At 46.3% G+C, this 124,106-nt stretch overlaps 7 protein-coding genes across 19 annotated transcripts; 4 read left to right on the forward strand and 3 right to left on the reverse strand.

The window, feature by feature from the left end:
• Positions 1 to 2,017: 2,017 nt before the first annotated feature.
• On the forward strand, positions 2,018 to 24,253 carry ppp1r14bb (protein phosphatase 1, regulatory (inhibitor) subunit 14Bb). Its single transcript, XM_030337820.1, has 4 exons — positions 2,018 to 2,640; positions 20,843 to 20,926; positions 21,060 to 21,092; positions 21,209 to 24,253. Exons 1-4 carry the CDS (start codon positions 2,440 to 2,442, stop codon positions 21,275 to 21,277), a joined length of 387 nt encoding a protein of 128 aa, XP_030193680.1. The 5' UTR covers positions 2,018 to 2,439; the 3' UTR covers positions 21,278 to 24,253.
• A 422-nt stretch (positions 24,254 to 24,675) lies between these two features.
• Positions 24,676 to 30,710, forward strand: brms1 (BRMS1 transcriptional repressor and anoikis regulator). 6 transcript variants are annotated; one of them, XM_030337816.1, is made up of 11 exons: positions 24,719 to 24,871; positions 25,005 to 25,176; positions 26,798 to 27,067; positions 27,232 to 27,322; positions 27,664 to 27,791; positions 27,968 to 28,047; positions 28,203 to 28,287; positions 28,767 to 28,859; positions 29,140 to 29,204; positions 29,404 to 29,443; positions 29,644 to 30,710. In XM_030337816.1, exons 3-11 carry the CDS (start codon positions 26,803 to 26,805, stop codon positions 29,649 to 29,651), a joined length of 855 nt encoding a protein of 284 aa, XP_030193676.1. In that variant the 5' UTR covers positions 24,719 to 24,871; positions 25,005 to 25,176; positions 26,798 to 26,802; the 3' UTR covers positions 29,652 to 30,710. The 6 variants fall into 6 exon arrangements, with proteins under 6 accessions (XP_030193674.1, XP_030193676.1, XP_030193678.1 ...); XM_030337818.1 differs by having other exon boundaries at positions 25,018 to 25,176; XM_030337814.1 differs by lacking the exon at positions 25,005 to 25,176 and having other exon boundaries at positions 24,676 to 24,871; positions 26,801 to 27,067.
• A 3,677-nt stretch (positions 30,711 to 34,387) lies between these two features.
• ccl36.1 (chemokine (C-C motif) ligand 36, duplicate 1) lies at positions 34,388 to 35,744 on the reverse strand. The gene is made up of 3 exons (XM_030337821.1): positions 35,554 to 35,744; positions 35,098 to 35,209; positions 34,388 to 34,978 (listed from the first exon to the last, which is right to left on the reverse strand). The coding sequence occupies exons 1-3, from the start codon at positions 35,621 to 35,623 to the stop codon at positions 34,885 to 34,887; spliced, it is 276 nt and encodes a 91-aa protein (XP_030193681.1). The 5' UTR covers positions 35,624 to 35,744; the 3' UTR covers positions 34,388 to 34,884.
• Positions 35,745 to 39,905: 4,161 nt separating this feature from the next.
• LOC115529244 (L-amino-acid oxidase-like) lies at positions 39,906 to 45,293 on the forward strand. 4 transcript variants are annotated; one of them, XM_030337829.1, is made up of 8 exons: positions 39,906 to 39,942; positions 40,018 to 40,062; positions 41,214 to 41,446; positions 41,749 to 41,861; positions 42,516 to 42,708; positions 42,810 to 42,878; positions 43,194 to 43,330; positions 43,443 to 45,293. In XM_030337829.1, exons 2-8 carry the CDS (start codon positions 40,044 to 40,046, stop codon positions 44,239 to 44,241), a joined length of 1,563 nt encoding a protein of 520 aa, XP_030193689.1. In that variant the 5' UTR covers positions 39,906 to 39,942; positions 40,018 to 40,043; the 3' UTR covers positions 44,242 to 45,293. The 4 variants fall into 4 exon arrangements, with proteins under 4 accessions (XP_030193689.1, XP_030193690.1, XP_030193687.1 ...); XM_030337830.1 differs by having other exon boundaries at positions 39,935 to 39,942; positions 41,217 to 41,446; XM_030337827.1 differs by lacking the exon at positions 39,906 to 39,942 and having other exon boundaries at positions 39,958 to 40,062.
• An 11,671-nt stretch (positions 45,294 to 56,964) lies between these two features.
• Positions 56,965 to 60,691, forward strand: LOC115529245 (L-amino-acid oxidase-like). Its single transcript, XM_030337831.1, has 7 exons — positions 56,965 to 57,083; positions 58,169 to 58,401; positions 58,711 to 58,823; positions 58,928 to 59,120; positions 59,304 to 59,372; positions 59,491 to 59,627; positions 59,739 to 60,691. The coding sequence occupies exons 1-7, from the start codon at positions 56,981 to 56,983 to the stop codon at positions 60,535 to 60,537; spliced, it is 1,647 nt and encodes a 548-aa protein (XP_030193691.1). The 5' UTR covers positions 56,965 to 56,980; the 3' UTR covers positions 60,538 to 60,691.
• An 11,956-nt stretch (positions 60,692 to 72,647) lies between these two features.
• Positions 72,648 to 105,694, reverse strand: LOC115529243 (TBC1 domain family member 14). Of its 4 annotated transcripts, XM_030337822.1 has the most exons (15): positions 105,296 to 105,694; positions 104,791 to 104,952; positions 101,453 to 102,251; positions 93,278 to 93,452; positions 85,411 to 85,535; positions 82,880 to 82,962; positions 81,699 to 81,816; positions 81,271 to 81,377; positions 80,340 to 80,420; positions 80,026 to 80,114; positions 79,471 to 79,542; positions 78,187 to 78,315; positions 77,520 to 77,629; positions 75,922 to 76,180; positions 72,648 to 75,275 (listed from the first exon to the last, which is right to left on the reverse strand). In XM_030337822.1, the coding sequence occupies exons 2-15, from the start codon at positions 104,837 to 104,839 to the stop codon at positions 75,219 to 75,221; spliced, it is 2,253 nt and encodes a 750-aa protein (XP_030193682.1). In that variant the 5' UTR covers positions 104,840 to 104,952; positions 105,296 to 105,694; the 3' UTR covers positions 72,648 to 75,218. The 4 variants fall into 4 exon arrangements, with proteins under 4 accessions (XP_030193682.1, XP_030193683.1, XP_030193684.1 ...); XM_030337823.1 differs by lacking the exons at positions 101,453 to 102,251; positions 104,791 to 104,952; positions 105,296 to 105,694 and adding an exon at positions 98,495 to 98,817; XM_030337824.1 differs by lacking the exons at positions 93,278 to 93,452; positions 101,453 to 102,251; positions 104,791 to 104,952; positions 105,296 to 105,694 and adding an exon at positions 90,296 to 90,696.
• A 435-nt stretch (positions 105,695 to 106,129) lies between these two features.
• kiaa0232 (KIAA0232 ortholog) lies at positions 106,130 to 120,353 on the reverse strand. Of its 2 annotated transcripts, none has more exons than XM_030337811.1 (8): positions 120,043 to 120,353; positions 117,334 to 117,946; positions 116,612 to 116,752; positions 113,431 to 113,500; positions 113,231 to 113,315; positions 109,757 to 113,129; positions 109,512 to 109,620; positions 106,130 to 109,266 (listed from the first exon to the last, which is right to left on the reverse strand). In XM_030337811.1, exons 2-8 carry the CDS (start codon positions 117,577 to 117,579, stop codon positions 109,250 to 109,252), a joined length of 4,041 nt encoding a protein of 1,346 aa, XP_030193671.1. In that variant the 5' UTR covers positions 117,580 to 117,946; positions 120,043 to 120,353; the 3' UTR covers positions 106,130 to 109,249. The 2 variants fall into 2 exon arrangements, with proteins under 2 accessions (XP_030193671.1, XP_030193672.1); XM_030337812.1 differs by having other exon boundaries at positions 116,612 to 116,774.
• Between the last annotated feature and the right edge of the window lie 3,753 nt (positions 120,354 to 124,106).

Genomic DNA, 124,106 nt, shown 5'->3' on the forward strand with positions numbered 1-124,106 from the left:
GATATTGCGTTAGCCTTCGCTAGTACTAGAAGTCATAAGAGCTAGGCTAGGAAAGCTAGCCTTCCAAGTTCACGTTCTCTCAGGTCACAATGTTCGAACTGAATGCGCCACCATGGGAATGCACGGAATGCACCGACTCCACTCCGCTGTCATTTTACGACGCCATGTTTCTACAGTGGCTGACAGTCGACATATCAAACGTCTAGATACCAAATTGCGTTTTTCACTTGTTTGCAATCTGCGGATTTACCACTAGATGGCAGGTATGCATGCTGTGAGGGTGTCTTCGTGCGCGCCTATCGTATGTTTTAGAGTAGGCGATTTTGGATGTGGGGATTTTTTCGGTCGCAATTGGTTTGCACATTTTTAAAAGTGGTGGGGACAAAATTTGTATTTTAAATAGTGGTGGGGACATGTTCCCCGTAATCGACGCCTATGCCAGCTTCTTTTCAATCCAAACGTTATCTAAGAGAGAACGGTACCAATACAAAATAAAGAATATGTTGGCGTTTTTTGCATTTGTAAATAGTTAATTTGTAGCCTACACTTAGATGTATACTCATTCTTGCATGCGAGGGTCTTGAATCGTAAAAAAAAACATTCTCCGACGAACCAAGAAAGCCGGCTCCTTGACGAAGGAGGATTATACCCCCTCGGTTTTACACAGGCAAGACAGTGAAATTGCGGGGCGTGCCAAGCAGCGACCGTACCGGCTTGGCAGTGTAAAAATGCCTTATGATTCACCTCCTTTACGTTTGCTCTCCTCCTTTCAGTCCCTGCAGCGACTCAAGACATTTATGTAGCTCTTTATCACAGTCTCAAAGGGCCTCACAGGCCCCACATTATAGTAATAACTCTAACCCTCAGCCCTTCAATGACTTGTATGGAAACGCTCCCCAGTCCCCCAGAGGGAAGACACCACGAGGAGCCCAGAGGGGGGATCCTCTCTCTGGAAGGAGTGTAGGACGTGTGGGCAGACATATAATGGTAGCTAGAGGAATATTTTAACGTTTACCTTAGTGTGTGTGTGTGTGTGTGTGTGTGTGTGTGTGTGTGTGTGTGTGTGTGTGTGTGTGTGTGTGTGTGTGTGTGTGTGTGTGTGTGTGTTCATTCTACTGTAAGTTTCAGACAAGCTTTCTGAATAATTCAGTTTTAGGTCTTGTTGCCATGGTTAAAGGTTGGTCGGACGGACATGCGTATCAGACATGTCCACACACACGCACACACACACACACACACACACAAACACACACGCACACACACACACACACACACACATACATTCTCTCTAAAACAGTCTAACCAACTAGAAAAGCTAGCTACTCTTGAACACAAAAATAAGTGTGAATGTTTTCAGTTTCAACATGCTCTTGTCTAACTGTAGTTTGACAAGTTGTAGTTTGTAATTGGGCTTGATTTGCGCTGCCTGTGTGTTCTTCAGTAACGGCTTCTCATGTCCTCTAGGTTAAGGGATGTCCTCAGCTATTTCTCGAATGAATAAATGTTCATCCCTCTTCTGTTTAGCAGGCCAGAGACAGAAAGACAAGTCTGTTTAGAAACAGCTCAGTCTAGTGTGTGTGTGTGTGTGTGTGTGTGAGTGTGTGTGTGTGTGTGTGTGTGTGTGTGTGTGTGTGTGTGTGTGTGTGTGTGTGTGTGTGTGTGTGTGTGTGTGTGTGTGTGTGTGTGTGTGTGTGTGTGTGTGTGTGTGTGTGTGTGCGTGCGTCGGCAGCAGCTGAGCATTCATAGGGAGGGAGGGAGGACCCAATGCCATGGGGAGAAAGGAAAGGGGGAGAGAAAAGGGAAATCCTAAATTGTATGGGGGCGAGAATAGGTAACAAGTGAGCAAGAAGAGAAGGAGTGGAAAAGGTTGTGAAGCGCAGAGAAAACCAACATTTGTGTTTGTGTGTGTGTGTGTGTGTGTGTGTGTGTGTGTGTGTGTGTGTGTGTGTGTGTGTGTGTGTGTGTGCGCGCGTGCGTGCGCGTGACCACGTAACGTCGAATTCGCAAGGCTCGCGCACGTATCTCCCGGCACGAGGAGGACAGTGTTGCCAGATTGGGCCAGATTTCCCGCACAATCTGGCAACCCTTGAGGAGGAAAGAGCCGAAGAAAGGAGCCATCCGCGCGTGTGATTTGTCTTTGTAGAGCCGACTCGGTGAACGTCTCGCGTCGGGAACTTTGTTGGCTTTTCTGCATGAAGTCGAGTCAGCATTCCTTCAACTCGAATACACTAAGATTGCAAATTAAATCCGTTTTTGTTCGTCCTTTTTGTTTTTGAAAAGGGGACGAATGCCATGTCCATTTGGTTTTGGATTTAAACCAAAGGTCTAACTGGGACCACAAAAGACCGTCCACACACAACAGGTCTACAACTCGCTCCTCTTTGTATTTTCAGCCGTTAACAGGGATTTCTTTGTTTTTTTTTATATACTTGACCTATCATGGCTGCTGTGACAAGCCCAGAGACGAGCCCGCAACCCCGGGTATATTTCCAGACGCCGACCGGCACCACGGAAGAACCGGAGACACCGGTCCGTAAGCAGGGACGCGTCACGGTCAAATACGACCGAAAGGAGCTCCGGAAGAGACTGAACCTGGAGGAATGGATTATCGATCAGCTCACGGACCTCTACGACTGTGAGGTAAGATTCTGAGAATAACCGGGCCTCACCAAAAAAATTAATAACCGATCGATTGCATGGATCCACCGTCTCGCTAAGTAAAAGGGGCTGCCGATTATAATCGATCCGTTTATTAGCGGCCGTTTACATTGATAGTCCTTTTCAGCATTCAGTGTGAATTAATAGCGTCTGAAAAAAAAAAAAAACGTTGTTGCTTTTTGGCCTAGTGAGGTTTGATCTCGTTCATGGGCCACATGCAAGGAACACTCCAGCCAGAAAGCACAAAAATGGGAATTAAAATATTGTGTTGGGGTTCACCTGCAGATTTGCAGCACAATGTGCTCATACATATGATTTCTTCCTTCAGCAGAACTTAATTTCCTTCTTCCAAGTGGTATAGTTATATCCAATGCTATATATATATATATATCCCTTAAAGCTGTAATTATAGGGTAAAGACGCTTTGACCGTACACTGCTCCAAACTAGCGATGTTGAACGCCCTGTTCACACCGCTAGCCTCAAACTATCCGCGGGGACGCGGCAACGAGGGGTGGGCGGCAGTTGCAGCGGCGGCGTCAGGCGGCGGTAAGCCCGCTAGCTCGAGTCGGCTACTTATCTGGCGGTGACCCATATTCTATTCCTAGCGCCGAGCGAAGACACAGCTACTAAAGGGTTGTATAGTAGTGGAGCTCTCGGTAGGCTAGGGTGGGGGTAAAAGGGACAGAGTCCAACTCAACTAGAGAGGACGGGAATTGGAATGAGTGACGCAGACAAATGTCGGTTGGGAAGACGATGCACGTGCTTGGTAATGGCAGGACTGTGTGCACATCCACACCTGGTGAAGATTATACCCAGCTCTTCCACATTCTGCCTCATTTAACGACTCAAACCCACCAGCAATTAAATCGGTTCAGGCAGGGATTCGCTGTCTGAATTTATCTGACTAGCCGATACATTCCTTAAGGGCCTCTGATGCAACATCGACTATAAATGTCTGAAAAGTTGGATCATTGATATCAACAGATTTGCATTCCCCATTGGTCCGATCTGGGATTTTTGCTGGAACAGAACATGCATATGAAGCAATAAGAGGCTATCCGAAAATAGTCGAGAATAGAGTTTCCCATTCAAACCCTAACCCAGAAAGGGATTCATTGTCTTGTTTCGTTATAACTGAAATGTTTCATAATTAAAGGCCTTAGCAATAGGCCTACTGCAGTGCTAGCTCAATTAAGACCTCCACTCCCACCTTCATATAAAAGTGTTTATTCTCTCGTTTTTAGCGCAAGGTCGGGGCATCTCACCCACTCTGGGGTTTGAATGCCACATGTAAATGGGCCGTCTATACCGATGTAGGCTCGAGAACAATGAGCTCACAGGGCCACCCTGCTGGGATTCAAATGCCATCGGAGGTAATTTGAATAAAGTAGGACATTTTCTTTTGTTTTCACACGGGTGAAATGTGATTTTTTTTTTTCTTTAAGAGACCGTTCCCAATACAGGCTGATGTTTTTGTTTCGGTGAAATGTATTCTCTCGCAACTGAAACTGGGTAGCAAAGATGAATAATGAATGGATCCTTCAGAAGGGGAATCCTGTGAACTGCCACTGCCCACAGAGTACCCCGTGGTGTCAAAGTTTAAGGAAGGAAAAGTCATTTGGCCAAACGCACTCGTACACGATGCAGTCATTCATTCTTCATTCACTCATTGTTTAACCTGTTCACACATTCACCTATTCATCCACTTTTTAAATGTGGTTATTCATTCGTTATTATCAGTTATTAATTTAGGCTTTGCTTGTTTGCATATAGACTATGCGTTATTGCATCAAATGCCTATTTTTGTTGTTGTTTTGTTTAATTCGTCCCGAAAGTCTCCAAAAGATGGAGGTCTAGACCGCAGACAGATGGCGGCCATTTCTCACAATGGGATCACCTGGCTACTCATGTCGCTCTTGAGAAGGAATGATGTAATTATTTATACCCTAAACCGACAGGAGTTTTGTCCCTCACTTCCCTTAATCAGTAATTGTCTTGTCAAACACACATGGACATGACTAATACACACACACACACACACACACTCACACTCACACTCACACACACACACACACACACACACACTCACTCACTCACTCACTCACTCACTCACTCACTCACTCACTCACTCACTCACTCACTCACTCACTCACTCACTCACTCACTCACTCACTCACTCTATACTCTATTATTATTTAAACCCCAATTCTGCCGCTTCGGATGACAGAGATTACTGCAGGCTTGTTCTCGTTGAGCCATTTCTGCCGTATTAAGTCTGTGTTAGCAGGGAACCTCTTTGTTTTCAGACAACACAATGCTTGGGATTCTCTCTAATGTGTTCTCTGCTGTTTCCCGTTCTCTCGCTCTGTGTGTCTCTCTTTCTGTCTCTCTCTGCCTCTCATCATCTCTGTCTGTCTGTCTCCACTTCTCTGTTTCTCTGTGTCTCTCTCCCTTATTTTGTGTGTTTGATGTGCCTCCGGCAACAATCCATATCTCTGCTCTTTATTTTCTTTGTTCAGCCGTGCACTGTAACAATGTGCATGCACATCTTCTGTCTACCTCTACACCACACAATGGGCCTTCGTATGATATTTTAAGGTAAACCTAGAATCGTTCAAGTTGAGAGAGAGAGAGACTTCGTAGACAACTGGTGAAATGTGTGTGCTTTAGTGTAAAGTGATATGGGCCTTGCTGGTTCCCAGCGTAAGATGAAGGAGATGGTGGTGTTTCCTAATTGAGACATTTCTAGATGTTGTTGTTGTGTCACAGAGTAATTACAATTATAACTAATCTTATTGAATATGTGAATTGTGCATATATTTGTCTACAGTCCGTCCACAGTCGGTCAGTTGGTCATTATTCTAACTTGGTTGTGTCTCTGTTCCATTGTGCATGTTCAATATGATACTTACACTGATATAGTCACTGATTCTTCTTCTTTTGGAATCAGGCAATACATCGTCCTCCCTGTTTCATGATTTTGTTAATATTAGGCTAGATGTTTTGGAGGAAGAAATTCAGACCCCTCTACCGTTGTCTTGTAAATCAACACTCTTCTGCCCATCATCTCCATGGCAACAGGCTGGTTTAATGTTTATAAGTTGACACAGTATTTCACTGCTTTCACTTTCTTTTGATATTATAACAGCCTTTTTTATAGAAACACTCTTTATTCAACCTTTTAGAAAAAAAAAAAATAACAGCTCGAGTCCTGCGTTATTATGCAGGAGATTCCCCCACCTCACCGACACTGAACGTGAATCCATGATTAAAGAATGAATTTAATTAAACATTTGGGGGTACAACAGCAAAATCTGTTGCCATGCTTCCTGCCATGGTTGTGACACACACACACACACACACACACACACACACACACACACACACACACACACACACACACACACACAGTCGATGGAGGGAGGGGACTAGGGTTTGGGCTGTGCGTCAGGGAAGAGGTGTGATTGGCCAGCTGTAGAAGGACAAAATAGCAGAAACGTATGTGTGTGTTTGTGAATCAGGATGTAACGTATTGGGCTAACACAAGGTCTATAGGTAGAGTTTTTGTTATTGACTATCATCATTTAAGACCTATATGATGTTTCCTTAAGTTTCTCGAACGTACTCGACTATTCCGAACAATGCTAGGGACCCTTAGATGAGTAGTAAATGTTGTCATTGTGTCCGATAGTGTTCTGGGTAAGAATGGTTGGGCTCTGTAATCTGTATATGTGCCATATCCATTATGCACTGCACACCCAACGTTGATAAAAAAAAAAAAAAATGAAACAAAGAAAATTATTTTGTCTTTTACAAGTCTTATCGACAAATCAATTAGGGCAGTTCTTAGGCCCTGATCAATATTCCACAAGATCATTCGCCTGTCAAAAACGATGTTGTAGTAACGCCAACTGGATCCGATTGTTGTGAACTCCTGGTACATATAGTGAGGTACCCTCTTCTATAACTCACCTTTAAAAATCTGTAATGATACTCCATCTTATGAATTAATGAATCGATGACCAATGAATCCTGCTATTGATTCATGGATGGCTCACTACGGTGTTATAGACATTTGCTTTATGAGCAGCTAGCAGTCTTGACTCGGGGGGGAGTGGGGGTTAAAGTTAGTGTGCGGTGGTTGTCGGGAGATAAGTGAAGTGCTCTCCTTCTGACCCAAGTGTATTTATTGTGCCTGCACAAGGGCCGACACGTTGTCTTAAAACTCAAACACACAATGGAGGGAAGTAGTGATCAAGGGCCGAATAAAGTGTGTGTGTGTGTGTGTGTGTGTGTGTGTGTGTGTGTGTGTGTGTGTGTGTGTGTGTGTGTGTGTGTGTGTGTGTGTGTGTGTGTGTGTGAGAGGGTATTAGGGAACCTTCGGATCATGGGTTGTTTTGGCCATTTTTGTAAACCTCAGACCCCAAAGACAACATTCCAGTGTGTGTGCGTGTTTGTGTATGCGTGCACACACACAGGAAGCCAAAGCCGCCCTCCTACAAAGATCGTTTGTTGCACAGCAGGGATGAAAGACTGGCGTTGTCTGGAACCCACCCTTACACACATACAGATACACACACACAAACACATGGTCACAGAGAAGCATCCTGGCTGAGTATGGGGTGAGTCAGCAATACATTACATACACTACTGACCTACTGACACAGAGAGAGAGAAAGGGAGAGAGACATAGACTTTGACTGGATATCCAAGCTCAGATTCTAAGTTGTGTCCGTCACTCCATCATTCTGTTTCAGTCATTCTAGAATGGGTTGTCTGAGGGTTCTGATCGCAACTGACGCGCGACCATGCACATGTTAAATCTGGATCATTCTTCAGAGTATCGTGAAGTCTTATGGAGGATAATATTAAGCAAGATGCTCCATATTGGCATCCATTTTGGATTCCACCCCAAGCTAGCTTGCTAGTTCAAGCTAACAGTTGGACGACTTAATTCAGTTGCATTTCGTTGGGCTTTCCCACTAATCTAAAAGTGCTGTTGGAAGGGAACAACCTATGAAATTGTGGAAATCTTTGGCAGCGAAACAGAAGTAGTACCATGTTGAGTATTTCAAAATGGGGAATAAGCCCGAACTTGAAGGACCTGCAGAGACGACACCTTGCTAACATGGTGTGGGTGGTTTGATTCCCAAAGGTGTTCAAACCTGTTTTCTCTGGATCAACAGGGTGCTTTTAATCCATTAAACTGACTGAACGGGGTCCTGTGAATCCGTAGACCATATAATCGGATGTAGCCGTGTCTATTAGCTGAATATAACAATGTGTGTGCTCCCTATGGTGGGCGTGTATCAACAGTGTTTGGGTGAGGGAGAGCGAGAGAGGGATGACTTGGGAGTGGGGCGAGCGAAACAGGAAGTGAATAAGCTGGCGAAAAGAAAGAAAGAGGGCGAGAAAGAGGAGTGAGGGCGACGTGAGTCAACACGTGGAATGTTATGCTCGATCTGTCACAGGAAGTGTGTGTTTATAAAATAAATGGACACACAGCAGGCAGACACACCACTTTCTAACAAGTCCGCTTTTTGCACGCATACTATTTCACACCTATTCCCCAAACAATGTGTTGCTCTATTTATGGTAAGGTGTCTTGTGTGTGTGTGTGTGTGTTTTTAAATACATCTAAAAATGTATTTTTTTTCCCACTTAAATCGACCTAAAGATTTGATTCTTCGTCTTTGACGTCATCAGTTAATTTTTTTTACTGTAGTCTGATTTTTTTTATTGTAGATTCTTTTTCAAAAACGAGACGACATTTTTTAAAGCTGATTTACTGGAAAGGAATATTGGCTTTGATATCAAATCCCAAGTCAAGCATGATACAACCGTTTTGCTGTTTGAACACAGTTCAAAGACGACACTATATTCTGTTTGGTGAACGATAGGGAAGGTATTAACGGGACATGAGTAATAAAGATATAGGGTACACACGACAGTATGGTAAGGTGTGTTCTTGTGTTTGTTGGCAGTTCATGAACTTCTTAAAATCCCCATTCAAATATTACAGCCGTTCATGTAGTTCTATTGCAGTGCCGATATATACAGTATATCAGCCTGCCGATATTATCAGCCGATATTTGTGTTTCTTACGTGTATTAGGGCTTTGACTTTTGGCCAAAAATCATATTCGAAGTTCGTTTGTTTATTAATATTAGTATTCGAATATATTCGAATATTTATTAATAATATTTTGACCATTAAATGCCTTCAGTAATACCTGGGCTGAATCCGAATACTTAGTACATACTATTTATGTTCAGTGTCTACTACTTGACCGTACTACACTTGACAGTGTAGTACGGTCTACAGCTATGCGTAGAACGCCTCTGAACGCTTCCGAACACCGCCGAAACTCCACCGGATGTTTGGAGATGACGTGTCTCCCCTCAGATGCCGGCAAAATTACCTTGATAAGTTACCTGTTTTCCATCTTGTCATCGTTGCTATTAAATTAAAAATGTCTCTTTTTACTTAATTACTTACTTTACTTTTTTACTCTTTTTAATGTCTCTTTTTTTCGCCGCTTTCTATGACGTCTTTCTAAGCCGCTGTTGGTAGTGTCGGGTCAGCCATCTCTTCTTCGTTCGTTACCAGACTCGTAGTTTGGTAACGTAGTGACCTACCGTTGTATACTGTGGCGGTAGTACGCATTCGGAAACGTTTTCCGTGCTACACAATGCACACTGAGCATTCGGACGCGCTATATTTGTGGCGTACTACAAAATGCATACTATAAGTATGAGTATTCGGATTCAGCCCTGGATTGGGCTTTGCGAGGTTTGTTTACAGGCGTTGCTATGGTTACCGGTCTTGCGTGTTCCAACTGTTTATTATGTTTCTAATAAATCGCTGTCTAATCAATACTTCATTCACTGCCTCTTCCGTGGTCATTACAATATTATGAATAGACTGCATGGGTTCTCCGACGTCTCTCCCTCTTGGCCTGCCCATAACAGGTTCGAATATTAAGGGCTGCCTAATATTCGTTCGAATTATTTATATATTTTTTGATATTCGAATTATATTCGAATCACGAAGTTCGAAGTCAAAGCCCTAACGTGTATCGGCATCGGCCGATTCATTTATTTTTTCCCCGCAGATTTTTCTTTGCATTTCTTCTAGAAATGCAGTATCAGCTCCAAATAACGGCTCAGGAAAATCAGTAACAGCATATTGGTCATCGGCTAAGGCTGAAAAATCCATATTGGTCGTTCCCTATTGACGATACAACCCCAGTGGCGGCAAAAAAATTAACATGACGACGTGTGATTAAACATTAGGGATCGTATTAAAAAATCACAATGGGTTATAAAAGTAGAAGTTAGACAAGAGGGGTTTTGTGTGTGTGTCTGTGTGTGTGTGGTTGTCTCTCTGATTCTCTGCGGCCCGGCACCCTGTCATGTGTCACTCTGAAGGCATTGGTCACCGGCGAATCAAATTACCCAATCAGACAGCTTCAACTGACAGGCTACCATGGGTCATGCCCTGATTATAACCAGAGTAACTGACGAGGCCATCTCCCGCAGTCTGTGATGCCCGGGCATTCTCAATACACATAAAGCGTATGCTAACCAACTGCCAATTTACAAATTACAGCAGAAGCTAACAATTGTCATTTTTGATTTATCGCTAATAATTTGATATGGTAAAACATTAATTATGCAGTTCCTCCTCATTCATTTATAACAAATTTTATAAGATGTTATAAACAATATTTTTATCACTTGTTATTGAAGTATTGAATTTCCCATTGGGTATGAGTAAAGGACAGGTCCCTACTCCAGACGAAATGCCTGTTTTCGGACCGGATGTTTCCTGATAAGCCCTCGATTGGCTCTTCAGTCTGCCCGTCTGCTTGACTCCCTCCCTCCATTGGATACGGTCGTGATAGGGGGTGGAGCTGAAGGGTGGTCTTCCCATCCATAAGTGCGACTGTCAGACCCCAAGCATGTGGTATCAGCTGCTGGCCCCTTGTGTTCACCCCCCCCCCACACACACACCCTTTGTGAGACTACAGTAGTTAATCTGTGCATGGGGGGGGACAACCATCTCTCTCATCTCTTAAGGTCGGTTCTCCTCTTCCCCGCTGGTGTTGGGGGAGTCAGTTCCCCCGACCCAGCCGGCGTTTAGAACCAAGGCCGACTCTGGGGGAATGAGGCCCACGGTGGTCGTAGCAGAGGCCAGCTCCCCCGCCGGGAGTACATGGGAGTATGTTAAACCAGGGGCGGTGTCTGCCAGAGCTAGGGACTTAGGTGTGTGTGTGTGTGTGTGTGTGTGTGTGTGTGTGTGTGTGTGTGTGTGTGTGTGTGTGTGTGTGTGTGTGTGTGTGTGTGTGTGTGTGTGTGTGTGTGTGTGTGTGTGTGCGCGTGTCCAAACAGAACGTTTCTGGGTTTCATCCCCCACTGTCTATAATCAAACCTGTTGGCTTCCTCGAGCAAGATGACCCCACGACCCCTACCTGCTCCTTATTGACCCGATCCAAACTCACAGTATGTCGTTTTGGATAAATGTCGGACATGTTTAGTCACGGATAAATCCCTACACTCGTCTTGACATGTTTTATTGGAGGTGAGCGCCAGAAAAAGAGGGAGGGTGAGAGAGCTCAGAAAGAACCCCCTCTCCACCATATTGGAGTGAGACTCTCCTTTACCACGTCACCTGTGACTGGCCGGCCAACTGTGTGAGATTGGCAACAGAGCCGGCAGTTACTTAGCAACGGTCACGTGCGCGGAATAGCCGACCGTGGAAAAAGTCAGTTGGCTCCAACTCATCTCATTAGAGTAAAGTTGATTGTTATTATCACGCTGGGGCTTTTAAAACGAAAAGCCTTTTTTGTACATCGAACGAGACCGCTGTCAAACCTATGCTGGCTCGGGACGTGTTCCATCTCCGTGGCGACGCTTGTCAGATTTATTCATCATCATTAATGCAAACCACCGGACCGATTGGTCTTCTGCCACTTGGGGTTCCAAGCAGACGAGTCGCTACACATTTGCTGCTCATCCGGGGCTACAATCTGAATCTTTCACGTGTGTTTTGTTGTACGCAATAGTGCTTCAGTTAATCACACACACCAGCAAGCCACATGGTTCTTGAAGAAGAAAAATCTGGACAATTTTAAATGATGTCTCAAACAATGGTTCAGATATAGAATCGCAGAAACGGCAAAAACGTTTATTTTACTTTGAAGGCCTAGTTTCGCACAAAAAAGCATAAAATACATGAAGCCTGATTTAATGTTACACCGACGGCGGCCATCAGACAAGATGTTTGCACTGACGTTGACTCCCAGTATAGCCCTCATCTGTCCTGCACAAACCAACACACACACACACACACACACACACACACACACACACACACACACACACACACACACACACACACACACACACACACACACACACACGAACGACTGTGTCTCCGTCAGACTTATTATGTTAATGTCCTCCACTGTGTTAATATCACTTACAGTAATCCCCCACACACACACACCATCACTCTCGCCTTGCCTTTCACCCAAGCCCACGAAGAGCTTGTGGAGGGATTGCCATGGAAACGGCAATTAGCCTTCCCCACCTGAGTGAGCAGGAAGGAACGCACTGCCATGTTTCGATGGAGGTGCGTATGCAAAATCAGCATTGTAAGAGGGAAAGAAAGAGGGCAAATGCATCAGCAGCTTATAATCAAATAAGCTGCTGATGCATTTGCCCTCTTTCTTTCCCTCTTCTGCTTCGTCTTTCTCTTTCTTTCTTTCCCTCTTCTAGTCTTTCTCTTTCTATGCATCACAAAATATAACACAAAAAAAAAGCCTATACGCCTTGATAAACGTTACAATGGTTAGACCAACAGCAATCATTCCTGTGGACCATTGCCAATCCTTTAGATAACCAGTCTTTATATAAGTACGTAAGTACGGTAGTTGTTCCTTGTATACTAAGTTTATAAGTGGCCCGATGTTTGTCAGAGTGGTTGAGCCTTCATCACTGCCAACCTGGCCCTGGTAAACCATCCAATAGGGCTTGTACATCCTGACGTGAGAACGCAATGACCACCTCCATTTCAGTATAGAAGTATATGAATGTTAATGGGACTACCTGATGGTGGTTTGGACATGGTTTCGTAAGTAATCATAAAATGATCATCAATCATTATTGGGTGACATTGTTCTGATGCGAGACTTGGCAAAACAACATTTTGGTTAGCCTAGGATACGTTCTATTAATGTTTATTTATTATTCTACATTATAACAACTCTCTTGAGTTTTCAGCAAAAAAAATCCCATGATGCACTCTGATGTAGAAACCCTAGGAGTTGACTGATGGGCCAGGAACGTTTGAGTGTGTAAAACGGCCAAATGTGACAACATGCTAATCCATTGTAATCCTACTTAATGTCTTCCTTGTCATCCTGATCTGCTCCTAATCTCCTCATTCACGCCTTAGTGTTGTGGTAATCACTCAATGTTTGCATGCATGTGCAGACAAATCTCTGAGGACTTTTAGAGTATCTCTCACTTTGTCTGACCATGTATATCTCTCTCTTTCTCTCTCTCTGTCTCTGTCTTTCACTCACTTCAGTTCACATTCATCATGGTTCATGGCGATGTGTGAGACTGTGAACAATTGGGAAATATCACCAGTGTGTTTGAGAGTGACCTAGCATAACCTCTAGTGTATATAGGAGATGGAGTAAGAGGAGATGGTGGTGTGAGGGCCGGGGGGGGGACACTCCTAGAAGTGGAGGCTTGTTGCTAGCCCACCAACCCTCTGGGAGATGGCTCGCCTACTAGCGAACCATTGGTGACCAGGTGTGTCGCGCCAGATGAGACTCTGCCAAAGACACCAATTTGCCTCTAGGGAGGAGCCATTGAACCCAAAGCGATTTAAACATATTGTCCATGATGTGTATGTTGTGAACGTTATTGTCTACACTACTGCAGAATACAGTTTTTCATTTTGTCCTCCCAGAAATCAGTTTGGGTGCGTATATATTTGTGCTGTGCTGCTACAAAACCACTCCTCAACCAAGCTATGTTCATGCTATAAATACTCAGCGCTCTCTCGATTCGGTTTTAGTGGAAACATTTAAACACTAACCGCACTTAACATTGTGCTCCAGTATTGATTGTACGCCGTTCGTTCTCGGTCTGGATAACAGCGTCTGCTAAGAATAACTAAACGCTGGTATCAGAGCCCCCGTTTAACTGGAGTTCATGTCCGCGACGCTACTGCTATAAGGTTGTGATAACATGACTGGTATCCATGGAGACAAAAGCAGGCTCCAGACCATAATAATACACAAGCAAGGCCAGGAACAGAGGACTCCATCATCATCCTCCTCCTCATCATCTTACTGGCTTTCTTTCCTTTATTTTTCCGACCAAGGAGCCCTGAACATGCAACCTGGAAAACCCTGGAATTAAACACTTTTCCAGTTGTGGAGTACATCGGAAAAATTGTTAGAAAATGAAAAAAATGGCCCTTGCTCTGGAAAACCCAAGGAAGATATTGAGTAGTGTTTTTGGACCCATTCAGATCGGTTGCACATCTAGGCGTTTATCAGCACACTGACGGCTTCGTGAGCGTAATCCAAAATTCCAACTCGCTTTTACTTTTCGATGCACATTCCTATCACATGCTCCTGCACCATATATAAACACAGTCAGTGTACACTCTATCCCTCCCCTCTCTCTCTCAGCCGTGGGAACTTGCGAAGGGGAATACTCTGAGTGGGAGGCGGCCTGTAGAATGTTCCGGTCATATGAATACGGCGAGAGAATGCTGCCTTCATGGCCTTGTAAAATACGGCACCGCTGCCCTCGCTGTTACGTAGCGCAAACAACGCAGGACACGGCCCGCCTGATTAAACACTGTGTGTGTGTGTGTGTGTGTGTGTGTGTGTGTGTGTGTGTGTGTGTGTGTGTGTGTGTGTGTGTGTGTGTGTGTGTGTGTGTGAGAGACACGAGGCCTAGCGTCAGAGTTTGAGCAGATGCATAGATGGAGTGTAGCGGGTTTAAACAGGATTGTTTTATCTTATTCCAGGAAGGAAATGCTTCTATCTGATTAGATGGGCTAGAGAGAGACGCAGAGACACACACGCTCACACAGCCACACACACTCGCTGGATTAAATGTGTGCTGTATTGATTGCTATCGACGTAACGTCGTGTGGTTTGTGCTCGTTGTTGACTTTTTCATTAGGCTGCTCAGTACACACGCGCGCGCGTGTACGCACGCACGCACACAAATTTGCGTGTACGACTATCTCCCAGGGTCAGGTGACCAAACAGGAAGTGGCCTGCTGCTATTCTGGAATGTTAACTCATCCAGACCTCTCTAGGCAACACTCATCTAAGCTCCCATCTCCCTCCCCCTCCCCCTCCCACCGCTCTTACCTAACCCTCCCCCGCTTCCTCACAGAGGTAACCACAGAAGAAGAAGAAGGCCTGTGCGTGTGTGTGTGCGTGTTAAAAGATTCCCAGCCACCACGAGTCTAGTTCTATAGGGGTTAGATCCCCTTGTTTCTTTCTACTAGGGTCATTTAACGGACACACTCATCCAGAGGGAGCTGCGTCGTGGATACAGGTAGGCGGTCGCAGGTGGGGTCCAGGGGTCGTCCTGCTCCATGCCCACAGGTTAGGCCGCGCACGTTAGGGGGATCGAACGCAGAGCCTTTGGGCGCGGAGTCAAACACTGGACTGTGGTTCTTCTGCTCTCTCCATGTCTTGAGCGTAACGTGAGAGCGTTGGACCGTGAGCTGTAAAGTGAACCGCAGATCGACTGGAGGAAGGATTCTTCCGTCTCTCGTGGGCGCATCAGACCTGTGTGTGTCTGTGTCTGTGTGTGTGTGTGTGTGTCTGTGTGTCTGTGTGTGTGCAGTCGTGTGTGTGGGCCTCAACCCGGGGAGACGTGCTGCCACCCTTGGGGAGCCTTTCTGAGAGCGATGTTCAGGGGCTGTGGAGTGACTGACTGTAGAACCACAACAAAGGAACAAAGCACTTCTCCAGACCTAGGATAGACGACATGGTACACACACACACACACACACACACACACACACACACACGAGTCAGGCAGGTGGGGGGGATATGGGGGAGTGTGTGGGGTCTTTGTTCCACACCACAGCGATTACTTTTCCTTCCTTTTCCTCTTCCACGCACACACACTAACTCACTCTCATTTGAAAGCGTTAGTAATATTTGAACGGCCATCCACTGGATTAATTCCTTATTTATTTCCATCAAGAATGAAAAACATTGGCGCAGCCTTGGTATTTCAAGTGACACGTTCCCCCCAAATACACACACGCATACCGACAACCACACAGCACCACATCAACAACGGTGAACAACGAATCAGGAAATTAAAAGGATCATCTAAGTTGGTTTCTTTGGGTTTTCCTTCCGTCCTACTCCTCTGTCAGGCATGAGTACCACCTGCCCTCACTTTAGCATTTACAACGGCCAGTTACCACGACAACCCCGTTACGAGTGATCTGGAAGGTCCTCGGATAGAAGCATGCTTGCAGTGACACTAAGTCTTATTGTTGAATAAAAAGTGTAGTTTCAGACTACAGAGGAGACACAAAGACTGCTTTGTCGTTGTGTGCGTGTGTGTGTGTGTGTGTGTGTGTGTGTGTGTGTGTGTGTGTGTGTGTGTGTGTGTGTGTGTGTGTGTGTGTGTGTGAGTGTGTGTGTGTGTGTGTGAGTGTGTGTGCGTGTGTGTGTGTGTGGTTTCCAGTGTACTTCCCATTTCTGCAGAACATCGATTCAGTCATTTCTGTTGTCATGGCGAGCGAGAGAGAGTGTGTGTGTGTGTGTGTGGTTTCCAGTGTACTTCATATTTCTGCAGAACATCGCTTCAATCGTTTCTGATGTCATGGCGAGAGAGGGTGTGCATGTGTGTGTGTGTGTGGGTGGGTGTGTTGTTGTGTGCGCAATATATACATGTGTGTTGTTGATGAAAGTCAGCAGTCTGCTTAGATCTTGTCCAGCTTTAATGTTACTGGCCTGCCTCAGTCAACCATAACACACACTCGCACAGACACACAAAGCAATAATTCCCCTCTTCCACTGGCAGATGCGCTTCGGACCCAGCACACCTCAGCCCAGTAGTGAGGGTGCGGTATAGAACAGCTCAGTTACGGCTCGCGTCTCCACCGCCAACAGTACTCTTGGGGTAGGGCGGGGTTCAAGCCGTATGGTGATAACCGCGGCAGCTACGTAATCATTGCGATCTCATAGCAGCCCGACACAGTGTAGCCTGCTAATAAATCTAAGGAAAAAGAAGAATGTGCATGAACAAAGAGCAACAATGTAGGATGTCCAAAAAGGACGGCTAACTTTTCCGCAACATTTTCTTCAATAAACGAAGCTTTTTCCATTGTCCAGAAATACCTTGCGGGTACTGCGTTTGTTTGTTATTACCCCCCTGTCACACGGAAGTACGATTCTGTCGACCAATCAACGGACGGCTTGTGTAGCTCGAACTTGCCGGCACCCTTTCAGGCGCCTCAGCACCCCAACGGATGAGTACTGCGGGACGAATAACGCTCAATACGGCTCAGTCCGGATCACAGTCACTTTTGGCGGTGGAAACGGGACCCGTGCCGCACCTTTGCAGACTGAACCGACCCGCCCCCTCCGGGGGAAATGCGCCAGGAGGATGTAAAGACACAACTTGTCTCTAGTGTTTCCACACCCTGCCACTCGATCTGTGACCCAGAAGACTGGTTGAAGGCTCGGTGTCTGTACATCGTGGGGGTCCCTCTGTCTGTCTGTGATAAGTGTGTCATTGTCTGTCCTTAAAGTCCACCCATGTGCTTTAACACAGCTATATATACACACAGCTTAATGCCAGTGTGTGTGTGTGTTCCCCTTTTCTGATTTATTTCCACCCGAAAGGGGAGGGGTGGTGGGGGTGGTGTGTCTGTCAGTTACTGCTCCATTCTGCTGACAGTAAGTCTGTCTCTCACCTTTACTGTAAATCCTTTACTCACACACACACACACACACACACACACACACACACACACACACACACACACACACACACACACACACACACACACACACACACACACACACACACACATACATCCTGCACATTAAATCCTAATACTTTTAAACTGAGCTCACCCCAAAGCTCCCCAGAACCCAACGAACACGCACATCACCACGGTAACGACCACCATCACCAGCAAGCAGCTCTCTCTATTAATGCAATTCTGTCCTGCTGAAGAGTTTCTCAGCAGTAATGAGATTACTAAATTATTTTAGGTTAAACTTTACAATAAGGGTACATTCATTTAACATTAATTCACAAACAGTTATTACGCATTAAGTAACCATTAATTAACAATTAACTAATGTTCTATTAATCAATTACCATTGGTGTTCATGTTTACCAATGATAATGTTAACTAAGGTATTCATTCATACATTATTTTGTAGATGATATTATTAAAGTTTAGTCTTGAGCACTGTCCTGAAAGGGACTACACAGCATCCGGGACTGAGAAGTTTCACTGTAAACCGTTATTACGGATATAAACTGATTGATTGCCTCTCATAACAGCACCAAGCCTCATATGCTCTTTTCCTTAGTAGCAGCAAAGACGGGTTAACATGTGTGTTCGCTAGTGTGTCTCTAGTGTAGCTAGTGGGACGGATCACTGTGGGAGACTTCTTAAAACCAGAGGGTTTACAAACTGCACTCTGAGAGGCTGCAGTCTGGGTCACACCAGGTGTTAGACCAGATTAATAACACGCACAGTGGAATACACACAAGCACAGTTAACACACACACACACATATTGTGCAAGTTGAATCAAGCGAACATCGACAGAAAGACTTTGGCTCGTTTGAAAAGATGTGTATGCGTGAGTGTGTGTGTGTCTGTGTGTGTGTGTGTGTGTGTGTGTGTGTGTGTGTGTGTGTGTGTGTGTGAGTTGAAGTGGGGGGGGGGGGTACTTGGGCAGGTGCAGAGACAGCTGGTCTGGGCTTCTCTAACTAAGGGGAGGATGAGAGAAAACCAGAGAGGGAGGAAGAGAGACTGAGAGTAAGGGGGAGGGAGAGAGAGTAATACTGGGGCACAGTTCAGCTGTTCAATACAAACTGAAGAGTTTGTGTGTGTTCGGTGTGTGTGTGTGTGGGGGGGGGGGGGGGGGGGGGGGGTAGCCTGGGAATGTGAATGAGTTGCAGGCATGTTTTTCGTTTAATTGAGGAGGAGGAGAAGGAGGCGTAGCAGGAAGTGATAATGAAGGTTAAAGGTCTAACACAAACACACAAACACACACACACAAACACACACACACACACACACACACACACACACACACACACACACACTCACTCACAAAATGGCACCACCACAGGAGCTGTTCAAATTGCCATAATGATTTTCCACACAAACATGTGGATCCAATATGTAGGGTACTAGTAGTTGGATCATGGGAGGGGGGGGGGGGGGAAGGAGAGAGAGACAGGAAGAGGGAAAGAAGGACGGGAGCTTATTTTCCATTGAAGAGACAAGAGCACACGAGACTAGAGAGAGAAACTCTATCGGTTTCTTCCAGTGTCTATTTGGCCCAATCCCATGTCTACCCCTTACCCCTTCCCCTTACCCCTCCCCCTTGTTTTGAAGGGGGAAGGGGTAAGGGGTAGAAATGGGATTGGGCCTTAGTCTCCCTTTAATTTGATTCACCCCACCGTACAACCCACGAGGGACGCTCCAACGACCAGCGGTGGATTCGGTCATGGGACCTCAAAGCAAGGGACGGCGAGCATGAGCAAAAGGGGTGAACGCTAAACGCTACAAAAGGTCTGCAGACAAAACATGGCTTGAGGAGCTTGAGGAGGGATTTGCGCGCCACACCTTTTTTAAAAAGGAAGGTTGGCAGTTGGCTAAATGGCAATAACGGCATGATCATCAACTAAACAACGAGTCAGCTGGAGGCCGTTGTTGCAGTTTATCCTTTGTGATAGTCAGCATTAAGAGATATAGCTTCATGTTAATATCAGTGCTGTGGTTAGGAGCGATGTATGGCGTGAAGCTCGATAAAGTCATGGCTGACTTGTCACTGATGTCCATATAACTTCCCTATTATCTAGATGTGGATTTTATTTTTCCATCAACTCTCTTTTCTTCAGAGTTTAAAGTCGATTTGTGTGTTAGCTAGCGTGTCTCTAGTGTGGCTATTGGTACAGATCACTGTGGGACACTTCTTTAAACCAGAGGAGAGGTTTACACAGACACACTAACACCAGTGGTTAGACCAGGTTAATAACACACACATGCACAGTTGAATGCACACAAACACATATACAGTTAGCACAAACACACACCCACAAACATACACACACACGCACACACACACACACACACACACACACACACACACACACACACACACACACACACACTTCGGTTTATCTGTCAAGAGATATAGGGACCTCCTCCTCCGTCTCCTTTCACCCACACCACTTCCCTCTACGGCTGTATTTAGTGTTTAACACATTTAATACGACTCAGCAAGGTATTATTTGATGAGGAAAGCTTGTGCGTGCTAAATCGATCCATCGATGTGTACAAACTAACCATGTTGGAGGGAAAGCGTATAATTACACGAAGCCATGCTGTTCCTTTGTCCTGATCCTGTTTAGTAAAGGGGTATCCGCTACCCCCTAGTGGTCAGATTGGGGAGTTGCACCCGCAGAACAGCCCCTGCATCTTGAACCTGACGTATGGATCCATTTTATTGGTAGTCGACAGATAAATATAAACCTGTCAACCATACCGACTTCATCTGGCAGCAACAAGAGTAAATGACTGCTTGTATTTACATATATAGGCTGCCATAGAGGAGTACTGTGTGATTTCAGATTATAGTTTGAGGAATTTCTATATTAGATGAGGCATGTGTGTGGTCTTTTGTTTTGCTGACGCTCTCAGACACAGTCAACCATCAATTAAATGCTCCCATAACTCCCTGCTTTCCAATACACACACACACACACACACACGTATTATTTATTAATAGTAAATGTGGTTGCATGTTTGAAAGCACGATTCAACAAAGAAGCTGAGACTGACCTTCTTGTGTGTGTGTGTGTGTGTGTGTGTGTGTGTGTGTGCGTGCGTGCGTGTGTGTGTGTGTTATTGAAGGAGGAGGCCATCCCTGAGCTGGAGATTGACGTGGACGAGCTTCTGGACATGCCCAGTGACCTCGAACGGGCTGCCAGGGTCAAGGTAAGACATGCACGTACGCACGTACGCACACATACACACACACACACACACACACAGCTGCCCTTTAATTTAATGCTAAACAATTCATAATAGCGTCAGACTCCCATCCCATAATATTCTTCTTGTGTTGCAGGAGTTGGTGGTTGAATGTTTCAAGCCCACGGAGGTACGTTCCCTGGATTTCTTTGCTCTGCATCCCTTCAGAAGGTTTAGTAACGTGAGGCTGTTTTTGTTTATGTTTAGACCAACAAAATAAATGTTGTCCCTTGTGTCTTGCCGTAGATCTTCGTGTCCGAGCTACTGGATAAGATCCGAGGGATGCAGAAACTCTCCACGCCTCAGAAGAAATGATAGAACCTCCAACATCCTGTCCTCATACTCCTCCTCCTCCTACCCCTCCTCCTCCTCCTCTTCCTCATCCCCCCACCATCTCCTCTTAAGTTCCCTTTGTTTACTCTGTCTTCCTACCTCGCCTCACTTCTCCATTTTCCTCAGTCCTCCTCCTGCCCTCCCCGTTTTTCCTTCCCAACCCTACATTGTTTCTCCTCCCTCCCTCCCTCCCTCCCTCCCTCCCTCCCTCCCTCCCTCCCCCCTCCCCCCCTCTCCTAGGAGAACCCCAGGCCAAGCTGAACCCGAGTCGTCGGTTGCTTTTCACGTTCAGCGTTCTCACCCCGAACCACATGGTTGTCGGGGAAAGATAAAAAGCTGTTTGTCCTGACTAGACAAAAGCCGCCTTCTTCATGTTGGCGACAAACGTGTATATTCCTCCTGCTGGTGTTAGTTTACAACACCGGGCTGGAGATTTAGCAGGAAAATTAAACACGATGGCGCCATCTTCTCGTTACCGGAGAATAGATTAATTAATAAGAACAAGAGGAAAGGAGTCGGACGAAAGGGGGGCGGGGTACTCTGTCAAAGCAGCCAATCAGCTTCAAACAGGGTTTATTTCTGAACTATTACGTTTTTATTTTTTTTATTTTTTTATTGTCTTTCTTTTGTGAAAGGTTTAAATTTGATGTAAATAATTCAATTTCCACGGCCATGGTTTAACTTAAGACTATTTTCGTGGGGTTTTGTTTTATTTTTACTATTCATTGTTTCGGAAACAATGTTTTTGTTTTTTAGTGGCCAATGGGGTGCCTGGAGTTTGTAATACGTTGAATTATTCACTCTTATCCTTATCCATATTCTATCTTCGCCACTATCAGTTTGAAACTTTTTGAGGAAACAGGTTGATTGTTTTGAAAAACCTAATTCTTGAAGGGAAACGTTTTACGTACTTCGAATCCACTGAAGTCAGAAGCATTTCTCATTCGTATCCCGAACGAATGCAAATTCACCGATAATTAAAAATTACCATCTGACACATCTACCACTATAACACTTTTACTTTTGTTACTATGCGCTCACAAGCATAGCTAAGACCCCGGAAGGGCCTTATATTTGTTCTGTTCAAAGTCCTCATAAAGATAGTGTGTGTGTAGGATCCTTCATAGTGTAAGGTAACCTTTTCAGTACGATAGTTCGCTCATTCCTGTCTTCTGCTGTTTTCCGTACGACAAATCAGTTTTAGTAAAGGACCAGGTCCTCACTTTTCACACACATTTTCCACATCAACACATGGGGACCTAAATCGCAAAATGCCTTCTTTCTTGCTGTCTCGTTTCTCACCGTCTTTCTGTCTGTTGATCTCTCTCTCTAGTTTCTAGTTTCTTTCAGACGCATCAGCTTACCTTATCTCTTTTGCTCTCCACACGTTTGGTGGCCAGAAATTGGAGTTGAACTCAAACGACCTCAACTGGCCTCACTGGGTCAGCATTCTTAAACTGAAGTGTTTGGTTCAGAGCAATGTCGGTAACACACACACGCACGCATATATACACATACATACACGCGCACACACACACACACCAGTAAGGGGTTTAGAGGTGATGAGCGGACCAGCTGGGAGTGGAGAGACATTGTATGGGAGGACAGGCCCTTGTGGAAGATTAAAGCTCCAATGCCTCAATGCATTGAATCACTTCCTACGGGCACCGCACATACAGACAGGGAGCACTCGCGCACAAAAACAAACGCCCCCTCTGGGTCGACGGCAGCGGAAACACATTTGAAAACCACAGCTGCATCTCGCAAACACACAGGCACCCCGTCCTCTCGCTCTCTCTCATTCCTCCTCATGCATGCTCGCCCTTGTACACGTACATGTGTGTGCACAGGCACGCGCACATACACACGCAGGCAGATGGAGGAAGGAGATCCTTGGACGACTCACAAGGTCTCAGTGTTTTCCTTCCTCGGGTGCCAATCATCTCCAAGAATAAGCCATCTGTTCCTGGTTCTGAGCCAATCGGAATCGAGGACATGGCCCATCTGCCAATGGGATGAGTGCAGGTGGATTGGTAGCAACCAATCGGCAGCGGCCGCGGCGTCAGCTGACTAGACAGCGAAACACTGCTCCCCTCTTCTCCTCTGCTGTTTTCATCCCCCTGTTCTGTCCTTCCCTCTACTCTCCTCTCCTTTTTTAAAACAGATGTTGCCTTAGGTATTATTTATGTTATACAAACCAAATAAATGGAAGACATTTTCTTTCTTTCTTTTTTTTTTAAATGTGTGTTATATTGGAACCTCTGTTACCGTACAGAGTTGTGGCAAAGTGTAAAAAAAAGGAAAAAATAAGGAAACAAAAAAATACCTAGACTCTTCTGCAGATCTTTTTCAATCATTGGAAATTGAAAGATTCCAGTTTGGGTTTTTTTATGTTCTAGAAGTGGGTGTTTAATACGTAGGCCTTGATGCAGTGGTTTGTTTAGAAGACCATTTGATTACCGGTCTGTTTTTAATTGTGCTCATGACACTTCTTAACGCCAGGCCTTGGGTTTAATATGTAGTCAAGAATAAATCCACTCAGATACATACTGGTGCGATTGCTTTTGCCTGCCCATACTGTCAATCCCCTAATCAGGATGGACTGCATCGTTTGGGGAAATGCTGTGATGGGTCAAATTTGTAGCAGGCATATTCAATCATGAACTAAATCTGAGTGAATTTCGTTCCTTTTTCTAAATCCCAGTTTGGATTATATCTTCCTAGACTGTTACTAAAAAAAGTCTTTTTTTTCACTGTTCGAGGGAAAATGTCCTAAATATAGATACGGTTTATAACCCGTCATTGGGGTGAAGAGCTAATACCATACAGATTAGAGAGGATTTGATATTGATTTCATCAAGCCACCCAACAAATGTAGCAATATCAACAAAAGGTCTTGTTTTTGCCCAGTTTTGTTACACTTTTATGCAACTTTAATAAAAATACATCAAATGAAAAGTTGGTTTTGTTTTTGTGTCATTGGTTATTCATACACTATATGCCTTCATAGAGATACAAATTATAGATAGCCACCTTGTGGCCAGTTGTAATAGTACACTCAAACAGTAATTACCCGTCCGACATAAAAACGTTTACTTAGAACGATTTTAAAAATAAAAACGTTTACTTAGAACGATTTTAAAAAATAAAATAGTTTGCTAAAAACTATTTTATATATTTATCAATTGCCTTTATATAATAGTGGATAGCTGTCAAACTATCAGCGACTAAACAAAGATGTAGGCCTATGGGATGAACAGTCCTAATTTGCTTTACCGCTTCTGGTTGGCTGGATAGTTCTGCCCTACTGTGAACCCGAACTGCGATGAGAAACACGACGAATCGTTATTGGCTCCTGAATGCTGTTTCTGTCATTCGATTGGCCAGAACAGACCTCGTTTTCATTGGTGGTTGGAGCATTTGTGCAGAGCGTTTATTGGCTGAGCGACGTAGTCGCAGAGTCCGGCAAAGTGTCTCAACTGTAGAATGAAGTGAAGAGGAAGTCGTTTTTAATATGGGATTATAGCCATATTTTATATTTAGCTGTATAAAGCCACATCGACGATAAATAGTGCGGTAAGTGGATGTTTTTTGCGCAGTTTAATTGTTATTATATCACGACCACTGGCGCTGTTCTGCAAAGGCGGACAGTCGTATCCTGTGATATCCCATAATCCAGGTCCTACCCTCAAACCATTTATTATATCAGGTATTTTACGCAGGAATCGTCTTTCAACACCAACAACACAGCAGGTCGCCGTGATGCCCAGGCGTAGACGGAGCGTGTTCGGCGGAACTTTATAACTTCTCCGATCCATCAGACAGCACGACCTGCGGTCGGGTCACTCCGCGGGGCTTCTAACACTTGACTTTACTTCCCGGTACAAACGCGTTTTTGTGTTTCCTAGAACAGAAATAGATATAAGATTGCGTATGTACGCTACTCAACACACACGAACGGTCGATAGTAGCCGGTTTTGAAGCCCTTGAGCGCGGAGAAAGACCTTGTGTCGTCTCCCGTCGTGATGCACGGTGGCGAGCGGACGGGACTGGCGTCGTTACGGCCCCGTCCTCCGGGTGACATCACGGGCCTCTCCGGGTTGACGTCACGGACCGCACCACAGTGGTCCTGACCGCTCATCTAGAAAGAGACACGACTGGTGGAAGACCTCAGGTCTTTCACCATATATATAATAGCCACAATTAGTCATCACTAGATACTAAATATCTTTGTACACATCGACATTCATAACTAGTCTCCACACAGTATGGATACAGTCCGGTCAGGTTAGATACCCCAAAGTATGGCCTCATTACCAGTTGTTAAAACCTGTTTACTAAGGGACAGCGGGGCCCAATAAGGCAAAACAAGATAAGAATAGACTATAATAGAATAGAACAGAGTTGACTCCTAGGTAAGGGACTCTACTGCCCTGGAACAGACTATAATACAGGTCTTAGACCTGTATTATAGTCTGTTATAGTATAGTATGTTGTATTACATTCTATTCTATTATATTTTATGAGTATTTCCTATTCTGTTCTATTCTATTATAGTCTATTTAGTTGTATTACTTTGACTTATATTGTATGAGTCTTTTCTATTCAGTTATATTATATTGTACGTATATTCTCTTGTATTACTATATTGTATGAGTCTTTTCTATTCAGTAATATTCTATTGTAGTATATTCTGTTATTCAATGATAGTCTATTATGTTATATTGTAAGTATATTCTATTCTGTTATATTCTATTGTCTTCCTGTTTGAGTCGATTCTATGACATTTTTTCGTTTCCATTTCATTAGAGTATATATACTTAAGTCTATTATATTATATTTAAGTGTATTCCGTTGTACTCTATTGTATTATCTATTCTATGCAAAGTGCCGGCAGTATGAGAACTGTGTCCACAGACATGATTCCTTTATCAGTGCTTTACTTTGTTCAGGGCTAAACGTGTATATAGTCATAACAAGACTAACACTACGCTCAATGTGTTTAAGCATGACTCTATTCATAACAAGTCTCCTAACACGATACTGTATTATGTATACGAATGTAACTAGTCACAAGTGGTCTCCTAACACTAGTTTTAGAATATGTTTGAACACATCAACGGTCATAACTAGTCCCCACACTGTATGGATACAGTCCTGTCAGGTTAGATACCTCAAAGTCTGGCCTCTCATCACCTGTTGTTAAGGGACAGCTGGACCCAATAAGGCTGCACAAGATAAGCAGAACAATGTACTACAATAGAAGAGTTCAAGGTGAAGCAAACACGGTCTTTTTATGGCAGAAATGCCACCAAGGTTCGACAGTGTATACAATTAACAAGTAGTTAATACAAAATTAAAATATGATACAATATTTGAATGCAATTACAATAAATGTAACTAAATAATAAATATATAATACATGAATAATAAAAATGAATAATGCGTCTCATATGAGTGTGTGTGCGTGTGCGTGTGCGTGTGTGTGTGCGTGTGTGTCAGCAGTCATGCCGGCCCAGCCCTCGGCTCTGGAGCCTGAGGACGAGGAGGAGCAAGTGATGGAGGAGGAGGAGCAGGACAGGAGGAGGAGGTGCAACGGGGAGGCGGAGCACGAGGTGGGCGGAGGAGGAGGAGGGGGAGGAGGAGGAGAGGGGGAGGAGACGATGGAGGACAGCACCGAGGAGCGGGACAGCGACCTGGAGGAGAGCGACGACGGAGATGAGGAGGAAGGAGAAGAGGAGGAGGAGGAAGAGGAGGAAGGGGAGAGCTCAGGTAGGGTAACGCCAGCGTCAAACCTTTGAGAACGGAGGGCGCCCTTTCGGCCGCTACGGCGTGCTCTGCTCTCGGCGTGTCTGTCTGCGTACACGAGACGCCGGCCCCTCTGAATTCTATGTCTGTTCCGACCTCTGACCCCTCTCGCCCCCTGCGACCCCCAGAGATGGACGACGAGGACTGCGAGCGGAGGAGAGGAGAGTGTCTGGACGAGATGACAGACCTGGAGAAACAGTTCCACGACCTCAAAGACAAGTATGGAGGGGGAGGGAGGGAGGGAGGGAGAGAAGTGGGGGGAGGGAGGAGGGGTATAGAGGGAGGGAGGGAGGGAGGATGGAAGGAGGAGGTATAGAGTAAGAGGGAGGGAGAGAAGAGCGGCATAGAAGGAGGGAGAGATTAGGGGGAGAAGAGGGATGGAGGGGAAGAGAGAGAGAGCAGAACAAGGAGGAAGTGAGGGAGTAAAGGATGGATGGATGAACCGATGGAAGCTGGACAATAAAAGGACGGATAAACGGATGGAGGGAAGGAAAGACGAACAGGCGAAGGTTTCCCGTCTCTGATCTGATCCCCCCCCCCCTCCCTGCTCCCTCTCCCAGGCTGTTCAGGGAGAGGGTGAGCCAGGTGAAGGAGAGGCTGGAGGAGGTGCTGACCGGGAGGGCGGGGGACTACAGAGAGCGCCTCAGCTCCCTGCAGGGCAGCACGCAGCTCCGCACTCAAGTGGCTGGTAACTACACACACACATACACACACACGTGCATACACATTGACACGCACACATACACAGATAGCATCTGCACCCGCACGCACACAACCACAAAGTGTTAGGGGTCAGCATCTAGTTCAATTCAGTTAGTTTCTGTCCCTCTCTGTGTCCCTCTCTGTGTCTCTCTGTCTATGCAGGAGTGTATCGGGAGCTCTGTCTGCAGGTCATCAAGCACAAGTATGAGTGTGAACTGCAGGGAGCCAGACAGCACCTGGAGGTAACACACACACACACACACACACACACACACACACACACACACACACACACACACACACACACACACACACACACACACACACAAGAGAGCTGTTGTGGATCACAGTGCATTCTATGTTGTGTTTATATTGTGTGCGTGTGTGCGTGTGATAGAGTGAGCAGACACTCCTGTTGGACGCCATGAAGACAGAACTACTGGACAAGATCAGGAGGCTGGAGGAGGACAGAGAGAGCACAGGTACACACACGCACGCACGCACACACACACACACACACACACACACACATAGACACACAAACACACACACTCAGACAGACAGACAGACAGACAGACAGAGATATAGACACACAGACAGACACACAGACACACACGCACACACTCATTGACTTATAAACTATAGATATTAGGGCATCCTGATGCACTAATTCCTTCCTAATGATTCAAAGCCATGCGCAAACCACTATTAACCACTCAGTTTGTTGTGATGCGCTTACGCTCCCTTTGGTGTCGGGACATGATGTGGCGGGCAGATGTTGGTTGATACCACAGATTGAAGAAGTTGGAGTGAATAATAACTTAAGCAGGGGTCTCAGGCTAATTGAGTTTGGTCGCCGGACTGTTAGATCGGTCAGAGCAGGTAACCAGGGGTTGTAGCTGCAGTGCCCTGACTGAGCACTAGAGGGCAGAGTATTCACAGCAGACTGTGTCCCCAACAGAGTGGTGGAGCGACGATGTGAAGAGTAAAAAGTGCAAGAGGAAGAATCTCCTGGCTCGGTCGGACAGGAAGAAGAAAGCTGCCCTGGTCTCAGGTGAGCCTGCTCCCCTCCCTTTCCTTCCCATTCCATCCTCCATCCCGTTCTTCATGCTCCCCTTTCCTTCATTCCCTACCTCCTCTACATTCTATTTGTTTTAGCTATTCTATCCTATCCTTTACTGCCCTAGTCCCATCATTTATCCTCACTGTTCTCCCCCTTCTTTAAGTGTTTCCTCCATTAACAATATCACTGCTAACTCAAACCAGCATGAATGTGTTTTTTACTATCTGAGCATGGGCTTCATGTCTGTCTGCCTGTTTCCAAACACCACAAGGGCCCTACATCGTCTACATGCTGAGGGACATCGACATCATGGAGGACTGGGCGGCCATCAAGAAGGTAGTCACCGGACTCGCTTTTATTTATTTTTAAAAATCGAGAATTTGTCAAAAGAAAGAATTATCGATTAATCTATAATAACTTGATGAATTGAGTAATCATTTTTTCCTTAAAATAGTACACATATCAAAATATTTGACCAAATAGTGCCATTAAAAGTATATAAAAACTACATATATTGTTGTTTAATTTCCCCTAGGCCAAAGCAGCTCTTACACCACTAAAGAAGAAAACCGAGAGTGAGTGACACATATCTGTCCATCTGCTACATCTGCTCCTTGTCTTTTACGATGCTCAATGATGTCTCTCTCTCTCTCTCTCTCTCTCTCTCTCTCTCTCTCTCTCTCTCTCTCTCTCTCTCTCTCTCTCTCTCTCTCTCTCTCTCTCTCTCTCTCTCTCTCTCTCTCTCTCTCTCTCTCTCTCTCTCTCTCTCTCTCAGAGCGATGATGGCCATGAGGGACGTTTCATGGTGACTTCTAAAGGACCAACTGGCAGCTGAACCAAAACCAACAGAACAATTGATATGTAATAAGAACCGACCCCCTGTCCTTTAGCTAACCATATACCAATCTACTTTGACACTATCGTAAACATTGGTGTACTGCACTGCTGTCTGTGGGCTCCAAAGCAGTACACACTAGCAGACATTTTTTTAATGCTATTTAAAAAAAGAAAGACCTGTCCTTAATGCTGTGTATTTATATAACATTTATTTTACAGTGAATTAAATTGTAATCGTTTATGACGCAGATTGTGTTTTTGTTTATGATTTGAGATTTAAATCATGATATGAAGTGGTTAAAAAGTATTAGGTGCTTGGATAACCACAACAAAACAATGGCAAACATTTTAAAAATAAAAAACTATCAATTCGATTTTCTATTGTCAGGAGCAGAAATTAGAATTAGATAGTCGACGGGAAAAGATTTACCAATAAACACACAAAAAAAACTTCCAAAACTCTTATGTATTAATATACATTTAATGAGAGGATAATATAAATTGCAGTAAGCTAAAATTTGCATAATAAGAAATTATATTTCCAAAGCTTGGTCTGTAAAGACTGTCTGCTTCCAAAGGCAACATTAAGCTTGGTTGCGGTGAGGATAACACTAATCAGTCCTAACTTCAAACAGTAAAACACATTAAACATGTGTTTCCTCATTAACCACGGCGTCAAAGGTTGATCTGATCGAGTCGTTCCATCAAGTTCTTGACCCAGGGGTCATCAGGGTTCACGCAGATCCGGACGTTGGCTATGGTCCGCAAACTGTCACAGAATTGACATGAAAGTAATTCTTATGGGGTCATACTGGATTAACATGGTTTAGTAATCATTGTGATGCAAATAAAACCCATTTCACCATGTAAGATGTCAGCATTAAAGTTAGAGTAGACAACTTATTTTAGAAGCATTTTCTGTCCTATCGGTAGAAATTCAATTGACATTCTGTGTTAAAATGGTTTAGTAATCATTGTGATGCAAATAAAACCCATTTGATGGTATTTGGTCAAGGCTATGCTTACATAACTGCGGGCATTGAACAGCGTCCATCCGTCCAATCATAGTTCAGGACTTTATCGAATTTCACCTGTCTCTCGTAATATCTGAAACAGCAGCTATTAGGAAGCGCTCCATCTGAGAAAAAGCAAGAAACATGTTAATGTGGCAGATAAATTAACAATTTTAAATCTTAAGCATATGGGTACTTTCATAAGGATTAGTTAATGCAGTAGCCTAATAAGCCATTATTATTGATTAAATAATGGATACCTTAGTAAAAATTTACACCATGATTGAATGATAAGCCAAGCCATAAGGCAATGCCTAATGCTGCAACAACTAATCTTAAATTAATTTGTGTTCCCTTGTTAAGTGTTACCGATGTGAGTCAGTTAACTTACAGTTGGCCACGGTCAATGAAACCAGCGTGGATCCAAAGACACACAGCAGGAGGAGGGCAAGAGCACGCATGGTTACAGGTTCTGAGATGGCGACAAGTAGCGGAACACAGCTGAAGGACACAGATTTAAAGAGAAGATGGGCGGAAATGTGGTGGGGGGGGTGGAGCCGTCGGTGCTGACTGGTGAGCCCACCACAGTTTAGCTAATGGCCCCAAAAAGGTGTGAGAATGAACGGTGTCGCACAAAAGAGAAATGCACAAGGTGAAGGAATAGAAACAGACCGAACTCACTGGTCTAGTTTTTGAGCATCGTTGATCAATTATTGACATTCATTAGCTAATGTCAGTCTTTGTTTGAATTTCTTGGGCCAATCATTGCTTTTCAAAGAATTTATGTATAAATATATATATTTAAATATGTACACGCATACATACATACATACATACATACATACATACATACATACATACATACATACATACATACATACATACGTTTTTGAAAGTATTTTCCGTGACCTACTGGCCTACTTGTGTAGGTTTATTTTCACACCGTTTAAAGCAGTGTGTGTGTGTGTGTGTGTGTGTGTGTGTGTGTGTGTGTGTGTGTGTGTGTGTGTGTGTGTGTGTGTGTGTGTGTGTGTGTGTGTGTGTGTGTGTGTGTGTGTTTGGGTGGGTGTTTTCGCAACAATAAACCACTTTTTATCGCTTCTCACGATAAGCATTTGCCCTGGCTTACACAGCCTTTAGGCCTTGCTCAATCGCCTGCCATGTACATTTCCATCACCTCCTCTAGATCATATCAGCATCAAATGACGAGCAGAATGTGCCAATGGAGAATATGTACACCTCTGTATTCAATATAGACAGTTCTATATTACGTTTCAAGTGGGACGGTCAAAACCACACAACAGAAAGCCTACTCTCAGAGACGACCACAAACGCCTTGAAATGGAGTTTCCACACACCAGTCAAGAGTGCGTGGGGGTACAAATAAGGGGAACTGGAAGGTCCCGGCCCTGGTATTCCTGTCTGCAGTACAAGGCTTTTTGAAGCTCGATGGTACTGTGGAGACGAAAATTAGGAAGGAGTGGGAGAGAGAGGGATCCAGAAATCCAGAGAACGTTCAAAAGCGCGAGATCAAGAGAGCGAGAGAAAGAGACAGAGACACAGAGACTGTGAACTAGGGCGACCCTCCACCTTATTTTGTCCTCCATCTCACCCGCGTGCAACACGCTTAGTCTGCAGAGCTCCAACCACAAATGCAGTAGAACCGCAGCGCCCTTCTTCATATTATATTATCTACCAAACACCGAGACAGACCGAGGCAGAGAGAGAGAGAGAGAGAGAGAGAGAGAGAGAGAGAGAGAGAGAGAGAGAGAGACAGAGAGAGCGAGAGCAAGAGCAAGAGCGAGAGAGAAAGAGAGAGAGAGAGAGAGAGAGAGAGAGAGAGAGAGAGAGAGAGAGAGAGAGAGAGAGAGAGAGAGAGACGGACAGAGAGAGAGACAGAGAGAGAGACGGACAGAGAGAGAGACAGAGAGAGAGAGAGAGAGAGAGAGAGAGAGAGAGAGAGAGAGAGAGAGAGAGAGACAGAGAGAGAGAGAGAGAGAGAGAGAGAGAGAGTGAGAGAGACGGACAGAGAGAGAGACAGAGAGAGAGAGAGAGACAGTGAGAGAGAGAGACAGCGACAGACGGAGAGAGCGAGAGAGAGAGAGAGAGAGACAGCAACAGAGACAGAGAGAGAGAGAGAGAGAGAGAGAGAGAGAGAGAGAGAGAGAGAGAGAGAGAGAGAGAGAGAGACAGAGAGAGCGAGAGAGAGTCTAGAGAGACAGAGAGAGAGAGAGAGAGAGAGAGAGTCTAGAGAGACAGACAGAGACAGAGAGAGCGAGAGAGCGAGACGAGACAAAATGAGGGTAAATCAATAAGGAGGAGCGCTGGAAGGGTTCTTCTTCAGTCCTGGGTCTCAGGGGTTTAGGAGCTAGGTTCCACCAGCCGACCACAGTGTACTACCCCTGTGTTTGATTCACCACCATGTGAGCATTAAAGTTAGCGTAGGCAACTTATTTTAGAAGCATTTTCTGTCATATTGGTTGGAATTCAATTGACATGCCGACAGCAATCAACCATTTAAATGCTCAGACAAAAAAAATAATGCCATTATTACTATTATTATTTCATTCGGCCAAATGAAATAATTGGATAGCCCACCTCACCTTTCCCTACGCACCTACCCGGCTTCCTGCGCTCACTGTTCCTGTTTCTGCCCTCATTGGCCTCGAGTCTCCCACAAAGCAGGACAGGCCTATTGCTAAAGCTAGCGAGCTAGTCATGTGTTTTGGGGAATTACTTACTCTGGCTAGTTTCTCACAATTGCCTACCCTAGCTTTAACGTGCTAAACCACCTGTCCCCCCACCTATTTGTTTTTTCTCGCCCGGTGTTACACCGTATTCTGATACCCTTCATAAAGTGTGATACCAGGGTTCGCTGTTGCATATTTTCTGCACCATGCACGAGCGGAAAGGTAGAGACGGCCATGAAGTCGTTCACGTGCAGAAACATGCACTTGCTTAAAGCGTAGACTGAGTTCACTACTTATAAACATTGTATCGCAATCGCTCCGTCGGATGAGTTCATTTGTTTTGTTACACCGGGGGATAGCCAATTGATTGGCTGAAGCAAAGCGGTTGATTTGCTTCTGTGGTGGCATCATGGGTCCTTCTTTCTCGCAGAGCTGTCAATACCATGTTTGTCAAGTCCAAGACCAGGGCTAGTCGATTCCGTGTCGAAAGATCTTTGAGTCCAAGTCAAGATTGAGTCCAAATGAGACAGAGAGTCATGACCCCTTTTATTTGCTCGACCAGCTGGAAATATTTTTCTATTGACGTCACGACCAAGAGGCAACAGCACCCAGTTGGCATGGGTCGCACCATGTCATGACCCCCGGCCCTCTTTCCTAAAACTCTCAGCCCGAAACACATTTTTTAATCACAGTGTTCGAATTCCATCTGAAACAGTGGACTCACTGGCTCCTTAAATGCTTGGATAACCTATGTGAAATATTCTATATATAGGTATAATTAATATATTCAATATCCTCAACTCTGAAGATTTATTTTTTGCAGATGACTAAGTCACCTATTTTGTTTAATAAATGTAACAATGTAGTTTTAGTTATTATCATCTACTTCAATTATATCTACAACAAATGTGGTGTAATCTTCTGAAATATCCAACAGGAAAAAGGTTTTATACTGAAGACAAAATAAAGCTTCCAAAACTCTTATGTAGTCGTATATATTTTATTAGAGGATAGTATATATTGCACTAATTACAAAAAAATCGAAAGCTTAATAGCAATAATTTGTAATTACTATACGTGCATTAAAAGGCGACATTAAGCCTGGTTGCAGCGAGGATAACCCTCCTTACTTCAAAAAGGTAGCTTCTATAACAAATATAAGTTGAAAAACACATCGTATTCCTGTCTATCTTCCCCCTAAATTGTAACTTTTATAACTTTAATACTTTCCTGTATAATATAAAAAACATGATGGACGAGAATGTTTTTTTTCTATTGCTGCCCTTAGCGCTGGAAGTAGAACCATGCTTCCATGGTTCTACCTCCAGCGTTAAGGGCAGCAATAGAAAAAAAACATTCTCGCCCATCATGTTTTTTATATTATACAGGAAAGTATTAAAGTTATCAAAGTTACAATTTAAAGCGGGCCTGACTCAGTATAAAGCTGATTTCCAGCAGGTTCCATTAGCAGCGGCGTTAGAAGTTGCGCTCATCCAGTCGTGTCATCGCACTCTTGACCCAGGCGGCTTCAGGGTCCACGCAGATCCGGACGTTTCGGATGGTCTGCAAACTGTCACAGAAAGGACATTACAGTCATTCATATGAGTTCATTCTGTGTTAATATGGTGTAATCATCATTGCGATGCAAATATAACCCATTGGATGGTATTTGGTCAAGGCTACGCTTACATAACGGCGGGCTTTGAACAGCGTCCATCCGTCAAATCGTAGCTCCGGATTTTGGTGAATTTCACCTGTCTTTCGTAATAACGGAAGCAGCAGCTATCGGGACCACTTCCATCTGAGAACAGAGAACTTGTTAATGTTAAAGATAAACAACTCAACATAACATCAATATGTGGGACAAATTTAGAATAAGGGTACATTCAATAGGATTAGTTAGTGCAGTAATAAGCATTATATTAAAGCAATAGCACATGGGTTAGGGTCCTAACTAACCCGATTAAATAATGTATACACCAATACCTTAGTAAACAGGAACACCATTAATAAATTATTAAGCTACTAAACATAAGGAAGGCTAAAGGTTAATAACATCAGTAAAACCTTTAAACTGCATTTGCTAATGTTAAGTTAATTAGTGTAACCTTGTTAGGTGACACAGATGTGAGTCAGTTAACTTACTGTTGGCCACGGTCAATGAAACCAGCGTGGATCCAAAGACACACAGCAGGAGGAGGGCAAGAGCACGCATGGTTACAGGTTCTGAGACGGCGACAATTAACAGAACACAGCTGAAGGCACACCGATTTAACGAGAAGATGGGCGGAAGTGTGGTCGAGGGTGAGGTGGAGCAGAGTGTGAGGGTGTGTGACGAGCGAAAGGGAAATTATATGTGAGAGAGAGAGAGAGAGAGAGAGAGAGAGAGAGAGAGAGAGAGAGAGAGAGAGAGAGAGAGAGAGAGAGAGAGAGAGAGAGAGAGAGAGAGAGAGAGAGAGAGAGAGACACAGACAGACCGAGAGAGAGAAAAAAGGAGAAGTTCAAAGGCAGGACAATTTGGACTTTTTTGAAAATAAGTTGTGGACCTGGCCATTACTTGCAACCTGTTAAGGTCCCTTCACACCGTTTGAAACTGTGTGTGTGTAAATGTTTGTGCATGTGTACGCAACAAATAAACCGGTAACACTTTATAATAAGGTGCCATAATAAATAGCAAACTAGTCATTACCTAACCCTTTGTTAATATTTGTTAATTGTTACTCAAATATCTATATAAATATTAGTTGTTTGCATAACCCTAACCCAACCCTAACACATGACCCTAACCCTAACCATAACACACGGCACTAACCCTAACCCTAACCCTTACCATAACACACAACCCTAACCCTAACCATAACACACGACCCTAACCCTAACCATAACACATGACCCTAACCATAACACACGGCCCAAATCCTAACCCTAACCATAACATATGTTGTGTGCACAGTATATGTTTTGGGTGTACATTTTGTGTGGATATGTTGTTAAACACAAACACAGATACACCTGAAAGAAGATGTACTCCATTGTGTCACCTGTTGCTTCTACACGATGATAAATAAACAAGAACAAGGACAAGAATCTCTCTACATTTGCACAACTTTGAATCCATATACATTTCATCTAAATATCTGTTCTAATCGATCAATTTCAAATCACAAGGAGAGGTCTGAGTAATCGCACCAGTCTGTGGTCCAACCAATCAGTGAACTATTGACAAACTAAATATCACCGCGTCAATGTTTAAATGTTGATTCACCATACTCAATGAGATGAAACACGGTTGTACAAGGATGACACAACTAAATAAGTGTTTCACCGACATTGCTTCTGTAGAAAAGACACTTGTAGTTAGTCAGTGATGCACAGTGTGCATGAGTGTGTGTGTGTGTATGTGCGGTTAGAGCAGGAAGTCATCTTGATTGCACGGTTGCATGAGCATCGGAAAACCTTGTACATACCACTTCATGAACAAAAAATAAACAAAAAAGGGTATTTGTCGTTGGCCTAAACGGGCAGGTTAGTCTAGTGGTGAGTGCGTTCGACTCAAGCCCCTGAGGAAGAGGACCCCGAAGCCCTACATGTATAGAAAGGTGCTGTGTAATTCAAAGTTATTAATAGCAGTATTATTATTTTCTCTTTGGATAAAATAAAATAAAAAAAGATTGATACCTATACAGCAGATATGTGAAGAAATAAGGGCAGATCATTCGAGGTTGAGGATGAGAAGCAGAAGCATGGAGAACAGTGTGGTACGGTCCACCCTGAAGAAAAATAAAAGACACAACATAAACTGAAGAATATGAATTCTCTCTCGCACGCGTGCGCTCTCTCTCTCTCTCTCTCTCTCTCTCTCTCTCTCTCTCTCTCTCTCTCTCTCTCTCTCTCTCTCTCTCTCTCTCTCCCTCTCCCTCCCTCCCTCCCTCTCCCTCTAGGATTGTGCGTTCCTGCGCCCAGCGGCTGAATGTGAGTTTGAGTACGTTTGTGATGGATGACCCCAACACCTTCTACCTTGTCAACGGGCAGCTTGTGAAGACCTCCATGGCAGACAAAAACCCCGCCCTCCTCAAATACAACACCACCCAAAAGCTGTCGGCAGACCAGCTGCTGGATCAGGCCTTGCAGACGGTTTGTTGCCTGCCACGCCTTCAAATTGCTGCCAAAACCATACGGATACCCTTAACATCATGACGTGGTTACAAAACGTGTGCGTGTGTGTGTGTGTGTGTGTGTAGGTAAAAGACGCAGTGAAAAATAAAGGATGTGGGTTTGCCCTTAAGAATTATGACCAGTATTCTGTCCAGGTAAATATGAAATATATAGTATACATATATGCATGCTCTCTCTCTCTCTCTCTCTCTCTCTCTCTCTCTCTCTCTCTCTCTCTCTCTCTCTCTCTCTCTCTCTCTCTCTCTCTCTCTCTCTCTCTCTCTCTCTCTCTCTCTCTCTCTCTCTCTCTCTCTCTCTCTCTCTCTCTCTCTCTCTCTCTCTCTCTCTCTCTCTCTCTCTCCCCACACACACAAAAAAAACAGTGCTATTTAACCAGACCAGGTCACATGGGGAAAGTCCCTAGAGACAGCCTTGTGTTGGGCCACCACCTGACACGTCTCTTCGTCTGTGCTCCGGGTCTCCAGCTCACTTTCACTGACTCGTTCATTCATTCTCTCATGCCCTCTTCTCCCTCTCTCCCCCAATCAAATCACCTGTTATTTCACACTCACCCAGCACCCTTCACTCTTTTACTTAGATTCTTCCATTCGCACTCTCACTCACCCTTTCCCTCACCTTTTTTAACTTAAACACCCAGCTACAAGTACACCGCTAGAGAGCTCTAACCCCAACACCCAGCTACAAGTCCACCACTAGAGAGCTCTAACCCCAACACCCAGCTACAAGTCCAACACTAGAGAGCTCTAACCCCAACACCCAGCTACAAGTACACCGCTAGAGAGCTCTAACCCCAACACCCAGCTAGAAGTACACCGCTAGAGAGCTCTAACCCCAACACCCAGCTACAAGTACACCGCTAGAGAGCTCTAACCCCAACACCCAGCTACAAGTACACCGCTAGAGAGCTCTAACCCCAACACCCAGCTACAAGTCCACCACTAGAGATCTCTAACCCCAAAAACCAGCTACAAGTCCACCACTAGAGAGCTCTAACCCCAACACCCAGCTACAAGTCCAGCCCTAGAGAGCTCTAACCCCAACACCCAGCTACAAGTCCAGCCCTAGAGAGCTCTAACCCCAACACCCAGCTACAAGTCCACCACTAGAGAGCTCTAACCCCAACACCCAGCTACAAGTCCACCACTAGAGAGCTCTAACCCCAACACCCAGCTACAAGTCCACCACTAGAGAGCTCTAAGCCCAGCACCCAGCTACAAGTCCACCACTAGAGGAGAGCTCTAACCCCAACACCCAGCTACAAGTCCACCACTAGAGAGCTCTAACCCCAACACCCAGCTACAAGTCCACCACTAGAGAGCTCTAACCCCAACACCTAGCAGCAACACCGTTGCATGCAGCAATGTGGGTGTCAAGCATAATGGGACTCGATAAGCTAATTCTGCCGGACGGACGTAATCGGCTGGGTGGCTACATGACGACCGCCTCGTTAATCGGTAAACTAACTCTGCCGGACGGACGTAATCGGCTGGTTGGCTCGGTAATCGGTAATAATGACGGCAGGTGGGATGAAGAACAGCAATATGCGAGTACACGTAAATGTAGACAAAATGGAAAAATGACACTACCTAGTGTTTGAGGGCGCATGACGACCGTCTCGGTAATCGGTAACCTAATTCTGCCGGACGGACGTAATCGGCTGGGTGGCTACATGACGACCGTATTGGTAATCGGACGGACGTAATCGGCTAGGTGGCTGCATGAAGACCGTATGCGGCAGAAATACGGTCGCAGCAGAAATAAACAAAGAAGTCAGATCGCAGTTTTGCGGTTAATGCCTAAGTACACGCCCATTCCCTGTTGCATGTTTGAGCTTCCGTTACACACACACACACACACACACACACACACACACACACACACACACACACACACACACACACACACACACACACACACACACACACACACACACACAGCCTATCAACAACAATGAAAATAAGAGAAAAAAAATATATATTTTTTTTTTAATATTAAATATCGTGATTAATATCAATATCGATTGATATCGAAAAAACTATCGTGATAATATTTTTTGCAATATCGCCCAGCCCTATGGGCTGCCATAGAAAAACTCATACAAGGGTAGAAAAATTCATTCAAAACAATAGGTTGTCTTGCAACTTCGTTGCTTGACACCCAAATAGACGATATGTACTTTTCTTTTTAAGAAATAGGGCACATCATGTTTGCTATTGTTGCACAAAGTGCAACAATAGCAAACATGTTGACTCAATGGCACACCTTCCCTCGCAATCACGTGATGATCATGTGAAGGACCGTTATATAAAAGCTTTGCTCCATCGTTAAACAGTCAGATTGACGGTTTTGACATTGGAGGTAGGTACCTTGTTTTAATGCTCAAATGTAAGGTCTCACTCTTTCAGCTGATTGAAAAAACTCTTATCCCCACAGTATCCATCTCAGAGACGACAGCATCCATGGCCCTCTGGAAAACAGGTGAGTACACACTGGAAGCATCTGTCTGAACTCAAAAAAAGACAAATATGACCTTAAATGTGTTCTTGTGGCCGTTGGTCTGGTATTAATCAGGCAGATTCTCTGGTTGTCATCCTAAAACCACAGTGACAGTCATTGTAGAACTTGTTGAACACTTGGGGAACCCGAGCCATCCACTCAAGAACAAACCAAAACTTGTTTAGTCTAAACCCAAATTTGCAACACCAACTCTTTATTGTGGACTATATGAGAGATACATGATCTGATACCAGAGAGACTAGTTCCAAAGGAAATTACACGAAAGAAGAAGAAGACCAGAGAGACTGTTGAAAGGACAAGGGTTTGAAACCCGAGTTCTGTCTGGGTTAGAGTCCTAGAATCCGGGTTGGAGTCCCAGAATCTGTGTTGGAGTCCCAGAGAAAGGACCAAGTTCCTTTAGGTCGGGTTGGAGTCCCGACGTGGGTATAACTTTGAAGGGTTTGAGACCCGAGTTCTGTCTGGGTAAGAGTCATATAATCCAGGGTGGAGTCCCAGAGAAAGGACCAAGTTCCTTTAGGTCGGGTTGGAGTCCCGACGTGGGTACCAGAGAGACTGTTGATCTGTTCTTAAATACATTGCACTTTCTAAAGTGCTTTTTTTTAACCTGCCTTTATTTTCATCTATTTTACTAAAGTTTTGCATTATGTTTTCTTTTTACTTATGTATTATTTATTTTATTGTCTGACAATGTTTATATGTGAAGCACTTTGAGTCCGCCTTGTGTATTAAAAGCGCCGTATAAATAAAAGTTGCCGTGACTTGCCTTTAATAAATATCAAAATTATATCAGTTGAATTAATGAAATGTCGATTTTTGATGAGAATATTTTGTCATTGAAAATCGACAAATTTCACCGGGGGGGCAATAAAGTTGAACCTAAAACCTAAAGATCCTAAATGGTTAACAAATGGTTTTCTTGAACTTGTGAACTCGAGATTTACACGGTTGAAGTGGGAATAGTTTACCAAGTATGAATAGTTTACCATTTGATCGAGCTGGATTTATGGAATACATTTATACATTGCCTTCATTATCCTTTCAAGGCTCTGCTTTGATTGGTTGGGCTCAGGGTAGTTTCAGCCAATAGGAACTCTGTGTGTTTAAATGTGCAGCAGTAGTTGTGGTGTTGCTGGCCTGTGTGTCCTGGCCACGGGGAGCCACGGAGGACCTCCGCAGCTTCAAGGACCACCTCAAGGACTGTCGGGTGGACAAGGACTTCCAGGAGATTCTGCACATCAGTGAGACGGGCCTTCCCCCTACCCAGACCCCTCGGCATGTGGTCATCGTGGGCGCCGGCATGGCCGGCCTGACCGCTGCCCAACTGCTGCAGGGCGCGGGACACCAGGTTAGCAGGTCTCAGGGCCCAAGGCTCCACATGGGCTCCCCACATCGGCTGCTGAACACGGTGGTTATGTACAATATGGGCACTGATGGGTGGGCTGTTTAATGATCCGACTCACAGGGAGAGGAGACAAAAACATTTATTTAGGGGTGCATGCCTGTGGGAGGATGATTGGGGGGGGGGGGGTCAGAAGCAATGTCCTTGTAGGCAGTCAGAGATCGGCGTTAAAAGTACATATAAATGTGTTTATGTGTATGGAGTTAGCATGTGTGTATGTGTGTGTGTGTGTTTGTGTGCGTGTGTAGGTGACGCTGCTAGAGGCTAGCGGGAGGGTGGGGGGAAGGGTGGAGACCTACAGACACCCGACAGACGGCTGGTATGCTGACCTGGGAGCCATGAGGATCCCGAGCTCCCACCAGTAAGTTAAGTGGTCCTACACCAGCCCCTCTTGCTCTATATCTGTCACGGTTAGCGGGTGGCAGGCAGGCAGGTAGGACCCAACAGCAGACAGTTCGGGTAAAGAATAATTTATTAACGCAAAAGGCACAAGGAACACCGAGAACACGGGAAACGCAGGGAACACAGGGAACACACAGGACACAACTCACCACGAAGTACAATGATCCGACAAGGAACAAAGGAAAGACAAGGGCTTAAATACTAAACACAGGGCACGCAACGAGTAACAGCTGAAACACATTAGGGGAGGGAGCAGTAATCACACAGTAGGGAAACTTGACCGGACATGGGGAGAAACAAGACAGAGATACCGAAGTAAAACAGGAAACACACCAAAACAAGACAAGGAAACAGACAGACCATGACTCTCTCTCTCTCTCTCTCTCTCTCTCTCTCTCTCTCTCTCTCTCTCTCTCTCTCTCTCTCTCTCTCTCTCTCTCTCTCTCTCTCTCTCTCTCTCTCTCTCTCTCTCTCTCTCTCTCTCTCTCTCTCTCTCTCTCTCTCTCTCTCTCTCTCTCTCTCTCTCTCTCTCTCTCTCTCTCTCTCTCTCTCTCTCTCTCTCTCTCTCTCTCTCTCTCTCTCTCCCTCCCTCCCTCCCTCCCTCTCCCTCTAGGATTGTGCGTTCCTGCGCCCAGCGGCTGAATGTGAGTTTGAGTACGTTTGTGATGGATGACCCCAACACCTTCTACCTTGTCAACGGGCAGCTTGTGAAGACCTCCATGGCAGACAAAAACCCCGCCCTCCTCAAATACAACACCACCCAAAAGCTGTCGGCAGACCAGCTGCTGGATCAGGCCTTGCAGACGGTTTGTAGCCTGCCACGCCTTCAAATTGCTGCCAAAACCATACGGATACCCTTAACATCATGACGTGGTTACAAAACGTGTGCGTGTGTGTGTGTGTGTAGGTAAAAGACGCAGTGAAAAATAAAGGATGTGGGTTTGCCCTTAAGAATTATGACCAGTATTCTGTCCAGGTAAATATGAAATATATAGTATACATATATATGTTGCACTCGCATCATAAGTTACAGTCCGTTTTGTTCTTGTTTCCTATTTTGGCCCGTTATTAGACCGTACATTTATAAACTGTTCTGTTTAAGTTATTTATAAAGTATAAATATCAAACATTTGTGTCAGAAATGTAATAATAATTTATTCATGGCTCATTCGAAATTAAACTCTGTGTGTGTGTGTGTGTGTGTGTGTGTGTGTGTGTGTGTGTGTGTGTGTGTGTGTGTGTGTGTGTGTGTGTGTGTGTGTGTGTGTGTGTGTGTGTGTGTGTGTTTCAGGGTTATTTGGAAGAAGTGGCTAACCTGAGTTCTGAGGAGGTGAGGATGATAGGAGACCTGCTAAATGAGAACTGCATGATGTACACTGGCCTGACTGAGATGCTCTACGACCAAGCAGATGTCAACGACCACACTGAGTCAGTCTCTGCTCTCTCATTCCCCACTAAACAGTCTGCACCAAGTCATTCATAACTGCCAGTTTAAAACAGTCAGCATTCACCCATTCATGTATATCTATTGTCCTTCCAGTTATTTCGAGGTGGTGGATGGCTCAGATCGTCTCCCACAAGCCTTGCATCGCGTCCTGCTTAACCCCGCCCAGCTGAACTCCAAGGTCAAACAAATCACCCAGTCAGACACTGGCGTCGATGTATACTACCAGAAGGGTAAAGAATCAGACTGGACCAAGGTGTCTGCGGAGGCAGTCCTCGTCACGACCACAGCCAAGGCGGCCCGCTTCATAGACTTTGTCCCGCCTCTCACCAACAGTAAGAGGCACGCACTGAGAAGCGTTCACTACGCCAGCTCCACCAAGATCATCCTCTCCTTCAGCAAAAAGTTCTGGGAGGCTGATGGCATCAAGGGGGGGAAGAGCATCACAGACCGCCCCTCTCGCTTCATCTACTACCCCAGCCACAGCTTCCCTAAGAACCCGGACGTCGGCGTGCTGCTGGCCTCCTACACCTGGTCCGACGATTCTCTGCTCTTCCAGGGCCTGGGGGATGAGGAGCTGAAGGAGGTGGCCCTGAACGACCTGGCGCTGATCCACGGGGAGAAGGTCCGGGACCTGTGCACGGGGGTGGTGGTGAAGAAGTGGACCTCCGACCCCTACAGCCTGGGAGGCCTCGCCATCCTCAATCCCTACCAGTATCCCGAGATCGCCTTGGAGCTCTTCCAGTCCCAGGGCAGAGTTCATTTCGCCGGGGAACACACCGACTTCACTCACGCCTGGATTGAAACAGCCATGAAGACGGCCATCCGAGCTGCCAAGAACATCCACACACAGCTTCAAGACAGCTTCAAGTCCACCGCTAAAGTAGAGCTCTAACGCCAACACCCAGCTACAAGTCCATCACTAGAGAGCTCTAACCCCAACACCCAGCTACAAGTCCACCACTAGAGAGCTCTAACCCCAACACCCAGCTACAAGTCCACCACGAGAGAGCTCTAACCCCAACATCCAGCTACAAGTCAACCACTAGAGAGCTCTAACCCCAACACCCAGCTACAAGTCCACCACTAGAGAGCTCTAACCCCAACACCCAGCTACAAGTCCACCACTAGAGAGCTCTAACCCCAACACCCAGCTACAAGTCCACCACCAGAGGAGAGCTCTAACCCCAACACCAAGCTACAAGTCCACCACTAGAGAGCTCTAACCCCAACACCCAGCTACAAGTCCACCACTAGAGAGCTCTAACCCCAACACCCAATTACAAGTCCACCACTAGAGAGCTCTAACCCAAACACCCAGCTACAAGTCCACCACTAGAAGACTTGATTTGCAGTGATTTGTTATTAATCGAATTTTGAATCATGAGAAAATAGTATCTTCCTGCTCGCAGTGCTAGCTCTTTATTTGCATGTGTTAGCATTGAACAAATCTCAAACTAAATTTGTATCTGCTGTGAACTCTAAATGTAATGAGAATCGAACCAATCTGAGCCACCTGCAAAAAGGCAATAGCCTAGCTATGCACATATTACATTCCCTTTCCTGTTCCTGAACATAATAAGAAACGGCCAATGTGACAAAGCACTCAACACTTCAATTAAACATAATGATGTTTAATTGAACCACAAAAGTTGTGCTTGGTTATTTTCAAAATGACCAAACGTTTCTTGTTATCAAAACTATCAAAACTGCTCCTGCCAAATTCCTTTCACATTCCAACAGATGATGTATAATTTAACCAGCCTCTACTCCATGGTGAATACAGTACTCTGAATCAACAGACTCCATATTTAATACCAGTCTCCATATTTAACTTTTTAATACAAGTGTTAAACAATATAGCGAATGGCAGTTGGTGGATGAGGGGAATTATGATGTGCATGGATGTGGATGTGGATATGCATTCTTTAATACCTCCATGTTTTGGAGACAACTGTAAGTTAACTGAAAGTTAACTTACAGTACAACTTAAGTTAACTGAAAGTTAACTTACAGTACGGGGGGGGGGGGGGGGGATAATGTGGAAGACCAGGGGCAGAGGGTGGGGGATCCAATCCCCCACCCTCCCTCACAACACCCCAGCCTCCAACCAACGGCTCAGCACCCCGTAGGTCCCCCCCCAGCCCCACCCAAACCGGTCTAGTCCAGCCCAGCTCTGGGCTCCTAGGGTCCCACTGCGGGGGGGGGGGGGGTCCGGTACCGTGTCCCTCACGAGTCAGTGGGCCGGCCTACGTTGTGTGTGTACATGTCGTGTGTTTATGTTGTGGGTGTACATGTCATGTGTATATGTCATCTGCATATGTTGTGTGTATATGTTTTGTGTGTACATTTTGTGTGTATATGTTGTCACACACAAAGACACACACATCTGAAAGAAGATGTGCTCCATTGTGTCTTCTGTTGCTACTAGACCGATGATAAATAAACAAGAACAAGGACAAGAATCTCTCCACATCTGCCTATTTTTAAAGCATCTTTGAATCCATATACATTTCATCTAAATATATGTTCTAAACGATCATTTTCAAATCACAAGGAGAGGTCTGAGTAATCGCACCAGTCTGTGGTCCAAACTATTGACAACCTAAATGTGACCGCGTCAATGTTTAAATGTTTATTCACCGTACTCAATGAGATGAAACACGGTTGTACAAGGACGACGCTACTAAATATGTGTATTCACCAAGATTGCTTCTGTAGAACAGACACTTAGTCAGTGACAGGAACACTGTTTTGAACTTAATAACAAGTGAACCACAGAAAGGTCCACGTTGTGCATGAGTGTGTGTGTCTGTGTGCGGTTAGAGCAGGAAGTCATCTTTGTTGCACGGTTGCATGAGCGTTGGAAGATCTTGTACATAAACAAATAAACAAAAAAGGGTATTCGTTGTTGGCCTGAACGTGAAGGTTAGTCTAGTGGCGAGTGTGTTTGACCCAAGCCCCTAATGTCCAGGATGAAAGGAAGTCCCGGAGAAAGAGGACTCCTGAACTCTACATGTATGGAAAGGTGTTGTGTAATTCAAAGATATTAATAGCATTATTATTATTGTCTCTTTGGATTCAAAAAATAAAATAAAATTATGATACATATACAGTAGATATGTGAATAAATGAGGGCAGATCACTCCAGGGTGTAGAAGGATGAGAAGCAGAAGCATATCTCATCACAGGGCCAGGGAGGATTACGCTGCAGTTCACCAAGCCCTTCACTAGGGGTCGCTGGTGTTGAGGTGGTCAGCTGCCTTAAAGCCGGTGATCGCGTGTCCAACCTAACTTATTGAAAGTCAAGGACCGGTCATGTGTGTATGTTAGGGCTGGGTGATATGGACAAAATCTTATATCACGATATGAGTAATTTTATATCACGATATGGATATATATCACGATATGGTATTTTTGAAGTAAATTAAAATAATAAATGGCTTAAAATAACCATACTTCACATTTGATCAGTTTTTTCTTTTATTTTGAACTTCAATTTCAATGCTTACAAAGGAGTAAGCAGCGAACAATCTGTCATTAACTGCAGTGTCATATAGTGCAAACATCTTGTAAACATTGAACTGCTTTTTCAATACAAATAACATTTCTTTTTAAAGGTGTGCTTCACACCTGCCTGGCTGTCAGTCAGTGCAGTGTAATATAAAATAAAAATCACAGCATCACACAAATATTTTAAATACTAATTATACACTGATAAAATAAAGTTAAATCTCTCCCGGTAGACACTTTCATATCGTCCACGGTATGATATCGTCATATCGCCCAGCCCTAGTGTATGTGCGTGTACGCATTGTGGGGACACACATACTGGCCGGTAATAGGTGTACGTGTGGTGGGAATTCCGGAACCGCGTCAATCATAACTGTCCAAACTGTATGGAATAAAGACTCATCCGAAACTTGTAACAATTATGGTCATATATTTGGGTAATAACGATGCAATAACATACAATGATCATGCAGCAAACAATAAAACATAACATACAATACAATAATCCATAAGACAGACAAACAATGGTCCGAGGCCTCAGACGGGAGACCTCCCTGCGACCCTCCAAGAGGTTTGCACGCTGAGGTCAGGAAAACAACTTTTCAAACACATCCCCCGAAGAGGTTCACTGAACAGGCACATTCCAACAAATACAGAAACACAGAACGTGAAAACTGATTTTTCCCATTAGGACACTGTGGAGCACATCATGGTACGGTCCACCCTGAAGAAAAATAAAAGATACAACATAAATGGAAGAATATGAATTCTCAATTATTTTTTACTTCAACACCCAGCTACAAGTCAACCACTAGAGAGCTCTAACCCCAACACCCAGCTACAAGTCCACCACTAGAGGAGAGCTCTAACCCCAACACCCAGCTACAAGTCCACCACTAGAGAGCTCTAACCCCAACACCCAGCTACAAGTCCACCACTAGAGAGCTCTAACCCCAACACCCAGCTACAAGTCCACCACTAGAGGGGAGCTCTAACCCCAACACCCAGCTACAAGTCCACCACTAGAGAGCTCTAACCCCAACACCCAGCTACAAGTCCACCATTAGAGAGCTCTAACCCCAACACCCAGCTACAAGTCAACCACTAGAGAGCTCTAACCCCAACACCCAGCTACAAGTCCACCACTAGAGAGCTCTAACCCCAACACCCAGCTACACTACAAGTCCACCACTAGAGGAGAGCCCTAACCCCAACACCCAGCTACAAGTCCACCACTAGAGGAAAGCTCTAACCCCAACTCCCAGCTACAAGTCCACCACTAGAGAGCTCTAACCCCAACACCCAGGTACAAGTCCAACACTAGAGAGCTCTAACCCCAACACCCAGCTACAAGTCCACCACTAGAGAGCTCTAACCCCAAGACCCAGCTACAAGTCCACCACTAGAGAGCTCTAACCCCAACACCCAATTACAAGTCCACCACTAGAGAGCTCTAACCACAACACCCAGCAGTGATTTGTTATTAATCACATATTGAAACATGAGTAGATAGTATCTTTATGCTCAGAGTGCTAGCTCTTTATTGGGGCTAAAGCCCATAGAAGGCCTTGGTAAACAGGTCAAAGTTGAACATGCATTCATGTTTATAACTTTTAACCCATTCATCCAATTTTCACAAACGGGAAGCCAGTATTTCAAAAATTGAGTCTGAGGGTGCACTCACACTAGGCCATCTGACCGTGGCCGTTGGCCGTCGCAGCTGTGGCCTGGCCACGGAAGGCTCTTGTACATACATCATCACGTCGTAACACGTCATCACCAAGCGTCCGCTGCATGGACCACAATAAAGTCTGCCGCCAGTCAGAGTTTTAACAACAATGGATAACAACACAGAGAACACACCAACAGTTGAACCGCTTGACGCGATGTTTACCGTTTAATGGGAAAGAAGGCTCGTCGCCTTTATTATGTCCGTGGTCGTCGCATTGACTATACGTCATCCAGCTCAGGTTGCGTAGCCGTGCGTGTGCACGTGTCGGCTCATTAGCATCTGTACCGTAGCGGCCCGTGCCGTAGCAGCACACCTCTCCCAAATGGCCACATTGGCCCGGCCTGGCCAGACTGGCCACACTCACACTGGCAGATTTGAGCACGGTTAGGTGCTAAAACGGCCACGGCCACGGCCAGATGGCCTGGTGTGAGTGCACCCTGACTGTCGATAACAATGCGGGACAACGTCTCAATTTGTGGGACGTGTACAATGTAATGAAAATGCGTGACTGTCCCGAACAAAGCGGGACATCTGGTCACCCTAATATCATAACCAAACTTGGTACAAAGACCCATGACATTCAATGGGGACACTCATCAAATTGGGTGACCTTTGACCACCAGGGGGTGCTGTAATTAATGAAGATGTGTCTTAACTCCTCTCTCTTCACATGAGTATATTTCAAACGTATTGTCAATGTCTGGTGATACTTTCAGACCTACCCATATAGCTAATGAATTATTTTCTCATGGAAACATCAGACTTTGGCCGCCATGTTGAAAGTTGTTAAAATCAATTGTCTGTGTCGTTTCACGTCATATTCACCACCTCCGTGTGAAACGGAAAAATGACTCAAGCGAACTCCACCCAAAACTTGAACAGACTCGCCTTGCACTGGTTTCACCTAGGGATAGATACTTTCTCAGTCTTTATTGTAGCTGCATTTCCTCTTCTTAGCCGTACGGGTCGTGCATTCCTCGCTTTGTGCTGCATGCCGTACTGACCTGATTTGCATTGTTCCTTGTTGGTGGGCATGCCCTTAATCTGCGTCCGCATCCCAGTTTGATTGATATGATCAAACAGCCCGCCCCACCCCCTGATGACAGCCCTCACTGCTGTCTCCGCACACAGCTATTTGATAAATGCCAGATTATAGAACACGCATTTCAAAATTCGAGTCCTACTGTCAATAACAATTCAGGAAAACGTCTAAATTTGCGGGACGTGTACAAAGTAATGGAAATGTTTTTCAGCTTTGGCTTTCAGGTTTTCAGGTTTCCAGCTTTTTCAAATTCAAAACTGTTTGGCCGTGACAGCCAATCAAACTTGATGGCAAAGCCGCCAATCAGGAAGTAAGCCCATTTCTCCGCAACTCTTTGACATATCATAGCCAAACATGCCAAACAGGAAGTAAGCCAGTCAGCAGGCCTTTGACATATCATAACCAAACTTGGTACAAAGACCCAGGCAAAAAACGTTTGGCCGTGAGAGACAATCAAACTTGACGGCAAAGCCGCCAAACAGGAAGTAAGCCCATTTATCAGCAACTCTTTAACATGTCATAGCCAAACTTGGTACATAGCCTCATGATTCAAATTTACCTCCCCCCCCCCACGACCCTAGCCCAAAAGAGGGCAAGAAAAAACTCCCTTAATTAGAAGGGAAGGAATCTTTAGGAGGAACGCAGAGTGGGGGATCCCACCCTCCACGGATGATCAGGAGTGCAATGGGTGCCATAATTGAATAATTTATCCGTACATACATATATACAGGCAAAACATTTCAAATCGGTGATGGGTTGCTGGCCGGTTAACCATAAAGAGAGTCCAGGCATCCAGTCAGTCACCGCAACACGATATAATAGCAAATTCATTGGAATGGAAAAGTGCCTCAAAAACACATCGATAGAAAACACATCGATAAAATCAGAAACAGAAACATTATCTTGATCAGACAGACACGGAAATGTTTATTCAATGGCACACCTATTCCCAAGAATTTCACCTTCCCACGCAATCACGTGATGATCATGTGAAGAACTGTTAGGGTTAGGTTAGGGTGCTGCCTGAACCAGCAATCATCCACACACACTCCCATGAATGGATTTTTTTAAATGTCTGCATCGGGATGTTGATTTACCTTATTCTTCTTTTTAAAAACGGGATGAAGCCTTCTGGGGTTGAGGTCAGGGTTCAAGAAGGCCATTCTAAAAGCTTGATTTCAGCTCGAGCTGTTCTGAAACCAACTGGATGCGTATGTATATACATATATACAGGCAAAACATTTCAAATCGGTGATGGGCTGCTGGCCGGTTAACCATAAAGAGAGTCCAGGCATCCAGTCACAGTCACCGCAACACGATATAATAGCAAATTCATTGGAATGGAAAAGTGCCTCCTGGAAATGTAGATTGCTGCTAATTTAGTAACAACACAAAATAGCACGAACACATCGATAAAATCTGAAACAGAAACATTATCTTGATCAGACAGACACGGATAATGTTTCTGATTGCATTGATAGGTGTTTGGATGCGTCAGCCTTGAAAACATATCTCAAAGTGATACATGGCCTGGTGCTCCATGTTGCCATCTAGGAGAACTCCCCGAGTGTGTGTCTGGTGATTGCTGGTTTGACCTGTGTATATTGATTTCTCAATGCAAAACAGGTGTGCAGCCTCACCCAGCCCCAGAGTCCAATCAGTCTGACTCGGGCAAGGTTCGGCTGCTTAAACCAGCAATCATCCACACACACTCCCATGAATGGATTTTTACTAAATAGTGTCATCTGCATACCAATGAAAGTTGAGTCCATGGTTACAGATGATTTTGCCTAGGGGGAGCATATAGATGGTGAAAAGAAGGGGACCGAGGACAGACCTCTGGGGGACACCATGGTTAACTGCTGCTGTGATGGAGTTGAAGCCTTTCAGATTGATGAATTGTTTTCGGTTTGAGAGGTAGGACTGGAACAAGGAGAGTGCTGTGTCGGTGAGGCCAATGAGCTCAGAGAGACGGGAGAGGCGGATGGTTTGGGAGACGTGTCAAAGGCTGCAGAGAGGCCTAGGAGGAAGAGGATGGTGAAAAGGTAATCTGCAGTGTTCAGGAGGTCATTAGTGATTTTGATGAGGTCGGTTTTATTACTATGGATGGATCTGAAGCGGGATTGGAGAAGTTTAAATAGCTTATGGTGGGACACGTGGTGTTGGAGCTGGGCAGCCACTGCTCTTTCCAAGATCTTACTTAGGAAGGGAAGGTTGGAGATCGGGTGGTAATTTTTGGGGTCATCTGGGTCCAGGCCAGGCTTTTTGAGTGTCTGTATCACCAACTTGAAGTTGGAGGGCACCACGCCAGAGCTTAGTGAGGCGTTGATAATGGTTACCACCGCAGGGCAGAGGGTGGGGAGACAGGCCTTCACTAGGGTCGTGGGCAGTGGGTCCAGACTGCTGGATGTAGTCCTGGCTTTGGTCATGAGGTCGAGGAATTGGTCAGCATCCAGCAGGGAAAAGGTGGAGGAGCAGCACTGTGGAGGGCAGGCAGATGGGTGGTTCGTATCCTGCAGGTGTATTGTGGCTGGCGGGCAGGGGGTGGACATCTGGAGTTGCTGATGGATGGTTTCCAAAAAAAATCCAGGAATTTAAACCTCCGAAGCTCTGGGGTAAACCAGGGAGCAGGGCGGGCGAAGGAGACAGATCTAGTGATAAGTGGGGCAACCGAGTCTAGGCTGAGGGCGAGAGCGGTGCTGTTAGTGCTCGACCAGGCCGTGTGGTTTTGGGGATGGATGGCGAGGTTGATCGCTAGGGTGGTGGCCAGCTTGGAACACGTTTCGTGTTCCTGTATGCGATTGACCGCTTTGTGGGCTGCTTTGGTAGGGGCATAGTGACAGAAAACAGGATGGCATGGTGGTCAGCATGGTTTTGCCAGCACACCACGCCAGGTCCAAGGTGTGCCCATTGGCATCATTGGGCCCTGTGCATGTTGTTGAACGTTGAAGCAGTCCAGCAGTGATAGAAAATCAGCAGCGAGGGAACAGCTCCTAGAGTCCACATGGATGTTATATCAGAATAAGAATCAGGATTATTTTATTTGTCAATGGACAGTGTACAACGAAATTGTAGCAGCATCCAAGTATACACAAACTAGTAAAAAAGTGTAAAAAGTACAAGGCAGAAATGCAATCTACGCATACAAATATAAATACAAATAGACGATCTGTACCTTTTTTTTGCGTGTGTGTGTCTGTCAGTGCCCGTTTGTGTTCAGTGCAGAAAATCCCAGAGTATGATAGAAGCAGCGAAGAGATAGGACATAGGTTGCACAATGTGCAGCAATAGCAAAAATGTTAATTCAATGGCACACCTATTCCCAAGAATTTCACCTTCCCACGCAATCACGTGATGATCATGTGAAGAACTGTTATCGGCTGCTTGAACCAGCAATCATCCACACACACTCCCATGAATGGATTTTTTTAAATGTCTGCATCTGGATGTTGATTTACCTTATTCTTCTTTTTAAAAACGAGATGAAGCCTTCTGGGGTTGAGGTCAGGGTTCAAGAAGGCCATTCTAAAAGCTTGATTTCAGCTCGAGCTGTTCTAAAACCAACTGGATGCTTTCAGTGTCATTGTCCTGTCTACAGCGCTCATCATTACAAATCACCTGTTGTTTGTCCTGTCATTCATTGAAAACCCTGTGTAAATTAGGATATAGAAGGCACCATGTGCAACTATAATAATAATTATAATAATAACTTAAATTAATATTGCGCCTTTCAAGGTACCCAAGGTCGTTTATCAAGAGTGTGAATGGGGGGATCGGGAGGGTTAAGAAGGGTAGGTCAAAGAGAAGAGGTATGTTTATGGTCATTTTTGAACAGTGTCAGAGAGGGGGCAGAACAGATGTGAATTGGTAGGTTATTCCGTAGGGTAGGGGCCGTTGCACAGAAGGCCCTATCACCTTACGTTCTTAGTCTGGTTCGGGGGATGGAGAGTAGGTCCTGGCCTGTGGAGCGCAGGAACCATGACTCGGAGTAGGGGTGGAGGAGATCAGCGATGTACTTGCAAGTGAGTGGAGTGATTTGTAGGTGAGGAGGAGGATCTTGTATGTGATGCGTTGTTTGACAATAACCTAAAATTTGATGTTAACACGGACATGCTGTGCAAGAGGGGCCAGCAACGTCTTTACTGCCTTAGGAAACTAGTCAGATTCAACGTTTCAAAAAGCCTGTTGAAACTGTTTTACTGTGCATATATACACTCGGTCATCTCCTTCTCTCTCATCTGCTGGTTTGGTAACCTCACTGTCAAGGACAAAAATTCTCTTGGCATTATTGTTAAAACTGCCTCCAAAATCACTGGCATCCAGCTAGAGGGCCTCAATTGCTTTTATAACAGACAGCTGTTCAAGAAAACCTCTCATATCCGTCTTGACAGTGCCCACCCGCTGAGCTCTGAGTTCAGGCTGTTGCCTTCTGGCAAACGTTTGTGTTTACCAAGGATCAGCAGGAATAGATACGGGTATTCTTTTGTCCCTGCAGCCATCAGGGCATTCAATGCGGCCAGCAGCAGATCATTTATTTTACTTGTGTTGCGATTACTTTTTTTTAATCTATTTTAATGTTTTAATGTTTTAATGTTTTAATTTGTATTTTACATTTTTTATATCCTGGCACTTTATCTTTCGAGCACTTTTTCTCCACAGTGTTTTGTGTTCATTGTTGTTTTGTCTTGTCTTGTGGGTTAAACCACTTCTCCTGGCTGCGAACAAATTTGCCCTCGTGGGACATTTAATAAAATCTTGAATCTTGAATCTTGAATCTTGACCGGGAGCCAGTGGAGTTTCTTGAGAATGGGGGGGATGTGACATACTGCAATCTGTCAAGGGCCTTGCAGGGTAGCCCAGACAGGACACCATTGCAGTAGTCCAGACGGGAGGTGATGAAAGAGTGAATGAGGTTCTCAGTTAGTGAGTCGAGAAATGAGAGCCAGAGTCTTGAAAAGTGTGTCGGTGGAAGAAGGCAGATTTGGTGCTGCTCTTGATGTGGGACCGGAAGGACTGGGTGGAGTCCAGGTAAACGCCAATGTTCCGCCCTTCTGGTGATGGGGAAGTGGAACAGCCAACTATGACCAGGGCAAGATGGCTGAGAAGAAGGGTTGGTGTAGACATTTGAGTGTCATCAGCATACCAATGAAAGTTGAGTCCATGGTTACAGATGATTTTGCCTAGGGGGAGCATATAGATGGTGAAGAGAAGGGGACCGAGGACAGACCTCTGGGGGACACCATGGTAAACTGCTGCTGTGATGGAGTTGAAGCCTTTCAGATTGATGAATTGTTTTCGGTTTGAGAGGTAGGACTGGAACAAGGAGAGTGCTGTGTCGGTGAGGCCAATGAGCTCAGAGAGACGGGAGAGGCGGATGGTTTGGGAGACGTGTCAAAGGCTGCAGAGAGGCCTAGGAGGAAGAGGATGGTGAAAAGGTCATCTGCAGCGTTCAGGAGGTCATTAGTGATTTTGATGAGGTCGGTTTTATTACTATGGATGGATCTGAAGCGGGATTGGAGAAGTTTAAATAGCTTATGGTGGGACACATGGTGTTGGAGCTGGGCAGCCACTGCTCTTCCCAAGATCTTACACAGGAAGGGAAGGTTGGAGATCGGGTGATAATTGTTGGGGTCATCTGGGTCCAGGCCAGGCCTTTTTGAGTGTCTGTACCACCAACTTGAAGTTGGAGGGCACCACGCCAGAGCTTAGTGAGGCGTTGATAATGGTTACCACCGCAGGGCAGATGGTGGGGAGACAGGCCTTCACTAGGGTCGTGGGCAGTGGGTCCAGACTGCTGGATGTAGTCCTGGCTTTGGTCATGAGGTCGAGGAATTGGTCAGCATCCAGCAGGGAAAAGGTGGAGGAGCAGCACTGTGGAGGGCAGGCAGGTGGGTGGTTCGTATCCTGCAGGTGTATTGTGGCTGGCGGGCAGGGGGTGGACATCTGGAGTTGCTGATGGATGGTTTCCAAAAAAGATCCAGGAACTTAAACCTCCGAAGCTCTGGGGTAAACCAGGGAGAAGGGCGGGCGAAGGACACAGATCTAGCGATAAGTGGGGCAACCGAGTCTAGGCTGAGGGCGAGAGCGGTGTTGTAGTGCTCGACCAACCAATGTGGTTTTGGGGATGGATGGCGAGGTTGATCGCTAGGGTGGTGGCCAGCTTGGAACACGTTTTGTGTTCCTGTATGTGATTGACCGCTTTGTGGGCTGCTTTGGTAGGGGCATAGTGACAGAAAACAGGACGGCATGGCGGTCAGCATGGTTTTGCCAGCACACCACGCCAGTGCCATGTTCCAATACCCGTACTGTCCGCATTTACTAGCCAAAATTTGAGTACACAGTACGTTCCAATTCAGATCCGGCGAAAAGAAGTATACTTCAAGGACCCGGATGCCGTACTCAAAACGGGCTAATCGTGAAGTGTGGATCGAAGGACACTCCCCGTACTCAACGGCAGCCATCTTAGCTACATAGCGGAAGAGGCGGAGCCAGGCTGAGCCAAAGTCGGCGCATTTTCCACATAGCCTGCATTAATAGAGTCATTTTGTAGTTTTTATATTTTTTATAGCTTTTTATAGCTGCTAGGCGTAAAGAGTTCACCGTTCAAAGCGGGATGTTTATTGCGGGGGAGGAGCCACGGCGGCAGTCGTGATCGTCATTTCCGGTGTGTGCACCACAGAGTACTCGATTTGGAACAGCACTCACATCTAAAAAATTAGCGTACTCAAGTGAGTACGGATAGTGCAGATAGTGTACTTCCTTTAAGTATACTCATGGAAGTACGGGTATTGGAACACGGCACAGGTCCAAGGGGTGCCCTTTGGCATCATTGGGCCCTGTACATGTTGATGAATGTTGAAGCAGTCCAGCAGTGATAGAAAATCAGCTGCAAGGGAACAGCTGCTAGAGTCCACATGGATGTTAAATCAGAATCAGGATTATTTTATTTGTCGTTGTACAATGTACAACGAAATTGTAGCAGCATCCAAGTATACACACACTAGTAAAAAAGTGTAAAAAGTAAAGGCAGAAATGCAATCTACGCATACAAATATAAATATAAATAGACGATATGTACTTTTTTTTTGCATGTGTGTCTGTCAGTGCCCGTTTGTGTTCAGTGCAGAAAATCCCCGAGTATGATAGAAGCAGTGAAGAAATATAGGTTGCACAATCTGCAACAATAGCAAACATGTTGATTCAAATCCTACACACCTATTCCCAAGAATTTCACCTTCCCTCGCAATCACGTGATGATCATGTGAAGGACCGTTATATAAAAGCTTTGCTCCATCGTTAAACAGTCAAATTGACGGTTTTGACATTGGAGGTAGGTACCTTGTTTTAATGCTCAAATGTAAGGTCTCACTCTTTCAGCTGATTGAAAAAACTCTTATCCCCACAGTATCCATCTCAGAGACGACAGCATCCATGGCCCTCTGGAAAACAGGTGAGTACACACTGGAAACATCTGTCTGAACTCAAGAAAAGACAAATATGACCTTAAATGTGTTCTTGTGGCCGTTGGTCTGGTATTAATCAGGCAGATTCTCTGGTTGTCATTCTAAAACCACATTGACAGTCATTGTAGAACTTGTTGAACACTTGGGGAGCCCGAGCCATCCACTCAAGAACAAACCAAAACTTATTTAGTCTGAACCCCAATTTGCAACACCAATTCTTTATTTTGGACTATATGAGAGATACATGATCTGATATCAGAGAGACTGTTGAAAGGAAAAGGGTTTGAAACCCGAGTTCTGTCTGGGTTAGAGTGCTAGAATCCGGGTTGGAGTCCCAGAATCTGTGTTGGAATCCCAGTGAAAGGACCAAGTTCCTTTAGGTCGGGTTGGAGTCCCGACGTGGGTATAACTTTGAAGGGTTTGAGACCCGAGTTCTGTCTGGGTAAGAGTCATATAATCCGGGGTGGAGTCCCAGAGAAAGGACCAAGTTCCTTTAGGTCGGGTTGGAGTCCCGACGTGGGTACTAGAGAGACTGTTGATCTGATCTTAAATACATTGCACTTTCTAAAATGCTTTTTTTGATTTTCATCCATTTTACTCAATTTTTGCATTATGTTTTCTTTTTACTTATCTATTATTTATTTTATTGTATGACAATGTTTATATGTGAAGCACTTTGAGTCTGCCTTGTGTATTAATAACGCTGAATAAATAAAGTTGCCGTGACTTGCCTATAATAAATATCATAATGATAACAATTGAATTAATGAAATGTCGATTTTTGATGAGAATATTTTGTCATTGAAAATCGACAAATTTCACCGGGGGGGCAATAAAGTTGAACCTAAAACTTAAAGATCCTAAATGGTTAACAAATGGTTTTCTTGAACTTGTGAACTCAAAATATATACACGGTTGAAGTGGGAAGCTCCAAGTATGAATAGTTTACCATTTGATGGATTTATGGAATACAATTATACATTGCATTCATTATCCTTTCAAGGCTCTGCTTTGATTGGTTGGGCTCAGGGTAGTTCCAGCCAATAGGAAACTGAAGTGTTTAAATGTGCAGCAGTAGTTGTGGTGTTGCTGGCCTGTGTGTCCTGGCCACTGGGAGCCACGGAGGACCTCCGCAGCTTCAAGGAGCAGCTCAAGGACTGTCTGGTGGACAAGGACTACCAGGATCTTCTGAACATCAGTATCCAGGGCCTTCCCACTGCCCAGACCCCTCGGCATGTGGTCATCGTGGGCGCCGGCATGGCCGGCCTGACCGCTGCCCAACTGCTGCAGGGCGCGGGACACCAGGTTAGCAGGTCTCAGGGCCCACGGCTCCACATGGGGTCCCCACATCCGCTGCTGAACACGGTGGTTATGTACAATATGTGCACTGATGGGTGGGCTGTTGTTGAATGATCCGACTCACAGGGAGAGGAGGCAAAAACATTTATTTAGGGGTGCATGCCTGTGGGAGGATGATTGGGGGGGGGGGGGGGGGTCAGCAGCAATGTCCTTGTAGGCAGTCAGTGATCGGCGTTAAAAGTACATATATATGTGTTTATGTGTATGGAGTTAGCATGTGTGTATGTGTGTGTGTGTGTTTGTGTGCGTGTGTAGGTGACGTTGCTAGAGGCTAGCGGGAGGGTGGGGGGAAGGGTGGAAACCTACAGACACCCGACAGACGGCTGGTATGCTGAACTGGGAGCCATGAGGATCCCCAGCTTCCACGAGTAAGTTAGGTGGTCCTACACCAGCCCCTCTTGCTCTATATCTCTCTTTCTGTCTCTCTCTGTCTGCGTCATTCAGTCATTTTTCTCTCTCTCTCTCTCGCTAGCATTGTGCATTCCCTCGCCCAGCGGCTGGGTGTGCGGTTAAGTACGTTTGTGATGGATGACCCCAACACCTTCTACCTTGTCAATGGGCAGCTTGTGAAGATGTACAGGGCAGACAAAAAACCCGCCCTCCTCAAATACAACACCCCCCAACATCTGTCGGCTTACCAGCTGCTGGATCAGGCCTTGCAGACGGTTTGTAGCCCACCACGCCTTCAAATGGCTGCCAAAACCATACAGATACCCTTAACATCATGATGTGGTTACAGAGTGTGTGTGTGTGTGTGTGTGTGTGTGTGTGTGTGTGTGTGTGTGTGTGTGTGTGTGTGTGTGTGTGTGTGTGTGTGTGTGTGTGTGTGTGTGTGTGTGTGTGTGTAGTTAAAAGACGATGTGAAAATTCATGGATGTGAGCCTGCCATTAAGAAATATGACAAGTATTCTGTCAAGGTAAATATGAAGTATGAATATCAAACATTTGTGTCAGAAATGTAATAATAATTTATTCATGGCTCATTGACAATGTAACTGTGCGTGTATGTGCGGTGTGTGTACACATTTCATTCAGGGTTATTTGGAACAAGTGGCTAACCTGAATTCTGAGGAGGTAAAGATGATAGGAGACCTGCTGAATGAGAACGGCTGGATGTACACTGCCCTGACTGAGATGCTCTACGAACAAGCAGCTATCAACGACCAAACTAAGTCAGTCCCTGCTCACTCATTCCACACTAAACAGTCTGCACCAAGTCATTCATAACTGCCAGTTTTTACAGTCCGCATTCACCCATTCATGCATATCTATTGGCCTTCCAGTTATACCGAGGTGGTGGATGGCTCAGATCGTCTCCCACAAGCCTTGCATCGCGTCCTGCTTAACCCCGCCCAGCTGAACTCCAAGGTCAAACAAATCACCCAGTCAGACACTGGCGTTGATGTTTATTACCAGAAGGGTAAAGAATCAGGCTGGACCAAGGTGTCTGCGGACGCAGTCCTCGTCACGACCACAGCCAAGGCGGCCCGCTTCATAGACTTTGTCCCGCCTCTCACCAACAGTAAGAGGCACGCACTGAGCAGCGTTCACTACGACAGCTCCACCAAGATCATCCTCACCTTCAGCAAAAAGTTCTGGGAGGCTGATGGCATCAAGGGGGGAAAGAGCATCACAGACCGCCCCTCTCGCTTCATCTACTACCCCAGCCACAGCTTCCCTAAGAACCCGGACGTCGGCGTGCTGCTGGCCTCCTACACCTGGTCCGACGATTCTCTGCTCTTCCAGGGCCTGGGGGATGAGGAGCTGAAGGAGGTGGCCCTGAACGACCTGGCGCTGATCCACGGGGAGAAGGTCCGGGACCTGTGCACGGGGGTGGTGGTGAAGAAGTGGACCTCTGACCCCTACAGCCTGGGCGCCTTTGCCATCTTCACTCCCTACCAGCATACCGAGATCGCCTTGGAGCTCTTCCGGTCGCAGGGCAGAGTTCATTTCGCCGGGGAACACACCGGCTTCACTCATGCCTGGATTGAAACAGCCATGAAGACGGCCATCCGAGCTGCCTCGAACATCCACACCCAGCTTCAAGACAGCTTCAAGTCCACCGCTAAAGTAGAGCTCTAACGCCAACACCCAGCTACAAGTCCACCACGAGAGAGCTCTAACCCCAACACCCAGCTACAAGTCCACCACTAGAGAGCTCTAACCCCAACACCCAGCTACAAGTCCACCACTAGAGAGCTCTAACCCCAACACCCAGCTACAAGTCCACCACTAGAGGAGAGCTCTAACCCCAACACCCAGCTACAAGTCCACCACTAGAGAGCTCTAACCCCAACACCCAGCTACAATTCCACCACCAGAGGAGAGCTCTAACCCCAACACCCAGCTACAAGTGCACTACTAGAGAGCTCTAACCCCAACACCCAGCTACAAGTCCACCACTAGAGGAGAGCTCTAACCCCAACACCCAGCTACAAGTCCACCACTAGAGAGCTCTAACCCCAACACCCAGCTACAAGTACACCACTAGAAGACTTGATTTGCAGTGATTTGTTATTAATCGCATTTTGAATCATGAGAAGACAGTATCTTCCTGCTCTCAGTGCTAGCTCTTTATTTGCATGTGTTAGCATTGAACAAATCTCAAACTAAATTGGTATCTGCTGTGAACTGTAAATGTAATGAGAATCGACCAATCCGAGACTGCCACCTGCAAGAAGGCAATAGCCTAGCTATGCACATATTACATTGCCATTCCTGTTACTGAACATAATATGCAACGGCCAATGTGACAAAGTACTCAACACTTCAATTAAACATGATGTTTATAAAACAAAAGTTGTGCTTGGTTATTGTCAAAATGACCAAACGTTTCTTGTTATCAAAACTATCAAAACCGCTCCTGCCAAATTCCTTTCACATTCCAACAGATGATGTATAATTTAACCAGCTTCTACTCCATGGTGAGTACAGTACTCAGAATCAACAGACTCCATATTGAATACCAGTCTCCATATTTAACTTTTTAATCCAAGTGTTAAACAATATAGCGAATGGCAGTTGGTGGATTCTTTAGTACCTCCATGTTTTGGAGACGTTCGATTCTGGGTTGTTGTTCTCCTGTTTGATAACAAATGAATTCATCCTTCAGAAGGGGAATCCTGTGAACTGCCACTGCCCAGAGAGAGCCCCGTGCTGTCAAAGTTGAAGGAGGGAAAAGTCATTGAAAGTATTTTCTATTAGTTGTGGACCTTGCCATCAGTTGCAACCCGTTAGGGTTTCCTTCACACCGTTTGAAACAGAGTGTGTGTAAATGTTTGTGCATGTGTACGCAACAATTAACACTTTGTCGCTTCACTCACAATAAGCAATTGCCCTGGTGTACAAAGACTTCGCCTCAGCAACAATGGCGACGTGAAGAAGTTCCAATGTGGAATATGTACAGCTCTTTATTAATTAAAAACAGTTCTATATTACACTTCAAGTGGGACATGGTCCAACATTGTTGTCATCGTCCATACAACCACACAATGAAAGCCTACTCTCAGAGACGACCACAAACCCCTTGAAATGGTCGTTTCCACACACCTGTCAAGAGTGCGTGGGAGTACAATAAGGGGAACTGGAAGGTCCCGCCCCTGGACTTCCTGTCTGCAGTACAAGGTTCTTTGAATGTTGATGGTCCTGTAGGGACAAGCATGTGCAGTAGGCGTGCTCAGTCATGGGACATTTATTCAATAGCTTGATAAATTTCAGTGCCCCCTTTTGTCGCAATCAGTAACCAAACAGCAAGCTCACTATATCAATGAGAGACTCTTTAAATTATGTCATGTTCACACACACTTTCACAGACGGACACACACACATACACGCGTGCGCACAAACACACACACACACACACACACACCTAAGATGACATAGTTGCATCATCGGGGACATTTCGTGGATTGCGAGGCACAAATGTAATAGGCAGGTGTGCAAAAGGTTGGATGGACTGATGGTCGCTGGTGGGAAGGAGTGCAAAATAATAAAAACGAATTATTTTTCTTTTGAGGTAAGATACAAAATACGTCCTAGTTGGTCGGCAGCATAAAGCAAACAAACAAAAATGGGTCACTCTTTAAAACCTTAAAACCATTCTGTGTCGAGTTTTTTTTTTTTATATACACACATCCATGCATCCATGCATCCATCCATCCATACATACATACTAATGAAGAAGTTTAAAGACAGGACATTTTGACGTTTTTTAAAAGTATTTTCCTTTAGCTCTGAAACTGGCCTGTTTATGGAGGTTTCTGTTCACACCATTTAAGACCCATTCGCCCACCGGTGGGCGATTTGTGTTTGTTGACGACATGTTTCCACTACGCAGCGACATAACCCGCTTCAACTTTCATCATTACAGACATTCTATACATCGTTAGAAAGGGTAGAATCTCCACAATTTATTCATCCGGTTGTTTTTTTTTTATAAATCATGAGCACAAAACCATAAATATTGATATTAACCAGCATGGTAAACCGGAAATGCCAGAAAACAGAGTGACTCCCTACCTTTGAAGCAATCTGAGAACCGTAATATGTGTCCATTCCTCAATTATTTATATTCCAATTGTCCGTGAGAATCCACTGATCAAAAGCATCCAAATGGTTTTTCATAAAATTATTCCAGCTTGTGAATATCGTCGTGTAAAGTCCATTTGTTTACCATCTCCAAACTTTGTTCGTCAACTAACATACAGACGTTCGCAGCCGTATCGATATTTTCTCTAGCTCCAGCATGCAGTTGTTGGATATGCTTGTTTTCATCACTTTGCTGGCTACAAAATAAAAGTGTCCCCGTCTTTTTCTGTTCAGTTTTCACTCCGGTACAGCCCGTGAAGTAGATGGAGCGCTCCCAGTTCGAAGGGCCAATGGGCTTTGTTTACTTTGTTTCGCGGCTTTAGTATAGGGACAGCGTATTGGCTATTGATATGTCAATCACTTGGGCTTCTAGCCAATGAGTTTACCTTTCCAACGCTGCTAGGCGTGTCCAGCTGTGATACGTATGAGCCGATATAAAGCTGCGTCAACACGGCAGACAACTCACTTTGCGCATATTTTGCGCATATATTGTTCATATTTAGTTCTTGTCATATTTTCATGATATGGCCAATATCTCAATATGAATGTGTGAAAAAATTATGTTTTGAATCACGGAGAAAGGTTTTATAGTCACCAAAATGCTTCAGTAATGTTTCCAGTGTCACAGAAGTAGAGTAAATGCATTTGGCACAATTTGGCCATTTGGAGACATTTTGGAGAGGTTTGTGCCGCCAGTGACAACACACCATAAAAACTCCATTAACTCCCCAAGGTTTAGGCCTAGAACTCCAAAATTTCTTCCAGGTGTAGTTGGCATGATGTAGAAGGTATTTGGCATATTGCCATATGCCTTACATATAAAGCACATCCTAGTTATTGTTGTTCAATTATGACCTATTATTTTCGAAGACAAAAAAAATTGCTTTAGAGCCATGTCTGAACTGATGTCATTTAGGTTGTGTGTATGATAAATGCCAAATACATATCTACAGAAACTAGAGCTTGTCAGCTTTCAAATGAAGTATCATACATCCATCTAGGACTTAGGGTTACTGTGTTATAAGCTTTTCCATTTGGGTATGTGTATAGGCGAAAAAAACCAAAATACTGCCGGGGCTTAACAGAAGTGTGTGTGTGTGTGTGTGTGTGTGTGTGTGTGTGTGTGTGTGTGTGTGTGTGTGTGTGTGTGTGTGTGTGTGTGTGTGTGTGTGTGTGTGTGTGTGTGTGTGTGTGTGTGTGTGTGTGTGTGTGTGTGTGTGTGTTCGCAAAACAAATAAACCACTTTTTGTCGCTTCACACGACAAGCGTTTGCCCTGGCTTACACATCCTTTAGGCCTTGCTCAATTTCCTGCCATGTACATTTCCATCACCTCCTCTAGATCTTATCAGCATCAATGACGAGCAGAAAGTGCCAATGGAGAATATGTACACCTCGGTGTTCAATATAGACAGTTCTATATTACACCTTAACATTGTTTTCATCGTCCATACAAACCACAAAACAGTAAGCCTACTCTCAGAGACGACCACAGACCCTATGAAATGGTCCTTTCAATCACCCCAATAAGGACGACCGAAGGGTTCTTCTTCAGTTCTGGGTCTCAGGGGTTTAGGAACTAGGTTCCACCAGCCAACCACAGTGTACTACACCTGTGCTTGATTCACCACCATGTAAGATTGCAGCAGTAAAGTAAGAGCAGGCAACTTATTTTAGAAATATCTGTGAAATTTAATTGACATCCTCACAGCAATCAATCATAAATGCTCAGCCAAAAGAAATTCAAATTCAAATTATGGTATTATTACATGCCTGCTGTGAGCTGTAGCAGGCATGTAATAAACCCAGATGGCTCACCTCACTTGTCCGTCTACGTAGCCTACCTACCTGCGCTCACTGTTCCTGTTTCCGCCCTCATTGCGCATGACGGAGTCTTCCACAAGGCAACATAGGCCTATTGCTAAAGCTAGCGAGATAGTCATGTGTTTTGTGGGAGTTAGTTACTCTGGCTGGTTTCTCCAAATTGCCTACCCTAGCTTTAACGTGCTAAACCACCTGTCCCCATCTATTTGCTTTTATTTTTGCGGCCCGGTTTCACACCGTACTGTTACCCATCATAAAGTGTGACACCAGGGGTCGCTGTTGCACATTTTCTGCACCATGCAGGAGCGAAAAGGTAGAGACGGCCATGAAGTCGTTCACGTGCAAAAACATGCACTTGCTTAAAGCGTAGACCAGGGGTACTCAAGTAGAAATGATGAGGGGCCACAAAAATTTTTTTCAGTGACTCAAGGGGCCGGTCGGTATACGTGTGACTGAGGCCGATATATGCTCTGTTTTAGACGTAACGCGTAAGCACGTAAGATACATAACCCCCCCTTGCGCGGTAAAATATCCCCCCTTACGTGCTTAAGTGCGTCGGCCAAAATTCCTGACTATGCGACTGAAACACACCCTACGCAGCTCGCAAAGACTGTGATTCGCCAGCTAACCACATCCTTTCAGGGGTCTCACATTTCCGGTTTTACAGCATAATAGCGCCATTTTTAAAAGGCCGTGACAGAAGCGAATGAAGAATTTTGAAGAAGGAGAAGAAGAAAACACAAGAACGAATTATGATATTTATAAATATAAACAAGCCAGCGATTTCCACTTCCACGCCCACAGATTCGTTCGTTGCTCCCCCTACTGTTCTGGCGGAGAATCCCCTTGCAACACGCGCAATCCTTAAGGAACCTTAAAGGAACCGTAAATCAAAACTTGTCTAAAACAAGTCCCTTGTGTAAATTACGTGCTTACGTCTCTGCGTCTAAAACGACCCTAAATCGGCCTTGACTGCTGCTGAGATGGACTGTCTGCCTCGAGTTTGGGAGGGCTGGAGCGGTCTGTGGGCTGGAGTGCTATCTGTTTATCGTTGCAACCCCCAGCCTCGTATTGAGATCGCGGCGCGCGGTTTCAAAATAAGAGCGCCCAACACGATTTTTTTTTTTTTTTAATAATTAAAAAAAGTTTTCAAAACAGCTCGAGGGCCATTAATAGACACCCCGCGGGCCACAAAAGGCCCGCGGGCCGCTACTTGAGTATGACTGGCGTAGACTGAGTTCCCTACTTATTAACATTGTATCGCAATAGCTCCGTCGGATGAGTTCTTTTTTGTTCCACCGGGCGATAGCCCATTGAGTGGCTGAAGCAAAGCGGTTGATTTGCTTCTGTGGTGGCATCATGCCCTTCTTTCTTGCAGAGCTGTAGTCAATACCATGTTTGTCGAGTCCAAGAACAGGGCTTGAAGGCGTCCAAAGAGGTTTGATTACAAGTCATGATCGAGTCCAAATGAGAGAGACAGTCATGACCACTATTATTTGCTCCAAGAGCTCGAAATATTTTTCCATAGACGTCACGACCAAGAGGCAACAGCACCCACTTGGCATGGGTCGTACCATGTCATGACCCCCTCTTCCCTAAAACTCTCAGCCCGAAAACATTTTTTAATCACATAGTGCTCGAATTCCATCTGAAACAGTGGACTCACTGGCACTTTAAATGCTTGGATCACCGACATGAAACATGCTATATATACTATATATTTATATTCTATATTCTCAACTTTGAAGTTGAGAATATAGAGAATTGCAGTTGACTAAAGTCACCTTTTATTTTGTTTAATAAATGTATTCATGTATTTTTAGGTATTTACAACTACTTTATTATATTTACAAAAAATGTAATGTAATCTTCTGAAATATCCAACAGGGAAAAGGTTTTATACTGAAGACAAAATAAAGCTTCCAAAACACTGTATTCGTATTGGCCTATAGTTTATTAGAGGATAGCACTTATTGCACCAAATCCCCAAAAATGTAAAGCTTAATAGCATTAATTAGTAAATACTATACAGGCAACATTAGGCCTGGTTTCAGCCAGGATACCCCTCCTAACTTCAAAAGGTAGCTTCTATAACAAATATAAGTTCAAAAACCCATCGTATTCCTGTCTATCTTCCCCCTGTGGAACACATTAAGCATGGTTCTACTTCCAGCGCAAAGGGCAGCAATATAATTTTTTTGTGTATTTTTTATTATACAGGAAAGTATTAAAGTTAACGTTACAATTGAAAGCGGGCCTGACTCAGTATAAAGCTGATTTCCAGCAGGTTCCATTAACAGAGGCCTTAGAAGTTGCGCTGATCCAGTTAGTCTCGCAGAGCCAGACCAAACTACAGCAAGTAGAATGGTCTGGAACCATGCTACCTCGAGCCGTCTATCCGTGGGGAAACTGGGCAGGCCTGTTTTTATTTCTTTAAACCAATCACAATCGTCTAGGCCGGGGCTAAGCCCGGGAAGCAGCAGCGGTGTCCATGCAAAATAGTGCCGGGGGGAAATGCCCGCAACCGGAAGGGGAGGAGCAGCGGGGAAATCCGACGCTAGGCAATGGACGCTGTCCACTTCTGTTCAGCCGGACTATCGCACTCTTGACCCAGTCGGCTTCAGGGTTCACGCAGATCCGGACATTGCCTTTGATCTGCAAACTGTCACAGAAAGGACATTACAGTCATCCTTATGAGTTGATTCTGTGTTAATATGGTGTAATCATCATTGTGATGCAAATTAAACTCATTCAGTTGTATTTGGTAAAAGCTACGCTTACATAACGGCGGGCTGTGAACAGCGTCCATCTGTCAACTCGTAGCTTCGGATTTTAGTGAATTGCACCTTTCTTTCGTAATAATGGAAGCAGCAACTATCGGGACCAATTCCATCTGAGAACAGTAAACATGTAAATGTTAAAGATAAACAACTCAACATAACATCAATATGTGGCACAACTTTAGAATAAGAGTACATTCAATAGGATTAGTTAATGCAGTAATAAGCATTATATTAAAGCAATAGCACATGGGTTAGGGTCCTAACTAAGGACCATAACGTAGGCTAAAGGTTAATAACATTAGTAAAACCTTTAAACTGCATTTGCTAATGTTAAGTTAATTGTGTAACCTGGTGTCAAAGATGTGAGTCAGTTAACTTACTGACTCACATCTGTGTGGATCCAAACCAGCGTGGATCCAAAGACATACAGCAGGAGGAGGGCAAGAGCACGCATGGTTACAGGTTCTGAGACGGCGACAATAGCGGAACACAGCTGAAGGCACACCGATTTAAAGAGAAGATGGGCGGAAGTGTGGTCGAGGGTGAGGTGGAGCAGAGTGTGAAGGTGTGTGACGAGTGAAAGGGAAATGGTGTGTGTGTGTGTGTGTGTGAGAGAGAGACAGAGACAGAGACAGAGAGAGAGAGAGAGAGAGAGAGAGAGAGAGAGAGAGAGAGAGAGAGAGAGAGAGAGAGAGAGAGAGAGAGAGAGAGAGAGAGAGAGAGAGAGAAAAGGAGAAATTCTAAGGCAGGACAATTTAGACTTTTTTGATATTAAGTTGTGGACCGGCCATTACTTGCAACCTGTTAAGGTCCCTTCACACCGTTTTAAACAGTGTGTGTGCACATGTTTGTGCATGTGTTCACAACAAATAAACCTAACTTTTTGTTGCTTCACTCACACAATACTCAATTGTGTCGATTTCTCCATCACCTCTTTTAGATTTCATCAGCAACATGATGAGGACCGCGAAGTGCCAACGTAGAATATGTACAGCTCTTTATTAAATAAAAACAGTTAGACGAAGTCTAACAATGTTGCCATCGTCCAAACAAACACACAACGGAAAGCCTACTCTCAACACACCAGTCCAGAGCGCGTGGGGGTACAATAGGGAGGACGTCCTGCCCCACGACTACCTGTCTGCAGTACGAGGCTCAAGTCTGGAGATAAAAGTCCAGCAGTAACGTAAAACATTGGAACATTAATGTTTTTATGTCTGCCAGATTTGCGGTAGGATAGGTAGCATTAATTAAAATTCTGTGCTCAACTCAACGCAAATAGTGACTTGTTTAAATGGAAAGAGAGATGATGGTTAACGATGAATCTCATTCCGTAAATTAAAAGGGGGGGGGGGGGGGGGGTCGTGTGGAAGACCAGGGGCAGTCGGGCCGGCGGGATCCAATCCCCCCACCCTCCCTCACAACACCCCAGCCTCCAACCAACGGCTCAGCACCCCGTAGGTCCCCCCCCAGCCCCACCCAGCCCGGTCTAGTCCAGCCCAGCTCTGGGCTCCTAGGGCCCCACTGGGGGGGGGGGGGGGGGGTCCGGTACCTTGTCCCTCACGAGTCAGTGGGCCGGCCTACGTTGTGTGTGTACATGTTGTGTGTTTATGTTGTGGGTGTACATGTCATGTGTATATGTAAGTCTGCATATGTTGTGTGTGTACATTTTGTGTGTATATGTTGTCACACACAAAGACACACACACATCTGAAAGAAGATGTGCTACATTGTGTCTTCTGTTGCTACTAGACCGATGATAAATAAACAAGAACAAGGATCTCTCCACATCTGCCTATTTTTAAAGCATTTTTGAATCCATATACATTTCATCTAAATATATGTTCTAAACGATCATTTTCAAATCACAAGGAGAGGTCTGAGTAATCGCACCAGTCTGTGATCCAAACTATTGACAACCTAAATATCACCGCGTCAATGTTTAAATGTTTATTCACCATACTCAATGAGTATGGTGAATAAACCATACTTGCCATACTTGCACGGTTGCATGAGCGTTGGAAGATCTTGTACATAAACAAATAAACAAAAAAGGGTATTCGTCGTTGTCCTAAACGTGAAGGTTAGTCTAGTGGCGAGTGTGTTTGACCCAAGCCCCTAATGTCCAGGATGAAAGGAAGTCCCGGAGAAAGGACTCCTGAACTCTACATGTATGGAAAGGTGTTGTGTAATTCAAAGTTATTAATGGCATTACCTCTCCTGGAACCGTCACCCTATCGTGGTGGAGAGGTTTGCGTGTCCCTGTGAACCTGAGGGCTGTGTTGTCTGGAGCCTTGTGCTCCTGGTAGGGTCTCTCATGGCAGAGTGGTCTCAGGTGAGGGGCCAGACTAAGAATGGTTCAAAAACCTCAATGAATAACAGAAGAGGAGATGTGACCCGGCCCGGAGGAAGCCCGGGACCCCCGTCTGGAGCCAGGCCCAGACGGAGGGCTCGATGGCGAGCCCCTGGTGGCCGGGTTTGCCATCCCTTTTGTTCGCGTTTGACAGCCCGAACAAACTACGTGGCACCCCCCCTCTCTTCATCCCATGGAAGACCCGTTGGGGTCAGGTGCGCAGCCACATGGGTGGCAGCGAAGGTCAGGGGTCTCGACGGACCAGACCCGGGCGGCAGAAGCTGGCTCTGGGGACGTGGAACGTCACCTCGCTGTGGGGAATGGAACCGGAGCTTGTGAGGGAGGTGGAGCGCTATCAGTTAGATCTGGTGGGGCTTACCTCCACGCACAGTCTCAGCTCTGGTAACGTACTCCTGGATAGGGGTTGGACTCTATTCTTCTCCGGAGTTGCCAAGGGCGTGAGGCGCCGGGCGGGTGTGGGGATACTCATAAATCCCCGGATCTGGAGAAGGCGTATGACCGGGTCCCCCGGGAGAAACTGTGGGAGGTGCTGCGGGAGTATGGGGTAAGGGGGTCTCTCCTCAGGGCCATCCAATCTCTGTACTCCCAAAGCGAGAGCTGTGTTCGCGTCCTCGGCAGCCAGTCAATTTCGTTCTCAGTGGGTGCTGGTCTCCGCCAGGGCTGCGCCTTGTCACTAATCCTGTGTGATATACATGGACAGGATATCGAGGCGTAGTGGTGGTGGGGAGGGGTTGCAGTTCGGTGGTCTGAGGATCTCGTCCCTGCTTTTTGCAGATGATGTGGTCCTCATTGGATCATCGGCCTGTGACCTTCCGCACTCACTGGATCGGCTGGCGGCCGAGTGTGAAGCGGCTTGGATGAGGATCAGCACCGCTAAATCTGAGGCGATGACTCTTAGCAGGAAAGCGGATGAAGATGAGATGAGATGAGATAAGAGGAGATAATAGCATTAGGAAGGGCGGGAAGGGGGGGTCAGGAAAACAACTCTTCAAACACATCCCCCGAAGAGGTTCACTCAACACAGGCACATTCCAACAAATACAGAGAGACAGAACGTGAAAACTGATTTTGCCATTTACAGTACAGTTACAGGACACTTTGGAGCACATCGTGGTACGGTCCACCCTGAAGAAAAATAAAAGATACAACATAAATGGATTATTTTTTACTTCATCACCCAGCTACAAGTCCACCACTAGAGAGCTCTAACCCCAACACCCAGCTACAAGTCCACCACTAGAGAGCTCTAACCCCAACACCCAGCTACAAGTCCACCGCTAGAGAGCTCTAACCCCAACACCCAGCTACAAGTCCACCGCTAGAGAGCTCTAACCCCAACACCCAGCTACAAGTCCACCGCTAGAGAGCTCTAACCCCAACACCCAGCTACAAGTCCACCACTAGAGAGCTCTAACCCCAACACCCAGCTACAAGTCCACCACTAGAGAGCTCTAACCCCAACACCCAGCTACAAGTCCACCGCTAGAGAGCTCTAACCCCAACACCCAGCTACAAGTCCACCACTAGAGAGCTCTAACCCCAACACCCAGCTACAAGTCCACCACTAGAGAGCTCTAACCCCAACACCCAGCTACAAGTCCATCACTAGAGAGCTCTAACCCCAACACCCAGCTACAAGTCCACCACTAGAAGACTTGATTTGCAGTGATTTGTTACCAATCACATTCTGAATCACGAGTAGATAGTATCTTCCTGCTCGCAGTGCTAGCTCTTTATTTGCATGCGTTAGCATTGAACAAATCTCAAACTAAATTTGTATCTGCTGTGAACTCTAAAAGTAATGATAAATCGACCAATATGAGACTGCCACATGCAAGAAGGCAATAGCCTAGCTATGCACATATTACAATGCCTTTCCTGTTCCTGAACATAATAAGCAACGGCCAATGTGACAATATAAGTACTCAACTCATCAATTAAACATACTGATGTTTATTAAACAAAAGTTGTCCTTGGTTATTGTCAAAATGACCAAACCTATCTTGTTAAAAAAACTACCAAAACTGCTCCTGCCAAATTCCTTTTACATTCCAACAGATGATGTATAATTTAACCAGCTTCTACTCCATGGTGAATACAGTACTCTGAATCAACAGACTCCATATTGAATACCAGTCTCCATATTTAACTTTTTAATCCAAGTGTTAAACAACATAGCGAATGGCAGTTGGTGGATGAGGGGAATTATGATGTGCATGGATGTGGATGTGGATATGCATTCTTTAGTACATCCATGTTTTGGAGACGTTCGATTCTGGGTTGTTCTCTTGTTTGATAACGAATGAATGCATCCTTCAGAAGGGGAATCCTGTGAACTTCCACTGCCCAGAGAGAGCCCCGTGCTGTCAAAGTTGAAGGAGGGAAAAGTCATTGAAAGTATTTTCTTTTAGTTGTGGACCTTGCCATCAGTTGCAACCCGTTAAGGTTTCCTTCACACCGTTTGAAACAGAGTGTGTAAATGTTTGTGCATGTGTACGCAACAATTAACACTTTGTCGCTACACTCACAATAAGCAATTGCCCTGGTGTACAAAGACTTTAGGCCTTGCTCGATTCCTCGATCACCTTTAAATCGCCTCTGCAACAATGACGACGTGACGAAGTTCCAATGTCGAATATGTACAGCTCTTTATTAAATAAAAACAGTTCTATATTACACTTCAAGTGGGACATGGTCCAACATTGTTGTCATCGTCCATACAAACCACACAATGAAAGCCTACTCTCTGAGACGACCACAAACGCCTTGAAGTGGTCGTTTCCACACACCTGTCAAGAGTGCGTGGGGGTACAATAAGGGGCACTGGAAGGTCCCGCCCCTGGACTTCCTGTCTGCAATACAAGGTTCTTTGAATGTTGATGGTTCTGTAGGGACAAGCATGTGCAGTAGGCCTGCTCAGTCATGGGACATTTATTCAATAGCTTGATTAATTTCAGTGCCCCCTTTTGTCGCAATCAGTAACCAAACAGCAAGCTCACTATATCAATGAGAGACTCTTTAAATTATGTCATGTTCACACACACTTTCACAGACGGACACACACACACACACGCGCGCACACAAACAAACACACACACTTAAGATGACATAGTTGCATCATCGGGGACATTTCGTGGATTGCGAGGCACAAATGTAATAGGCAGGTGTGCAAAAGGTTGGATGGACTGATGGTCGCTGGTGGGAAGGAGTGCAAAATAATAAAAACTAATTATTTTTCTCTTGAGGTAAGATAGACAATACGTCTTAGTTGGTCGGCAGCATAAAACAAACAAACAAAAATGGGTCACTCATTAAAACCTTAAAACCATTCTGTGTCGAGTTCGGCACGGCCAAATCCGAAGATAAAAGTTCTGCAGTCGAGTAAAACACACCGACATTAACAATTGTATGTCTGCCATTTTTGTTGTATGATAGGTAGTTTTCATTTAAGATCCATGGTCAAGTCAACGCAAATGGTGACTTGTTTAAACGGAAAGACGGAAATGTAGGTTAACGATTAATCTCAATCTTAAATATAGAAGCACATAATCGTTATATTTTAGTTTAGATGGATTCATTGTCTAAGGAATGTGGCGATTATTTGACCCCTGGCTGATCGGGAGCAACATGGACAAGAACACAACCTGTACAATTTAAATCTTTAAAAAGTAATCCCACATCCTAACTGGACAAAAACACTAAGCCTAGGGTTGATTGTACGCACCACTCGTTGAGACCACAAACACGCCCGGTGTGAAATAGGTGAATGACTGGATCGGGGGGTTCGACATACAGACGTATTACAAATGGCCTACATTCTAAAAGTTCCAAGGCTTCTAGACCTTTCTAGAATAACCGTTTTCAGAGCAAACCGCATCCCAATGCCAGCGATTCCGTTTCCCAGTCTTAAGGCATTGAACGTTTCAAATCGACCCAAATCCCTCAACACACACCCGAGACTTACGGGACAGCTGAAATGTACCGTCCAAAGACACAGGGGAACAACACAGTCGTAATGGCTGCTGATATGGATCTGGTTAATCCGATGGTGGTTTGCTTAAACTCAAATACATCTTTTAAAAAGAAACCGGACATAATTTCTTTTTTGGGGAAAGGAATGACGGAACACGTGTTACTAAAATATTTAAATTATCAACGAGCAAGGGGGGGGAAGGAGGCGGGAGGGGGGGTTCGGTGTCAAGTGACAGCAAAGTACTTCTGTTCATCTACAGTCTTCCGTTGTTGTGTTTTAACTTCATAAATACAGTTAGCAGCCGCCTGTTCCAAAAGACCAGCGCTTTAACTTCATGGAAAGGGATGCAGAAATTAATAAATAAAACAAAAAAGGACACACAACAAACCAAACCAAACACACAACAGTTCAACAGAACAGGGAAGACAGGGAGTTGGAAGCAATTTGAAGAGAAACACAGAATTTAGGGAGGAGCTGGGAGAGAGCGAGGGATCAAGAGAGAAATAGAGAGAGACCAAGAGCGAGATACAGAGGAATTCTTCATCTCCTCCATCTCACCCGCGTGCAACACGCTCAGCGTCTGCAGAGCTCCAGCCACAAGTGCAATCGCACCGCACTGCCCTTCCTCATGTTATATTATCTACCAAACACCGAGACAGACCGAGGCAGAGAGACAGAGACAGAGACAGACAGAGATATGTAAGCAGAGAGTAGGGGGGGGGGGGGGGGGTGGTAGATCAATAAGGAGGACCGCTGGAAGGGTTCTGCTTGAGTTCTTGGTCTCCGGGGCTGAGGAGGGAGGTTCCTCCAGTGGGGGATGTGGGAGAGGGCACGATACATTCAGGGTGCCCTTTCCACCCGGGGGAGGGGTCCAGAGACAGGGGGGCCTCCGCCACCAGACCTCGGCTCGCCCAGTGGGCCGGCGGGATCCAAGCCCCCCACCCTCCCTCACAGCACCCCAGCCGCAAACCAACGGCTCAGCACCCCGTAGGTCCCCCCCCAGCCCCACCCAGCCCGGTCTAGTCCAGCCCAGCTCTGGGCTCCTAGGGTCCCACTGGGGGGGGGGGGGGTCCGGGCCCTTGTCCCTCGCGAGTCAGTGGGCGGGGCTGGTGGTCGGGCAGCAGCGCCCCCCCCCCCCGGCGGTGGGACAGAGCAGGCGGGTCAAGTCCCTTTAGAGAGTGCAGGAGCGGGAACAAAGTGAGCGGAGCGCGGGCCTGGGGGGGGTCAGCGCCTCAGGACGGGGCTGGACCGCTCCTGGTCCTTCTGGAGGGTCTGCAGGACCTGGAGGGGGGGGGGGGGGGGGGGGAGACAAGGGGACCGTGAGCCACGCTGGAAGAGCAACCCCCAAAGTCCACAAAGTGTGCCGTGTATTGACTGAGTTATGTTCTACAGCTGCACTTCAAGGTCCACCTGGCAAGAAAATGACTCCTGTGTGATTAAATAACTTGGTGTTACTTCCTGGTTCAGTATTTCTAATGGGTTGATCTCGTTGAGTTCAGTCGTCATGGTCATGTTATAGCAGGACCAACTACCAAGCTGCCGCTGAAAGAGTCGTTTCACCCCCATGTAAGAAGTCTGCATTAAAGGTAGGCTAGGCAACTCATTTTAGAAGCTTTTTATTTTTTTCATATTTGTCAACGTTTTATTGACACGACTGAAGCTAGCTCGTCACGTGTTTAGGAGGAGTGGCTTTGGAGGGAGGCCCGAGTTAGATACCGTCAGACCCTAGCTTACTCTGGCTGGTGTCTCCAAATGGCCTACCCTAGCTTTAAGTTGCCAGACCACCATAAAAAACACGCATACAAATTATAAAGACAGAAAGGCGTTCCCAAACACGTAAACCAAATCTCAAATCACACGACACAAAATAAAAGCGTGTGACCGCCATTCCCCGTCCGTCCGTCCGTCCGTCTCGATCCGTCCGTACCTGCGGCCACTTCCCGGCGCGGCAGGTCATGTGCACGGCGGCGATGTGCTGGAACAGCTGCTCCCCGGGCACCAGGTCGGGCAGCCGGGTCAGCAGCTGGGCCATCTGGATGAAGTCCATGCCCTGCAGCGCGTCCTGGTAGCGGTGCAGCAGCCCCAGCGCCGTGCGGAACAGGAACTCCTCGCCGTCCCGGCAGAACACGTCCCACACGCGGCACGCCAGGTCCAGGGGCAGAGACTTGCTGTACAGCGTGAAGATCCTGGGGGGGGAGGAGGAGGAGGAGGAGGAGGAGGTACGGTTATAGCAGGAGGAGGAGGAGGAGGAGGAGGAGGAGGAGGAGGAGGAGGAGGAGTGGTAATAGCAGCAGCAGGAGGAGGAGGAATGGTTATAGCAGGGCAGTTCCAAAACAATCACCTGCCACAGGCCGATAGGCCCGTTCATTTGAGCGTTGGGCAGGCAATCGTTTTAAAACAAATGCTCTTTCTACTCCGGCAGGTAAAGAGGTCATTCGGAGTGATACCAAGAGCGAGATCTTAACAACGATCCACCAGACGGTTGATCACATGACGCATCCAGCCCGCTTCAGCCCGTGCGGTAGGAGAGTGTAGCAGGGGGGCCCGGAGCTCAGAGGGGCTGCACTCACAGTAGCGCAATTCATTTTCAGTCTCTAGTATTACTATGAACCTCTTGGCATCCCGGGGGGGGATTCAGCTAAAAGGTTCTGGGTTCAAACCCCGATGTCTTCGGTCTGACCTGGAGGCGCCCTAGAGCAAGGCTCTCTATTTTAATACATAAAATACTTAGAATATACTAATATACTCAGAAGGCTGGGTTAGAGAAACAACACCCCTCTAGGTGGTTTTGAAAGGATGTTTACATCTTTTAACACCCCTACCGTTGCAAAACCACAAAATGACTGAACTCTTTGTTCCTGTATCACCCCACCCACCCAGGTTGCTTTCTCCGAAACCAACATCCCATTAGCCTTGGTGACAGCGGTCGGGGAGGGAGGCGGGGGTGGGGGGAGTTTGTAACGTTTCCACAGGTGGTGGGGGTGTGGGGAGACTCAGCTTAACTTGTGATATTTTCTTCCCCTTTAGGTAGTTGTGATGCTCGATAGTGGAAACGTGTGAGCGCAGGAAGCTTGTTGCCTGAGGCCGACGTCATAATAGTACATGTTTGCTTTCTAGTCAGTGGGCAGATGATTGTGTCCAAAGTGATTGCATTGTATCCAAATTGAGGTCATTTAGGAGCAGGTAGGGGTCAGAGGGCATCTCGCTGTGGGACACGGTGAGGCTGTGGACATTGGGGATCCAACCCGGAACCTTCCTGTTGGGAGTCCCCAAACCACTACCCACCAAACCATAAACATAGACCGAATTAAATTGGCCTACACAATAAAAGCGCTACTACATTTGACCAAACCTGATCCAAAATGCTCCTTGTGTAGCTGTACTTGGCCGTAGGCTGCGTACTCGGTCAAAGCATTACATATGAGACTTCAAAATTGGTTCCAGCACTTTAATTGAGCAGAACAAATCCTTAATAAGGTGGGGTGCTTTAACTTTGAAGGATGAGAGAGGAGCGTGAACGCTTACCAGTCTATCAAGTAAATGTCAGGGGTCAGGCTGTTCTTCTTGAAATGTGCAAAGAGCTTTGGTAGGTTCTCCTCAAAGAACACCTCAAACGCCGCGAAGTAGGTCAACATCTGAGGACAAAGGAGGGAGTCTGTCACTTTTTAGATGACTTCAAAGAAACCAAAGTAGACATCTACTTTAGTATTTTTTTTAACAGTTGAAAGAATCTTAAGCATCTTAAACAACACGACTCTTTTACGATTCTTTAAACTGTAAAAAAAAATCCTGTAAATATGTATATGATGTGTGTGTACATTACACGTTTATATATCTTGTGTGTTTATGTTTCTTGTGTATGTCGTTTGTACATGTCGTGTATAGATCTTTTGATATTTTTGTGTGTACATGTCGTATGTATATGTTGTGTGTACACATGGTGTGTACATGTGGTGTGTATTTGTTGTGTGTATATTTTGTGTGTACATGGGGTGTGTATATATCATGTGTGTACATATGGTGTTTATATCTTGTATGTGTATATGTTGTGTGTACATGTGGTGTGTGTACATGTGGTGTGTGTACATGTGGTGTGTGTACATGTGGTGTGTGTACATGTGGTGTGTATTTGTTGTGTGTATATGTGGTGTGTGTATGCAGCGTCCATTGCGGGTGTGTTGGGGGTAGGCACCAGGCTGTGGTCCACCCTGAAGAAGGCCATCTGACAGGGCTTGTTGAGCAGGTTGGAGAAGGCGATGAAGGCATCGGCCGTCTCCAGGTTCAGGATGAGCACCGCCGCGATGAACGACATGCCCTGCACCTACACACAGAGACACACACACACAGACAGAGACACACACACACAGACAGAGACACACACACACACACACACACACACACACCCACACACACGCATGTTGAAAAAGGACACACACACAGACATATTGACTAAACACACTCACTCTGCTACCCCTAGACCCATGATAAATAAACAATAACAAGGTAAGAAGGGCTCCACATTTGCCTACTTTGAAAGCATATTTGAATCCATATACAATAAATTTGGATAATATTTCCTTAGATCAGTTGTATCTAAAAATCTGTCACGGGTAGAGGTCTGAGTGATCGCACCAGCCTGTGGTTCGACCAATCAGTGAACTATTGGCAACCTTAATAATATAACGCGTAAATCTTTATTCACCATACTCAATGAGATGAAACGCGGTTGTCCAAGGACGACACTACTAAATATGTGTATTCACCGACATGGCTTCTGTAGAACAGACACTTGTGGTTAGTGACAGGAACACCGTGTTGAACTTAATAAAAAATGAAACAAAAATAACCACGGTGTGCACGAGTGTGTCTGTTTAAGTGCGAGAGTGTGTGCGGTCAGAGCAGGAAGTCATCTTCCTTGCACGGTTGCATGAGCGTCGGAAAGTCTGCACTTGGTGCAACATAAATCAACAAAAAAAGGGTTTTTGTCGATGGCCTAAACGGGCAGGTTAGTCTAGTGGCGAGTGCGTTCAACTCAAGCCCCTAAGGTCCAGGATATCTGTAGACATCCCTGAGGAAGAGGACCCCGAAGCCCTACATGTATAGAAAGGTGCCGTGTCATTCAAAGACATCAATAGAATTATTATCTGTATCTCTGGATAAAAGAAAATCTAAAATGAGTTAATGTATAGATATGTGAAGAAATAAGGGCAGATCCATCTAGGGTGTACACAGATAAGGAGGGTGAGAAGCAGCCCTCATGTCCCACAACCCAGATATTCATCCCAGGATCAGGGAGCACTAGGCTGCAATTCACCACGGCTTCCACTAGGGGTCGCTGGTGTTCGTGTGGTCAGCGGGCGCACAGCCGGCCGCCCATCACATGAAAGGGATTGCCGTGTGTGTCCAACATAACTTAGGGAAAGTCAAGGACTCTCTCTCCGTCTGTGTGTGTGTGTGTGTGTGTGTGTACACGTACATAGCCCACGTCTGGCCGGTAACAGGTGTACGCTCCGAGGACGCTGTGGAGCACATCGTGGTACGGCCCACCCTGGAGAAAAATAAAGGACAGCATAAATGGAAGGATATCTATTCTCCCTCTCTCTCTCTCTCACTTTCTCTCTCGCTTTCTCTCTCTCTCTCGCTTTCTTTCTCTCTCTCGCTCTTACCACACAAACAACAGTGCTGACCAAACTGGGTCACCAGGGGAAAGTCCCCAGAGACAGAGCCTTTAAAGGGGCCAGCGGTGTGTTCGGTCCCACCTGACACGTCTCTGCGTCCGTGCTCCGGGTCTTCATCTCACCATCTCACCTTCACTCGTCAGTCATCCATTCATCCATTCTCTAATGCCCTCTTTCACCCGCTCAGCCTCGGTTTCACCCTTATCCTCTTTCACCCTCTCTCAATCACCAAATACTTCACTCTCACCCAGCTCTTTTACCCTATTCAGTTCTCGCTCTCTCTCCCTCCCTCCCATTCCCTCCCTCCCTCTCCCCCCTCCCTCCCTCCTCCCCAGGCTCGGGGCACCACTGACCTGCTGGAAGATGCAGAGGTGAGGGAAGGTTCTGGAGATGTCTAGCTTGATCAGCTCCAGGCTGGACTCCCGGTCCGACGAGCCCAGGTCTGGAGCGGGGAGGTGGGGTGTTAATATAATAATAACACGCTTAAACTAGTAATCAGCAGAGACGATTTAATAACGAGGAAACACCGTGGAGGCACCAAACACTCAAGGCCATAACCACAATATATCTGTCTTTCTTTTAATGACTCCATGTCTCTCTCCCAACGCTCCCTCTAGGTCTCTCTTCCGTCTCTCACCCCCTCTCCTCCCACTCTCTCCCCCCTCACCTTCAGGCTCTGTGTGGGAGCTGGGTGTGGGCAGGGACTTCCACTTCTCCTTGGCCCGGGCCAGGCAGATGTTGTACAGCTCTGGGGAAAGACAGAGAGGGAAATAGAGAGAGGGGATGGGGTTTTAAACAAGCGGTGGATGGGACTCCAGTGTTCCAAATCCACATTTATTATCCAACCATCAGCTTCAAGCTACAGTAGCAACCACAATAAAAAACATTATGTTTAACAATAAATCATTCAATTTTAATTGTTCAAAATGTTGCAATTATTTAGTTGGTTCACCCTAGCGTACCATCCTGCAGTACCCTAGCGTCCCAGCATAGGTTGAAAAGCATTGCAGTGAGACAATTGGATAATACATTTACAGCAGTGAACGTCAAACCGTGTCTTGCACTGCCCTCTAGTGGTGACTCAGTGTACATGCACCACATATACCCAGCAGGCCGTGACCTCGTGACGACAGGCAGACTACTTGATTGATCTTGTCTGGAAACCGGTGACTGTGTGCTTTAGAGGATGACTTGCAGGCTTACAGGAAGGCTGGATGTGGCAAGAAACATCACTTTGCAGCAGAAGAAGCCGGCTTGTTTCAATACTAATAATAACCCTTCCAGCCACTCTCTCCAACTTCTCTCATCCTCCGGTCACTCACCCACCCAGGATCTCGCCCCCACCCTCTTTCCCGTCCATTCTCATCGTCTCTTCCACCCTCATTCCTTCTCCCTATCGAGCACAAAATCGGGGTAATTATCCTGTTGTGTGTACCCAGCGTAATGAGCAGCCGCCTCCCCCCGCTAGACTAACCTGTTCCCCAAACTACGCCCCGTCACATAATAGACAGGGTGTCCCATGGCTTCCTAATCCCTCTGCCCTGACCCAGACCCCCTGTCAGCAGCCAGGACGGGCAAGGAGGGGCTCCCCGGGGTACCGTGGGTGATGTTGAGCTCGTTGCCCACGGCGAGGCTCCACACCTTCCCCCGCACGCTGGGGGGCACGCCCTGCCACCACAGGTCCCTCACCCGCCGAGTGGTACACCTGCAGGTGTGGGGGGGGGAGGGGGTGGGGGAAGAGAGAGAGAGAGAGAGGGAGGGGTTGGCTGTGTGTTTGCAGGCTGGAGGCTGGGAGAGGGTATAGTGATAACTTTAAGGGTCTTCCCTTTATGCTAACCTCCAGTAGTAATCTATTGACACGCACTATGACCCCGTGTTTCTGTTTGCCGAGCACATACTCAGATCAAAGGGGGGGGTTTGAAGCAATCGATAATTGTTGCGTGTGAGTTAGCCCCGTTTCAGCTCGGGTCCCTGGGGGGGGGGTCCCTAGGGAGATCCACTAGGGGGGATTCAGGGGGGTACCCACGTGGTGGTCCAGTTGGGCAGGATGTCCTGGTTCCAGGTCTGCACCGCCGTCCCGATGCTCTCCTCCAGCTTACAGCGCTGCTCCTGCTGCTTCCTCCGCTTCTGCGCCTCCTTCAGCTCTGAGGGGGGGAGGAGGAGGAGGAGGAGGAGGAGGAGGAGGAGGGAGAGGGAGAGGGGGAGGAGGAGGAGGAGGAGGGAGAGGGAGAGGGAGAGAGAGAGGGAGAGGGGGAGGAGGAGGAGGAGGGAGGAAGAGGAGGGAGAGGAGGAGGGCGAGAGAGAGGGAGAGAAAGGGAGAGGAGGAGGAAGAGGAGGAGGAAGGAGAGAGGGAGGAAGAGGAGGGAGAGGAGGAGGGCGAGAAAGGGAGAGGAGGAGGAAGAGGAGGAAGAGGGAGAGGGAGAGGGAGGAGGAGAGGAGGAGGAAGAGGGAGAGGAGGAGGGAGAGGGAGAGGGAGAGGGAGAGGGAGAGGGAGAGGGCGAGAGAGAGAGAGAGAGAGAGAGAGAGAGGAGGAGGAGGGAGAGGGAGAGTCAGAGTGGTAATGATGCTAATATCCATCACAGAGTAATAGAAAAAAAAAAGATTTCAGATTCCAATTAAGGCAAGCTACGACCAATTAAGGTGTTTGCGCCCGAGTTCATGACACCGACCCCCTGTGGAGCCACCGGAGTGGCGACACTCCCTGAAGCACTGTGACACTATTAAGAAACACACCGATATCAGTCCGCTGGGAAATCACCACACAAAAGGTTAATGGAGTACAGCCACTCCTTTGAAACTGGTGTCCCTTGTAAATAGCCATTAGCAAGTGAAATTGAAGGGGAGAGAAAAGGTTTTGCACCATAGTGGGTCAGCCAGACACTGCGGTTATAACGATCCCCTCATCTCAGTTTACCACCAGTTGGATCTTTAGGGTTTAGATTTACTTCACAGTCCACTAGCTTCCTTAGGGGTGGAGGTGATCCACAGGAAGGGGGCTTTTACTCTGAAAGCCCAGTGAATATTAGCACAGCCTTGAGCCAGGCCACTAGCTTGGCTCAAAGGTAAGTTGAGCCACCATTGAGAATGTTTGAGGTGCTCAGGCGATTGTGGAGGAGGCTTTTATTCTGAAAGTCCTCCACCAAGTATAAAAGAGATTTTATGGGGAAGGTGGAGGAGGCTTTTACTCTGAAAGGTATGCGATCTTACCCCTCTTCTTGGCCTGAGCCACCATCTCCTCATACTGCTGCCGGTGCTTCAGGGCCTCCTCAGCTGGCTTGGCAGGCAGGTTACTGTGACACACACACACACACACACACACACACACACACACACACACACACACACACACACACACACACACACACACACACACACACACACACACACACACACCTCGCTGCCTTACATTATTAATGCTGAATCCACACACATTGGTTCAGTGGGGGAAATAAGTGGGCAGAGACAGAACCCATATGACGAAGGGATTCGAAACTCTAGATCAGGTGGGATCGAAGGCATGACCACAGAATGTTTTATTCGAACGGTTGAATTCTGGAAGTGTTACGAGTTAATCGCTTAGAATTAAAGAGCCAGTGAACTCAAAAATGTTTTTTGGTTTGTTTTAAACGTCGTTATGTCTTATATGATCAACACAGTAATCAATGTAATTTTGTCGCGGTTACTGAAATAACCTGCCAATTTAGAAAATAATGCTTTTATTCCCAAAAACAATGAACGTTCCACTCTGCTGTGAACGCAGGTGGCGTTCTTTTCGAGACGTCCGAGGTCCTTTTCCGAGGCACTCCTACGCCACGACCAAGGGCCACCTGGGGCAGGGTTTGTGTGTGTGTGTGTGTGTGTGTGTGTGTGTGTGTGTGTGTGTGTGTGTGTGTGTGTGTGTGTGTGTGTGTGTGTGTGTGTGTGTGTGTGTGTGTGTGTGTGTGTGTGTGTGTGTGTGTGTGTGTGTGTGTGTGTGTGTGTGTGTGTGTGGAGCTCTGTCTGGGCAGCGCTTGACTGCGGCGTCCGAAGAGGAAGTTTAAATTCTTCGGAAACGTCTAGTATAACGCCACGGTGTGTGTGGGTGATGAAGCACTGTCTCAGTGGGGGTTTATTTTATGTCCGAGTGAGGGTTAGGCTTCCCGGACACCTATAGTATAACGTTACGGTTTAGCGCATTTCATATAAATCATCGCTTGTTGTAATGCTCATACACAACGTTGGTACTAAAAAAGTATCACAAAGCTGGTGTAGCTCGTAACCACGGGGATAAAAGCCCCCCCACTTTATTTTAATCGAAGTGTTCGACTTCCAGCAGAAACAGTGGGTTCACTTGCGCTATAATAAACTGTGTATATGTAAAGGAATAAAGGGATGTGTCACGATTTAAGCTACGGTAGGCAATTGCAGAAACCAGCCAGAGTAAGCTCGATTCTGAAGTATCCAACGAAATGAAATCCCACCCCTCCGTTCAGGCTTCCCTCCAAAGCCATTCCTCCAGAACAGGGGACAAGCTCGCTAGCTCAGCAATAGGGCTGCTCAGCCTTGTGGAAGACTCCAGTCCTGGGCAGTGAGTGCATGGGCAGGTAGCAGGGCGGGTAGGGGCAGACAGACAGCTCAGCCTTTCACTCATGAAGTTATTGGAGGGGATTATCACACGGGCCTGTGACAGCAACAGAATATGTTTACGTTTTGTCAGATCATCCGATTTATTAGATTGCTGTCCAGATCCTGAGATAATTTCAATACATATGATGCCTCTAATGGCTGGTTCAGACTAGATGTTTCACAGATGTTCCTCTGCGATTTAACATGTCACACTATGCGATCACAGAGCCAGGAAATCAGGCTTTGTCTGGTCGGAAGGCTGGGCACAGATTCGAGGGTACGATGCTCTAGAATCTATAATTTGTATCGTTCACAATTCACTCACCAGCAACGCAGCAACAATGTGTCAATAACAATGGATTCCGACTTCCAATACCAGGTATTATGAAGGCGGTCCTCTGCGTAGTGCAGTAAAGTCTAGTTAGTAGAGATGCGCGGATGAGCTGTAATGTCATCCGCACCCGCTGCTTAATATCATAATCCAGTGTCGTACTGTAGTCCAATGTTTTTTTCAAAAAATTGATACCAACCCGATCATAGGGTGACCAGACGTCCCGGTTGCGCGGGGACAGCCCCATTTTGATTTGCATGTTCCGCATCCCGACAAAAGCCTGTCGGCACGCTAAAATGTCCAACCACTATGAAATGTCCACTGTTGTCAGCGATTACATAGCCAACATGGTCTTATTATAGCCCGATCATTAACTAAAAGCCACATAGAAAGAATAAAGCATCCAGCACATGATTTCAACATTGTGTGAGGGCATACGCAGCAGGGATGATCGTACAGTGGAATGCTGGTTGGAAACCAGCGGACGAGCGCTGGGCGGAGATGTTCGTGGTGTGTTCTTTCCCCACCTGACGCGTCTCTACATCTGTGTCCCGGGTCTCCAGCTCGCTTTACCTCAAAAAAAAGTCACATTACAAGACCTCGTCTCGTCGCCGACTTTTCTGAATCGTGTACTCCTCGCAAATTGTCTGCGACGGACGAACTGGGGCTGAAGTCGTGTGGTCTGAACCAGCCATAAAACAAATCCCCTACTTTAGCTGGACATTCGAGAAACGGAGAGAGGATGTTTAAACCCTGTGAAGGCATGATGAGGACGCGTGTGGTGCCGTGTGTGTGAACGTACGGGGGTCTGTCCTCTAGGATGAGGGCGGTGGTGGAGAGGGGCTCGAAGGCCAGGCTCTTCCTGACGTTCTGCCGGGGGGACGGGGGGCTGACGGGTCCTCCTCTGCTGCTCTCCGTTTCACATTCCTAACACACACACACACAGACACACACACACACACACACACACACACACACACACACACACACACACAAAATCAGTTAGGCAGGTCACACACACCTGAGGAAAACAACAGACGATTATACCGGAGAGGTTTCGTTCAATGAAACGCATCGTTGCAATACAATAACAAATGTATACACACAGTGCTTTGCTGCACTGCGCCCTCACAGATTTGTGAGTAGCCCCCCCCCCCCCCCCCCCCCGACCCCCAGCCGTTTGCCATCCCATGTCTAATGAGTGTGTGAGGTCGAGAGAGCATGTGACACAGCGAGGGGGGAGGGAGGGCCACACCTCCCGGCCGTCAGCTGACCCACCCAGGGGTCTCTGGAAGGTACGGGCATGTGTATGTGAGATGAATAGCGGGGTTTAAATTCCACACTAGCGTCAGGAGAGGGTTGGGGTGGGGGGGGTGTAGGGGGGTCATGAGTCCTGAAGGTATACCGGTAGAGACCCCGAGAGAGAGAAATAGGAACGAGAGACCTTGTGATGCACTTTAGATAAACAGCAGAGAGACCGAAACTATATTGGGATCATGTGCATGTCACATTGATTAGTAAGCAACCAGCTAATTAAGCTAATAAGTTTGCAGGCTAGATGACCAACTGAAAAAATCTCAGCATATGTCTGATGGTTCTTTCTCCCAAATCAGGCCAACTTGTATAAATCTGTGTTAAATCTTAGCCACACGCATGTTACACGTCACTGTCCCAACAAAGAACACCGGCACAACACTCAGATTCACGTTTCTTCTTTTGAGCTAAAGCTAATAACATAACTGACAATCTCTTCACTAGTTCGCTGGAAGGGTGAATGTTTCTCCGAGCTGGGTGGAATGTAGATGTGGGCAACGACCTCAACCATTAAAGGACGCCACTGCAGGACAGAGGTTGGTGGGAGGGTCAAGCCATGGTTCATTACTGCACGAGGGTAAACAACCAGACACACACACACACACACACACACACACACACACACTTCGTGCTGCATAATACCCATTTGACTCATAGTGGAGGACTGAGACAGACAAAGAGAGACAAAGAGAGAGAGAGAGAGCCTTGAGATAGAGAGAGCCTGGAGATAGAGAGACCAGGGAGGGAGAACTAAAGAGACATTTGTGGTCTGATAGGAGCTGCTGAGAGGGAGGAGAGGAGAAACCAGAACGCAGAAACCGTAACTGATACAGGAGTCTCTTAAGAGGGAGAGAGGGAGGAGATGAGGGGGAGAAACAGAGAGGGTGACTCAGCCCAGTGAGGAGATGGAGAGAGAGGGAGGACAGGAGGCAAAGGGGAAGGGATCTCGTCTTGTCCCAATCGCACTGATGGTGCTTTTCTTTCACTATCCCCCTCTCCTCTCTCTCTTTCCCTATACACCCATCCAGCCAAGGTCTCCCTCTCTCCACCAAGGACTCTCTCTCCCCCTCTCCCCATCCATCCAGCCACCAAGGTCCCTCCGTCCCCTCCCTCCCTCCCGGTCTTAAGGTCCAGTAGCAGTGTGCGTGGAGCTTATATCCTGTGGTTTGCAGCCCTGTCTCAAGCCTTCAGCCTTGCAGAGCAAGCAAGGGCTCGACCCTCTTGGGCTATTTTTAGCCTGCCATACTCCGTCCTCCATGATTCATTGAGAGAGCTGGAGAAAGGAAACAAAGCCAGCGTCTCCTCTGCCGTCCTCCCACTGAAGAGCAAAATACATACAGAGGGGACGCAGGTGTTCCTCGCCATTTACATACATTTAGTTATGGGCTGGCTTGGGCCTTTGTGGACGGGGAGGCGGACAGGGAAGACGACTGAAGAAGAGGGAGGAGCATAGGAGCAGGCGGGAGGAGCACCACGGGTCGCTACAAGGGCGTACTGCTTACACAGCGAGCCAATCAGAGGGCCCGAACCAACGCAGTGCTTTTGCTGTCCCCGGTCCAGCTAAGACACTGGGGCAGTGAAGCAGTGAGTATGCGTGCATGAATAAGTGAGCGAGTGCGTGCTGCGCCAGAGGAAGCCTTGTAGTGTGAAACCTGGCACCTGCTCCAGCTGCACTGCAGGTGCCACCGGCTAGAGGTGTGTGTGTGTGTGTGTGTGTGCACAAACAACCCCACACGCCCTATGCAGCACAGGTAGCCTTCCACCTATGCTGCCGCTTCAATGTGGGTCGGTGAGAAACCTATTTGCATGTACACATTGTTGTACATCACCTTTGGAATGATAGGATAAACAAGGTGACAGAAAAGTGTGCCATGACACCTATAACTTAGAGGAATCACAAAACACTAGTGTTTGCATTGCTATAAAAGACACACACTCTTGAGCCTAGCCTTGTTGCAGCCCTAGCCAACTGCAGGTGCAGCATCAGGCTAACAATGCGAGCCGGTAGCATCACGCTAACCATGCTAGCTCATGTTAGCTCAAGTTGCTGAACCAGAGGAGTGGTAGCATGGAGCTAACAGGAATAGCTTCCATAACGTCTACACGAGGGAGCCCTCAGCTGCTGGAAAGGCAACCGTAACCCCGAGCAACTCGTTGCCGGGGAAACCTGCCTTGTCACGCGAGCGCCTGACGAGGGGTTCTCGGGTTTCCTGGGTGACGACGTCAGCCTCTCCCTGGGCGACGGCAGGTCCTAAGAGGACCGGACGGGGGCGAGACACCCGCCGTACCAACTGAATCCTGGAGGAAGATCTAGAGATACCTACTGTCGGCTAGTTGGGCAACACCGAGAAGAAATCGGTTTAGTGGCGGCTTTGAAGCGCAACCCACTGACACACTAACCACAAAGGTGGTTACGCCTCACAGTGATCCAGGTTCGATTCCGACCTGCCGATCCCTCTCTCTTTCCGGTCTCTCTCTTCAACTCTGTCTGTAAATGCCTAAAAGCCGATAAAAAAAAATCTATGGGTTTCGTTTGCCTTTTACTTCTGTATTGGAATAGAATTGTGTTAAGACGGGCTGCAATGCAACAATGGAGGAGGATCTTTTTAAGATGAGAACGCGGGTGTCAACACAATACCAACCACACATGCAAACACATTGTGTAACGAATATGACAATACATGTCAGTATAAAGTGAATAAATACATGTAGAGCTCCCGATGGTTCTGGGATAAAACAATGTTGCCTGCAAAGCAAGTAGTGAAAGCTAGCTACTGCTATGGCCTACCGCTAGTAGCTACGGCCTTAAACTTGTAGCTATTTAGACCCAGTGCTAGCATCTAAGCCCCAATACTAGTGGTATGGCTGGGGTCTAAACCTTTTAGATTTGGCCTGAAGCTAGAGTCTACAGCCTAATTAGCTAAGGGAGCCAGAGGCCTCAAGTACGATCAAGTTTCCGATCCCAGTTTCCAAATTGCTGCTTAAAGCAGTCCCAGAATGAATGCCCAAAGACTCCCCATCCCTTCATAATGGGGCGCGCGCGCGCACGCACGCACGCACGCACACGCACACACTTTCTAGGAGCACAAAGATCCATCAGTACTGGAGCCCCCCCCCCCCGCCCCGCCATCCGGGGGCTGTGGTTCAGTCAGACAGACTCCATAAATGAGCCATCATGTGCAAACGAGCCCTGCGTATCCCCTCCTAAGAGGCCATGTGCATGAGGTGGCAGGGGCAGCTGGGGGGCCGTGAAAGGTGGTGGGGTGAGGAGACGAGGTGAAGGTGGTTAAGATGGATGTTAGTGGGGAAGGGGAGAGGAGGTGGTTGAGGAGAAGGTGAAGGTGGTCGTTAGTGGTGGAGGCGAGGTGGTGGGGGTGAGGGTGTCATCCCAGGCAGACCGGGTAACAGCAACACGTGTCTAAGGCCGAATGTGTTGGTGTTGAGCTGAGTTTACTGATCGTAAGCGCACACAAGCACAATCTGTCAGATTAAGAAAAGGTCAAAGTGATGAGGTTGGAGCAAGAAGGCATGGGGAACAGAGGAAAGTGGAAGATGTACTGAACAAAGCAAACACTAACGATATCTAATGAAAAAGGTTGGAGGTTGGAGTAAGAAGGCATGGGGAACAGAGGAAAGTGGAAGATGTACTGAACAAAGCAAACACTAACGATATCTAATGAAAAAAAAAAAAAAAAAAAAAAACACGCACGCACACTCGTGATCCAAGGCAAAAACCTATCAAACAACATAACATCGCTAGACATCAACTATCCCAGACACCTTGAATCGTACACAATCATCAATCGAGGACACAATCAATCAGTCGATCACACAACATCAATCCATCACACACAATCAATAAACAACAAACAGTAACCATCAATCACACAATCGATCACGCACACAGAGTAGCCATCAATCAACCATAAAACCACATCAAACAATCACACACACAGTGGCCATCAATCACCCATACAACCACATCAGACAATCACACAGAGAACGTAACAATTAATCACAGCATCATCACAGAACGTAACACACAGACAGTAACACACAGACACACACACTTTGATGATTCTCCAACAATCCTGGACACCAACAGCCACTGACTCCCATAATCAGCACCCATTACCCAGGCGGAAGACTGCCCTGAAAGGGACCATTATTATCCACCGGAGGCTGACCTCCCCATCCCTCTCTCCCTCTCTTCCCCTCCCGCCCGCTCCCACTGCCCCCACTCTCCCAAGTCTGCCCCTCACAGTCTGACTCACCTCCAACCCTTACTTCCGTTTCAACGAGTGAGCCCTACAGTACGTTTGCTGCCCTCACTTTGCTTATCCAACACACACACACACACACACACACCTCACCATGAACGCTGTGGCGTGCTACGGTCCGAGCCGGGCTGAGTCTTAGCCCGAGCCCCACGTCGTCAAGGCAACCCCAGCGGCAAGGGTCGGCACTCCTGGCGGCAGGAGCGTCGGAAGGGAGGAGGGGGAGGCGGTGGAGGGGAGGAGGTGGTGTCGAGGACCCAGAGACAACGCGCGTCGGAGCTGATGCTGCATGCTACTCCACTCTGGCTGCCCGGCTCGCTCTACGCTCCTCTAGCTCTCCGTCGCACGCGCACACTCTTTTTCCTCTCTCCCTCCCTCCCTCCCTCTGTCTGGCTCGCTCACTCTCCCTCTCTCCCTGGGTCTCGCTCTTTCCCCTCCCTCCGTCTCTCCCTTACCTCCCTCTATCGCTGTGTCACCCTTTTCCTCTCCTTTATCCTCAATGGCACACACACTCCTCTCTCTCTCTCTCTCTCTCTCTCTCTCTCCCTCTCTCCCTCCCTCTCCCTCTCTTTGTCTCTCCCTCTCGTGACGCTACACTGTGCAAGACTGCATCCGTGAGAAGCACAAGAGGCTCGTGTCATGTGAGAGACGTGTCATGTGCGCCGTGTACACGCCCGTGTGTTCGCGTGTGCCTGCGTCAGTCGATGGACCACGCACCGTGCAATTGATCAATGTCATAGCATCCGAGAGCGGCAGCTCGGCGCTCCGCAGTGTGTCCTGCCAGCCTTAATAATCAAAACCAAAGCAATGGATCGGCCATCAGCAGGACACCCTCTACAGCCTCACCTCCAATTAGCTTTGTTGGCAGATGTATAGTGTTTATAACCGTGGATCGTGGATTAACTAACCTGTATTTTACATACAGCGTCACTCGAGATCAACATAAAGGGTATTATGGGGAGTTGAGGAGGCAAAAACCATGTACAACAAACAGTTGTACATGGAGCTACCCTGCTGAATACATGAGTATATCTGCTTTTCGGAAATGCGTGTGTGTGTGCGTGTATCTGGATCAGAATTTACAGAACCACAATGATTCTCTAGGAAGTGGGAATGTTACTTCATGTTAGTCAAAACTGGGCAATAATGATTTGACATACTACTACTATACTATCAATACATCTTTAAAGGGCAAAGCTTGAATGAATGGGAGTGGATGGAAGACATATTTACATAGACAAGCTAAATACTAACTGTGGTTAATCATTAGGCTGTTTATTCTCCTAGTTTCCACTTGCAGTGTAACTAACCAACCCCCTCTCCTCTTCCAATCACCCGACACACACACACACCGCAACAACCCACACACAATGAAAGACTAGCCACGTCACCTGACCCTCTCCACACAATATTCAGTTTCTGTCACAGCCAATGTGACTGACACACACACACACACACACACACACACACACACACACACACACACACACACACACACACACACACACACCTATTCGCTTCAAGGATATAGGAGTTTGTGGTACCTGGTCGGCCATCAGCTTGCAGTGTAAAATTTTAACCAATCACATTCTGTTGCTAGGCCGAACACTTCCTTGTTTGACACACAAAAACACCTATCTATCTCAGTAATTATTAACAGAGGTAGACGCCCCTGGTTGTGTGAACGAACAGGTGTTAGAGAAGGGAATAAAGGTACTAGAGGTGGGCGAGAGAAGATGATATACAAGTGGATTGTATTCTCGACAGTTTAAAGGAATGGCTTTTGGTCAACAAAGGACAGCAGGTGAGGCTAAGGCGCAGCTACAACAAGTACATCTAGCCCTACCTCACAACACATACACGTATGAAAACAATCTAGCCCTACCTCACAACAACATACACGTATGAAAACCATCTAGCCCTACCTCACAACAACATACACGTATGAAAACCATCTAGCCCTACCTCACAACAACATACACGTATGAAAACCATCTAGCCCTACCTCACAACAACATACACGTATGAAAACCATCTAGCCCTACCTCACAACAACATACACGTATTAAAACCATCTAGCCCCTACTTCAAAATGCAATGCATACACAAACAAACTCAAGACATATCTACAAACATGTAGAAATATTAAAACATCTAGCCCTACCTCACTACATACACATATAAAACCATTTAGCCTTACCGCACCACATAGACGTATTAAAGCCATCTAGCCCCACCTCACAACAACATGCACACGTATTAAAACCTCTAGCCCCCCCTCAAAATGCCATGTATACACAAAGAAACTCTTGCCCTGATTTAATATGCAATGCCATTAACAAAAAAATACGCACAAAGAAACAGGATTAGAAGCACAACTCTGCCTGCACCCTGTTTCAAGGGACAAAAGCTCTGCTCTCCACACTTTGATCTCACTAAGCACGCACGCACGCGCGCACGCACACACGCACACGCACACACACTAAAGTGCAGTTACATAAGCGCATTGCTTTATCGGCCTCCATCACAGTTGTTTAATGGTCCTTAAAAGGCCTTGATAGGCTCTTTCCACTCCCAGCACATTCCTGCTGAGATGTCGTGGCAGCAAGACCTGTAGTATACACTCCCATAATTGACCTTTGACCCCTGAAAGTTGTAGCAAGGTGAGGCCATACGGAACACTGACTGATCACAGGGGCCAGAAAGCAAACAAATAGCTCCCAAAACGCACAATCATGTTCTTTACCACACACACACACACACACACGATTCTGGATGGTACCAGTCCGATTCCTAGCATCTGCTAAATAACCTGGAGCATAGCAGCAGCTTTATGGTACCTTAAGGCCCTCCCACCCGCCGTATTTGCACTATACCTCAACCGGTCCATCCTATTTAAATACATCACTTCGTGAGGGTCTTCTTGTACCATTATGTGTAGGACAGCGACGGGAGACAGGAAACCGGTTTGAAAGAGCGAGAGGGAATGAAAGCGTAGCATTGGATCACAGCCATCGTGACCTGGGTCACTGCGAGGCAGATGGCTGACGGAATCAAACGCGGGTTGAGCCGGTTTACCTGCTGGGATCTGCGGGTGTCCCGGGTAGAGATGATGGTTCCTCCTCCTCCTCCTCCTCCTCCTCCTCCTCCTCCTCCTCCTCCTCCTCGCGGCGGTTGCTTGCCAAACAGATTCCATCCAGGGGCCTCCTTCTGCTCAGCCGGCTCCTCCTTCACCCGCTTAGTAAACAAGCTCCTGCAAAAGAGGAGGAGGAGGAGGAGATCAGGGATGGACTTGAGATGAAACGATGAAGAGACAAATTCCACCAACATCGGTGTTGAGCTGATCAAAGACAATTGATTGACCGTATCATTATTAATATCATTAGGTCAATTCATAGTATTGAGTAATATGCCCCTTGCTCCGGTGTGGATGTAACCCATACACTACATATTAAAAGTGACTTTTGTTAGGTCTAAAATGCCGAAACGAATGCAGAATCACAGAACACCCCAGTAGGCCTACCTGAAGGGATTTGGACCACGTATTCGTTTACAGTTTCAATAAAAACATCAGCAATTCCTTGCTTCCCGTTTAATTACTAGAATCTAAATGTAGAAACTAGATTTGATCAATCTGGGGGAATGTGTGTGGATGATGGCTGGTTGAAGCATTTCAATTTATTGCATTTATCAGACACTTTTATCCAAAGCGACTTACAATAAGTACAATTGTCAGGAGAAAGTAAAAAAAAATATGTCGGTACAGTAAGGATGTTCATAGAACCAAGTGCTCTTAAGCAGCCATACCTGGGCCGAGTCTGATTGGACTCTGGGGCTGGGTAAGGCTGCACACCTGTTGCACATCGAGTACAACAGGTGTGCACAGATTAAACCCGGCAAAATCTCCACACACACACACACACACACACACACACACACACACACACACACACACACACACACACACACACACACACACACAATAAACCGGTCATTCAACATCACCACCCTGCATCCTTTGTCTGGAGTAGCCCAATAAATAGGGGGCGCGTAGCGCAGGCATTGTAACACAATGGTAAAGATTCAACACCAAAGAAAGAAGGACATTACTTAAACATGAGAATAGTTCACTAAAATTCAGGATGGATTGCTTTTAGTCGCCCAACAAAGTCCTCAGTTTGTTCTGTTACCATACAGGTGGATGTTTCCTAGGATGGACAGATCAACGACTTATAGAAGCAGGTGGTAATATACTGTCCCTTTAAGGGAATGCAGCGTGTGTGCATGTGTGTGGTTGGAGCTCACACACATACACAAGGCCCAGTAGTGTGCCATTGAACGTTCCCCCCACCCGCCCAAGGGCTCTGCTCACGTGCTTGTTTAAAAAGCGTGACCATGGTCACGGCACAGAGACAAGAAACACATCACCCCCACCGAAACCGACCTGATTCTAGTACCTCCGTTGATCCCTCGACCGCGGCGGCCCGCCGGATTAGCGCTGATGTTTCTGGGCCTTTAAAAGACAAAAGGGGCAGCGCAAGCCGAGCATGTTGCCACACACACAGCGGTCCCACAAAAGGTCCTCAAAAGGCCGGGGGAACTCTCAGAGAGAGGTCGGCTCGCTGTAAAGCTCCTGCGTTAGCCCGAGAGCGGCAGCAGGGCGGACTTTAACGGCCGAAGAGCCGGTGTTTGTTCACCCCCTCCCCAAGAGGATCTCTGCCACACAAAGACAGCAATCACCCCCCCAACCCCCCCCGCCCCTCCTTTCCCCGTCGGCATCGTCGTGTGATGCTAGCTCCTGTTGTCACAGAGGTGCTCAAGTGGCCGTGTTTAATTACCAAGCCTGAAAGGAAACGCAGAGCCGCATGAACTAAAAGAAAAAACTAATAAAGGATAGATGATAATACGGCAGCCAGGCAAGCCCTGTTGACATAAAAGGAGGGGGGGGGGGGGGGGACCTGTCCTTTTGTAGCTGCCTGCTCCCTGTGTTATTGTGGTGTGCTCAAGGCTCCATCTGATCAATGGGAGGTTTTCCAATGGTGTGTCTCTGGCAGCGACCCGGGGAAGAGCAGTTTGGCACCAGGGTGAGTGGGCCCCGAGGGAACGGCTGGGCCGTCTCGTCCCAGGTTAGGTTAGCTGAATCTGGGAATGTTTTGCTTGGCACTGAAGTGCACTTGTTTTGTTGGTGTGCTTATCATGTGGGAGAGAGAGGAGTTGGGTCAGAGCCCTTTGTTATGTTTCGCGTGCCACTCTGTTAACATTACAGGAATACTGTATGGATGAACCGGAGCACCTGCCGTGATGTCATGGCGAAATATGCCGCGTTTGTGAACACAATTATTAAGTATTATTTTAAAGGGTGACTTTGGCAAGCAACTTAATAACACCCAGCATCAAATCGCCCAGGGTCAGGGTTAGGTTTAGTTTGACCTTTGACCCGCGGCTGTCCACTAACATGACCGCTTGGAACTGAACCGAACGCTGTGAGGGCAGGTGCAGTTGACTTGGGGTAAAATAGACACGTCTCTCAAAACTGTCAAGTTTATTAAGATACTTTGCATGTTTTCCAACAGCTTATCTACTACCGTCATCGGTGGATGCCTGGGTGACATTACAGACGAGACAGTTGTAGTTTAAAGACTCCCGCTTCCAGGGATGGGAAAGACATTGTCAATAAAAAAAGGATTTGAATAGTTAAGAGATGTATCACTATAATATAGTAGACTCCAGTCATGAGCAGAGTGGATCAATCCTTTGTTTGGTGTCGCTTTGACCCTTTGTGAATGGTGAACTGATATAGAATCGTGACCGAGATAAAGCTTTGACCGGGTGTCTGTACCCATCAGACATCTGTGAGATAGAAAAGCGGTTTGTTCAAACTGTACCCAAACAGAGTTTAAGGAGTGCAAGCCTTATCTGGGTCCTTTGCCAGTTCTTTGCCACAATCTTAACCCAATCAAATCGCGGCAGGCCCTGATGACACAATCGGTTTGTGAAACTGCAACAGTGGTTACAGCAGCCGTAGTTCTGTTATAAGAATGGTGGTTGAATCTAACAAAAAAAACTAAAAACTTGACACCTCCCATTCAGCTTCACTCCTTTCACAGTCCCTAACATATATTCTCAAAGACAGCCGTCAACCAAATAAATGAACCATAATGCTCAGAGTCCAGCTCTGACTGAGACAGACACTCTCTTCATGGACTTGTTTACTTCACCCTATTTGCGTTGGCCATTGTCATGTGACCTCCTCACTCCCTCCCTTTGAGAGAAAGGTTGGTTCCTGGTTTAGTCCACTTCTACAAGTGGATGCACTTGTTGAAGGCAGGTGAACCAACCACACACACACACACACACACACACACACACACACACACACACACACACACACACACACACACACACACACACACACACACACACACACACACACACACACACACACACACACACACGTTGATCTTTCTATTCATCTTTCCCACTGGGCTCTTATTCACAGGGAGTCACGGCGCGACAGAGCGACACAGTGAACATTCGAGAGAGGGAAGGAAACCCAAGAGGTCCTGCGGCTGACGGATTAACTCCAACCGCGGCTTTTCCACCTGCTGAACAAGAACTGAAGACAATGAGCGGCGGCTAACCACGTTAGTCGCTCACAATGAGATCTGCAGTCAGCAGCGTTTGGACAATTAGCTCCCAGGCGCGGCCCTGGTTATGACGGAGGCCAAACCTATATCGAATTAAAACAATTAACCGTCCCCCGACTTCGCCTTGGTGTTCACCGGAGAGCATAGAGAGAGATGGTCCTGTTTGTGGCGCAACCGTCTCAAAGTTGTAGAGAGAATACCCTGAATTATCCTGTTTATTCAGAAAGGGTCATAGAGAAAGAAACACAAGGCCTGGTTCAATCTGGTGGAGGACAACAGCCACTACAACAACATCCTTGATCAAGGACCCCAACAGAGTGCGGACAGCGGGGGAATCAAACCCAGAACCTTTCAGCTGGGAGACACAACATGCTGACTCACACTATCCTCATTTTTGGCGGTAGAGTATTTTACCAAAAGTGTGTAGAACTAAACATGCCTCGTTATTGAATCACGGAAACCACAAAGCAGCCAAAAGGATCCCACAATCGTACAACGTGCCAAACTTTCATTCACTCGGGGAGAGGTGTGCACTGTGGTCCGAGATCCGAAGAGACACGATGCATTCATGAAGAAGAGGGCCGACAATACACCAAACTCGTTGTCATGCTCGTGGGTGTGAACACCACGCAAAAGGTCCATTATTCTCAGGGGGGTCCCAAGGTCCATTATATTCTTAGAGGAAGGGAAGAAGTAAAAAAAAAATAATGATGCTTGGCAGGGCGTTACATTGGTGGCGAGTGAAAGACGCACGCTTCACATTTGAATAAGGAAGTGGCTGTGTGTGTGTATGTGGTGGTTCAGCTCACACAACTCCATGCAGAGAGAAGTAGTAAGAATTCAAACTGGACTACTGGGAAGATTCAAAGATTCAAATCGAAAATCAATTGATGAAGATGGTGAGAGCCTGCAAGGACAACATCCCCTTCCCCTTCCCAGGGAGTCCATTACCCAAACGATTAACCATTACCTTAGCTCTCTTAGTGAGATCTCTCATACATTAAGGAGCGTGGAAGGGGTTAGGGGGCATCTCGCTCAAGGACCGGGGTCAAACACCCCGACCACTGCACTATCCTGCGGCCTCGTCAAACCCTGTTCACGGTTGTCTTGTCACGGGTCATGCAAATCAGGACGGCGCTATCATGACAGCAGGGGGGAGGGGGGGCGGAGGCGAGGGCTGCACGCTTGGACCTCAAAGTCACACCAAAGTCCAAGCAGGGCGGTAATCACAGCAGCAGTCGTAAAGAATCTACAGCTCACACGTTGACACTGCCGAGGGCGGGCAGGGCAAAAGGGACACAGTGTGCTACAATGTCCTCTGACCAGTCCGCTCAACTCTCTGCAGCACGACTGCACAGGACAATAGTGGACTGCCGTGCTAATTGAATTATGCCCGTCAGGAACAATGATACGATTGATAGAAAAAAGGGATTCCCCGAGGAAATTGCATGGCAAAAAGTGGTTGAAAAACAGATTGGCAACACACACACACACACACGACTTGAGAGTTGTTAGTTGTTGGATGACCGAACTCCAAAAACATACACAGCTTGTGCATCGCCATGTCAATAGTGCACTTCAGCATGACACACACACACACACACACACACACACACACACACACACACACACACGTCAGGACACCTACCTGTCAACGTACAGGACGAGAGATGGAAGCGCCATAGTGAAACACGTCGAGGAAAACAACTTGTACAAAAGTCAATACATTCAAGGGTAAAACACAAAAAAGCAGGCGTGGCCAGAACAGAGTCAAGCTCAGAGGCAGGCAAAAAGAAGAACAACGCAAAATAATGCAAAAGGAGCGATAGAGAGAGGTGGAGACACCACCACGAGCCTCTCAGTTGCTCGACACTGCACTGTGTGTGGTGCCGTCTTCACTTCTGCTGGAAGTCCGAGGAATAGGGAGGAGGAAGGGGAGGAGTGGGGCCCGACATCACAGTGAAAACATGTGAACGGACACAAACACACCCCCACCTTGGAGGGGGGAGGTCTGTGTGTGTGTGTGTGTGTGTGTGTGTGTGTGTGTGTGTGTGTGTGTGTGTGTGTGTGTGTGTGTGTGTGTGTGTGTGTGTGTGTGTGTGTGTGTGTGTGTGTGTGTGTGTGTGTGTGTGTCAGTTGTGTCATTGGGATTGTGACCAAGGAGCGGAGGGGACAAACTGGTGGGTGGGAGGGGCGCGTCGGAGGCATACACTACGGCCATAACGATCAGGCTTGCCATAACGATCAGGCTTGCCATCGGGGCGGTGGTGGGCAAGGTCACACTAGGCGTGTGGGAACACGTGGGGGTAAAAACCATGAACACCACACACAGTCCAATTATCCACAGCTGCACTGAAAACACACCAAGTCTCATAGGAAGACGTCCCCATCATGGAGACGGGAATAAGGTCTGCATGGTTTATTTGTAGAATAGCTGCTGGATTTATCGACACCCACGTTTTAACTGGATAGATAAGAGGTTGAATCATGAGTTCCTGTCTGATGGGTAACATTTTAATCCAGATATCCGAGTCCCCCACATCGAGCGAGTTGGGCCTTATTAATAACAAACTGATTTGAAACATCTTGGCGAGCCTGACTCTAGGGGCTGCAGGAGAGTCAAGGGTCTGGACCCCCCCCCCCCCCTCCTCAAGGAAAACTTGAGGATTTTTTAACCCTGACCCTATTTTCATACTTTTGAAAATTAGGACAGTATTGAGTGAGATTTATGTCCAATAAAAGTGCTTGTTTTCGCCACTGTCCAAACCAGATTCTATTCTAACATTATGGAAAGGATTCATGCAGAGATAAAAGTTGTTTCTTTAACTTTGCCTTGATCACGGCCGGTCATTTTAATGGGTTCCAACTAAGTCTCCCTCAATCGGGACATCAGAAAATAGAGTGCAGGTTGAAGAATCATAGAGTTTGCTTAGAAAAGACAGTGTCACATTGTTAGCACAGGGTCACATTACGCGCTTCAGTGACACCATGCCTAATCATGTCAAGAGGATTCAACATGCTTTGCCCTGTACTCAAAGCTAGGGTTGGTAATTTGGAAGAACCAGCCAGAGTAAAATTGATTTAGAACCTCCCCCAAAACATACATCTCCCTCCCTAGCTTTAGCAGCTGGTCTTTCTAGCCTTGTGGAAGATGACTGTGAGGCGAGTCCATGGGCAGAAAACATGCAGGCAGCTGAGCAACTAGGTAGGTTGACAGACTGGTTGGCCGTCTATTTCATTCGAGCCAAATGTAATTATTGGATGCGCTAATTAATGGCCTTCGACAGCCACAGATCTATTTCCTTTGTCGTAGAAATGGATTGATTGATTTCGGTCAGGATGAAAAGAGAATTTCAACTAGTATTAAAACCATTTCTTCGGAATATATTGCCTAACCTAGCTCTAACCTAAACGAGTTATGTAGGATTTTTGTCTAGCCATTTGTGTGCTTTTCTGGGCTTACGAAATGTTATGTATATTGTCTGTCGGCAACAGTCTGCTTCCAAATTTCAAGAAGCAGTTTGACATAATTACAGACCGCTGCCAAGACATTAATATTCCTTTATAGCGGGCAGAGTGAGGCAGGGCTCAAACCTAAAGCTAGGAGGAAGACTAATCCATCAGACCCATCCACCTAGTCACACGCCATTACTATGCATCCCATCGTACACATCGTTTGCATGTCTGCAAGACGTCTCCAAGCACATCTTGATCAAATGGCCTTTAAGAACACGTTTAACCTTCTTGCTAGGTTCCTGTATCCTTTGGCGTGTTAGGCCGCGGTCTCCTTGAGTCATGTCCTGATCTGAACACTGCGTCGGGTCGACTTCCAGGAATCAGTAATAGAGGTGCTTTAGCCAGAACGTTAACGGCAGGGGGTTGCCCAATAGGTTGTTGCAGCAACATTGAGCAACGGACCGGTGAGCACATAATCTCAGTTAAAGCTGAACCAAGCAATGCAATGGGGTTCTCCCCATACTATGCAATAGTGGCACTGCTCCACCGTGGCACATTTGAAAATAGGGCTGCACGACAAAGACATTTAATTTCTGAAGTGGTCCATTTGGTTAAAATATGTTTACTGGAAAAACACTCCAAAGAGCAAAATTGCTATATCACCTAAGTGATTTGTGGAGGATGTCGGTGGCTTTTGATCTACTCTGGGTCAGTCGGTTACAGCAGAGCTTTAATGTAAAGCGGGCCTCACAACAGACGAGGTACGGAGCACCGCGTCGGACAGCGTGGATTGGGTCTTGTTCAGTGTTTAATATTATGAGTGGTAAAGAATGGCTCTGTCATGCGTGCCAAGCATTGGGGCACTGCTCAGGTGGTTTGTTCATTGTTCTATCAAAATTGTGCTGCAGAACTAGCGCTATTCAAGAGCAGGCTAAGAAATGCATTATTGTAGATGATGGAAAAAGAAAATCTTAACTAGAGTATACCGCTAATAAGCATCCTGCTTTTTGATATAGGAGGAGGCGTGCAAGGTAGAAAATAAAAAAAAAGGACCACCTAAGCAATTAAAACGCGTAACAATTTATTTAAAGTGAACAAATCTTTTAACAAGCACCCACCCACACCCACCCACTTTAATCAGCATCCTTACCTGGCAAAGAAGTTGGCTAGCGGGGCGAGTCTGGTCTGCCTGGGTTCTCCCAGCGTGAGCCCTGCCCTCCTGTTGGGGCTCCAGACATCCCTGGGCAAGTCACCCAGGGAGGACAGCGACACTTCAGAGAACTGGCTGCTGCCGCCCGCACCGCCGCCGCCCCTCCCGTCGTCGTGGCGAATGCCACAGCTCTCGTCCGTCTCCAGGGCAACGATGACACTGGAGTCGGAGGCGACCACAAAGTCCAGCGCGTCATCGTTGGAGACGGAGCGCTCCGTGCTCATGCTGGACGCGCTGCACACCGAGCCGCCGTCGCTGGGCGGCCCGGCGCGCCCCGCCCGCGCCGCGGCGTCGTAGCAACCGCGGGGGAACGTGGACGACTTGCGCACCGCGCCGTTGGAGGGCGGGTGGAGGGGCAGCGTGGCGGGGGAGTCGTCGGTGGCGGCGGCGGGGAGCGGCGGCAAGCCGAAGGGCCACGTGTGGGCCTCGGGGTGGCTGACCTCCAGGGTGGGGAGCCCCGAGTCCTGGGAGGCCAGGCTGTGGCGGTCCCCGCCGGGGTCGGGGTCGGCCAGGCTCAGGCGCCGGGGGCTGCTGTAGTAGATGGGGGTGGGGGAGGGGGGCACGGAGGAGGGGGAGGGCTGGTAGCTGGGCAGGGAGCGGCTGCTGCTGCTGCTGCAGGGGCTGGCGTCCGTCCCGGAGGGGCAGGGGGGGTGGTGGTGGTGGTGGTGGTGCTGGGGGTCGTCATGGTGACGGTCCTTAAGCGCAGAGCCATTCTCCATGATGGGGGCATCGGAAACACCTGAGAGGAGGAGCAAGAGGCTAGTGAGTACATTGATGAACGTTCGACTGTCTAAGTCTTGTGTGCCATGGGTTTGCTTGGAGAGGCATTAACTTTGTGAGACATTAACTACACTTGCAATGGCTTCTCCAGAGCGTTATCCTTTTTCTTACAAACCACAGGACGAGAGTTATTGCTGTCACAGCAGCACCGGATATTAATGACAGGAGTATGAGAAAAAAATAATAATAATAATTAATAGGCCAAAAAAAAAAGGGAAGTAGTAAGAAGTGAAAGAAAAACACTAAAAATAAATCTTAAAAACACAGCGAGTAGTCAAAGTCAAATATGAACACACAGTGTTAACATTAAAGGTACTCACAGGCTGCATAAAAAAAACGTATTGAATTAGTCACGCATCTCTGTTGATGGATCCCTCATATTAGCGTCAGAGAGGGCAGAGCCGGTCTGGCTCACATCATTTGAGGAATTCTAAGCAGTATTACAGGGCTGCTGCCCTCCCCCACCCCCAGACATAATGAAGGATTTCCCAGGGTACTAGTAAGACTGGTTGGTTCAACCGATTTGCATTCCTCCCACTCTTAATTTCTCTCTGTGTGAGGCAGTTGTGCGGTACACCTAAGGTGTCGCTTCGCTGACTTGGGTTTTATTTTTAGCATGTATTTTAAACCGTCTCTCAACCACGGGACTGAGTTAACCAAAAGGACGCTCTACCGGTTAGCAGGTAGTTACGAGTCAAGAAGAAATGCAAATATTTAATAATAATTATAACCGATATGCACGATACCCATTGTGGTTCCCACAAATTGTTGATTTATGTTTTTCGAGAATTTCCGATGTTAAAAAGGGCTGTCATCTGCTGATAAGCCATTAGATTAGCTGATTCACAATTTGACCCTTTGCTAAATGAGAGTGTCGACCCTGATGTATGGCCGAAATATCCGACTGGTGCCATACCTTAAATATGAAGTACCATATTTTTTTTTTGGAGGAAGTCCCCTCTACCATCTCACACACACACACACACACACACACACACACACACACACACACACACACACACACACACACACACACACACACACACACACACACACACACACACACACACACACAGTTGTTCTTTTCCAGTGTAAGACAATCTCCCAGCATCAGCAGAGGGGAAGGGGCGGGAGGGGAAGGAGGGTGTTACCGGAACCCAGATGAGCGAGGCATCAGATTCAGATGGCAGGGCCACATGACGGTGCCCTGGGTCCAAATAAAACACAGTGGCTGGTGGGCGTCTCAGCGCTCCGCAGTGGTTAAAACTGTTAAAAGACTGAATGTATTAACTAGTAACTCATGTAGCAATTAGTGGCTTTTATCCAAAGAGACTTGGTGACAATTATTTTCAGACAAATGTTCTTACACATTAATTACACACCAATAAGCAGGAAGAGGTTAGGGAGCATTTTGCTCAAGAAGGCCAACAGGTTAAAATGTAAAACTTGGGGATGACCTCTGACCCCTACCTGCTCCTTAATGACGTGTGTATGAAACCACTTCAAGTCTATTTGGATAGAAGTGGTTGCTCAATGACGACAGAGAAACAGCAAGGATGCCCATAGTGCTGAAAACCCAACCAGTTGCAGTTAATAGGCAAAGACAGCTGATTCCTTGCTTATGAGCAGGTCATGTGGTTTTGCGACCATGAGCTCGGGATAACCACAAGTAACCCCTCAGCTGTCCCAAAAACCTGACCCTGGCCCAGCCACCGACGAGTTTGACGATCAATGATATTTATTTTGAGGCATCCTCAAAAGCCCTCGACTTCTTATGATTGGGAATTGAACCGGCAACCTTTCAGTAGTCCTGGCAACTTGACACAGCAACTGACAAGTTGGACAGAGAGTGTATGTGTGTGCTCAGCCTGGCTCTGCATAAAAAGGTCTGCTTAATGACTAGATGTGGTAATGTAAAATAAAATAAAAGTGCAGCTCTGTTGCCTCAGGAGACAAAGCCACACGTAGAACCTATTTCAATATTTATCATTATGCTATTTCATCATCAGGTAGCCTCGGGTTTAGGGGTTGAAAATCATTAACTCATAGATAGCATCATAAAGCATATACACACACACACACACACACACACACACACACACACACACACACACACACACACACACACACACACACACACACACACACACACACACACACACACACACAGTGACGGAACAGGAAGCATTCAAACACACTTTAAAATGTACAGTTCCTTCCTGTACTTACAGTAACAGTTCTTTGAAATGGCAGATCAAGTAGATTTGGTGTCTAAGCATCAGTATTTTCTAGCATTTATATGAAAATGCAGCCTTTAAGCAAAAGTAAATGCACAGTTCGCCGACTCGAGTCAAGCACCAAGTCCATGTTCTAAACGGCGAGCTGTCATTGGTCTTCCGTTCGCTTTGGATAAAACCCAAAACGCCTGTAACAAATGGCCATATCATTGTGTATTGTCTATATCGTATTGTTGCTACAATGGGAGTGCATTTTCCTACCACTCGGGCTCTCCTGCGGGTCCTTGGTACCCTCCGTCGGGTGCGCCATGCCAGGGGTGCTACAGGTGGGCTGCTACCGCTGACGCGCCGGGTCGGCTCATGACGACGCGCCGCCGATCAATCCGCCTTCACCGCCGCTGCTGTGGCGCCTTATCGCCGCAGCTGCAGCACGTAGTGGATGTGTGTGAGAAGGAGAAGGCGTGATGCTCGACCACATGAGGTAAAAAACAACAACAATATCAAGCTTGAAATAAGCCAGGTATGATTGCTGATGTAAAACGCCGCCAGTTTTGGCTACACTTGTTCGCCGACCGCTTCCTCAAGTAGAGGCAAACAGTGAATCATCCGGTCCTAAGTGCCTCACTTTTGCGTATCACCGCCGTTTCGCACGTTATAGCGTTTCGGCTACGACTCCTAGACCCCGTTCAGCGTCGGTGTTCGTTATTTAACGTCACTTGTTATCTCGAGTTGAATTGTGTTGTTGTCCATCACCACCAGACCCTACCTGTCTCGGTGCTCCAGCCGCCGCCATTTTAAAACAAAGTTAGGGAGGGAGTGCAGCGTGACGAGCCGAGGGCGGCAACGCAGGCAACGGATACACCTGTCGGCCCCTCTATGGTTCTGGTTATTACCCGCAGGTAGTGTTGCCAGATTGGGCGGGAAATCTGCCCGGATCTGGCAACACTGCCCGCAGGTAGAAATAATCGACTATTCTGCCTCGTCATTTCAGATACCCCCGTTGATTCAAAATGTATGAGTCTGTGAATTTGGCGTAGGTAACGACGGTTTTTATTGCTACAGTGATGATGGCTGTGACTTTCACAATACTGGGTCATTTGTATGGCTCCATATCTAATTTCGCAAGAAAAAGAAAGAAAAGGAAAATGCTTGGTAAAAAAAATGCTTGGTAAAAGATGAGTAGGCCTAGGCTATTTTACACACAGAAAATCATTTGATTATCACAGTAGCCTAATTATTAAGGAATATCACATTGCTGCTGCACCTGTCGTTGGACAGGTTTGGGTCAAGACTGAGAAATATTTCCTAGAACATCTAGAACAAAGCAAATGTATGTATATATATATATATATATATATATATATATATATATATATATATATATATATGTATGACGAATATGTAATGGAGAAGGTATTACTGCAAGAAATAGAATATAATTACATATATATATTCTAACAGTGAAAATAAAACCAGGCTTTCATATAAGGTGAACCACCCTGCCCTCTAGTGTCGTAACGAGATTGGCCGCAATGACTCTTTCCTCAAAGCATATTTAAGGGGATACCATTCAATACATAAAAATCACACCTTCAAAATAGGCTGGTTTATTTGTTTATTTAGATGTAAAAGACACTCCACAATGAAACCAAATCATTTACTTGGTATGATCATGAAATCCGAACAACACATCTACTTTGGGACTGATGAGGTTGGGGGAGAACATGGAAGAGTGTAATAGAAGATGAAGGGCATGAATGTTTGGGAATGAAAATAAAGATGTTTAGGGCTGGATTTGTTCCAGCACCACAGTGCAATCATACCCATGTGGTTTCGAATGCATTCTCCAATCAAACATGTTTTTTGTTTATTTGTTTTCAAGCAACCCAGCAATGGAAGAATATAATTAATAAAGGATGCACTGATTTCCAATGCCCCAGGTAAGTGCTTTTTTGTGACTTAACTTTTTCTACAGACAAATAAACACACACCCACGCGCACACACACTCACACACACACAGTCATGTTTTTAATTGCTTTTTTATTTTTACCTAAATCCAACATAAATTGATGGGAGTGTAATGTTTGCATGCTGCATTTGTTTTTTTTAAGACAAAATGCGCAGATCATTTCAGCCATCCCTCTAACTCCAAAAGTAATTAACATGCAAAATTAAGTGATACGATTTCTCCATATCCTAAATGTTAAAGTTTACATGCGCAAAGGTATTGCATAGGACTGAGGGTCCTGGGAATACCCCCCACATTGCTTACCTAACCTACGGTGGCTTGGTTGCCCCTAAAACCCTAGCATTTAAGCATTACCTTTTTGACAGTCAACTAGTTGGAAGTATCACTAATCCGCTCTAAAATCCTTTTGTTTCCTCTTACACACTCGCTGACGTGAGTGCAATTTGTGTTGTTTGCCTTTTTGAAACAATTTCCTGAGTTGTATGACTGTCAAGAGAATCAAAATAAAGCAATCCCCTGAATTCAGAGACCTTGCCACTAGACCTCTACGGTCAACCCAACAGTGACCAAAAAGGAAATACATGTTGCTGGGGGCATGTATTCATACAATGAATGCATGACTCTGCATTGGAACTCAAGATGACCCATCAGAGATGCCGTATGTAAAGCCACGGCCACAGCGGTGTGGACCTTGACCTGCATCAGTTCATTACAGCGGTCGGCACACAGAGAGAAGGTATATGGCAGCACGGTTCGGCCACTACAAACAATGCGATGATGGTTTGGGTTTTCTCGTAATCTGTGCTTCAAATAGGTAGAGTGCAGTGCGAGTTCCTCCCAAATCCCTTCAATAATTAAACAGGGAGAGCAGAAACTGTAATCCACCGCAGAGCCTAAAACACATGCACAAAATAAAAAGAATAAAAGCAAATATTTGCAGGTGCATTACCTCAAAATTTAATTTCCAATGCACAGGCCACAAAAAGTATCAATCCAACCACCCATTTTAGGGCTTTTATGAAATACATGTGTTGAACTAATTGGGGAAAACAAATTACTTGCATTTAGAAAAATGTATGTTTTGCATACACTGTGTTCTCTGAGATAAAGTCTGAGCGCACCAATTTGTTAAATTAGTGTTATAAGCTCAATGCAAACGTACAGACACACGCTCACACACAGTGAAACTGCTGGATATTTGAACAATATTATGAACCAAAAATAAAATTGAGGAAAAAAACACTTCAATAAAGAATAAAGCATTTGTATCTAGTATCTTTCTGAGTCGTCTTTTTCTCTTTGTTTCTACCATTCAAAATAGTATATACTTTTTTTTTTTTTTGCTGGAGTTCTACTGACAAGGGAAAACGCTATACTTTGTTAAATGTTGTGTTAAACTTTGCACAAGGGAAGCTTCTTCACATGCCTGTGTTTCAGTATCGATTACAGGCCTGGCGTGGACGCAAGGTTAAAAGTAATCGTGAAAAAAAATGAAAGAAAAAAAAACATTGTAAAACATATATTCAAAGAACAGCCAAAAATGTGTCGTTTTTCCCCCTCATAAAACGTATCAATACCTAAAGTAAAGCATACTGTCTGGACTGAACAAAATCGGCTTTATCATCTAATCAAGATGTATATCTATATCTATATAGATATAGAACAAGATATAGCTCTATCTATTCCTATATCTATATTGATATCTATATATCTTAAGATATCTATATACATCCAGACTTTCCTTTTTATAATCATAGCACCAATTTTTCTTTTAATCCCGCAGGAAAGGAAAATAAAGACATTTCGTCACACGGGTACAGACATGCCCCTCCCCCCTTCCTTCCCATCCCCCACGCTGATTCTCCGTGGTGTTGTGGACAGTCGCAATAAAAAAAAAAAGAACCAACTTGACATTGCAGAATTTTTTTTTGGGGGGGGGGAAGGGCATTCAGATAAAAAAAGAAAGAAAAACAAAACACCCACACACTACTTCATTCAGAAAGGCATCCAAGCTATTTATTTCTCAAACAACTCAAAAACTACCCCCCCATCCCCCAACATCCATTTTTGATGTAGACTTTCTGAACAGAGGATGGGGTTACAAAAATTAAATGATGCATTAGCACTCGTTTTATGGGGGTGCGGGGGACAGTTTACACATTTTAAACCGCCATCGGTTAGGTCCCTATAGGTCACGTTTAGAAAACAAGGAGTGAGACTATTTGAGACAAACACATGCACATCCAGCCGGACACCACCGAAGCAGTATCCTAAGCTCAAAAGCAACTAAATAAATAAAAACAAAAAAAATGTGAAGGAGAAGTGACCAGGTCAGAAAAGCATGTTTGCTTTTGTACCCCCCTCCCTCATTATACCTAACTGTACGTCTTGGGACCAAAGTACAATGAGAAATAAGATTCAACTAAAATATTTCGCCACGACTGCACATGGCGCAAAGACATGAACACTTGTTTTTTTTTCTTTTCCCATTTTTGTTTGCTTTTTGTATGTATATATATATTTTTGTCGATCTGATTGTTGATTACACAAGGTTTAACATAAAAAGTAAATCAGCAGGATTAGGTTGGTGTGTGAAGTGAGGAGGGGGGCAGTCTCTTTGGAACATGAGCCTTCAGTGAGGTGTTCAAATGAGACCCCCCTCCCCACGTCTCTGGCTGGTGGAGGTCCAGTCGCCAGCGAGGAAGACCCTTCCTCTCTTACAACAGGTGTCCCCTGTAAAACCGGAGTATTCAAATGTTGCTGCTCCCTGTTGAAGGAGCAAAGAGCACCGTCTTATAACTGCAAAGGTATTTCAACCAATGTACAAACGTGTCTGTTGAATGGCTTTAGACTGTAGCAAATGTTATCTCATTATGCAGGGGTAAATGGCCCTGCAGAAATCCTAAATTGGATGAACATCGTATACATCAATAATCAGTTTTTCGTGATATCAAGTTTGAAATAAGAAATGCAGGCGAAGGTAAAGTAAATAACCTTGTTATGCGTCAGTACCTGTACATTGAGATCCAGGGAAAAGAGGGGAGCAAAGAGTGTTTTGCCACCAGCAGTCATCCTGCTGGGTGCTGGTTCCTCCCTGTCCACTTATGCTCAACAGGGGAAACTAAAAGAACCCCAAAAAACAGAGTTAGTTATTAAAGCAGTGAGCATTGCTCAGTCAAATGTGTAGGGTAACCCTTTTTAGGAGTCTTAAGTATCAAAATAAAAATGTGTTACTCTGATTGGCTGAGGCTTCTTACCTCTGCTTTATCTTTGACGAGGTCGTAGGTGATCCCATGCACTTGATCTGCCAATGCACATAAGCAGGAATCTTTTTCCCCACAAGGAGCCTCCTTGTCAATCTTGCTGAGCGGGACGTCGACCCTTTCACTCGCGATCGACAAAGCTGCCGCCTTCTTGCAGTCGAGGCAGACCTCTTGCTCAGCGATGGGAAGGAGGGTGCCAGAGCCCTCCTGAGAATCCAGAGAGGTCTGGGCACTCTTCTCCATGCCCGATTTCTTTAATCTGGGCAGGAACTTCCCAGATTCCAGTTCCGACTTTCCATAGAAAGGGCCCTCACACTCTGCGTCCTCTTCCAGAGGTTTGAGGTCCGCCTGCGGGTCTTCGAAGACATCCACCGGTGGCGGGTCAGGAAAGCTTATCTCTTCTTTTTCGGACTCTGCCTCCGAGTCACTACCTCCGGCGGGAGACAGGTCCGAGGCGGATATCGGCCGGAAGTGTGTCCTGGGGGATATGCGGATGGCCCTGTACTGCGTCCGGTTGATGCCGTATATACGCGGTTGGAGGGCTTCGCTCTCGGAATCTGAGCAAAGTATCGACTTGGGTTTGAACCCCGGGCTAAATGAAGCCATGTCCTCAGGCTCGAAGGAACACTCGACATGAAGTACCTGGGAGAAGGGATTTGTCAGGCTGATGGATGCAAACGGGTATTCTAGGTCTTGCTCCTTGCTGCTGAAGCCTCCATACGACCCAAGTAAATCTTCATGGAAGATGAAAGAAAACCCCTTGTTCAATCCCTCTTCACCTCCTCCCCTGATGGCCTGGTGGTCGCCCTGCCCAAATGACACCAGGGGCCTCCACAGGGGCCTGTGCCCAGGCGCGAAGCAGCTGCTGGCGTTCATGAACACGTCTGCGCCAGATACAGTCACCATGTCCGAGCCGGAGGCCGAAGCTGCCGCCGCCGCACACTGCAGCAGGCTTCCCTGGGCTTCACCAGGCGGTACCACCGCCCAGTTCTTGTCTCCGCTCAACGTTTTCAGCTCTCCGTACACCCCTCCTAGAATGAACGACGTGCTCTCCTTGTCAGAGGTCATGTCCCAGGGCTTGGACGGAGTCATGTAGTCCCCGGCACCATCGGCCTTAGGGAGCTTATTCTTGACCAGGCTGACCTGCTCTTCATTCTTGCCCTCCCACAGGTGATACTCGGATCGCTGCACCGCCTTCTCCGCGGGGCCCTGAATTGGACTCACTTTTGCCTGGACCTCCGGACAGCTGCCGCAGTAACCGCTCGGGCTGTCCAAAAGCATGCCTTGGCTTGGCTTCTCTACTCCTTGCTGAGACGCCAAAGGATCGCCCTCTCCGATGGCTGTCCAAATGTCCTTAATTATCCCTGAGCTGTAATCATCACTCTGTTGGTTTGTGCTGTCAGAATATATGCCACTGTTGTACTGCCTGCTATCGTCCTCCTCCAAAGCTATGCCACAAATTGACTCCAATTTAGATTTCTTGGTGAATGTTTGACTTAACGGTGTGCTAATGTTGCTCTCCTCACACTTCCGACCGGTATCTTCCTGCAAAAACTCTAGGATTTCCTCCTCTAGGTAGGTACCAGAAATTGGGGCGATATTACAGTTAATTTCTTCGTTGCCAATCTGAGCGGGATCCTCCATTTGTACGTTCCCTTGCTCGTTGTCTGAACGCGTCTCCTCAGAGTGCGACCATGGACTACACGTTCGCGTCGAAAGGTTGGAACAATTCTGTTCCGTTTCGTCAAAGGCACTATTTTTGGTCCATATTAGCAAACGAGACTGTTTATTAGAATGTGGGTCGAGACAGCTACTTGAATCCGTGTTGTTTTCGTGACCGACAGCGAGTGAGTCGCAGGGAAAGGGGACGTTGGGGCTATCGTACTGCAGCTCAAAGAGTGAGAAACAGGAGGAGTTGGGCGCAGATGGCTCCCCGGGGGCTTCAGGAAGACGGGACATCTCGGGGTTCAGCATGCTCAGGGTGAAGGACACACTGTCCAGCAGGGGCGACAGCAGGATAGGAGTATCTACAAAGCTCTCTCCCTCTACATCCTCAGAGCTGGAGGGAGAGTAGCTCCCCCAGATTTGAGCCGTGTGGTCAAGATCCTGCATTAGGAATCCGACAGACTCCGATTCCTTCTGCGATTCTGCCCTTATTGCACTTTCCCCTCTCAGCTCAAGGCCATCTAATACTAAACAACATTCTGCCTCAATGTCTCTTTGCTCTTTGCTTTTTTGTCTAATCATGTTGAGGATCCGACTCTCTTGTATGGAGTCTGAGGCACTCGTATCCAATATGGATTGGTATATGTCTACTTCATAGAAGTGAGTAAATTCGGACAGATGCTTGTCATCTAAATCTCCACCGTCCTCTGGCTGAGGGCAGCAAGAGTTTCCAGCGAGGTCGTCTGCTTCGTCTTCCACTCCGTCCGGCCCCTCCACAAAGTGGCCGTCTACGAAGGAGCCCGCCGCCAAGTAGGCCCTCTGGTAGCTCTCGTTGGCGATGCAGATTCCCTGGCTGCCCTCCGCGAGCCTCTCCATGTCAGTGGACAGGGCAAAGCTTTCCATGGATTCAGCTTTGCTTCGGTACTTCGTCTCCAGCTTGCTGTGTTTGCTGCTGAGAGGTACAAAATACTCTGTGATGGGCTCGGTGTACCAAAGGGGCTCCTCCATATACTCTTTTTTGTCCCTAGCCTCAAGGGCAGACTCTTTAGCCTCTGCCCAGCTCGGATCTTTACGGTTCTCCTTCATCGACCTCTTCCCCTTTCTGTAAAGCTGTGGTTGTTTGACTGGGCCACCTCCGACACTGCCTCCGACGCTGCATCCTGCATTCCTTCGTTCCCCTCTTTCGTTGACCTTTGTGGTCAACTTTATCTGTCCGCTGTTGCGCCCTCTCTTAGCCTTCCCCACCTCTCTGGACTTGTGCCTGGTTCTTACTGCTTTGTTGCTGGACGATTTGGAGTCACCTTGGTTCCCGCTGGAGCTTGAGCCGGCCTCGCTAGAGCCAGAGGACCAGGAGCGGGGACGATGCTTCCCCTCTGCTCGGTGCCTCATGGGCCTCTTCGTGTGGACGGCAGGTCTTTCCTCGGCCGCTGCGCTCCCGTGGTATCGGTTTTCCTTCTCCTTGTTTTGACGCTGATGCGCTTTCTCGATGGTGATGGTGGTAGCACCCGGCTCCAGGCTCCTCTCCTTGGTCACCTCTCCTTCGCTGTTACAATCTTTTGGAGAAGAGGTGTCCGTGCTGGTCTGTGGGGCTGCAGAGGAGGAAGAACTCGAGTAGGCGCAGGCTTTAGCCTTGTTCCACACCGTCATGATCTCTTGCAGACAAACAGGTTTCTCGCACAAAGGAGGGAAGGCTTCATAATACCTGATGCCACAACAAAGAAATAAAGAGATTATACAAACGAAGGTACTGGGAATGCAAGCATTGATATTTTAGAGATACGCAGTGAATATCAAGCAGCTTACATTTCCACCTGGTCCTTTGAAGAGGGGGACTCTGCTCGTTCAGGAGACTGGGAACCATCCGATTTCTTTCTGATCTGTTTTGCTTCTGTGAAGACATTTATGTCCAAGTTGCATTCAAGAGGAATAACATTGATTTGACTGAATGCTGCTATTCCAAGAATGGAGATTGTTCAATTAATGCAAATAAGATTTAACCAAACCTTTCTGTTGGTTCTGGATGTCCTTGAGCTTGGAGCAAAGCTCTTCAACCAGGCTCTCAATTCCAGAATTCTGAGAACAAAAAAAAAATAATAATAATTTGTGTCAATGTCAAATGGAGGTTGACTTTGAATAATAAGCAAATTCATTATTTAAAGCCAAGCGATGACCAACAGCTGGAATCCAAAATTACAATGTGATTATAACAAATCAACTTATAATAAATAAAAATAATAGTATTTTTTAGACGCCAAACCTTTCCTTAAAGTCTTATGATGAGGTGAAAGTGAAATAAAAAGGGCATGAATACTGCCCTGCAAGAAATCAACCCAAACATGCAGAACACAGAACTACTCCTAGGGCTGCACGGTTATTGCCAAAATGATTATCACGATTATTCATTGAAGAAAAGATTTTTTTTTTTTTTTGAATTCCACCATCCCTAATGGTAGGAAGCCACACACTGTGACCAGTGGCCAAATTGAAGCCAGGCCACGTCCCCCCCCCCCCCCCCCACCCCCCCCCCCCCCCCCCCCCCCCTCTTTGTATACAAGGCAACACTGGCCTTCATGCAATCCTCATTTTCTATTCTTTGGTGAGCTTTCAGGTGGCTGAATAATTTGTTGTGTTGCATTGCGACGCAGACACAACTCTCTTGCACCCTTTGCACATTTTTTTTTGCTGGTTTGTATCACTTGCCCTAAATCCGAAATATTTCATCCTCAACCGTGTCAGACATTGTAATTGTGTTTTGTGTCTTTCAAAGTAATTGCTAGTCTTTTTCAGATTTCGCGCGGCTGTGCAGGATGGACTCAACGCAGTCGCAGACAAGTGTACAGGGATAGCGATTGGTTTGCTTTGCAGCGGACGGTAGAGCGTATACTGCATGGGCGGGTCTCGTTTATTTTGTTTTTCTTTTTTTTGCGGATGCATTAGTTTACAAAAAAATATCGCGAGAACACTACGCGTCATCGTGGGACGCCGATATCGTCATCTCGATAAAAATTCGATATATTGTGCAGCCCTAACTACTCCCATGTAAAACATCCTCAAAATACACATTATTAATCATATTCCATAGGATGGTTTCCATTTCACAGATGGAAATCACTGTTATTTATAAATATATTCCACAAGGCTACTTTGTTAGGGAAACAATGACAGCACATCATAAAGCTAAGGTGCTTATCGCACTGCAAACTTCCGATGAAAAGATGGCCAATGGACGGACAAAATCTCACAAAGCACTGGTACTGTTGTTCAGGTTAGCTAAACGTTTTGTCACGATTTACCAAACATGTGTCCTGATGTTAACCCCAACCCTAACAACAAGGTATTCTTGTGATAAGTAACATTCCGGAATAAGCAAAGGGAAAGCATGCATGCCCCAGGGTCTGTTTACTTTCTGTTGCCTTGCTCCAGCTAACAAACCCGTTTCATGTAAAGGTTGAGGAGGAGACTTCTGCTACAATGACGGGACCCTTGTTTTAATGCTGCTTTTTTGTGTCCGAAGTGAGACATAATGTACACACATCTTATGGTAGTTTAGCTTCAGTGTGCTTAAACAAAGGAGTTTATATAAAATTGGAACCAATATTCAAATCCTCAATGCAACAACCTAAAAATAGCGATGCATTTCTGCATCGTCATAGACAATGACAAATCAAAACAGCCCTCCTTGGCATCATAAGGAAATGCAACTCACCAGTATTAACAACAACATTAAGCTCAGGCAAGATGTTTCCGCGATAGCTTCTTTAATGCTTTTATCAATGAGGACCCTCAAAGGTTTAACACTAACTGATTCACTTTTTTACTTTTCAACAACACATGAAACGCTTGCTTAGTCAAGTCAGGCCTGCTTAGTTGTGAAACATTAAGCAATTTCCAGTCTGTCACTGTGTCCAATTCAGCTATTAGAACCAGTCTAAAATATACTAGATAAGCATAATGGGACATCTTTATAAACATATGCGCATCCCCAATTACCAAGTACTCTCTTCAACAAACGTAAACGGAACACAATCTTTCTACTTAAACTAAACTTGGTTACCAGAAACTAAGGCTGACAAATGCTCAGCTCGCGGTCAGAGCCAAGAGTTTTGAGTCAAAACCAGAACCACCACTGGAACTAATGCTGCCATAACTTCCCAGCACAAGCATTTCCCGTTCCCGGTCACCATCGTGGGTCCGTTGCTTACCATGTCACCGGGCTAACGGAACAGAGGGAAAGTTCTCAGCCCTGTGCTGCTGCTGCTGCGCTCCCTTCTGTAACATTGTGCTAATGCCTATCAGCTGATGCCAAGCAGCTCTGCTGCTCTCTGCTGCTGCAATCCCGTGCAGCGCGTGCTGGTTAAAAAATAGACCGCAGAGTACCGTAGAGAGGGGCGCTCACTCTGCCCCTGTGCCTCTCAGACCCTCCCCCCCGCCCGCTTCCTCTCCACACACACACCATGTCGTCTGTCTCTCTCCATTCTACTGACCGCCCTCAGATTGGCATGCAGGGAAATCCCCTGCGTTCACTAGGTTTTTTAATATGGGGACAGGGAACGTTGGACACAATAATTAGACAATGACTTCCTGGTTTGACTCAGAGTTGTACCTGCTTACGGTGGTGACATCCAGAACAAGGTAGCGGCCTACAGTGATTCATTATCCAGTTCCTTGTTGGATTCATAAAAAAAGTATACTTTTGACCTTAGCATAACCTTGTCACTATGGAGAAATGCCATCAGGACCAGTGCATAGGGTTATGTGTCCTGTGAGTGCATACAAACCAAAAAGTAACCCAGTGCCACCATCAAAACCAATGCCATCAACATGATAATCAATGCATCAGGTAAAATAGTATTTTTTATAGTAATAGTGGACAGTGAGATGCATCAACGTATAGAAAGCTACATGACTAGCTTCAGCCTTACGTTTAGCATTGTATATATCCCATACCCAGCAAAGATAAGACTGTATCACTGCTATATAATGCAATGGCCAATGTTACGATATAAATGTCACCATAAAATGAGTTATTTGAGAAAGAGTTATTTGGAAAAGTGTTTGAAAAAACAACTTCTCTTACCCTTCTCTAACCCTATTTACAGTAACTGATGTGAACGGCCATTTGATGCCTTCAAAATCAATTGATATTGAATCAATACATAATCAATAAATTGCTGAGGGGCTGACCTCATCAGAGGCAGAACGCAGACACTGCACGGCGGCTTGCTTCTTGATCTCCTCCAGACTCAGGTCCGTCCCTCCCTTCCTCTTGCTCTTGCCCCACTTCTTCCCGGCGCCCTTCTCCCAGCCCAGGAAGATGTCGTTCTCCTGGTGGAAAAGAGGGAACACACTGAGCCAGACAAAAACGTCAGATCATTCAATACTTCTGCTTCGTGTTGCTTTGGATTTGTAGTTCCCTTACAAATAAGAGTGTACAGAAACTGAAAAAAAAATTCACTGGGAAACAACTGTGACAATAGAATAACACAACTGTGAATAACTGTAAACTTAAAAAAATCTGCTTTGACAACGAATAAGGATCTGGACACCCTGTTTAATGACTAAGAATAGGTCAAAGGGTTAAATTCTTACGACGAGGCCAAGGTCGTGTAGTAAAGAAATACAGAAGTGATAAATAACACGAAAGTGGAGAAGATATGGCAGCTGCTATCACGAATAAAGGTTTACTACTATGTGAAACTACTTGAATTAAGTCAGGTGTTGTTTTATCAAATGTGCAGTACTGTTAAACATGGTCATCCTGTATGGGGAAACTCTTACAACAAGCCAAAGTTCCTATACATAGTAAAATAACTAACTTGGTTGACGACCAGTTTAAACTTCTCGGGATTAGTCATTTCTATTAATCAGGCCTGAATCAAAGAAATGGCATGACGCCCAGTGCGTACCTGGTCCTGCAGGTCATAGTCGTAGCTGTCGTGCAGGAGGAGGCTGAGGACGTAGCGGGTGTAGATGACGGCGTCGATACCACACTTCTCCAGCTCCTGGCCCAGCCAGCTCTGGACCGGCCCCAGCGACTGGCGCAGGGACATGTCGGAACCGGGCAGCGGGGAGCCCACCGGAGGGAAGGGACGGGGGCGTGAGAGGCCTTGGGGAGGAGCGGGACCGTCGGAATCGGTGCTAACGGGACGCATGGAGCTCTCAGGTGTTGGTCATCCTCAGCTGGAGTGGCATGGTGATGGCTGGGTACTGCGGAGTGGGTGCGGGTGGAGGGGTAGGAAGGATGGGCTGGGTGAGTGTGCAGGGGGGGGGGGGTCACTTTGGCAGGGCGCACCAGAGGGGGACTACATGGGGTGACATGTAGGATGTTGTTGTTTTTCTTGTTGTACTTCCTTTCTTTGAGTTGTTGTTTTTTATTGCTTTGAGCAAAACTGAGACTTTACTCGTCAGGCATGGCTTGTGCTGATTGGAGGCATCAGCTGCTGTGCAGAACACAACGGTGTGTTTGCCTCTCAGTCGCAAGGATCCATCTTAGAGCCAAGTCTTACTTCACGGGCACAACTGGAAGTGAAGAAATGAAAAGCAGGCATTAGTTTTATTAAAAACATAAATAAAAAGTCCCCTAACCAGGTTATCAAGACAGGCCTCAATCAACACTTTGTCAAAAAAGAGATTGCAGCAAATAAGCATAGAATCAAATTTAACAGCAAAATACAATTAACTCACAGTTCAAACGTTTAACATCAATGGTAGAATCGTTTTGGTGCTGGTCTTTCATATTTCCAGGTAATATGATTAGAGATATATAGCCAGAGGTAAAAGAAAACCATTTTACGAATGTTTTATCTTGTGTTAGTAAAGTGTGTATTTGGTTTCAGACCACAATGGCCTCAGCGTATAGACCCTTCCAACTGTTCAGTGATAACATGAAAATAAAAAACAAATGTAGGCTTGTGTCATCGTGCATTATAAACAGACAGATACAGTAGGGCTGTTTCATTGTAGTAGCTCATTGGTACAGAACCAGCAGCCAATTCCAACGCAGAACTACAGTACATGCAACAGAAGAATGTTATCATACTTCTGTCTTTTAACAATTCAATGTAGATTCAATGTAGATGAAGAACTCGCCAGTAAGGTAGCTAAAACGTTAACCAGCTAGGCTTTTTCATTGGCCTTTGGGTAGTCCATTCAAGTTAGACATATCAATGTCAACTCTTATATTCCAAGACCAAGATTTTGAACGTGCTTATGGCTGTGTATAGTATTGGCGAACTCGAGAGAGTTAAACTCCTGACTAAGCAATAGTCAGTCAAACAGACGCTTGCTGTCAAATGCATGCGTTTCAGTTGCCAGCAGCGGATTATAGAAACAGGGTGAGGAGCAAATGGAGGCTGGGCCGATATGATTGGCTGGCCCGTCCGTCACTCAAGGGTCGCATTCTATGCACTGCCCGATATAGTCGTCTAAAAGCTAAGATACAGCTATGCTTAAACAGACCCTGAGCTAGTTCAGTGAAAGTGAAACAATAAAACGGTGTACACAAAACGAGTTGTCACCGCAACGTAATGACCATACCAAAGGTAAATGACGGGCTAAAGTCTGCTAGACATGGCTGACGATAGCCGGGTAGAATCAGCTGCTTTGCCCGTCATTGGCAATGACAAGAATTGCATAGACACAGATATCACCGGTCGGTCTGACAGCTACTTCAAGCTCACGTCCAGTCAGCTGCTCTTCCACGACGTATCGCGAGACAACGACACACCACCCAACGCATTTCCCATGCACTGTGTTACGACGGTTGGGATTAGCGGTCTGCCATTAGCCGCTAATGCTACATCAACTAATAACTGTTAATGCGTAGATAGATATGAATAAGAAACGTTGACGCGGGTGAATAAGACGTCCTGGGCCGTCATCCAAGTCGGGGGGAAGGGGGCAGTAGGTTTTGGGGGGCGGAGGGGGTAGCAAGGTTAGCCGGATAGCCGACCTTTAGCTAACCAGTGTGCTAACGTCAAGTTGGCCAACTTCTCCCAGAGCATAGTCCAAACACAGCCAGTGTGTGACAGTTGGCCTTAGCTACGTTGGGTTACAAAACCGCAAAAGCCCGACGAGGGACCACTCAGAATGTGGACACGAACTCGTACGGTTTTTCTTTTTAACTACAATGCTCGTCCGTGGTGGCGTAGATAGTGCGCGAGAGCAGGTGAAGCTTTTGCTATTGGGGGGGGGGGGCACACACACACACACACACACACACACACACACACACACACACACACACACACACACACACTTCCCCTTTAAACTGTGGACAGATATCGCGAACGTATAACTGTACATTTAAACTACGAAGACAGTAAGACACACTGCTACCGCGGTATTAAAGCAGAGAAATGCCCGGTTCAATGAGAAGTCGCTCGTTGATCCACTCGTTGGCCAGTTGTTGTTGTGACTAACCGGGAGGAGGAGCGGCTGCCCGGGCGAGCTACCGCCGGGGACTGTCATTCCCCCCCCACACCCCCCTTCAACACTGTGGCGCCGTACCGTCCACAAAACAACCCGATCCTCACACTCAATGGCTGAACGAGGCCTCAAAACGAAACATTTAAACGACACACTTCGATTGCCGGTTCGTCGTCGTCCCCACCTACCGTGCCGTTGGTTGAAGTAAACGCGGAGCAGGGGGAGCGGTTACTTCTCTCCCGCTGCCGTTCCGAGCTCGAGCTCCGGAATCCGCTGCAGTAACATCACGTATCATGGACGCCGACACGAATGGCGCTGTTTTCATTCGACGCCGTCGAGGAAACTGACCGCCATTCCGGCTCCAGCAGGAAGAATTATTCCGTGTGCGCCTTAGCAGCGGCCTGGACCAACATGTCGTCCGGTTGACTCGGTTTCACTCGCTCCGAAAGGGGGATATCTTAGCGCGCCTCCCACCTCGCCCGTATCCAGGCAACAAGGCAAACCTCTGCCGTCCTGCTTCCAGTGGGTTTTATATTCTTCCGCTAGCTATTGCATCAGAAGCGTAAATAGTACTTATTGGCCATTCGGGGTCACCTTAAATAACATCTTAATGTAGTAGAGTCTGGCCCGATTTAACATTATGTCTTGTGCAATCCAAACAAAGTAAATCAAAATTCAAATTACAATTAATATACAATTATTTCCGTAGTTTGTACTCAGTTATAAAATGTGTACTGCATTCTGTGGGCAGCCTGCCAAACGAGTGTCCTGATGAAAACAAGTTACGTTAAAAGTCATTTATGGATTCAGTTATATGGATTGAAATGAGATCTAACACTATTTCATATGATCATAGTGCATATCATGACACATAAACACATATAATAAATTGAGAAAGAACTGGGCCATTATCAACTGCCGAACAATCAACTGTTGTCATTTATTTGTGTATTTACTAACTTATTTAGATTAAATCGTTTCCCCTTTCTTCTAAACACAGCCATCACCTTCACTGTCTATATCACACTTCCTTTCATACACATATCCCGCCAGTCGAGGTAAAGCATTGTGTTAACGTGAGGTATGGTTGTGTGCGGGGTGGTGGTGTGGGGGGTAGGGCGTCCCTTTTTGTCTTTTTATTTAGCAGGAGCACCTGGCCCCTGAGAACCCGACCCCCCCCCCCCCCCCCCCCACACACCGCACCCCCTCTCCACTCATGGTGTGGCACACTTCATTTGTCCTGTGGGCCTCAAGGGGTCATAACCTCTGAGAATAAGTCGAGTCAAGAGCTATTGTCCATCTGGTCGCAAGTACCCACTCCCCCTCGCCCCCTCATTTCCATGCTGTTGTACTGCCGCAGCTAATTATGTGCGTGTGTGTTTGTGTGTCTGTTTGTGTGTGGGATAGAGAGAAACAAATTTCTTCCCCCATGTCGATTTCATCATTTTCCCCTTTTCATTCAAACAACCCACATTGTGCTTGTCACCTCACACAACCCGCCCTCGTCATTGACAAGTGTCTTTCGGGATCTATAAAAGAGAGAAATCCCGGCCGGCATCACTGCCGCCTCCTCCCCCCCCCCACCTCCTCCTCCTGTATATCTGCCCAGCAGATGATCACTGGCATAAAATGAAAGTCAGTTTGGGAGCAGATGGTCTCGTTAGAGAAGATCTCTTTGTAATCCTCTCTCCCAGGACTACCTCGCTCACTGCCGGGTGGTTGATCCCCAAGCGTTGGGCGAGAGCAAAGTAGATTTACAGCCGTACCACCTTTCTACTGCCCCATACCCATTCCATTGTATACACATTCTAACAGTATTAACCAGCAATAAACTGATTTACTGCTTTGTACTGAACAGGAAAATGTTAGTTTGTTTGGGTAACCTTCCAGTTAAGCACATGTGGTGATATATGCTTATATGAATATTTCTCCATTACAGACTTTTAACAATCTTCTATATTTTCTATGAAAATAAACAACCAACCACATAAGTGAATTTGTCTGATATGATATTTGTGGTTGGGGATGTTTACTCCATACTGATAGTATACTGATACTTTAGTAAAGTTTGTGTTTGATATCTGATATGTGGATCTGTGTTGTTGTATTGTAATATAGTATATCAGCTAGCCATGCAAAGAATGTATGCACTTGTGGTATGGCTGTTTGTATTAAAGCCTCCATTATATTAACAGATCAGGTGAGACGGTGGGACCCAAAGCTCTAAGGTGATTCAAATGATACATAAACCTGAGTAGGAACATTTGGAAATGATTATTTCATTTAGCCTACTCTGTGTCCTCACTTCAAACAGTACGTGGCTGACGTCTGAGCAAATGATTGGACAGTGAGTAAATACAACAGGAAGTAGAGAAGACAGGAAGTAGGGAGAAGAAAGGGGAAGTTCTTCCCTACTCTCTCAGAGACACTACTGCACTTCTAGGAAGCACGTTTGGTGTTTTCCCTTCATTATATGCAGGTGCCGGTGGTTTTTCAGCATGGATGTGTAACCAGATATCTGGAACACTATCTAGACTGTTAGCCAAACCAACCACCAAATGCCTGCCGTGCTGGAGTTTCACAACCTGTTTACCGCCCCCATGTGGTGCGTTTCAACTTGTGAGCTTGATCACACGTATGCATGTGTGTGTGTGGAAGTGCACGTGAACATGCATTCATGGAGTAGATAGGGAAGGCAATCAATAGCTGTGTGTATGTATTGCCCTATCTAGGCTGGACGATAATTTCACATGATAATTTCTCATAAAGAACCACTCCCCTTAAGTGTTAATGGTATTCAGTACTTAAATACGTTTACGACTCATTCAAACACATAGCTCAGTAGAAGTGGTTCAGGATGTGGTGTGCCCTCAAAATGAAACATAGGGGAGAATACTAAGTAAGTTATAGGTACTAAGTAATTTGAGATTTGTAACAGCGAAAGAAAGGAAAAAAGTAGTCGACACTGGAGCTGTGAGTCGTGGGACTGTTAGGACTTTCTATAAAAGGATTTTTATTCATAATCATATCCTGATGAAAAGAGTAAAAATCATCATGATGATACGCTTTTCTTTTCTGCCCAGTCATTGCTCTAAGACACATTCATGTCCCCTGGTGACCCCCAGACAATGGCACACCAAACCTAACATGGGAGATTTAAAGACAATGCGTTATATGCAACTGAGGGAAACGGTGGCATTTCCCTGGTGTGTGTGTGTGTTTTAACAGCGGTGACAATAACTCATTCTTGACTCTGTCATGTCTCGTCACAGCCCAAGGTGTGTCAGTATTTGTGTGTGTGTGTGTGTGTGTGTGTGTGTGTGTGTGTGTGTGTGTGTGTGTGTGTGTGTGTGTGTGTGTGTGTGTGTGTGTGTGTGTGTGTTTGGGGGGGGGGGGGGGTTGTTAAAACCATTGATCATAGTGCTCCTTTTGTCTCTCTACAACTCACATGATCATCATATGATTAGATCGATAATATGCCCCCCGTCCTCCTCCTCCTCCTCCTCCCCCTCCACACACACACATCCACCCCTATTTGACACTGTGAATGCCCTCCGCCGCTGTGACAAATCGGTTTTCTCTAGTGCTAACCACTGTCCTTCCAGTGGATTCCTAAGCCAAGCGGGTAATTGTAGTCATCTCCATAACCCAGCTTTGCTCGCTGATCAGATCTTTACCTGTTTCTTGTAGCCCCTGGTATCTAGGTCACCAAGTGCACCCGCACAATGTCCTTAGGTGTCACACACACACACACACCACACACACACACACACACACACACACACACACACACACACACACACACACAGAAACACACACACACACACACACACACAGAAAACACACACACACACACACACACACACACACACACACACACACACACACACACACACACAACACACACACACACACACACACACACACAAACACACACGTACACTAGTGTACAACTCATTTTGTTGAGATCCCATGATGATTCACCCCGCTGCCATCTTTCTGCCTGAGGGTTTCCCCAGCGGTGCTTCTCCAACAGGTTTAGCGCCTCTGAATTATTATCTGAAGCTAATGGTTTAATAAACTCAGCTTTGTGGAGGCCATTTTGCTCTCCACTCAGATGCAGGAGAAGAGTTGGTGGATTTACACGAGGGGGCAAAGTGTCCTGGTTTGACATACCGTTAGCACTGGGTTATTGAGTAATGGTGTTTGTGTTTTTGTGTGTGTGCCTTTGATACGTGTGTGTGTGTGTGTG

The sequence above is a fragment of the Gadus morhua genome, chromosome 17, assembly GCF_902167405.1.
Source record: "Gadus morhua chromosome 17, gadMor3.0, whole genome shotgun sequence".
Taxonomy (NCBI): Eukaryota; Metazoa; Chordata; class Actinopteri; order Gadiformes; family Gadidae; genus Gadus; species Gadus morhua.

Excerpts from the sequence above, each read along its gene's own strand:
- ppp1r14bb (XM_030337820.1), top strand. The coding sequence starts at position 2,440 with ATGGCTGCTGTGACAAGCCCAGAGACGAGCCCGCAACCCCGGGTATAT. Across the intron at positions 20,927-21,059 it reads AACGGGCTGCCAGGGTCAAG|GAGTTGGTGGTTGAATGTTT; the intron begins GTAAGACATGCA and ends CTTGTGTTGCAG. Across the intron at positions 21,093-21,208 it reads AATGTTTCAAGCCCACGGAG|ATCTTCGTGTCCGAGCTACT; the intron begins GTACGTTCCCTG and ends GTCTTGCCGTAG.
- brms1 (XM_030337813.1), top strand. The coding sequence starts at position 26,545 with ATGTACTACAATAGAAGAGTTCAAG. Across the intron at positions 27,323-27,663 it reads TTCCACGACCTCAAAGACAA|GCTGTTCAGGGAGAGGGTGA; the intron begins GTATGGAGGGGG and ends TCCCTCTCCCAG. Across the intron at positions 28,860-29,139 it reads GAAAGCTGCCCTGGTCTCAG|GGCCCTACATCGTCTACATG; the intron begins GTGAGCCTGCTC and ends AAACACCACAAG.
- ccl36.1 (XM_030337821.1), bottom strand. The coding sequence starts at position 35,623 with ATGCGTGCTCTTGCCCTCCTCCTGCTGTGTGTCTTTGGATCCACGCTG. Across the intron at positions 35,210-35,553 it reads TTCATTGACCGTGGCCAACA|ATGGAAGTGGTCCCGATAGC; the intron begins GTAAGTTAACTG and ends CTCTGTTCTCAG. Across the intron at positions 34,979-35,097 it reads TGTTCAAAGCCCGCCGTTAT|TTTGCAGACCATCCGAAACG; the intron begins GTAAGCGTAGCC and ends TTTCTGTGACAG.
- LOC115529244 (XM_030337827.1), top strand. The coding sequence starts at position 39,960 with ATGCTCAAATGTAAGGTCTCACTCTTTCAGCTGATTGAAAAAACTCTT. Across the intron at positions 41,862-42,515 it reads AGGATCCCGAGCTCCCACCA|GATTGTGCGTTCCTGCGCCC; the intron begins GTAAGTTAAGTG and ends CTCTCCCTCTAG. Across the intron at positions 42,709-42,809 it reads TGGATCAGGCCTTGCAGACG|GTAAAAGACGCAGTGAAAAA; the intron begins GTTTGTAGCCTG and ends GTGTGTGTGTAG.
- LOC115529245 (XM_030337831.1), top strand. The coding sequence starts at position 56,981 with ATGCTCAAATGTAAGGTCTCACTCTTTCAGCTGATTGAAAAAACTCTT. Across the intron at positions 58,824-58,927 it reads AGGATCCCCAGCTTCCACGA|CATTGTGCATTCCCTCGCCC; the intron begins GTAAGTTAGGTG and ends CTCTCTCGCTAG. Across the intron at positions 59,373-59,490 it reads ATGACAAGTATTCTGTCAAG|GGTTATTTGGAACAAGTGGC; the intron begins GTAAATATGAAG and ends CATTTCATTCAG.
- LOC115529243 (XM_030337822.1), bottom strand. The coding sequence starts at position 104,839 with ATGGCGCACCCGACGGAGGGTACCAAGGACCCGCAGGAGAGCCCGAGT. Across the intron at positions 81,817-82,879 it reads GGCTCAGGCCAAGAAGAGGG|AGCTGAAGGAGGCGCAGAAG; the intron begins GTAAGATCGCAT and ends TCCCCCCCTCAG. Across the intron at positions 80,115-80,339 it reads CTCCCACACAGAGCCTGAAG|ACCTGGGCTCGTCGGACCGG; the intron begins GTGAGGGGGGAG and ends TCCCCGCTCCAG.
- kiaa0232 (XM_030337811.1), bottom strand. The coding sequence starts at position 117,579 with ATGCGTCCCGTTAGCACCGATTCCGACGGTCCCGCTCCTCCCCAAGGC. Across the intron at positions 116,753-117,333 it reads ACTATGACCTGCAGGACCAG|GAGAACGACATCTTCCTGGG; the intron begins GTACGCACTGGG and ends CTTTTCCACCAG. Across the intron at positions 109,621-109,756 it reads TCGTCAAAGATAAAGCAGAG|TTTCCCCTGTTGAGCATAAG; the intron begins GTAAGAAGCCTC and ends GGGTTCTTTTAG.